Source organism: Lepus europaeus, chromosome 4 (genome assembly GCF_033115175.1).
Source record: "Lepus europaeus isolate LE1 chromosome 4, mLepTim1.pri, whole genome shotgun sequence".
Lineage (NCBI taxonomy): Eukaryota > Metazoa > Chordata > Mammalia > Lagomorpha > Leporidae > Lepus > Lepus europaeus.
This window is the reverse complement of record NC_084830.1, coordinates 40,121,508-40,265,100: the sequence shown is the minus strand read 5'-3', so window position 1 is coordinate 40,265,100 and position 143,593 is coordinate 40,121,508. Positions and strand designations below refer to the sequence as shown.

At 46.3% G+C, this 143,593-nt stretch overlaps 1 protein-coding gene across 2 annotated transcripts; it reads left to right on the top strand.

The window, feature by feature from the left end:
- The first annotated feature begins 59,267 nt into the window (after nt 1-59,267).
- Nucleotides 59,268-123,916, top strand: ATP6V1C1 (ATPase H+ transporting V1 subunit C1). 2 transcript variants are annotated; one of them, XM_062188152.1, is made up of 13 exons: nt 59,268-59,432; nt 87,354-87,522; nt 88,716-88,783; nt 94,978-95,063; nt 97,208-97,302; nt 103,477-103,568; nt 104,572-104,670; nt 107,357-107,425; nt 114,463-114,555; nt 114,638-114,731; nt 117,841-117,938; nt 119,447-119,573; nt 123,302-123,916. In XM_062188152.1, the coding sequence occupies exons 2-13, from the start codon at nt 87,391-87,393 to the stop codon at nt 123,395-123,397; spliced, it is 1,149 nt and encodes a 382-aa protein (XP_062044136.1). In that variant the 5' UTR covers nt 59,268-59,432; nt 87,354-87,390; the 3' UTR covers nt 123,398-123,916. The 2 variants fall into 2 exon arrangements, with proteins under 2 accessions (XP_062044136.1, XP_062044137.1); XM_062188153.1 differs by lacking the exon at nt 59,268-59,432 and adding an exon at nt 59,652-59,759.
- The last annotated feature ends 19,677 nt before the right edge of the window (nt 123,917-143,593 follow it).

Below are 143,593 nucleotides of genomic sequence, written 5' to 3'. Positions count from 1 at the left end.
GGCTTCTTAAAAGTAACCAAAGGCACGGGGAGGGGAGGGGAGGGGGGTTCCCAAGGTTGTGGAATCTCTGTACCAGGAATCAGGGACAAAGAAAGAATATATATTTTTCAATTTTATCATAGACATTTCAACGGGCAAGGGGCAGTGACGCTTTCTGGTCACTCAAACCACTGAGCCTTATATCCATTAATGTTGGTTGCAAGGTAGGAGCGATCAACTCATCTCAGGCACCCCTGAGTCTTGGGCAAGCCAGGACAGTCGGTGACTATATTGCATGGGAGAGTCTGTCATGGGGTGGGTTGCCCAAGAAGCAAGGATATGAAGAAGTGATCCTTAGATCTGCATCTGAGGAAGAGGAAAAAGAAATGGAAGCAGGAGAGAGCAGAGAGGGAGGTGACCAGCAACACAGCCCTGGCACTGTCCTCAGCTGACCCCACAGGAGCGCTGAGGCTGGGCGAGGCTGCCCCAGGGCGAGCATTGCCAGAGTGAGCTGGATTAAAATACAGGACGTCCAGTTAACCTTGAACTCAACAATGAATAGATTTTCAACATAGCCATGTCCTGTTGAATGCTTGCAGCATTCTTATATCTTTTTCATTGTCTATCTACAATTCAAACCAACTGAGCATCATGTATCTTATATTATCGGCAACCCTACTTGAGTTGGTGCAACAGGCTTTTACGCCCCACGTTGACCCATCTCTGGATTCCGAAGGCTCCAGGAAGGGGCGCGACCTCTGGCAAGGAGACTTCCTCCAGCAGAGGCGTTCTCGGGGCGGCCGACAGCTGAGGGCTGCTTGCCAGCAGCCCACTCAACAGCTGCAGAGATAAAATCCTTCAGGCATGAAGGGCAATTGGCAGAGCCCGTCAGTATCTCCTACAGAAGCAGATGCTTGGTGGTAACTTATTGACTGGAATGTACTGGAAGGAGATTGGATTCCATGGCATCACTGGGGAAGTGGAAGAATCAGCCTTAGAAAAGAGAACTAAGTGCAGTCGGAAATCCACACCCGAGTCACGCCACGTTAACAACCTGGCTGAGCTCCTGGTGTAGGTAGCACCACCTTCCACTCAGCGTGCAGCGGACTTGCCGCCCTGCTGCCACCAGATCGAACAATGTTCTCCCATGATCGTGTCCGTCCTGTAAGGCACCAAGGTCTGATTGAGCCTGTGATTGACTGATTTGGGTCACAGGTGTATCCTCCGGCACCCCAGCGGCAGGAGGCTCCTGCCTCTGAGCTAGTCTTTCACAAACAAGGCTTCTCCTGCAGGATTGAAAGGCTACATCAGGGCCTGGTGCCAGGGACAACAGGAGGAGTTGTTTGTGCCTTTAAGGGCACCTCACTGTGCTCTTAATCTGGGTCTGAATTAATCTTCCTCTGATGGCCCCAAGGAATGTGATCATGAGACATGGAGAGGAAATCATGTGTGATGGCACAAGATGGGATCTTCTCAAATATGACAGGAAAATAGCAATCAGTGACCCTAAAAGCTCCAGGAGCAGGAATGACGAAGGTGTTTTACCCAAACCCAAATGTGACTTTCCGATGCAGGGAGAAAGACCTTCTCTGGTTTCTTTCTTTCTTTTTTTTATATATATCTGGGCGCAGACACTGCTCTAAGTGATATTTGATACTCACCCCATGTTTAAGAAATGTTCTGAGGTTTGTAGATTGAAATAGTATACCAACAAGTAAATTTTCAGTATATGGGATATATTTCATAAATAAATGAACTTGGAAATACACATCATCACAAAGGTATATTGGAGCTATCTCAGGGTAGGTCTCAAGGGATAGATGGGACCTGGTTTGATCATTAGTCTTCACAGGTCCTTAGTTTAATGGATTCAGAAACTTTTTTTAAAAAAAAATGTATTTAGGGACAGCGCTGTGGCATAGTAGGTTAAGCCTCTGCCTGAGGAGCAGCCAGTCCGTTTGGGATGCCTGCACCCATACGGACTGGCTGCTCCTCTTCTGATCCAGCTCTCTGCTTGTGGCTTGGGAAAGCAGTAGAAGGTAGGCCAAGTACTTGGGCCCTTACACCTGCATGGGAGACCCTGAAGAAGCTCCTGGCTTTGGATTGGCCCAGCTCTGGCCATTGTGGCCATTTGGGGAGTGAACCAGCATATAGATGGAAGACCTTTTTTCTATCTGTAACTCTACCTCTCAAATACATAAATAAAGTCTTTTTTTTAAAGAGAGACAGAGAGAGAGAGAGGGAGAGAGAGAGAGAGAGAGAGATCCATTTTCTATTTGCTGGTTCACTTCCTAAATGGTTGCAATAACCACCAGGGCTGAGGCAGACTGAAACCAGAAACCAGGAACTCCCTGTAGGTCTCCCATGTGGGTGGCAGGGCCCAAGGAATTTGCCACCTTCTGCTGATTTCCTAGGTGCATTAGTAGGAAGTTGAACTGGAAATGGAACAGTGTCACTCTGATATGGGATGCCAGTGTCGCAAGTGGCAGTTTAACCAGCTGCGCCACACCACCAGCCCTAAGAAACCTTATTTTTATTTTTCTTCCATCTGTCTATCCATCCTTCCATTCATCCATCAAACCACCTACTCAACAAATATTTATTGTGCCATGTACTGTGTGTTGGTATCAGGAGTTACAATGGCAAAAAGGAAGAGTCATGATTATATCTCATGTAGCCTACATTCCCTTGGAGAAACAGAGAAAAAAAGGAAACAAATTAAACAAATTTTCAAGGAAGAGAACAAGAGGACAAAGTAGAAAATAAAGGGGGAAGTAGTGGGTGTTTGGTACAGTGGCTAAGAAACAAACTGGGACACCTGCATCCTATATTAGAGTGCTGCTTGGGTCCCTGTCATCCATGTAGGAGACCTGGATTGAGTTCCTGGCTCCTGGATTCAGCCTGGTCTAGCCTCAAGTGTTTCAGGCATTTCAGGAGTAAACCAGTGGATGGGAGATCTTTGTCTTTCCACCTTTCAAATAAATAAAAGTAAATAAATGAAATTAAAGAGCCAACTTGTGGAGGGGGCACGTGTGGTGGCACAGCAGGTTAAACCGCTGCTCAGGATACCCACACCCCATGGCCTAGTGCCTGGTTTGAGTCCCAGCTTACTCTGCTTCTGATCCAGCTTTCTGTCAATGCACCCAGGAAGCAGCTGGTGATGGCTCAAGTTCTTGAGTCCCTGCCACCCACGTGGGAGAACCACATAGCGTTCTGGACTCCTGACTTTGGCCTGGCCTAGTCCCAGATGGTGCAGGCATTTGGGGAATAAACCAGCAGATGGAAGTTTCTCTCTTTCTCTCATTCTGCCTTTCAGACAATAATAATAATAAATAAATGGACACACAACATTAAGGATTAACATTGAGATTTAAGTACTCAAATATTGTTGCAATTATTTTTACAAATCAAACAGAGCAAGACTATTATTTAAAAGACAAGCATAGATGTCTATTTACCTTCAATATTTTAAATTTATTAATGGAGTCTTAAGAGTGTTTCCCTAAGAAACATACTCCATGCATTTCTCTGCTGTTCTTAATAAATCATCAAGCCCAGCTGTATCAGCATATCACGTAGTAGTGGGTGTTTGTGTAGCCAGAAACTTGGCACTACATGAAGTGAACTGAACACATAGTCCCTGACCTCATCCTCTCCCTGCCTAATGTAGATTATAAGAGACAATTCTGATAGGAACCTTGTAATAGCTAAACTGGAAACACCACAATTATATTTGAACACTGCAGGCACCTGCTGCTGTCAGCTTCCAATACTTCTCAAGGAAGTATTACCAAGGAACTCTGCTAATCATGAACATCTAGGGGTTCTCCCTGGTGGCCCCTGTTGTATCTCCTTAAGCCCTAATCTTTCATTAAAACTGTGCTGGGGGACTGATGTTTGGGGCAGTGTTTGAAATATGACTTGGGATACCTGCATCCTATAATTTTGGAGTGCCTGGGTTTAAAATCTAGCTCTGCTTCCAATTTACGCTTCCTGCTAACACACAACCTGGGAGTTAGCAGGTGATGGCTCAAGTGGTTGGGTTCCTGCCGCCCATGGGGGAGACCTAGGTGGGGTTCCCAGATTCTGGCCCAGCCATGGGCTTTGCAGATGTTTGGGAATTGAACCAGTGGATGAGAAATTTTCCTTACTGTCTCTGCCTTTTGGGTAAGCAAAATAAATAAATATTTAAAAAAATAAAGCAGGCTTGGGGGAGGACATTGTGATACAGTGGGTTAAGCCACCACTTGGGACTCCTGTACCCCACATATATCAGAATAGTTGCAATCCCAGCTACTCTGCTTCCCATGACTTCACTGATCCTCCTCCTGGGAAGCAGTGGTTGAGAGCTCAAGTATTTGAGTTCTTAGAACCCATGTGGGACATCCGGATGGAGTTCCTGGCTCCTCACTTCAGCCTGGCCCAGCCCTGGCTGTTGCAGCCATTTGGGAAGTGAACCAGTGAAAGGACGAGCTCTCTCTTGGTCATTCTTTTAAATAATTAAATAAATCTTAAACCCAGAAAACTAGACTTGTTGAAGTAGCTGTTTAGCCTAGTGGTTAAAACACCCATTTCACGTTGGAGTACTTAGGGGTTAAATTTCTTAGCTCTGGCTCCTGACCCCAACTTCCTGCTAACTTTACTCCTGCAAGGCCGTAGAGATGGCTAAAGTAATTGGGCTCATGCCACCCACATAGGAGTCCTGGATTGTGTTCAAATAAATAAAAATTCTTAAGATGCTAATTGATATTTCATAGCTGGCATTGAGTAAGTCTTCTACATCAGCCTAAATTAAAGTGAAATCTTTAGGACTTTTTTTGTTTTGAAATCAAGCTAAGGGGTCAAGAAACCATGGATTGATGACCAAACCTGGTCTTGCTACCTGTTTTCCTGTGGCCTTTGAGCTAAGTTTAAATGTTTGAATGCTATGTTTATGAGCTAAGTTTAAATGTTTAAATGTTATGTTTGAATGGTTAAGGTAAATTAAAAAAATAGTATTTCTTGACACATGAATTTTTGTGGAATTCAGATTTCAGCATCAGTTTCATTGGGATACAGCAACACGCATTCATTCATGTAGAGCTTTTGGATACTTTCCAGCTACAGTGAGAGAGTTGAGCAGTTGTGGTAGAGGCGATCCAGCCTTTAATGCCCAAAACATATTTATTCCCTGGTTCTTTACCTAAAAAGTTTGCTGGTGTCTACTGTGGGAGCCTGAGCCCAAGAGGGCTCATGTGTGAGGAATGTTCACCTGTTCCAAAGAAACCACCAGGAAGTCCGATTGGGAGAGGCATGAGTTTATTCTACCTGCGGGAGTGACACATGGCAATAATCCGCATTGCCTTGTCTGCGTGCCCAGTATTAAAGGATACACAGTAACCAGGCACAATCGCTCATGGTCAAAGCAGCCAGGTGTCCTCCCTGTGTTTACAAGATGGTCAAAAAGGCTGCAACTGTATATGGCTTACAGTTCCCTCCCTGTCGGATTGTATCTAACATGTTTCTCCTAGAGTGGATGGCTATCCCAGAAGCCACCTCCTGGGCACGGAATACTCTTTCGCACGGGGGAGGGGCAGCATGATGAGTCTTCCCCATGCCTAGACTACCCAGACTATTATTTTTACTTATAATTTATTGTTACATATCTACTTATTTATTTTTAAAGATGTACTTATTTTATTTGAAAGGCAGAGTTGCAGAGAGACAGAGACAGAGAGAAAGAGAGAGCGAGAGAGAGAGAGAGAGCTTCCATCTGCTGGTTCACTCCCCACATGGCTGCAGTGGCTAGGCTGAAGCAGGGATCCAGGAGCTTTTTCTGGGTTTCCGAACTGGGTGCAGGAGCCCAAGCTCTTGGGCCATTTTCCACTGCTTTCCCAAGCACATTAGCAGGGAGCTGGATTGGAAGTGAAGCAGCTTGGAATTGAACTAGCACCCATATGGGGTGCCAGCATTGTAGGCAGTGGCTTAACCCAGCATGCCACAATGCCAGACTCACATATTTATTTATTTATTTTTTGAGAGGCAAAGAGCTAGACATAGCTCCCACCCATTGGGCCACTGCCCAAATGCCTGCAATGGCAAGGACTGGGCTAGGCTAAAACTGGGAGCCAGGAACCCAATCCAGTCTCGTATGTGGATAGCAGAGATTCAGTTACCTGAGCCATCAGCATTGCTTTCCAGGGTTTGCACTAGCAGCAAGCTAGGTACAGGGGTGGAGAACCTTTTTTTCTGCCTAGGGCTATTTGTATGTTCACAACAGCATTCCTAGACCATACAGAATCATCAACTTAAAAACCAGCCTGCTATAGATTTATTTGCTTTGGCATGGCCAGACCAAATGATTTCATGGGCATTATGGCCCAAGGGCCAGACATTCCCCACCCCTGAGTTAAGAGCTAGAGGCTGGTATCTAACCCAATCACTTCCATGTGGGACCCTGGTATCTTAACCAACATCTTAACCACCAGGTTGAATGCTTGCCCCTACACTGTTAGTTTTAAATCTGGCTGCTCATTGGAATCACTTGAGATACTAAGACAAAACAAAACAAACAAAAACAAAACCTGATGGTACTGATGCCCTGTCCCAGAGATTCTTGATTAATTGGTCTCAACACCAGGACTTTCAAAAGCCCTCCCACTGATTAGCATGTGCTGTCAAGTTCAACAATTACTGACCTGCTTCTCAAACTAACGATATGAATCAACCAGGCTCTTGCTAAAATGCTGATTCCAACTTAGTAGTTCTAAGGAGGGGCCTGAGATTCTGCATTTTAAAAAAGTTTTTTTTTTTAATTTGACAGATAGACAGTGAGAGAGAGAGAGAGACAGAGAAAGGTCTTCCTTCCGTTGGTTCAGCTCCCAAATGGCCACTACGGCCGGAACTATGCTAATCTGAAACCAGGAGCCAGGTGCTTCCTTCTGGTCTCCCATGCAGGTGCAGGGCCCAAGCACTTGGGCCATCCTCCACTGCCTTCCTGGGTCACAACAGAGAGCTGGACTGGAAGAAGAGCAACCGGGACTAGAACCGGGAGCCCATATAGGATGCTGGCGCCGCAGGCAGAGGATTAACCAAGTGAGCCATGGTGCCGGCCCCTTAAAAAGGTTTTAAATTTATTTGTTTGCAAGGCAGGGAGACAGAGAGCAAGTGAGCAAGTGAAACACACACATACACACAGACCTTCCATTCGCTGGTTCATTCGCCCAAGTGCCTGCAGCAGCCAAGTTGGGTGAGGCCAAGCTAGGAAGCCAGGAGCCGGAACTCAGTCCAGGTCTCCCACATGCGTGGCAGGGAACCAAGTGCTTGAGCCATCACCTGCTGCCTCCCCGGATGTGCATTAGCAGGAAGCTAGAGTCAGGAGCAGAGCCAGGACTCCAACCCCGGTGCTCCAATAGGGATTGTGGGAATCCCGAGGGATCCCTGCACCAAACACCTGCCCCATATCATGCGTTGTAAATAAGCTCCCTAGGGAGACCTTCCCCAGTCTGTCTTAGAAAGGGAGGGGAAAACCTCTCCATGTGTGTTTCCTCTTCTCTCAAAGGTGCGTTAGAAGGAGGCACAGCACAGACGTGGCTCCCATCCGACTTCTCAAGCAGCCTCAGTGCCCTGGAAATCACCCTGTGTGCTGAGAGGGATGCTGATCCTCTCCCAATAAACAGCTGGTCTTGAATACCTGCTCTAATGTAGTCCATTAGACGCCTGTGTTCGCTGAAGCAATGACAGAATAATTACAGTTTTCTCCTTTTACCAGCCCAACCCTTGGAGAAAGTTTCGGAGGAGTGTGTACAAAGAAACCCTCTGTTGGTTCATGGCCTTGCAATTGTGTGTGGATTAACAATTAGTCTACTGCAGGGGCGAGGCGAACTGCTTCCCCGGTTGGCTGTGGCTGCACTTTAGGAATTAACCAGGAGGAATAAATAGAATGTCTTCCAGGGCATGGAATGCTCTGGAATCTCAGTCAGCCTCATTCATTTGAAAGGGGAGACAACCAGGGCCTCTGGAGACATTTTATCCTGAACTTGTTCACCTTTGCAATGAAGAGCATTAAGCAGGTGCAATTCCAGATCCTTGTTAACTTAATCTCACTGATAGGGCGGTGGACTACAAATAGGCATTCCAAAAGAAAAAGGAAAAGACATAGGCTGTCCTTTTAAATACTTCTGCCTGTCAATCACCTACAGGTGCTGTTTGCTACCCAAGCCTATTAATTATTGAGATCTGCTTGATTTTATGAAATATAAATATGCATGACTCTTAATATGTTAAAATATTAATGTTTGATGATGGAAAAAATTATTGCTTCCTATTTCTTTGTCCTTTTTTTTTTTTTTTTTTTGGACAGGCAGAGTGGACAGTGAGAGAAACAGAGAGAGAACCGTTGGTTCACCCTCCAATGGCCACTGTGGCTGGTGCGCTGTGGCCAGCGCACCGTGCTGATCCGAAGCCAGGAGCCAGGTGCTTCTCCTGGTCTCCCATGCGGCTGCAGGGCCCAAACACTTGGGCCATCCTCCACTGCACTCCCTGGCCACAGCAGAGAGCTGGACTGGAAGAGGGGCAACCGGGACAGAATCTGGTGCTCTGATCGGGACTAGAACCCGGTGTGCTGGCACCGCAAGGCAGAGGATTAGCCTAGGTGAGCCGCGGCGCCGGCCTCTTTGTCCTTTTTTTTATAAAAAGATTTATTTATTTATTTGAAAGGCAGAGACACAGACAGAGGAGAGAGAGAGAGAGGAGAGAGAGAGAGAGATCTTCCTTCTGCTGGTTCACTCCCCAACTGGCTGCAATGCCAGCATTGGGTCAGGCAGAAGCCAGGAGCCAGGAGCTTCTTCCGGGTCTCCCATGTGGTTGCAGGGGCCCAAGCACTTGGGCCGTCCTCCGCTGCTTTCCCAGGTGCACTAGCAGGGAGCTGGATCAGAAGTGGAGCAGCTGGAACTCACCCATATGGGATGCCACAGCACTGGCCCCTTCCTTGTCTCTGATATGAGAAGCCATCTCCAGGAAATCAAATTATTGTCACTCCAACATGCATGGGAGAAAAGTCTGCTCCCGGGTCTGCCTGTGAGAGTCAGGCCACCTGACAGTGACTGAAACTTTGACGATTCAACCCCAAATTTCACTCTGCAACAGAAAGCCTGGAGAGAACCCCCATGGAAGTAGGGTGCTTAATAGTGTTTGGGGAAGGGGGGCTTTTAAAGGATAAAGAAGCTCAGATGGAGACCCCCTGAATTAGCCCCTTGGAAGCTCCCTGGATTGCTACACATTCTTGCACCCCAAACACTTCTCATTCCAACCGCTGCTCTTCCCAGGATTTCTTCAATCAGATGAAAGAAAAGTGAAAGAGAACAAGGAAGAGACAGAGATTTAAAGACTATTTATTTGAAAGGCAAAGTTACAGCGAGGGAGGGAAAAGAGAAAACAATCTTCCATCTGCTGCTTCATTCTCCAAATGGCCACATCAGCCAGGACTGGGCCAGGCTGAAGCCAGGAGCTAGGCACTCCATCCGGGTCTCCCAAAGGGTCCTGAAGACTTGGGTCACCCTGTGGTGCTTTCCCAGGTGCATTAGCAGGGAGCTGGAGCAGAGGAACCAGTACCTGAACCTGTGCTCATACGGGATGCTAGTGTCACAGGTGGTAGCTTAACCCACTGTGCCTCATTGCTGGCCCCCCACATTTTTATTTTTACATAATCATTTCATTAAGATATAATTTGCTTACTATAGAATTCACCCATTTTAAAGTGTACAACCGAGTGGCGTATAGTACAGAGTTGTGTAATCATCACCGTTGTCTAGTTTTAGAACACTGTCCTCACCCCAACAAGAAATCCCAAAGCTCACAAGCAGTCACTCTCCACTCCCCCCCCCCCCCCCCCCAGTCCCTGGCCACCGCTAATCTACCTTCTGTCCTTGTGGAATTGAGGAAGAGGGTGTTTGTAGGCAGATGTTGGTTTCCAGAGGAGAGAGCCTTGGTGCGTGGCTCTCTCTCCTTCTCCTCTCCAGGTCTGTTTCATTAGTGAGTGAGTCTCAGCTTTGGCTGCACGTTAGGATCAGTTGGGAACTTTGGGAAAAACTGACTCTCAGGCCCTACCCCCAGAAATTCTGATTCACTTGATCTGGGAGGGGCTCAGGCACTGGAAATTTTTAAAAGCTCTGCAAGCCAAATGTTTCCCAGGGTTTTGCTATCCAAATGGAGTCCCGGGACCAGCGGAATCAGCCCTATCTGGGAACTTGGAATGTAGGGCAGCTCAGCCCAGACCTCAGGTCTTCTGAATCACCATGTAGGTATTTTTAAATTTTTAATGTATTCCTTTATTTAAAAGGCAGTGACAGTGAGAAAGAAGGAGCTTTGCCATCCAACTACTAGAGTCATCTCCTGCTGCCTCCTGGGGTGTGCACCAGCAAGAAGCTGAGCCAGGGGATTATGGGATGCAGGTGTCCCAAGTGGCACCTTGGCAGTGAAGCCAAATGCCTGCCACTACCTTGTGGGCACCAACAAGACCCCCAGGTGCTGTATAAGTCAGCTCCAAGTTCCCTTCACTCCAACAGTCCATAATTTTTTGAGCTCTCCTCCTACTTATGTGGATTCCCAGGTGGTTTTAGTAATTGGTTCATATAAACCCAAATTTACCCCACACTGGAAAACTGGCCCTCCGTTTGCTCAGTGGACAGAAAAGAGGACTGCGCCATTGGCACAGCCCTACAAGAAGTTTATTCAGTGATAGTTAATTACACAGTAATTTGGAAGAACATCAAGTCACTTGAGAGTTGGTTTATCTACTGTCCAGAAGGAAGAAAAAAGAGCGGTATTTAGGTCGGAACCTGCAACCAGGTTTAAAGGATTCTGTGCTTTGCAAACCCCTGTGAGGTCAGGCAGGCACCCCAGTTTCCACCCCAAGCAGTGTGAGCATACGGTCTCATTTGGCTGCCCATTTGCCCATTAGAATCACCTGGGGAGATTTTAAAATTATTTCCAGGGTTTTCCACTGGGAACAACTAATCTGTTTTTTTTTTTTTTTTTTAAGTGCCTGGTGATTTCAAATGTTAGCCAAAGGGCCAGCATTGTGGTATAGAAGGTTAAGCCTCCCCCTTCGGCATCGGCATTCCATTTGGGCACCAATTTGAGTCCCGGCTACTCCACTTCTGATCTAACTCTCTGCTGATGGCCTGACAAAGCAGCAGAGGACAGGCCAAGTGCTTGGGCCTCTGCATCCACAGAGACCCAGTAGAAGCTCCAGGCTCCTGGCTTTGGACTGGCGCAGCTCCAGCCATTATGGCTGTTTCAGCAGATGGAAGATAACTCTCTCTCTCTCTCTCCTCTCTCCTTTGCTCTCTATTTCTGCCTTTCAAATAAATACACAAATCTTTAAAAAAAAAGTTAACCTTGGCCGGCGCCGCGGCTCACTAGGCTAATCCTCCGCCTTGCGGCGCCGGCACACCGGGTTCTAGTCCCGGTCGGGGCACCGATCCTGTCCCGGTTGCCCCTCTTCCAGGCCAGCTCTCTGCTGTGGCCAGGGAGTGCAGTGGAGGATGGCCCAAGTGCTTGGGCCCTGCACCCCATGGGAGACCAGGAGAAGCACCTGGCTCCTGCCATCGGATCAGCGTGGTGCGCCGGCCGCAGCGCGCATACCGCGGCGGCCATTGGAGGGTGAACCAATGGCAAAAGGAAGACCTTTCTCTCTGTCTCTCTCTCTCTGTCCACTCTGCCTGTCAAAAAAAAAAAAAAAAAAAAAAAGTTAACCAAAGTTGAGAATCACTGGCCAGAGACTTTGCTATTGTTATTCTATTTTGGATGTATTGAAAACTCCTGTTTTTGTGCCTTGTTACGATCTGAGGCTGTATTTCCAATGCTTCGTCATTGATTGATTCAGTATCTTTGTGAATACTATCTTGTGTCTTAAGCACCAGCAGCAGGATTTGAGATAAGAAGGCTACAGATGAAGGAGGCCAGCATGAAGACAGGGAGAAGGCCGGCCCCTTAGCCCTTCGCTGAACCGTGCTCTGGACGAGGGCAGCCTGGCACTTGGTATATTTCATGCAGGACATGCCCAGGAAAGCTGCACTGATGCCTGTAGATTACAGGCAGTCAGCCTCGGGATACATGTGTGTGACTCTCCTGGCCCTCAAATTCATAACAGCATTCGAAAGTTATTAAGGGGGCTGGCGCTGTGGTGTAGCGGTAAAGCCGCCTCCTGCACCGCCAGCATCCCATATGGGCACCGGTTCTAGTCCCGGCTGCTCCACTTCCCACCCAGCTCTCTGCTATGGCCTGGGAAAGCAGTGGAAGATGGCCCAAATCTTTGGGCCCCTGCACCCACATGGGAAGACCTGGAGGAGGCTTCTGGCTCCTGGCTTCGGATCGGCACAGCTCTGGCTGTTGTGGCCAACTGGGGAGTGAACCAGTGGATGGAAGACCTCTCTCTGCCTCCTTTTCTCTCTTTGTATAATTCTGACTTTCAAATAAATAAACAAATATTAAAAAAAAGTTATTAAGGCAACAGGTGTCTACTGAAGATGGTGCCAGACACCTAAAGGAGAGAATGGGGGAAATGCTGGAGGCCTCTAGCATTCAAGTGAAGAGAGAAGACATCCATAGAATGGACAATCAGCAGACAGAGCAGAGCGAAGGGCTCAGTTAATGGTTAAACCAGCAAGGACTGCGGACATTCAGAGAACTAGAAATCAGGACACATTGGTACAGGGTGAGGAAGCTTTGTGATAGACATGGCTCGTACAGGGGGTGAACAATTTCTCTGATGTTCTTTTTAAGATTTGCTTATTTATTTGAAAGTCAAAGTGACAGAGAGGGAGAAATGGAGGGAGCAAGAGGAGAGAAAGATCTCTATTCTGTTGGTTCACTTTCCAAATAGTTGCAACAGCCAGGTCTGGGCCAGGCCAAGGCTAGCAGCCAGGAACTCTATCCGGGTCTCCCATTTGGGGTGGCAGGGGCCTAAGCACTTGGGACATCTTCTGCTACCTTCCCAGGTACATTAGCTAGCAGGATTGGCAGCAAAGCAGCCAGGACTTGAACCGACACTTTTTTTTTTTTTTTTTTTTTTTTGACAGGCAGAGTGGATAGTGAGAGAGACAGAGAGAAAGGTCTTCCTTTTGCCGTTGGTTCACCCTCCAATGGCCGCCGCGGCCGGCGCATTGTGTTGATCTGAAGCCAGGAGCCAGGTGCTTCTCCTGGTCTCCCATGCGGGTGCAGGGCCCAAGGACTTGGGCCATCCTCCACTGCCTTCCTGGGCCATAGCAGAGAGCTGGCCTGGAAGAGGGGCAACCGGGATAGAATCCGGCGCCCCAACCGGGACTAGATCTCCGTGTGCCGGCGCCGCTAGGCGGAGGATTAGCCTGTTGAGCCATGGCACTGGCCTTGAACCGACACTTTGATATGGGATGCTGGTCTCACAAGTAGCAGCTTGCTTGTGTCACAATGCTGGCTCCTCTATGGTGTTGTTAGAGGAATGAGCTTCACAGTTTTTATTTTAAGACCTTGGCCCTATGTGTTGCTGCCATGAACATAACTGATTGGACCCTCTTCCACCAATGGAACAAGAGCAGTTGTCCAGTCATTGGCTGGATACGGTGACACTGGACAGCACATTTTCTACCTTGTAAGGGAATAGATAAATAAGACTTGCCCTTCTTTGGGCTAGTCTGTGTGGGATGGACTGGGGTAGCTCACTGTAGTAGCCATTGCTGTCCAGGGGCTCAATTCGGTTTGTCAAGCGCATCTCAGTGATGTGTCCCATATTTTATTTGTGGGCTCTGGATGCAATGTGTCTCACATGTCCTACCCCAAGGACTGTGAGAAGATGAATGGATTGCCAAGACTGAAGGTGGAAGGGCACCGTAGGGGTGGAGTGTTCTGAAGTCGCATATGCTGCCCTTCTTCCATGAGAAAGACTGTTCCTTGCCTGGGGATGGCACCTGGGATAGTGGGGTAGGAGTTTCCCCCAACCCCCCAGGGTAAACATCTTTAGAATCGGTCAGCTGAATACAGTTGAGTCCATGTCCTTGACAGTTTTGTGGACCTCCAAGGAACACAGCCGGGAATCAGTTGTGTTTGTTCGCTGTTTAGCACCATGCACTCTGGCCAGACAGCGTGGAGTACTGACCAACCCGCTGCCATCAGTCAGTCCCATAAGCAGAACAAAGCCATGTCTCACCCAACCGGACTTCCGGATGATTTCTTCGGAATCGATGAATGCTGCACATGAACTCTTGTTGCACTTGCCTGTAGCATGACAACATGACGTGTGCCATCTTGGTTATAACCATCATTTTGCCCTTTAGGTGACTATCAGTTATTCCAAACTGAAAGGGATAAACACAGTCATTAAGACAGCACACCTCTCATCTGATGCCCATCTCTTATGCATGTTAATATTTCTTAAGAAAGTGCAGGTGTAGTCCTGTTAGCCACAGGCCACCTTTGTCTGTTAAACTCTGCCCTTTTTGCCTTGTAGCATGAGGATCCTCAAGTCTTGCTGCCACCCAAGGCACACTTCTGTCTGTAAGTTCCTAATGAATTCCACTGTGTAATACTGGATTTGTCTGCATCTTTCTTTGGTCCCATGGAACCTTCTCTTCTGCCTTTGGTGACTGGTTCTCATCTACCAGAATTTCCCAAAACAATATAGAGCACAGTTACAGTTACTATGAGCCATGCATTGTGCTAAATGATTTCTGTGTACTCTCTTATTTGTTCTTCTCAACAACATTATAAGCTAAAAACCATATTTCCATTCTTTGAATGATACTGAGGCACAGAGAAGTTTAATAACTTACCAAGAGTCACAATGCAGGTAAATGACAAGAGGAAGGGTTTGAACCTGGTCTGTGTGACTCCCAAGGCAGGGACACTATTCCATATTGAATATCCCCTTGACATTTATTAAGTGTGTGCCAGTAGGCATGTTCCTAAGCTTTTACATTCTCATTTAATCCTCAAGATAACCTCTTCAAGGGGGGCAGTCTCCTTATTTTCAAGATCCAGACAAGGAAATCTGTGCACAGATAGGTTAAATAAATTGCCCATAGTTTAGGTTGCCAGATAAACTCCAGCACACTTAATTAAACTTGACAAATAAAAAATAATATATTAGTATAAACATCGTGTTGGATATACTCAAGCCAAAAGTTATTCATTGTTTATCTGACATTAAAATTTAAATAGGAATCTTGTTTGCATTTTTTTTTTTTTTTGGTTTTGCAAAATTTGATGATCTTATATCTTATCTAAGTCACCCTACAAAGCAAAGTTTGGATCAATCAGATTGTCTGACTGTAGGGTCCATAACTGCATGTCTAGTATTTTTTTTTGAAAGTCATTTTTTTTTAATTTCTAAAGTTCTGTCATTGATTTGTAGTGGGGGCTGATGCTCACTGGCCACACGGGCACCAGGCTAGCCATATAGCACTGGCAATGTGGCCGCCAGCAGAGCAGACCAAAGAGACACACTGGGGTGGTCCTGCCCTGCCACTGGTGTTGATAACTCCTTGCTTCCATTCATGGATGTTGATCTTGCCCTCCAAGGCCCAGATCTTGGTGCTGGAGCCTGGGCAGCACAGACACAGTAGTGGTTGGGGCTGGAGCCCAGGGTGGTGGTGATGTCCCAACCATCTGGTATATCCAGCTGCAGCCTTCATTGAGATACCATAGCCTGCCCTTGCTTCCAGCAGCCCAGGGGGATCCACCTGGAGAGACAGTCACAGTGGTCAGAGCCCCCGTGTGGCCATGGGGGTCCCACTCACACTGTTAGCCATTGAAGTCCAGACTGGTGGAGGTGATGGGCTGACAGCCTTGAATTTGCTTCTTGGATCTGAGGTTAGATGAGTGAGGCAGAGTGGGGGTCTCTCCCACCCTCCCCTCCTGTGCTCATCTGATGCTGCTACTAAACCCACCTGCTGGTAGTAAAACAATTAAAGGTACTGCGCTGTGCGGTCCCAACTTTTGGTAACAAATGCTTGGTTCTCAACGCTCGCTCGCCCGGGACAGAAAGAAAAGGAAATCAAGAAGAGACAGAGAGCCTATGTGAATTAATTCTGCAGACTCTGTCACACATACACCTTCCTGTACATATCACAGGACCTCCCACAGGGCACACGTGTCTACCTACAAAGCCGTCACAGAAGCCTGCAGCTAAACCTTGGCAGCTGCGGTTGCGGGAGCCAGGGGATTAGAACTCCTCAGGAAACCTTCAGCTCCTAGATCTGCCTTCAGCTATCACAGATCCAGGGGCCTTCAGCCAGGCTGCCCCAAGGCCGAGCGTTGCTTAGAGAAGCAGGAGGCTTGAGAAAGCCTGGCACCTCCCTGGCGGATGTTGCATCCAGCTCTAACACTTCCCTCCCGGGGAGCCTGGCTCTGCACAGGGACCAGCAGGGTCCTGCAGCTGCAGAAGCGATCGTCCCTGTGGCTGAAGGGGGCAGGCGTATGCATCATTGAACAGCAAGGCAGTGAGGAACGGATCTGAGAGCTTACAGGGACCAGCGCGGCGCTCAGGAAGAGGCAACAAGAATTAGCAACAAGGGACGGATGTCATGGTGCAGCAGATTAACCCAGCACTTGGAACGCCCACGTCTCATATCCAAGTGCTTGCTTTCAATGCGGCTCCCTGCTAATGCATTCTGGGAAGCAGTTTGGGCCCCTGCCCCCAGAGAGAGACCCAGATGGAGTTCCTGGCTCCTGACTTTGGCCTGGTTCAGCCCTGGCCGTTGCAGACATTTGGGAAGTGAACCAGCAGATGGAAGATCTCTTTCTTTCTCACTCTTTCACTCTGTTTTTTTTTTTTTTTTAAACAGAAATAAATAGGGGCTGGCGCTGTGGCATAGTAGGTTAAGCCTCTGCCTGCTGGGCTGGCATCCCGTGTGGGTGCTGGTTCAAGTCCTGGCTGCTCCACTTCCAATCCAGCTCTCTGCTATGACCTGGGCTAGCAGTAGAAGATGGCCCAAGTGCTTGGGCCCCTGTACCCATATGGGAGACCCAGAGGAAGCTCCTGGCTCCTGACTTCAGATTGGCCCAGCTCTGGCCACTGTGGCCATTTGGGGAGGGAACCAGTGGATGGAAGACCTCTCTTTCTCTGTCTCTCCCTCTGTCTCTGTAACTCTGCCTTTCAAATAAATACATCTTCAAAGAAAAAAAATAAACTTACCCATTAATTCCATTTCCACGAACTTTTTGAAGTACCTTCATATTATCAGGCTAGATTTCTTTCTGAGACTATTTTGAAAGTTGATTATCCAGTCACCCTGCTCCCAGTGTCCCCGCGCTCCTGCTGCTCCTTCACACTGCCACTGGGCTTATCCTCTAAAATGCAGATCACTTATTGATACATAAAAGATAAAAATGCAAAAATTCGGTGCCTTTTGCAGTCTCTTTCCAAACTGTTTTCCAAATTCTTTCATCTTTTCCTCCCTTTACCAGCTATCTTCGTCTTCTTTTTTTTTTAAAAAAGATTTTGTTTATTTATTTATTTATTTGAGAGATAGAATTACAGACAGTGAGAGGGAGAGACAGAGAGAAAGGTCCTCCATCCGCTGGTTTACTCCCCAAATGGCCGCAATGGTCAGAACTGGGCTGATCCGAAGCCAGGAGTCAGGAGCCAAGAGCCAAGAGCCTTCTCCAGGTCTCCCATGAGAGTGCAGGGGCCCAAGCACTGGGGCCATCTTCTACTACTTTCCCAGGCCATAGCAGAGAGCTGGATTGGAAGAGGAGCAGCCGGGACTAGAACCGGCGCTGTAGGTGGAGGACTAACCTACTGCGCCACGGTGCCGGCCTCCTTCGTCTTCATTATACATGCCCTCTGTTTCAACCTCTCTCCCAGCCCCTGTCTCACACTGCTCAGGAGAGCAGCAAGGAAGAGCTGTTTCCTTCTTTCCTTCATGCGGCTCCTCGAGTGTGTGCTGGGGCTGCTCTTCCTAGCTCATGTACACCCAGTCCCCACTCAGGGCTCACCGACACCAGCACAGCAGAAGTATTCACACCATGGAAACTGGCAGATACTGTGTCAGGGCGTTTTTCCCTTTGCAGTGCCTTTTTATTTTCCAAGATTTATTTATTTATTTGAAAGGCAGAATTACAGAGAGAGAGGGAGAGACAGATCTTCCAGCCACTTATTCACTCCCCAAATGGTGACAACAGCCAGGGCTGCACAAGACTGAAGCAAGGAGCCTGGAACTCCATCTGGGTTTTCCACGTGGGTGCAGGGACCCACGCACTTGGGCCATCTTCTGCTGCTTTCCCCAGCACATTAACAGGGAGCTGGATCGAAATTGGAGCAGCCAGGACTTGAACCAGCTTACTTGGCATCCATAGGCGGTGGCTTAATCCTCTGTGCCACAATGCTGGCCCCTGTGCCTGTTGGTAAACTTCCACCAACACTCCATTGTCATCACCTGCTGTTTGCCTGAAGATTCCTTTGAGTCCTGCAAGACAGAGTGCTTCTCTGTGAACTTTTCTTGGACTCTCACAGAGGAATAATAAGAAGAAAGCAACTCTTCTGTGCAGGCATCTGCACTGGGTGCTTGGCACACACAGTGCTCAGGGCTCTGCTAAGCAGGTGCAGCCTATTGTAAGTATGTGTTTGTGGTTGGTTCCCTAATAAGCGCTGAGGGCCAAGATTGCAATCTATGTTATCTTTAAAACCCCAGGGACCTTCAAGATCTCTTGTAAATACTGGATTCTTAGTGTCCAAGTGTTTAACTACAAACTAGGAAGGAAAGAACATTACATTGCTTTGCTTCTTCTGCCTTTTTTCTCCCACTCAGCGCCCCCTCACGGCACGTGAAATGTTGAACATTTCCCCGAGGCCTTCCAGTGAGCCACTTAAAGAAAAATCTGCACTAAACAAATTCATACAAAAGGTTTACCAAGATAATATGTCTTGGCTGTTTACAGATGTGAAGGGGTTTCTAGAACCTGACATATTAAAGATGCAAATTTTAGGTCCATGGAAGCCAAGTGAAGAAGGCATTTTTTGATGAGGAACTGTTTAGTGATCACTCTTGTTACAGCTGTGAGGGAAAACAAGGTACTTGGCATAGTGCCTGGCCTGAAATATGGGTTGCCACCAGCACTACCATTTTCTTTCCCCCTTCTACTCTTTGTGGTTGGTTCATCTCCATCATCATCATCATCATCATCATCATCATCATCAAATACTGGCGATAAACCAGGTTAATCAGAGCTCAAAACCCTTTCAACCAACTGAAAGCTATTCTTGGGAGCTTGTAATTCTCCCTGCTTCACCCTCTCATTTTCTGTTAAATTTATTAAAGCATCAAGACATTATGGAGAAAGTTGATTCTTGGAGCTGTTGGGACACTTTGTAAATATGAGTCATCCACCTCCATAAACCAGTGGGAGAGGCAGACAGTAAATATTAATTAATTCTGATCTGAATAGAAGCTATGGAGTTAAAAACAATTTATTCAGGTCAACATAACCAGAAGATAGAGTGCAGACTAAAAAAAAAATATGTCTCACTCATCCTTAGGGAAGTGCTAGCTTCTACAGAACTACACTAAGGTGTGTCCACTGCCTTCTGAGCAGTGGCAACCTTCCTGCAGCTACAATAAAGCATTCTGATCTTATCACTCACTGGCCAGAGAGTAAGATCAGAACAGCGGTTACTGCAGCGGCAGAGGGGGGCCTCGTGGAAGGCATGGGGCCTGGAGGACAGGTGGGACCTGAGTGCCAAGGTTGTCCTTCGGGAAGGATCAGGGCAGCACTTCCTGCTCCGTGTTTTGCAGAAACAGCATTTGGCAAAGACATTTCGAGGCTGAAGAAGTTCGGGACATCTTGCATCTATCTTTGTTGGATGAGACTGTTAGAGCCTCTGTGAAGATTTTAAATGAAGAACTTGTTCAGCTTTGTTGAACCCAAATTTCTCATACGTGCTCGATTCTAGAGCCAGCCTTTAAGCAACACTGACTCACACCTTTTAGAATTTTCCTCTTCCATGCAACACTTTTGAGAAACATTTTTTTAAGAAATGTTTTATTTATTTATTTGGAAGGGAGAGTAACAGAGAAAGAGAGAAAGGGAGGGAGGGAGGGAGGGAGAGAGAGAGAGAGAGAGCAAGAGAGCGCCTATCTACTTGTTCACTACTCCAAATGTCCACAACAGCCAGGGGCTGGGCCAGGCTGAAGCCAGGGACCCAGAACTCCATCTGGGTCTCCCACATGGCTGGCAGGAAACCAAGCACTTGGGCTATCACCTGCTGCCTCCCAGGTGCACTAGCAGGGAACTGGATCAGAAGTGCTGCTCTCCGAAATGGGACACAGATGTCCCAAGTGGCAGCTCAGCGCACCATACCACGGTGCCTGACCTGAATGATTTTTAGGAAATGCAAGCATTTATTTGTGTTTTTGAGACTTCATAAGAGTCTATGTTACTTCTCAGTTCATTTTAACTTATGACATTTTTTGGCAGAGGTTCTTTTATTTTTTCTTTTCTTATTTTATTTCAAGTTTTCCCCCCATCCCTAACCCTTACTCTCCATCATAAGTACCAACTTTCATGTGTTTCATATATTTCGTAAAGATGTCTGTATCTCACCAAATGAGATGTATTGTTTATGTGGCTATACTATGCATTTTCTTTCATATTGCATCTTTTTATTTAAAAAAGATTTATTTATTTTATTTGAAAGGCAGAGTTACAGAGAGGCAGAGGCAGAGAGAGAGGGGTCTTCCATCTGCTGGTTCACTCCCCAAATGGCCACAACAGTTGAAGATGAGCTGATCCGAAGCCAGAAGCCAGGAGCTTCTTCCCAATCTCCCATGAGGTGCAGGGGCCCAAGCACTTGGGCCATCTTCCACAGCTTTACCCAGGCACATTAGCAGGGAGCTGGACCGGAAGTATAGCAGCCAGAACTTGAACCATTGCCTGTATTGGATGCTGGCACTGCAGGTGGCAGTTATACCCACTACTCCACAGTGCCTGCTCCTTAACTTTTTTTTTTTTTTAAGATTTATTTCTTTATTTGAAAGGCAGAGTTACGGAGAGAGAGAGAGAGAGAGAGAGAGAGGTCTTCCATCTGCTTGTTCACTCCCCAATTGGCCACAATGGCTGCAGCTGTGCCAGTCTGAAACTGGGAGCCAGGAGCTTCTTCTGGGTCTCCCACATAGGTGCAAGGGCCCAAGTGCTTAAGTCAACTTCCGCTGCTTTCCCAGGCCATAGCAAAGAGCCGGATCAGAAGTGGAGCAGCCAGGACTCGAACCGGTGCCCATGTGGGATGCTGGCACTGCAGGCAGAGGATTAACCTACTGCGCCATAGTGCCAGTCCACCCTTATTGTATTTTGTGTTCCTCACATAGTACTATATTCAAAGAACTAGGCTTTGCATTCCTCTCAATTGTGGTTTTTGTCACTGCACGGGATCCCACAGTACGCAGTCTCCCAGCTGACTCTTTCTTTCCTCCACAAACGGACACCATGTTTGGGGGCATCAGGGATCTTGAGAACCAGACAAAAAGCATCATATTTACTGGGTAAATAGCTTGAATCTTTTTTTTTTTAATTTTTAAGAAATTAATTTGAGAGGCAGAAATTAATTAATTTGAGAGGCAGATGAAGAGATCTCCCATCTGCTAATTCACCCTCCCAGTACTCCCAATAGCCCCCAGCTGGGGCAGAAGCCAGAGTTAGGAACACAGTCCAGGTCTCCTGTGTGTGTGTGGCAGGAAGCCCAGGTACCTGAGCCATCACCACTGCATTCCAGGAGCTGCACCAGCAGGGAGCTGCAATCAGGAGCAGAGGTGGGTATCAAACCCGGGCGCTCTGGATATGGAACACAGATGTCTTTTTTTTTTTTTTTAAACAGGCAGAGTGGATAGTGAGAGAGAGAGAAAGAGAGAAAGGTCTTCCTTTTTGCCGTTGGTTCACCCTCCAATGGCCGCTGCAGCCGGCGCATCGTGCTGATCCGAAGCCAGGAGCCAGGTGCTTCTCCTGGTCTCCCATGCGGGTGCAGGGCCCAAGCACTTGGGCCATCCTCCACTGCCTTCCTGGGCCATAGCAGAGAGCTGGCCTGGAAGAGGGGCAACCGGGATAGAATCCGGCGCCCCAACCGGGACTAGAACCCGGTGTGCCAGCGCCGCAAGGCGGAGGATTAGCCTGTTAAGCCACGGTGCCGGCCTGGAACACAGATGTCTTAATAACTGATGTCTAAACCACTAGGCCAAATGCCTGCTCCTTTTCTTTTGAATAAATAAATGGCCCAGCCAGTTTCGGCGAGCTGACCTGATCAAGTCTTGGGAATGAGGAGCAGTGCATTTTAGAAGAAGCAACTACAGCAAGGACTGAAAATCACTTGACTCAGAGAGTGCACATCTGCCATCCAAAGCTATCATCTTTATGCAAAATGGTGCCCTTGACCTTAAAGTATGACTCTTGCAAAATAAAGCTTTTGGGGCCAGCACTGTAGCATAGCAGGTAAAGCCATTGCCTGCAGTGCTGGCATCCCATATGGGCACTGGTTTGAGACCTGGCTGCTCCATTTCCAATCCTGCTCTCTGCTATGGCCTGGGAAAGCAGTGGAAGATGGCCCAAGTCCTTGCACTTATGAGGGAGACCCGGAAGAAACTCCTCGATCCTGGTTTCGCATCAGCCCAGCTCCGGCTGTTGTGGCCATTTGGGGAGTGAACCAGTGGATGGAAGACCCCTCTCTCTCTCCCTCTGCCTCTGCCTCTCTGTAACTCTGCCTTTCAAATAAAAAAATGAATCTTAAAAAAAAAACTTTTTGGCCGGCGCCGTGGCTCAACAGGCTAATCCTCTGCCTTGTGGCGCCGGCACACAGGGCTCTAGTCCTGGTTGGGGCGCCGGATTCTATCCCGGTTGCCCCTCTTCCAGGCCAGCTCTCTACTATGGCCCGGGAAGGCAGTGGAGGATGGCCCAAGTGCTTGGGCCCTGCACCCGCATGGGAGACCAGGAGAAGCACCTGGCTCCTGGCTTTGGATCAGCGCAGTGCACCGGCTGCAGCGGCCATTGGAGGGTGAACCAACGGCAAAAAGGAAGACCTTTCTCTCTGTCTCTCTCTCTCACTATCCACTCTGCCTGTCAAAAAAAAAAAAAAAAACTTTTTAAAATGTCTATTTATTTCTATTTATTTGAAAGGTAGAGCAACAGAGAGAGGAAGAGAGAGAGAGAGACAGAAAGAGAGAAAGAGAGAATCTTCCATCTTCTGGTTCAATCCCCAAATGCTGGCAATAACCAGGCCAGGCTAAAGCCAGGAATCCAGAACTCCATGCAGGTCTCCCAGATGGATGGCCACGCCCACTTGAGCCATCATCTGTTGCTTCCAGGGTGCATTAGCAGGAAGCTGGATCAGAAGTGGAGTAACCAAGACTCATACCAGGCACTTCAATATGCGATGCAGATGTCTTAAGCAGTGGCTTAACCAGCTGCGTCACAACGCCTGCCTCACCATTTTCTACAAATATGGGAAGGAAAAGAAATGATCAGTTGCAGACTTATGGCAAGTGAGAGTCATGGAAACTGAGAGGAGGCACGCTGTCCTTCTTGTTTATCCACTCCCAGGCCCATACACTTCCTGCTCAGTGGACTAAGCAAAGTAGTTGATGCCAGGAATCCCACAGTTGCGATAGTAACTAGGGAAGAGAATCATGGCAACTTGGGGAAGTCAAGCGGAACAAGAAGCTCAGAGGAAACATCGAATGGTGCTGAACAGGATGTATCACAGAGTTCAAGAACTTCTGAGCAGTAGAGGAAACCCTTCCAGGTAATCAGGATACCTGGAATTTGTTTTCAACTTGGAAGTTGTTCACTTCCTTCAAAGAGTGTGTGTTTGTTTAGCTCTGAATCCTCTGGCACAGTTCAGATGGACAGCGGAGAGCTCTATATCCAGGCCAAGGGGATGATGAGATGCCTGATTTCAGCCTGAGCTGTGAAAACTACATGGCTAAAAGAAATTTCTTAAATTCTAGCAAAAGTAGATTCCCATAATAACCAATGTTTATGAATATTGTTGATAGATAGCTGCACTTAGAGAATGAACTTTGTGTCTACACAAATGGAGAGAATTAGGATCTTCTGTAACTGGGACTGAAAACCTCAGGCAGCACCAACTTTTTTTTAAGATTTATTTTATTTATTTGTATATGTGCTGCCGAAGCGAGCACAATTTATTTTATTTATTTGAAAGAGTGAGTTACAGGGAGAAGTAGAGACAGACAGACAGACAGACACACACACACACACACACACAGAGAGAGAGAGAGAGAGAGAGAGAAGTCTTCCATCCGTTGGTTCACTCCCCAAATGGCCGCAACAGCCAGAGCTGCACTGATCTGAAGCCAGGAGCCAGGAGCTTCCTCCAGGTCTCCCAAGTGGGTGCAAGAGCCTAAGGACTTGGGCCACCTTCCACTGCTTTCCCAGACCATAGCAGAGAGCTGGATTGGGAGTGGCGCAGCCAGGACTCAAACTGGTGGCCATATAGGATACCGGCGCTGCAGGTGGGGGCTTTAACGCACTGCACCACAGCACCAGCCCCAGCACCAACTCTTGAACAGGGGAGGCAGATAGTGCTTGCTGGACAACAGGAGAAAAGGAGCGGAGTCGAACCAAGAGAAGCTTCTGGATGAGGATATCTAAGTGTTTTTGCCAGTTCACTAAAGAGGAAGGATGGGTTTATATTTTTGAAAAAGTATATTGTTTGTAATGTTGTTTCCTGCCCTTGGATCAGTAGCTCAGCGCCTGGAATGGAAGAAGCACTGAACAAGAATTGTTTTGAATGAATAGAAATAGCCTAAGTTAACTGGTGACTATTGCACGGGGTTCATTTTATTATGTGCAGTCATAAAACTGTAATAAAAGAACTATTTTAGATGCCTATCATGTGGGTCTCACCTGAAGCCATAGCCAAGGCCAGACACACAGTAAAAAGGCCATGGGAGCAGCCATTTGGATGGGATGGGGGGTCTTAACAAGACTTATTTTTGGCAGAGTCTGTTGCATGTTGGATTATCCTGGGGTGGGGGGAGCCAAACGTTGGGCCTTCTACCCGGGTTTGATTATTGGATTAGATTCATCTGGTGTCTCTTAAATCATAAGGGAGAAAACACCCCTCCATCTCGAGCGTGAGGTTTCCGTGGTCTTGTCCCCAGTTCTGCATTTTTGCTCAATCACAGTGCACCTTAGGCAGATGAAGCTGCACCTGGATCAGCCCCTGATGGCAGCAGGTGCCCGGCCACATGTGTAACTTTCAGCAAACACAGCCCCAGCTTGCCAGACGTTCCAGCAGGGCCCAGCTGTGCACTCTGCACCTCGCTGCTGGACGTGGGGAGACCCCCAGGTGTGAGGCCTGGCTTCCAGCAGCGGTGACTATGGCAAGGCCGTAAGAGGCTGTTCGGAAATGAGCTGTAGAAAAATCAATAAAAATAATGCAAATTTCAGGGGCGCTTCCAAGATAATCAATTCCTTCTCTGCATTTTGAAGGAAAAAACAAAATGTTCCAAAGTGTTTCTAGTGAGATACAACTCTAACATGCCATCCATTTCTCTCTTTCTTATTTATACACACATACATATTCATGCATCCTTCTTATATATCATACACCTATATCTATATGTATATACATGTCTATATATGTAGCTTGTACATTTATCTATTTACATAAATGCACATGTATGAGAGGACTTAAAAAAGTTCATGGAAAATACCTATTTTGGAAAACTGTGCAAAGATTTCAGAATTTTTTTTTGCACCAAAATAAACAACTTTATTTATTTTTATTTATTTTCTTTTTTTATTGGAAAGATAGAGGACAGAGAAAGATCTTCCATCCACTGATTCACTCCCAAATGCCTGCAACAGCCAGGGCTGGGTCAGGCTGAAGCCATGAGTCTGAAACTCAATCTGGGTCTCCCATGTGGGTGGCAGGGACCCAAGTACTTGAGTCATTACTGCCGCCTCCCAGGGTGCACAGGAGCAGGAAGCTGGATTGGAAGTAGAGTAGCCAGGACTCAACCAGACACTGTGATGTGGGATGCACGTGTCCACAGTAGTGACTTAACCCTGCTCCACATGCCCAGAGGTACCTTTTAATTTCACTTTCCATGAACTTTTTGAAGTACTCTCTTATATATAGATACATATGCACATGTACATGTGTCAACATCTTTTTTTTTTTCTTTTAAGATTATTTATTTGAAAGTCAGCGTTATGCAGAGAGAGGAGAGGCAGAGAGAAAGAGAGAGGTCTTCCATCCAATGGTTCACTTCCCAGTTGGCCACAATGGGCAGGGCTGCGCCAATCCGAAGCCAGGAGCCAGGAGATTCTTCTGGGTCTTCCACGCGGGTGCAGGGGCCCACGGACTTGGACCATCTTCCACTGCTTTCCCAGGCCATAGCAGAGAGTTGGATCAGAAGAGGAACAGCTGGGACTAGAACTGGCAGCCATATGGGATGCTGGCACTTCAGGCCAGAGCGTTGACTCACTGCGCCACAGCACCGACCCCCCAACATCTTTTTTTAAAGAAAGATTTATTTATTTGATGGCAGAGTTACATACACACACACACACACAGAAGGGGAGGTGAGTGAACTTCCTTCCATTTGGTTCACTCCCCAAATGGCTACACCAGCTGGCATTGGGCCAGACCAAAGTCAGGAGCCTGGAACTCCATCAGAGTCTCCATGTAGGTGCAGGAGTCCAAGGAATTGGGTCATCTTCTGCTGCTTTCCCAGGCAGTGAGCTGGATGAGAAGTAGAACAGCTGGGACTCCTACTGGTGCCTATAGGGGATGTTGGCATTGTAGGCAGCATCTTTTTTTTTTTTTTTTTTTTTTTGACAGGCAGAGTTAGACAGAGAGAAAGGTCTTCCTTCCGTTGGTTTGTCCCTCAAATGGCCGCTATGGCCAGTGAAGCCAGGATCCAGGTGCTTCCTCCTGGTCTCCCATGCGGGTGCAGGGCCCAAGCACTTGGGCCATCCTCCACTGCCTTCCCAGGCCACAGCAGAGAGCTGGACTGGAAGAGGGGCAACTGGGACAGAATCTGGCGCTCTGACCGGGACTAGAACCCAGGGTGCCAGCGCCGCAGGCGGAGGATCAGCCTAGTGAGCCGCGGCGCCGGCCTGTAGGCAGCATCTTAACCAGTACACTACAACACTGGCCCCCATGTGTCAACATTGTACTGGACTCATGGCGTGGTGGAGAAAATTGAAGTTCAGGGTGGTGCCCCAGCTAAGATGCCACTTGGGACAGCCATATCCCATATTGGAAGGTCTGGGCTCGAGTTCTGGGTCTGCTTCTGCCTCTCCCTCTGGCTAATGCTCACGCTGGAGGCAGTGGTGGTAGCTCAAGCAGTTGAGTCCTTGCCATCTTCCATGTAGGAGACTCAGACTGAGTTCTCAGATCCTGGCTTTGGCCTGGCCCAGCCCGAACTATTTCTGACATTTGGGAAGTGAACCAAGGGAGAGCTCTATCGGTCTTTCTGCCAGGATTTTAAATTAAAAATACGTAAGTTCTGATCTTTGTCCATTTCTGAGAAAGATCTTTGTCCTAAGCCATGTAGTAAGTTCTACTGATTAAATCTTTCTACTAGGATTAATTAATTAATGGCGGGACTGCCTGAGAGGCCGGGATGGGAGTTTTCCTCCCTGCAGTGCTAACAAAAAAGGTGGAACTCTTGGATTCAGTTTCTTCAGTTGCATAATGGATTAGAGAACCCAAGATGTGGCTACCTCCAGCATCCTGGGGCTCTCACTCTCTCCTTGACCTGTCTCCCCACCCCTTCCCAGAGCCATCTGAGCAAAAAATCTGTGAACATTGGTGGTCTTCTTGCTACCCAACATGGCATACCTAGAGTCCACCCAGCATCCATGCCCTTCTGTTGGTGACAGGGTTTGGAGTTACTTAGGAGAGCTGCCCCTCCCCCACTGCCTGTCCATGTACCTGGGGTTTGGGGCAGCAGGCTCCCACCCAGTCTCCAGGACAGGCATAGACAAGCGATGCCCCAGATGCTCCAGGATCTATAACCAATCCAATCACAGTGGATTCCAAGACTTCTGCCCTCTGTCTTTTTACCTAAACCTGGAAGGGTGTGAGGCCACAAGTGCTGGTGCCATTTTGTCACCACAGGGGATAGTCTGTCTCAGAAAGAAGCCAAACCAGACACAGAGAGCCAAGAACTGAAGGCAGAATTTGATTGCCTGAAGCCTGGGGCCAGCAGGTTTTCCTCTTGGCTTAATTGAGCTTAGGTTTTCTTCCTGTACAGAACAGGTAACTCTTTTCCAAATTTTGCCTTGGTAGCACTCAGTTTTATTAAAAATCATAAGAGTTAACATGCATGGTACAAATTAGTTTCCTGTCGTTCACTGGGCTTCTTCAGGCATTTTGAATCTTTTACACAATGTATGTATAAGAACATGGTTAAAAATAAAGGCAACGCAAAGATCTTTCAGCAGCACAATAAAACCTAAATAAATCAACTAGATCATTGGCGGTGTGACTGCACAGAACTGCTACAGGAAATGAGCAAACCAGGAGTGCACCAAAAGACCCTGCAGCTAGGGAATTCTTAAAAGTCAGGGAGGAGCCCATGCGGGCTCCTGTTGTGACACCCAGTTACTTGAGAAGCATTTGCAAACATTCCCAAACCACATCTCATTTTTACCTTATTTTATAGTCATTACCTGGACAGAAAGGTTAAGTCAAGAGGACTAGGCAAGGGAATCAGAATTCCTCCCTCCCTCCGGTACTTCTTCCCATTGGGTTTAATTGACCTTTTGTGGTCTACTGCTTTGATTCTCTTCTTATTTCCTTTTCTGTATTTTGTAAGTTAAATTTTTGTGGTTACCCTGGAGATTACAACTCTTAAGTATCTAACAACCTATTGTGCATTCATATCACCTTAGCTTCATAGTGTACAAAACTCTGCTTCCATACGGCTGCATCCCCCATTTATATTGTTGACGCCACGACAAAAGATGGTGCTCATTGGCATAGATTTGTAATTATTGCATATGCATTTGTATCTTAAGCCATAAGGAAATACAAAATAAAAATACAACAATGCTGGCTTTGTATTAACCTGTGTAGTTATAGTTACTAGTGGTCTCCATTGCTTCACTTTGCTTTAGGTTATTATTTAATGTCCTTTCATTTCCACATAAAGGACTCCTGTTAGCATTTCTGATCAGGTAGATACACAAATTGCACAGGTCAGGACAAGGTGTGAACCAACAGAGGTGTTCCTGGGGATGGCACTGGGCAGCTTTTCCCTAGAAACTTAGATCAGAGCCAAACCCTATTGAGGGACTGTGTTTTGAACTGGATTGGGAGGAGAACCAGCACTTTCTCTGCCTGGGAGTCAAGGCACCTACATTTCTGTCCTGGTTCTGTCCCTAACTACCCATGTGACTATGGACAAAGTCACTTAGGGCCTTAATCCTTCCCTGGAAATACGTGTTCTAGATCAGGTGTTGTAAAACTTTTCTGTAATAGGACAGATAGTAAGTGTTTTATGTCCAGTAGGACTCTATCCCAACTCCTCAGCTATGCCTATACAGTGCAAAAGTAGCCATGGGCAATAGATAAATGGATGGGCAGGGCTGTGTTCCCATGGAAACAGGCGGCAGGCCAGGTTTGACCTGTGGGCCCTATCTGCCATTCCCTATTCTACACATCTTAGGGAGTCTCTCTGGCTTTAAAATAGAAAAGCTGTGAGAGTCTGCCCTGTTGCTGCCAGTGTCCCCTATTTTGCTCCCTCCTGTAATTCTAGAGCATCACCTCTGTCAACAAACAACCAAATGGTAAGAACCACGACTGCTGTTTTGGTACCCATGGGCCAATTTTTTTTGGTGCTTTTTTTCATTCTTACCCACAAACTTATTTTTTTAATTTATTTAAAAAACTTTTATTTAATAAATATAAATTTCCAAAGTATAACTTTTGAATTATAGCAGTTTTCCCCACACAACCTCCCTCCCACCTGCAAACCATCCCATCTCCCACAACCTCCCCCATCCCATTCTTCATTAAGATTCATTTTCAATTATCTTTATATACAGAAGATCAACTTAGTATATACTAAGCAAAGATTTCAACAGATTGCACCAGCACAGACACACAAAGTATGGAGTACTGTTTGAGTAGTAGTTTTACCATTAATTCGCATAGTACAACACGTTAAGGACAGAGATCCTACATGGGGAGTAGGTGCACAGTGACTCCTGTTGTTGATTTAACAACTGACACTCTTATTTATGATGTCAGTGATCACCCCAGGCTCTTGTCATGAGCTGTCAAGGCTCTGGAAGCCTCTTGAATTTGCCAACTCCGATCTTATTTAGACAAGGCCGTGGTCAAAGTGGAAGTTCTCTCCTCCCTTCAGAGAAAGGTACCTCCTTTGATTTGCCCACAAAGTTATTAGATGGGTACTTGTTGTGGTCTGAATGTTTGTGTTTCCCCAGAATCACAAGTTGAAATCCTAACTCCCAAGTTGGTGATATTAGAAAGCGGGGGCTTGGGGAGTTGATTGAATCTCAAGGGTAGAGTGCCCCTGAATGGGATTAGTCCTCTTATTGCAAAACCCCGGAGAGTCAGCTCGCGCCGGGGACCCTGTGAGATGCTGAGAAGGAGCCGCCTGTAAGCCGGACACTGACTCTGCCAGCGCTTGCTCTAGGGCTTCCCTGCCTGCAGACCTGAGAACACACATGTCTCTTGTTTATAATAAGCAACCCAGTTTCTGGTATCTTATTACAGCAGCCTGAGTAAACTAAGACAGTACTATTATAATCTCCATTTTACATAAGAAGGAATTAAAGTCAATAGGTCCAAGGCCACAGAGAGAGTTTTTTGTTTTTTTTTTTTTTAATATTTATTTGAAAGGGAGAGTGACAGAGAGAGAAAGACGGAGACTGAGAGAGATCTTCCATTCACTGGTTCACTCCCTAAATGACCATAACAGCCAGGAGCCTGGGACTTCCTCCAAGTCTCCAACGTGGTTTGTAGGAACCCCATTACTTGAGCCATCATTTGCTGACTTCCCAGGTGCAGGAAGCTGGATCAGAAGCGAAGCAGCCGGGACGCTGCTCTGATATGGGATGCTGGCAGGCGTGAGCTGAGGCTTAACCCATTGCTCCACAACACCAGCCAATGCCACAGGTTTTTTTTTTTTTAACTTATTTTTTAAAAAAGATTTATCTATTTATTTGAAAAACAGAGTTACACACAGAGAGAAGGAGAGGCAGAGAGATAGAGAGAGAGCGGTCTTCCATCCGCTGGTTCACTCCCCAGTTGGCTGCAACAGCTGGAGCTGTGCTGATCTGAAGCCAGGAGCCAGGAGCTTCTTCCAGGTCTCCCACGTGGGTGCAGGGGCCCAGGGACTTGAGTCATCTTCTACTGCTTTCCCAGGCCACAGCAGAGAGCTGAATAGGAAGTGAAGCAGCAGGGACTCGAACTGGCATCCATATGGGATGCCAGCACTACAGGCACTTTACCTGCTAAGCCGCAGCACCAGCCCCCACAGAATTTTTGAGAGCAGAAAACAAGCCAGCACAACTTCAAAACCTTTGCTATGTTTTCTACATCTCACATCTCCAAGATTAAAGGATTTTTTTTTTTAAGCACAGTAGAGAATCCAATTGTTTTGACCCAGGGGAAAATACCAATAAACATATTAAAGAATAAATCACAAAAGTTCCATAAGATTTTTTTTTTATTTACAAAGAATTCTAGTGATTAGTTGCCATCTTTAAAATGCTATCTCTCAAGACTCAAAGTCCGCAAAAGAACGTGTTGACACCCCCGGAGAACTTGCCATCTGTCTGGCAACACGTGTGAAGGAATTGGTGAGCGAAAGTACAGTTGCAGATCAATTGCAGCAGAACTGCTTTAAGTTCCCCTTCGCTGACTACAGTGGCCAGGCAGACCGACCCAGCCCTTGCTAGCGCACTGCATTCGGACGGCCCCTAGACAGCAGGTGCTGTACTGGTTTCCTATGGCTCTTGCAGCAAGTCACCGCAAACACAGTGGACTGAAATAAGGCAAACCCACTTGGCCATAGTGGTGGAGCTCAAACCACACCATCAGGCTCAGGGGCTAAAGTCAAGCTATTGGCTCGGCTGATTCCTTCCAGAGAGTCTGAGGGGAAAATCTGTCTCCTTGCCTCTCTCTCTCAGCTTCTGGAGGCTGCGGGCATTCCGTGGCTTGTGACCCCTTCTTGGGGCCACTGCAACGTCTTGCTTCTATTGTCACATTTCCTGCTACTGAGTGATGCTCCTGCCTCCCTCTTATAAGGGTAGCATTGGGCATCCAGATAATTCAGAGAAGCTTCTTCATCACACCTGAAGAAAAATCTCTCCAGTAAGCGTTCCTGGAACGGGGAACCTGGGCACCATGAGTCAGCTTGCCACGGGTCCCACCCCGACTCCTTCCACAGCTAAGTGATATGCTTAGGAGTAGTGGCTTCCGTTTGCTTCCAGAATTTTTTTTTTGTGTGCTTGTTCTTGTAACTGTTCGGCTAAATTGAAAAATTATGAAATCTGAGAGCAAAATGAAAGAGTCGTGGTGTCTGTGAAAAGCAATGATATTTTGGTAAGTCACTTTTTTAAAAAAATGGACAAATTAGGAGTGGCCAGGAAATCTGTAACATTTTCAGAAAACCATGTAGAACTCTAGAAAGATTCAACAGTCTAAAAGGGGTGGCTTGTGTAAGAAAAGAGAAGACAGAGCACTTTACGAAGGACATCCGTTGGACAAAAGGATGAGGCCCACATCAAAAAACTGGTCAACAAGCGTACATGCAATTTTTAAAAAAGATTTATTGGGGCTGGCACTGTATCATAGCAGGTAAAGCCACTGCCTGTGGTGCCAGCACCCATATGGGCACAGGTTGGAGTCCCAGCTGTTCTGCTTCCAATCTAGTTCCCTGCTAACATGCCTGGGAAAGCATTGAAAGATGGCTCAAGTCCTTGAGGCCCTAAACACATGTGGGAGACCCAGAAGAAGTTCCTGGCTCCGGGCTTTGGATGGGCTTAGCTTTGGCCGTGGCAGCCATTTGGGAGGTGAACCAGTGGATGGAAGATCTCTCTGTCTCTACTTCTCTCTCTCTCTGTAACATTGGCTCTCAAACAAATAATAAGTTTTTTAAAATGGGGGAGTGGCAGTGCTGTGGTGCAGTGGGTTAAGCCACTGCCTGTGATGCCACAAATCCCGTATGGATGCTGGTTCAGGTCCCAGGTGCTCCACGTCCAATCCAGCTCCCTGCTAATGTGCTTGAGAAAGTAGCAGAAGATGGCCCAAGTGTTTGGGTCCCTGCACCCACATGGGAGACCTGGATGAAGTTCCTGGCTCCTGGCTTCAGCCTGGCCCAGCCCTGGCCATTGCAGCTATTTGAGGAGTGAACCAGCGATGGAAAATCTCTCTCTCTCTTTCTCTCTGTCTTTCCCTTCCTCTCTCTGTAACTACAACTTTAACAATAAATAAATAAATCTTTTAAATATTTTTAAAAATATTTATTTTATTTATTTAAAAAAGAGAATGACACAGAGAGGAAAAGATAGAGAAAAGGAGATCCTCCATCCGCTGGTTCACTCCTCAAATGGCTGGGCCAGGACGAAGCCAAGAGTCAGGAACTCCATCCAAGTCTTCCTTGTGGACAGCAGGGCCCAAGTACTTGGGCCATCCTCTGCTGTTTTCCCAGGTGCATTAGCAGAGAGGTGGATCCTAACTATAGCAGCCTAGTTTCAAACTGGCACTCATAGGAGATGGTGGTGGCTTAACCCACAGCACAACTACTCCAGACACCATGTAAATGTTTCCACTCAAAGTTTAAAGGAGGTACATTTAAATTATGATTTTTCCACCTTCTCCACCTTAAGGTTAACTAACCATCTTCTCACCAGTCCTGACAAAAAGAACCATATTTAATTGGATTCCGAGTTTCAGAGACACTATAAATCAGTTAAGGCTATCATCTTGTAGGAGGAAGGTTTGATCGAGAAAGTACATCTTGGGAGTTTTACAGCATCAGAATAGCTGGATGGGGGCTGAGGTCTGACAAACAACATGGTCACAACTCTTGGGGTAGAACTGGGTAGAAATGATCATTTCATCCCACAAGTGTGGGTCTCACTCCAGCAGTATCAGCCACACTGAGACTTGTTAGGAATGTGAGCCAGACTTTTCAATGGAAAAGCATCCCAGGTAGCTCACTTGCACTTTAATACGCAAGGAGTGCTGACTTACAGCAGAGTCTTCCTAACGACACCTAAGAGCCAGAATAGTGATCACAAAACATAACAACTGAGTTTATGAAGCATCTTCCATGTGCCAGGCCAACTCCCAGTGTTCTGTAACCCTTGTCTCACTAATCACCAAACATCCCAGTCTTGTGAATAGAGTTGGTCCTTCTTCATGATGAAATAACCCTCCCTCTGCTCTCCGATTCCTTTGGATGAAGGTAGTTTACAGTATACATTAGTGCTCTGGGGAGTTTGAATACATTCTGGGTACTCCATCAGAGCCGCATCTTCAGCAGTTCGTGGAGAGTCAAACTCTCTTTCTGCAGGAGGCACTGCGATGGTCTTCCGTTTCTTTACCTGGATAAAAAATCATGAAGATCTCATAGTTTCTCAGTCTCCCCTGAGCTCAGTGCTCAGTGCGTGGGGCGGAAGCTGCAGCAGCAGCAACCCGGATGCTGGGCACCAGTGGAGCATCTTGAGCACGTTCACGCCTCACTACGAGGTTGCTTCCCGGGAGGCCTCCTGTACTGACTGCATTCTCTCAGTAAGAAAGATTTAGTGGGTCCCCGTCCACCCATTGTCTTCCAGCCACCTAGAGGTGGCAGACAGAGAGCCCCTAAAGCAGCCACCGCACCCGTCAGGCAGGATCCTAGTCTCACTATCACTCTGCTGAACCCCAGTTCTAAGCGGGATGGGTCTGCTTTTCATTACTATGATGAATGACCTGAGCCTGGGTGCTTTAGGAAGAAAAGAGGTTTGTCGCCTCATGGTTCTGGAGGGGGAAGGCATAGCAGCAGCATTGCCTTGGCTCTAGTGAGGACCTCAAGGCAGATGGCCTCAAATGTCAAGGGCAGAGGTGAGAGGGAGGGACCGCACAATGACACAGGAAGCCAGAGAGACACTGGGAACAGACTAACTTGGGTCCCCCAAGAGCTACAGTAATCCTGAAAGGCACACCGCCAATGGCCTAAGGTCCCATCTCTTAATGGTTCTGCTACCTTCATAATATCAGCACACTGAAAACTAAGCTTCCAATACATGAATCTTTGGGGGGAGAATCATGTCGAAACCATAGCATTCTGCCCCTGCCCCTCAAGGATCATGTCCATCTCACAGCACAAAATGCATCCATTCCATGCCAGTAGTCTCAAAGTCTGAATTCATTCCTGCATTACTCAAAAGTCCAAGTCCAAAGCCTCGCTGAGACTCAAAGCAAGGTCTTTCAGCTGTGAGCCCCTATGAAAAGGTTACGTACTACAACTATACAGTCAATGGTGGGACATGCATAGGGTACACATTCCCTTTCCAAAAGGGAGGAATAGACAAGGAGAAAGGAGTAATTGGTTCAAACTAGCCTGAAACCAAGCAGAATGGCAGCCAATCTGAAAGTCTCCTGCCCAGCACCCTGCGCACACTGGGGAGGGATTGAGCCCCCAAGGCCTCAAGCAGCCTGCCCACATCACTTTGCTGGGCTCAGTGCATACTTTAGCTCTACCAGCTTGGAGCTTATAACTGCTGCTCGCTCAGGCTGGCATTGCACGCTGGTAGCACTGTAGTTCTGGGGTCTTGGTGGCAATGACACTCCCACTGCTTCATTAGACAACGCCACAGTAGGAGCTCTCTCTCAGTGGCGTGCTGGCCTCCCAGGATCTTTGAAATCTCAGCAGAAGCCCCCATGACCTCCCTGCTGTAGAATCAGCACCATCGGGGTGCCAAGGTCTGGTGCTTACTCCCTTCTGAGAGATGGCATGTGCTGAAGTCGGGCCCACTTGAGTGCCTGGGGCTGCTATAGACTGCTTCACCAAGAATCAGGCAGCAGAACCCCTAGGGACTCCAAGAGGGAGAGTCCCTGGGCCTGGTCTCTAGAACCTCGTGTCCTTGGTCTCTGTGCCTGGAGGGCAGAGGTGGCCTCACACATCCCTGACATGCCATCTGGGCCCCTTTCCCATTGTCCTGATGTGGAGCTTTCCACTTCTTTTTGTCTGTGCTAAATACCCTTGCCTGCTTTTTCTTGGCTCCTTTCTTCCCTGGTTAGGTTGCACATATTCAAATTTTGTCTCTCTGCTTTTCTTTTAATGATGCATTCTACCTTTAGGTCATGCTTTGCTCTGCACTCCTGCTGTACATTGTTGAAAGTAACCAAGCAGCAGCCCAAATACTATTTTGTTGTGATAGCTCCTCTGCCAGGTACCCCAATTCCTTATCCTTAAATCCGACTATCCGTACAGCTCTAGGGCACTGACACAGGTCAGCCAAGTGGTTTGCAATAGTGTGACTGGGATTGCCGCCACTCCAATTTTCGATCGAATGTTTCCTCATTTGCATCAGCATTCTGGTCACATCCAGTTATCCAATCTCTTAAGATGTTCTAGCTTTTCCCTAATCTTGTCCGCTTCTGAGCCTGCACCAGAACCACCTGCAGTGCTCGGCTTACATCATTGTAGGTCTTTTCTGGACGGCTCTTCCTTCCTGCCCACTTCCAAAGCCACAGCCACACTTTCAGATACTCATTGTTAGCAACAGCGCTGCTTCTCAGTACCAATTTCTGACTTAGTCTATTTTCTACCACAGACTGGGTAGGTTTTCAAAGAAAGGAGATTTATTTTGGTCCAGAGTTCTGAAGGTCCAAGATCATGTGGCCACATCTGGTGGCCTCCTTGCTGGCAGGTCCTGAGACGGTGCAGAGCACTGTGTGGCAAGAGACAGAGAGTGTAGGGGCGGGTGCTGTGGTACAGAGGGTCAAGCTGCTGCTTGGGGTGCCCACTTCCCATATCAGAGCGCCAGTTTGGGTCCCAGCTGCTCTACTTCTGATCCAGCTCCCTGCTAATGCACCTGGGAAAGCAGTGGAAGATGGCCCAAGTCCCTGGGCTCCTACACTCAATGTGGGAGACCCATAGGAAGCTCCTGGCTACTGGTTTGGTCTGACATAGCCATCTGGGGGGTGAACCAGCGGGTGCAAGATCTCTGTCTCTTCTCTACCTCTACCTTTCAAATAAACAAATACATCTTTTTAAAAAATTACTTCTAAAATAAAATTAAAAGATGAAGCCTGCATGACAAGTTATCTTATTGAACAAGATCTCTGGGACAAAAATAATTTGCTACAGGTTGGGTCCTCCAGAGGCAGACACTGAGATGGAATTCAGAGTCCAAGATGTTAATCAGGAATCAACACCTATAGAAGGGCGAGGGAAAGCAGGGTTGGACAGAAGAAGTTAGGCTGTGTTGTCAGCCCCCACAAAAGCTGCAGCCTGAGGCAGGTCGGAAGGGCTGGGTCTTTATTCTTCCTTGCTAGGTCAGCAGGGGAAGGTATGAGCTCAGGGGAAGTGGTTTCCTGACTCTGCAGTCCTGAAGAAAACAACAGTTAAAGGCTGTTTGTTGATCTCTCTCCCTGGAGCTGGGTAGCATGTCCATCCTTCCTTGAAGAGAGAGCCTGGCAGTGTACCTCCATGTCTGCCACAGTCCACTCCTAATGCATCCACCTCTGGGAACATTTAGATAGCAGGTTTTTTTGTTACAGTTTGGATGTGAGTTTGGGTGTCCCCTAAAGGCCCATGTGTTAGAGGCTCCATGTCTAGTCTTAAGTTATTGGGATGTGGATGGAACTTAATCCAATTATGTTGTCTGAAGGTGGAGCCTTGGAAAGTGATTGGAAACTGCGCCCTTGGGGGACAGCCCCTGTGAGTGAATCTGGTTGCTTCATAAGGAGACACAGGACAGAGGATGGCTGAAGAGCACGCTTCCTGTCTCTCTTTGCTTCCTGCTTGCTATGTGATTCTCCCTCTGAGAGTGTTCTAACATCCACCACCCTCATTGGATGTTAGACTAATGGGGCCACCGGATCTTGGACTGTAAAACTCTAAAACCGTAAGCTAAAATAAACCTCTTCCTTCCTAAGTAACTGCTCTCAAGTATTTGTTATTAGGATGAAAATCTGACTCAGACAAGCTTCTTTAGGATTCTGGGAGGTCTTTCTCCTCCCCTTCCTCCTCCTCTTCCTTCTTCTTCTTCAAGATTTATTTATTTATTTGAAAGTCAGGTTAAAGAGAGCGAGAAATAGAGGGAGAGAGAGATCTTCCATCCACTGGTTCATGGCCCAAATGGCCACAATGACCAGGGCTGGGCCAGGCTGAAGCTGGGAGCCAGGAACTTTATCCAGGTCTCCCATGCGGGTGGCAGGAGTCCAAGTCCTTGGGTCATCTTCCACTGCTTCCCAGGTACATTAGCGAAGAGTTGGATTGGAAGTGGAGCAGCCAAGACTTGAACCAGCACTCATATGGGATGCTGGCATTGCAGTTAGCAGCTTAACCAGCTGTACCACAGCTCTGGCACCTAGTCTGTAATTCTTGAACATAAAATTTTCTGGAGTGCCAAAAGGTAGATGCCAGCTTCCTTTGATTCAGATGAACCCACTGTCAAAATGTACCTATGTAAGGCCTCTAACTGGGTCAAATCCAGCTTGAGCCTGGACCCCAATAATTCCTTAAGTGAAGTCTGGAGAGCTCAAAACACAATTCACAGATGCAAGCATTGCAACACAGCAGGTTGAACCACATCTTGGGTTGCCCACATCTTGTGTTGGAATGTCTGGTTTGAGTCCCAGCTACCCTGTGCTTTTGATTCAGCTTCTCACTAACCCATCCTGGGCGGCAGTAGATTGTACCTCAAGTGCTTGGGTCCCTGCCACTCTTGTCTTAGACCCAGATGGACTTCCTGGCTCTCGGCTTCAGCTTGAAACAGCCCTGGCTGTTGTGGGCATTTGGGGAACCAGCTGATAGAGGGAGGAACTGTCTCTCATTCGTACTATCACTCTGCTTTTCAAATAAGTAAGTAAATAAATAAATCTTTTAAAAAGCCACAATATTTCTGGCACTCAGTCTGAGAGGGGACTCACTATGGCCTCCAGTTACAAACAAAATAGCAATGAGTGCAATAAACTTCGTGCGTCACTCAGTGTTCCTAGAACCCGCTGGAGATCTTTGTCCAGACCCCACTTCTGACACCAAATCTGTTAAAAGAAAAACTTTAGACAAAATAAATTTAATAGAGTTTATTTTGAACAAAGAACTATTGGTGAGTCAGGTTACACTCAGAACCAGAGGAGACTCGGGGTGCCCTGATGCAGTAGCATTAGTGGTGAGCTGTAACTCATAGGGACGACGAAGAAAGCGTACTTGACTGACTTACAATGTCAAGGCTTCAGTTAGCGGTCAGTTGTTGGTTTCTGGTTGGCTAAGTCTCTAGTTTCATTTTACTGTTTATGTTGGATTCCAGTTTACTTACATAGGAACCCAGGAGCTATCTCAGTTTAATGGCTTCCCTATTAGGATATTAAAAAAAAAAAAACACTTTAAATAATAACAGTGTAATAAGTGTTAACTTTCTATGCTGGCATTAAAATAGTTTTTAATATTTTGTCAAAAGTTTTTTAAGTCACAGAACAACTGGAAACTCTCTCCACTGCTTATTAATGCTGCTTTACACACAGCATTATTCACAATAAGCAAGATATGGAGTATGATATTATACTCCTACAATTTTATTTGCCAATAAAAATGAACTTTTCAAGTCTGCATTTAAAAAAAGATCGCTTTGCATGGTTTCGGGTTGCACAGTCCTTTTTACACCCGCACCCTATGCAGTGTGAGGACTGCCTCCATGTGCTATCAGAGGTCGCCACCCCATCTGTCATCTGTAGGAGGTAAAGGGTCTCCGAAGCTGGCTGTGGCCTTAGCACAGACTTGCCTTGATCTTCTTGAAGCTCAGCAGGCGGATGATTGGTCCTAAACAGCAGGGTGGATGAGCTTCCTCCGCATCCAAAAGGCCTCCTGGTTTTTACCCCTGGATTTCATAGCTGACGTTCACCCTCAGATGCTCCTTATCTTTCCTTTTAAAACTTTTTTTATCTATTTAGTTTTGCTTTATTGGAAAGGCGGCAGCAGGCGGGGACTTTCATACATTGGTTTACTCCCCAAATGCCCACAACAGTCAGGGCTGGCCTACGCGGAATCCGAGAGCCTGAAACTCCATCTGGGTCTCCTGCGTGGGCGGCAGGGCCGTCATCTGCTGCCGCTCAGGATGCACATCAACAGGAAGCTGGATCAGAAGCAGGATGACTGGGACGTGAACAAGCATTCCAATATGGAAGTAAGCATCTCAAGAGGTCGCTTAAGCCACTGTGCCAAACACCAGCTCCTGGTCCTTATCTTTCTCTGGAGTATCAGTGACACTAACCAATAAACACTCAGTCCTTTGTGCTTATATCAGAAGACTTTAAAGAGTTCATGGAAAATGAAATTAAAAGATAAGTTTGTCTAATACAAAAAATTTCAAATCTTTTGCATTTTTGAAATTCATGCATAGTTTTTTCATAATATGCATTTCCATGAGCTTTTTGAAAAGAACTTTTCAAGCATAACTTTCAAATTTTTAAAAAGTTTCGTACTTATATTTATTTTATTTGAAAGACTGAGAGAGAGAGAGAGAGAGATTCATCTGCTAGTTCACACCCCAAATGCCTGCAACAGCCAGAAATGGCCCACTAAAGCCAGGAGCCAGGAACTCAGTTTCCCACAAGGGTGGCAAGGACCCAAGCATTTGAGCCGTGATCTGCTACCTTCCAAGACGTGCATTATTAGAAAGGCAAAAATGAAAATAGAGCTGGGACTTGAACCGAGACATTCTGGTATGGAATGCAGGCATTGCAAGCAATGTCTTAACCGCTGTGCCAAACGCTTGCCCCAAATTCAAATTTTTTGCACCAAAATAAATTTTCCTTCCATGAACTTTTTGAAGTATCCTGTTCCTACTTTTCCCATCAAAGCTCAACCGCCCAACATATTGCACCTGTTGGTGCATTCATTCTGATTTGTTAATACTCTAGATTGAACCCAGTGACAGATTGAATTGAATGGCCACCTGTGCCGGCAGAGTCTGGGTTCCACCTGCTACCAGTGATGGGGACTTCACGGCCAGTCCAAGGGCATGCGATCTGCTTCCAAAACTTCACTTCATTGCTTGCTTTCCTACCAATTGCAGTGTCAATTGTTGCAGCTTAGAGACTCTGGAAGTTGGGAATGCAACTTTTTATTGTGATCAACACCTCCAGAAGAATGTGAGAGGGAGCAAGATGGTGCTGAGGCAGAAGCTAATGACAATGTGGGCTCCACCAAGCCTTGGGAACCCAGCAGGGAAACCTGGGGTGAGTGTTGCTTTCCAGAGTTTTCCAGCTAGGCTAAAACTGCCATGCTTGGGTAGGCCTGCCTCCCTCAGTCATTGGCTTCCAGCTGTCTTGGCAAGGCTGCGGCCTCAGAAGCAGCTCACGCCACCCGGGCTGACCAGGAAGGAGTAGCTAGCTAAGACTGCTGAGCACCCTCCCCGCAGCTGGGCAGCGCACCGCTCCTCAAAAGGTTTTGGTGAGGGACAGGCACTACGGCATAGCAGGCTAAGCCTCATAGTGGTGCTGGCATCCCATATGGGTGCCTGTTGGAGTCCTGGCTGCTCCTCTTCCAATCCAGCTTTCTACTAATAGCCTGGGAAAGCAATGAAAGATGGCCCAAGTGCTTGGACCCCTGCACCCTCATGGGAAACTCAGAAGAAGCTCCTGGCCCCTGGCTTCAGATCAGCCCAGCTATGGCCATTGTGGCCATCTGGGGATTGAACCAGCAGATGGAAGATTTCCTTCTATGTCTCTCTCCTTCCTTCCCTCCCTCTCTCTCTCTCTCTTTCTCTGTCTCTCAAATAAAAGCACAAATCATAAAAAAAAAGACATAAAAAAAGGTTTTGGTGACACATTGTGTCTGCCATGTCCTTGGGTCACAGCCCTCCCACCCCGCTCTGCCTCAAACAGCAACATTGACACGAGTTCATCTGGCCACCAACCAGCTGTAGCACATCATAACACTGGGATACAGGCCTGACAGCATAAATCTCCTGAGATGGGGAAAGGCTCATGGGTTAACACATTTTTAAAAGAAAACAACCCTCTTGGCCATTTTGTTTTTACAATGTGGACACACACCAAGAATTTATATTCCTCTCTTTTAAATAATTTAGAACAACAACAATGAAAAACCCTTAAGTGCCTTCCCAGCCTCCCTGGAAAAGCAGAGTCATCTGGTAAACCCTGTTACTAATCTGCAATTAAACTGTACAGAGTTAAACTCACCGCACATGATTGTCATGGGTTCCCCCGAGGCTCTGAATCACACACACAAAAGCAGACTCCTAGAAGAATAACAGAAACGTGGAAAATGAGCGGAAGTCTCCCCCAGCACAGCCCCAGCCGGGAAGGAGCTTGGAGGCCAGCCACACTGTGCATGCCTGAGGTGCTGGAGTAACGCCACGATTTCACACTACCAAGGGTTGCCTGCGAGGGGCCACAGGTCCCCAGGGAGGCTGGGGACCACAGGCACCGAAGGACTCCCCAGGGTCATCGTGCGTGGTCTGTCAATGCTAGGACTAAAGTCCAGACCTTCTGACTCGCAGCCCAGAACTCGCTCCTTTGCTTCACGCTTCTTCCTCTTCAGCACTGAAAGACAGAGCCATGGTCTAGGTCTACACCCAGGGCTAGGAAGTAGAGCAAAACGGCAGCTCTCTCCTTTTTCTGATGCTCCCCCAATTTCGAGATCCCTGTCAGATGTTGTCTGCGCTGCTGGCTCTGATCTCTTCCTCCCTCCAGCAACCTCTTCCCTGCTGAAGCCATTTTGCCTGTGTTCATGAGAACCCCAGGTGCCTGGTGCTCATCCCCTCTCCCTATCTCCCGGGAGCAGTGGGGAACTCACGTGGGTGGCCAGGGTTGCCTCCCAAGGTGTGCACTAGCAGGAAGCTAGAATTGGAAGCAGAGCCAGGACTCAAACCTGGGTTTTTCCAACACGAAACGTGGATGTCTCAAGTGATGGCTTAACTGCTTAACTTCTACACCAAACACCTGGCCCTCTTCGTCTATTTTGTACTGCTACAACAGTACACCTGCCTGGTTAACTTATGATGAACAGAAATGTATAGGCTCCCTCTTCTGGGGGTGAGGAGTCCCAGGTGCAGAGGGCTACATGTGGTGGAGAATTTCTTGCTGCATCATAGTACGATGGAAAGCATCTCATGGTGAGAGAAGGAAGGGGACCAACTCGTCATTTTACCAGGAATCCGCTCCCACCATAACTCACTCACTAGATAATGGCATTAGTCTAGACGTGAAGGCAGGGTCTCATGGCCTAATCACTTTTTTTTTTTTAAAGGATTTTATGTATTTATTAGAAAGTCAGAGTTACACAGAAAAAGAAGGAGAGAGAGAGAAAGAGAGAGAGATCGAGAGAGAGAGATCTTTCATCCGCTGGTTCACTCCCCAGATGGCCGCAACAGCAGGTGCTATGCCGATCTGAGGCCAGGAGCTAGGAGCTTCTTCCGGGTCTCCCACACGGGTGCAGGGGCCCAAGGACTTGGGCCATCTTCCACTGCTTTCCCAAGCCTTAGCAGAGAGCTGGATCGGAAGTGGAGCAGCCAGGATGCTGGCATTGCAGATGGTAGCTTTACCCACTACACCACAGCACTGGCCCCTAATCACCTTTTTAAAGTCCCACATCTTAACGCTGTTGCACTGGGGAGCATGTGTCTAACACATGAATCTTGAGGGATACATTCAAACCATAGGACGAATTTTGCTCTTCTTTGGAGCAAGAGAAATAGTGTTTTTCTGTATTCCTCATGGGACTGGAACATGACAAGGTTCTGTAATCACTTGTTATATTTTTATTTTCTTTAAGATTTAATTTTTACTTATTTGAAAGAGTGACAGAGAGAGAGAGAGAGAGAGAGAGAGAGAGAGATCTTCCACATGCCGGTTCTTTCCCCAAATGGCCACAATGGCCAGGGCTGGGCCAGACCAAAGCCAGGAGTCAGGAACTCTATCCTGATCTCCCATGTGGGTGGCAGGGGCCCAACTACTTAGGCCGTGTTCTGCTGTCTTCCCAGGCACGTTAGCAGGAAGCTGGATTTGAAGTGGAGCAGCCGGGACTCAAATGCTCTGATATGGGATGCCGGCTTCTCAGGTGGTGGCTTAACCTGCTATGCCACCATGCTGGATCCTGTAATCACTTGTTAATAGATGGTGACCACAGCCTTGGAAGCACCAGAGCTTTCTAGGGAACGTGGGGCAAGAAGAGAAAACCAAAGAGAGTGCGATGGACACAAGCTGGAGCATTGAGCCTAGGCAGGAAAGAGGGAGCAGTTTACTAAGGCCCAGGGGAGCAGCTGAAGATTCCAGAATAGAGGGCTGGCCATGGGATGAGGGGCAGGGAGATGGCCTGGAGGCATAATTGGAAAAGGTAAAACTGGATGGGGGACATTAGCACAGGCAAACACATAAGAATGGAAAGCTTCAAAAAAATTTTTTTAATCATTTATGAACGTCCAGCCAGAATGGGGATTACAGTATGGGAGTATGGTTAAGAAACCACAACACACCCTAATTATATAGGAAGAGCTTGTGTTGGCCAGCTGCAATTCACAATTAATGAAGCTATTGATAGTTAAGTCATGATTTCTTACCTGGAGCTCAAAGTCTGCAAACTTGGATGGGGAAAATAATTTTATCTTTATTTTCACTATCATCCAACTGAAATGTTAATTATGAGTGAGTCAATGAAACTTAGCAACACGTAGGACTTTGTCACAGAAACTACAGATATTTTCATAACATAGTTACAGCTGGGGCCAGCGTTGTGCAACGGGTTAAGCCACTGCTGATAATGTGGGTGTCCCATATGGGTGAGGGTTTGAGTCCTGGCTGTTTGCTAGTTTGTACCTGAATTCTAAGAAAATCCTCCTGGGTCATAATGCAGCCTCCACTTGGTTCCCATGGGAATTCCAGCCTCTGGAATTGTAATTCCTGTGTCATTCATGAACATAAGGTGGCCGTAATTTGCAAAGCCCCATGTTGGGGCTTTCCTTGGACTAGATGATTCCTTTGAAGTAGGTCTGAGTTCTTTTTAAATTTTTTTAGATTTTATTTATTATTTATTTGAAAGGTAGAGTTACAGGCAGTGAGAGAGAGACAGAGAGAAAGATCTTTCATCCGCTGGTTCACTCCCTAATGGCCGCAATGGCCAGAGCTGGGTTGATCTGAAGCCAGCAGCCAGGAGCTTATTCCTGGTCCCCCATGTGGGTGCAGGGGCCCAAGCACTTGGGCCATCCTCTACTGCTTTCCCAGGCCATAGCAGAGAGCTGGATAGGAAGAGGAGCTACCAGACTTAGAACCATCGCCCATATGGGATGCCGGTGCCAAAGGTGGAGAACTAACCTACTATGCTGCAGAGCCAACGGCCCCGCTCTACGTTCTTTAAGATTTAAAGTTACACACACACAGAGGAAAAGACAGAGAGAGGGAGAGAGAAAGAGAGAGAGAGAGAGAGAGAGAGAGAGAGAGGATCTTCTATCTGTTGGTTCACTCCCTAAGTGGCCCCAATGGCCAGGGCTGGGTCAGGCTGAAGCCAGGAGACTGGAACACCATCTAGGTCTCCCACGAGGGTGCAGGGGCCCAAGGACTTGGACCATCTTCTACTGTTTTCCCAGGCACATTAGCAGGTAGCTGGATCAGAAGTGGAGCAGCTGGGACTCATATAGGATGCAGGCATTGTGGGTGTTGACTTAACCCACTGTGCCACAATGCTAGCCCCGGTGTAACTATACTTCTCATTTCTGATTTATAGAGTGAGAAATTTACTTATTAACTAATACTTTTATAAAGCATAAGATTCTAACCTTTGTGTAATTGAAGGAAGTTTGCTGTTACTTTTTTAAGGAGCTCTGAGGAGTAAATCCACAGCTTGGTTCAAAGAAAGATTTAAATGGATAATTTCCCAGCACTGGAATGTGAGAAAGGATTGTCAAAGATTTAGCATGAAAGCCACATATCTAACATTCCTATGTAATGACCATCTTCTAGATTGTATTTTTGTATGAGAAACAACAAACACAAATTCAGCACGAGGGGTACATTTTGTTGTTTATTTTTAAGGGAATTGTTGTGGTAAGTAACCCACTGGGGCTGGCCTTGCGGGTGGTGGAAGAATTCACCAGAACAGTCAGACCAAGCGAGCAGAGTTAGATTCATTGAACACACTGCAAGAGAGCAGCGGGCAGGACAGCCAGAGGCTGGCTGCTGCAGACTGCACTCGGAGGAATAGAGTTCTCACAGCAGCCTCCTTATAATTAGGGTGAGTTAGTTTTCTTGTGGCCAGTGGGTTTTTCCAGTTAGATGATTTGCCTTTCTGGATGGAGCTGGGGAGTTTGCACTTCCTTAAGCTACGGACTTTCCCACCCTACCAAGTACCCCAGGAAGACCTTCCATATTCCGCCGCACCCCAACCGCTATGAGTTGACAATGACAAATCTTTGGTATTTGGGTGAAGGTCTCGCCTTCTGTAACTGCTTCATGCTGGACGAGGTCAGCACATTGGCCCTGCCTGAGGCTGTCGGTCCACCAGGGTTCAGGGTGTCCCAGGGCCCTGGCTGTAGGTATCAAGCAGGTGGTGGAGTCTCAGGGAAAAGAGGGTGATCCTTCCAGAAATGTCTGTCCACATTACTCAGGGAACTGTAGCTGGCCTTTCTGCAGGAATCTGATGCTAGAGGAGTTGATATCCTTGCTGCGTTACCATTGGAAACAGACTCGTTATATTCTGGAGGAAAGAAGCTGAACTGAGTTTGTTCAATAAAGGAGGCCAAGAGTGAGGGTGAGGAGGATGGATAGTAGGAGGATCACTGGGAGCAGATGAGAGGATGGAAGCCAAGTTCTCCACCGGGGGAGTTGAGAACCCAAACTTAGGATCTCTGGTGCATCTGTTTATTCTTTTCAAACAGTCTGTGAACGGCTCACACCTTCAGTGTTTGCCCTTTTCCCAGTAATTCTGCTTTGACAAAAATTTCATATGCAATGCCTTTCCTTATTAAAAAAACAAAAAGAATTCTCTTTCCTTCTTAACCTTCCTCACCAAGGATACATTCTAAGGCTTATAACTTACTTTTTATTTCTTTCTCCCTTGATTACCTGTTCCTTTAATTTGCATTTTGAAATATCCATTAAAAGTCTCTCTTTTGAAATGGGGGTCCTCTCTAGAAGTTGTACTTCTTGTCTTAGAACCCTTCCTTTACAACCCCTCAGCTTTATCTGATTTTGTTTAGGGTTGTCAGCAGTGCCTCCATATTGATTTTTACTCTCTCCTGAGAAGATCATTTACTGAAAACCCCAGGGACTTGGGCCATCTTCTGCTGCTTTCCAGGCACATTAGCAGAGAGCTGAATCAGAAGTGGAGCAGCCGGGACTTGAACCAGCACCCATATGGGAACTTGGCATTGCAGGCAGTGGCTTTACCTACTACACCACAGTGCTACCCCCAATCCCTTGATTTTAAAGCATTCAGAAACCTGAATTCAAGAATATTTATTAGAATTTTCTCCACAAATTTGGCTGCAAATGTTTTTAAAGAAGAATCAGAACTGTGGATGACAAAAGACTTAAGATTGTTCAGGGGCTGGGCCTCTCACTCTGCGAGCTTATATTGGGGCCAGACAACATTATAATGGAAAACTAGATGCTTCTGAGGGTCAAACCAGTCCCAATTCTTTCCTGGGGTGAACTGTGAGGAATGGAGGGCGACTGTCCCATTCTTCGAAGAAAACAGCCCAACTGTGGGACAAGCAGTGCATCTCCTTTTTGGGGTCTCCCACCGGAAGAGAGAACTCAATTTAAATGGGCATCTGCTTCAATGGGGGTGCCCTGCTCACTGAAGGCCACCGACACTGCTTCTTTGGCTAGAAGAAGGTCGGACACCTCCCCCTTAAGAGGGAAGCTCTCTGATGCTGGGTATTAACCCCAGTCCATTACAAAGGGGCAGAGAGTTGTGCTCACCCTTGAAGTGGCAAGTCTTTCAGTTCAGGATGATTCTGAATGGGGAACTCAGCCAAAAAGACTGGGGGAGTAGAAGGCTTTTGAACTCTGTGATGAACAAAGGGAGCCTGTTAGGACAGAGCGGGAGAGGGTAATTGTTCTCACACCTGAGGGCACTGGTACTGAGTGTCTACCAACAAGAGCCTTCCGATCCCACCAGGGAGTCGCCCTGACCAGGAACTGTCAGTTGTCCTTGCACAAGAGAGCTGTCCCCCAAGGACCAGAGATTGGGGAGAAAGAAGGGCTGAGCATGATCTGGGGCCAAAGGCATGTGTGGGTTCACCAGATGAGCTGCTGCCACCTATTCTACCACGTGTGGGTGGTTGGTTCCCAGTGATCAGAGGAGAAGTCCTCGTCCAGGCTACCAAAATGTTGTGGGTAGCAACTGATGGAGGCTGGCATTGTAGATGGTGAAATAATTCACCAGAGCAGTCAGACACAACGAGGAGAGTTAGATTCACTGAACACACTGCAAGGCAGCAGTGGCAGGACAGCCAGAGCCAACTGCCGCTGTGTGGAGTGTACTCCGAGGAGGTACACTTGTAGCGGCAGCTTCCTTATACAGAGGGTGAGTTTTCTTGTGGCCCAGTGGGCTTTCCCAGTTAAGTAATTTGCTTTCCTGGGTGGAGTGGGGGAGTTTGCACTGCCCTTAGCTAGGGGCTTTTCCAGTCCGCCAAGGGCTGAGGAGCGACCCTCCCTAGGAACGAGAATGTATGAGGTCCCTCTGCCCCCAGGAAAGAGCTTTCCCTACAACCCCCCTCCCCCCACGCACCATGATTTGTGCCATTGTCGCACAGACAGGACTTTTTCCCCTAATGCTGAGTTCTGCATTTCGATGCTCAGAATAAGGAAGTGAAGGCTACGCAGGACATGCGGAACAGAAATGTACAGAGCTAGCACATCACCGGGTCATAGATAAAATTTGGAACAAGCATTTTCGTTTTCCCAGGGCTCAGAAAGTCGGGCCAGAGGACGCCTGGAGGACTCAAATCCCTTCTTTCCAAACTACTTCCTTCCATTCATTCTCTTTCAGGTGGCCAAGACATGGCATTTTAACTGCTAGCAAAAGTCATTTTGTGCCATGGCACGATCAGGGATAATTCAGCCAATTTTTATTGGACACTTTCCACCCAGCCTAGGGTCTGAGCTCCGTCCTTTAGTTACATTGGCTCACTGATCCTCACAAATACCCCGTTAGCACCCATATTTTACAGGATATGATTTTACAGTGATGGGTGCAGAGAAAGCACCCAATGGTTGGTAGCTATTGTTTTCACTTTACATTTTTGCAATCATCAAATCGAAGAACTAGCAGTTTTCCTTCTGATACATGGAAAGTGGTTTCCGGGATTCACAAAATCGTGTTTGATAGCTCTTATCGAGGAACCACCCCTACAAAGCATTGTGCAACTTTTCCCTGCTGGGCCTGAAGTTATTGACCTATGAGGAAACTGTGAATTACAAGTTCAAATGTATTTGTTTTATTTTATAGGACAATCATCAAAAATGTATCAGGTGGCTTTTTGATCATGAATGGAAAACCTCTGCACCTATTTGTTCTTCCCAAATACTGACTTATTCCATTACATTTCTTAATAATTTATTGTACCCAGCAAACTTACAGGTGTAGACAGACAATTATTTCCTCCTTGATTGTGAGCTGTAAGTTTATTGGAAGAAAGCCTTAGTTTGCCACAGTTCTTGTTTAACTGACTAATGGGATCTTATTTCAACCAGCAGGTTTACATATGGATGTGTTCAGGTTGCCAGTGTTCTTTTTTTTTTTTTCTTTTTTCTTTTTTTTTTTTTTTTTGACAGGCAGAGTGGACAGTGAGAGAGACAGAGAGAAAGGTCTTCCTTTGCCGTTGGTTCACCCTCCAATGGCCAGCGCGGCCGGCGCGCTGCAGCTGGCTCACCGCACTGATCCGATGGCAGGAGCCAGGTGCTTCTCCTGGTCTCCCATGGGGTGCAGGACCCAAGCCCTTGGGCCATCCTCCACTGCACTCCCGGGCCACAGCAGAGAGCTGGCCTGGAAGAGGGGCAACCGGGATAGAATCCGGCGCCCCAACCGGGACTAGAACCCGGTGTGCTGGTGCTGCTAGGCGGAGGATTAGCCTATTGAGCCGCGACGCCGGCCGCCAGTGTTATTTTCATCTGTATCCCTTTATTATAGAAAGTTCTGTCAGAAATCAGCCCAACTTCTCATCTCAAATTCATCCTATGCAATTGTTAAAGTTAATCATTAGCCTATTTTAGTTCAGTTCAATTCAATATGTATTTATTGAACAGGAAGTTGTTCCATATTTTCAAGTTTGTAGCTATGTGGAGCATTGGTGGAAGTGGGATGATTGTCAAACAGTGCGCAGGGTTTAGGTTTTCATCTTGGTTGCAAGCTAACAAGTTAGTCTGCTGTACCTCGATGGATGCTGGATGAGACACAGTCTCCTGGGTCAGAGAAAAAGGACTTTACTACTCATGGCACAGCAAGCGGCATGAGTGTGTTGCCTGTGTACCTGCTTTTCTTGCCTCCAGTTCCCTCCGAGTTTCATGCGGATGGACCTGGTTAGATGTCTAGGTGCACAGTGAGTGAGTTGCATTATGGGAGAGGAACCCTGAGTGTAGGGACCAGAATCTTTCAGACTGGATGTTCTGAAAATGTCCTTAGACAGATATACTTTTCTACCTGAAGACATGCCACTCCACTGGCCACCCTGATTAACCTGAGAGAAGCTAGGACCAAATATGCCCAATTTGTCACATATATCATCTTATCAAGACTACAACAGGAATGCAAACAGCAGGTGGCCAGCCTGTGGCATTGCCCTCCAACGTGCCTCCCAGGGATTCAGAATCAACCTGTTGAACAAATCCCATGTGCAATTTAAGGGATTAATTTAAGGGATCTAATTTAAGAAATGACAGGAGTCTCTCTTCCCAAGTGTCTGTATTCATTTTCCCCTCTGTCCAAGGCATTAATGTAGCTGCAATAGGGTGTATCAGCAATTGTATAGCTGCCTCCTCCTTGGCTCAGGAGGAAGAAGTTTAAAGCAGTTCTGTCTTCTACATCACGCCTGGCCTGAATGCCTTTCAGGGTATGCTTGGTATTGCTGATCACTTCAGCTAAAGTCAAGGGTAAATTTTGCACTGCTTTTTCTACTTGGATGACTGCTTTGACAGTGACAGCTGGCTGCTGACTGTGTATACGTAATGAGCCAGTTGTCCCTTTGGAGAGCCCCTCCAGGTAATCAAAGGAAGCTTTCCACACAGTCTCCCAAGAGCTGCAGGTGCACACTCGAAGTCCTCTGAGCATCACTCCTAAGGTACAAGCCCCCATGACTGTGGGACAGAGTCGAGAGGACGATTTGCTTCCATACAGGCCTGGTGGTGTATATGACAGCCCTACACTACTCAGTGGGCACAGGTCAACAGGACCACCAATGTGGCTTCTTTGCCAGCTTTTAAATCTAAGGTTTCCCCGGTCACTTTGAATAACTGAGTCCGGCTCTTGCTTAGGGAAGAACTGCCTGAGGGCAGCCAGTCTAAGCTCTCCCATGTTTCACCCATCCAGGTGACATCACCCCGTGGAATGACTGGGGCTGGGGAAGACACCTAGAAGTGTAGACAGAGGCTTTGTGTGGGAGGTGCAGGAGCTGGGGGCCATCCTCTGCTGTTTCAGATAGGCTTTTTGGAAAGGTTAAGGAGAATGATGACCCTGGCAGGGGACGGCGGACTCAGCAGAGCTAAACTGAAGGTGCTTTCAACTGTTCAGGAGATCCCTGCTAGGATGTACAAGCATAATAACAGGACTGTTCTCCAGGGGTAAGAATAATGGGCAGTGTTTATTTTCTTCTTTTTGTTTATCTATGCTTAAAAGATATATTTATTTGAAAGGCAGAAGAGAGAGACAGAGACAGAGAGAGAGACAGAGAGATAGGTTTTTCATCTGCTGGTTCACTTCCCCAAAAGCCCACAACAGCCAGGGCTGGGCCAGGAGTCAAGAAATCTGTCTGGGTCTTCTATGAGGGTAGCAGGGGTCCACGCTGCCTCCCAAGTGCATTAGCAGGGAGCTGGATGGGAAGTGGAGTAGCCAGGATTCAAACTGGCACTCCAACACAGGATGCAAATGGTGCCACATGGCCAGCACACCCCCTATTTTCTAATTATTAGACAATTAATAGATACTAATTGCAGTAACATAAATAAATGAAAAATATATTTTAAAAAGCTGTGATTCATTAAATATTGGGCCTTTGGTGATGTGAAGATTTCCGTTTCTGTTCTTAAAGCAAGGGCCAGGACATGTAGAAATGTATGACTGCGACAAGTCAGGAATCCGCTGTGAGCCTGGCTTACCAGAGTCAGCCTCACAGTGAGTGAGTGAGCCTGGCTCACATCTCAAGTGCCGAAGTGACTACAATTTATTACACATGTCCACTTTATTGTCATAACAATAGAAGTAGATATTATCTCAATTTTACAAATTAAAAACGGAGGCTGTCCTTTCCCATGTGGCAATCAAGAATTGGAGACTCTGACAATACTGTGGGTGTAGCCCCAGCCTTCTCAGATTCTGGATCAGATAATGCTGGTTGGGGGCCATCCTGAGCAGGCAGCATTCCTGGCCCCTGTCCACCAGATACAGGCCTTCCCCTCAGGCTGTGACAACCATCTCCACACACTGCCAAACGTCTTCTGGTTGAGAGTCACTGGTCTACTATATTCTGTTTATTAGCCCTAAGCATCAAATTCTAAATGATCACGATACAAACCTCCCACTGTTCTCAGATCTTAAGCATCACAGGGGTTTAATTCTTCAACTAAATCTTCCATAAGTGTTGTTGATGTTGAAAACAAATAATAATGGAATGAGCATATTTTACATAAGTATTTACTATCTTTTGCCTTATTCCCACTTTAATGAGAATCAAATGGAATGAACATTAAATTTTTTTTATATTATTTTTTTATTTTTGACAGGCAGAGTGGACAGTGAGAGAGAGAGACAAAGAGAAAGGTCTTCCCTTTTGCCGTTGGTTCACCCTCCAATGGCCGCCGCGGTAGGCGCACTGCGGCCGGCTCACCGCGCTGATCCGAAGGCAGGAGCCAGGTGCGAACATTAAATTTTTTTAAAGATTTGTTTTTATTTTACTTGAAAGTCAGAGTTACACAGAGAGAAGGAGAGGCAGAGAGAGAGAGAGAGAGGTCTTCCATCCAATTGGTTCACTCCCCAGTTGGCTGCAACAGCCAGAGCATCGCCGATCCAAAGCCAGTTTCTTCTGGGTTTCCTATGCGGGCGCAGGGGCCCAAGGACTTGGGCCACCTTTCACTGCTTTCCCAGGCCATAGCAGAGAGCTGGATCAGAAGAGGAGCAGCGGGGACTCAAACCAGTGCCCATATGGGATGTCGGCATTGCAGGCAGCGGCTTTATCCACTATGCCACAGTGCCAGCCTAAAATTTTTTAAATAAAAATTCTCATTTATTTGAAAAGCAGAGAAAACCATGAAAGGGCGAATCCAGATGGGGGGATGGCGTGAGGGGTGGGTTGGAGAAAGAAAGAGTAAGCTCCCCACTCTATAGTTCACTCCCCAAAGACCTAAAGCAGCCAGGGCTGGAACAGGTCAAAGGCAGGAGCCAGAAACTCAGTCCAGATCTCCCACGTGGGTGGCAGGAACCCAAGTATTCAGCCATCACCTGCTGTCTCCCAGGATGTGTATTAGCAGGAAACTAGAATCAGAAGAGAGATCAGGGTTTGAAGCCAGACACTCCAATATGGGGTACTGGCATCCCAAGTGGTGTCTTAACCATTGTGCCAAACACCTGTTCCTGGTATTTCTGCCTCTCTCAGTTGCTTGTGCTTTTTGCTTCTTTGCCTTTTACGGTCTTAGTATTGTTCTTTTCAATTTTTCTGAACTCTTGGTATAATGTAAATTGGAGATCATAAATCTACAAAAAAAAATAGATCACATAGACAATTTGAGCTTAGATTTTATCAAAGGTTTGGGCAGATGCCAAGGGATTTGTATCACAGCAACTGACGAGATCTCACATGGAGTTCTAAACACTCTTCTTTTCACAAGTGCTTTGTCATGTTGCTTTCATCGTTCTGGTCTCTTCTTCACTTTCCTATTCCTTCTTCTTACTTGTCCAAGTCTCATTTTCTGTTCGTTTCCAACAGCGACTAGTTTAATGATCTTTGTCTTCATTTACCCAAGCTTCCAGCTTATCTTCCATGCGACCAGTTTAGGTATTTTCCTGAACAAAGGCACTTATTTTCCTAAGGGGAATACCAGCAGCACTTTGTTTAACCTAAAACTGCTATTGGTGGTGTGATTCTTTCTGTGAGACATTTCTTTGGAATGTAGTCCTTACTCTCTGCCCTCCTTCTCTCCAAACTGAATGCCAGCACCCACGAGGACTAGATGGATGTCGATATGACCTTCCTGAAACCCTAAAACTATCTTTTGAAGTTGGAAATTGAAGGCTAACGAAGATTAGGGCTTTAAGAGTATCACTTTATGAACACGTTACTTAAGAATGGTCAGTTTGGGGGCAGGTGCAACGAATGATTCACACACTGTTGGAGCAGAGGCAATGAATTATGAAGGTAATTTAGTGAAAGGAACATTGGCAACTTTGGAAATGTCTGTACAGTTTCTCTTTGGGATTTGGAAATCCCTCCATGGCCTTATGCTAGAAGTAGGTCAGGCCCTTTGCATATTAGCAGACAGCACTTAGTAGCTGTGGATGACACAGACCCAGAAGATGAAGAGGAAGGTGGGAAACTCCTACGTAAACCTGGAAATCATTCTGCCCCAGAAATGGCAGTATTTTCACAGAAAAATAGTAAAATTTGCTAATGCTGAAGATGGAAATGATGAAGATGAAGACAAAGAGGATTTTCATGAGATGGAAACTAAAGGAAAAAGCTGCAGTGCAGAAATCTATATGAGAGGGGCCAGCACTGTGGTTTAGAGAGTAAAGCTGCTGCCTGTGGTGCCAGCATCCCATCTAGGTACTTCTTGGAGCACTGGCTGCCCCACTTCAGATCCAGCTCCCTGCTAATGTGCCTGGGAAAGCAGCAGAGGTTGGCCCAAGAGCTTGGGCCCCTGCACCCACGTGGGAGACCCAGAAAAAGCTCCTGGCTCCTGCCGGCTCTGGCCATTGCAATCATTTGGGGAGTGAACTAGTGGATGGACGATCTTTTTTTGTCTCTCCCTTTCAAATAAATAAATATTTTTTGAAAAAACAAATCTCTATGAGCTACTCCAGCCAAAAATGCACAGAATTCAAACCAGAATGCAAATGACTCAAAATTATCAACACCAAGATAAAAAAAAAAAAAAAAGGAAAAACAGGGCAGGCAGTGTGGCACAGCAGGTTAGGCCCAGCTTGGGGTACCTCATATCCCATACCACAATTCCTGGTTCAAATCCTAGCTACTCTGCTTCTGATGCAGCATTCTTGTGAATGTGCCTGGGAGGTAGCAGATGATGGCTGAAGTACTTGGGTCCCTGTCACCAATGTGGGAGACCTGTATGGAATTACTGGTTCCTAGCTTTGGCCTTGCCCAGCCCTTGGCTGTTGCAGGCACTTGGGGAGTGAACCAATGGATGGAAGATTTCTCTCTCTTTCTCTGTCACTCTGTGTCTTTCTAATAAATAAATAAATCTTTAGGGGAAAAAAGGTAAACCTTCTAAAATATCAAATTGACCTAATTCTGTAAGATACCAAAAAAAAAAAAAAAAAAAAGGAAGCAAGTATAGGAAAAACTGGTTCTCTTCCCAAAATGGAAGCCAAGCTAATCTACTATGTGAAAAATTGCTCCTGGATGACTGATCAGGAAGCTATTCAAGATCGCTGGCAATGGATGAAGTCTCTGTAAGAAAATAGTTTAAACAGTGCGTTAAAATTTTCTGTTTACTTCATTTCTATAACAATTGATATTTGGCTGTGTTTTTCATAATGCACAGGGAAGATTTTCTATATTGTGTTTGATAAACGTTGTCCAGGTTCCATTCCCAAGAATGCATTGCCCAAAATGTTCACTTGGATTTTTTTTAAGGATTTATTTTATTTATTTGAAAGAGTTACAGAGTGAGGAAGAGACACAGAGAGAGGTCTTCCATCCACTGGTTCACTCCCCAAATGGCCACAATGGCCGGAGCTGATCTGATCTGAAGCTAGGAGCCAGGAGCTTCTTCTGGGTCTCCCACATGGGTGCAAGGACCCAAGCACTTGGGCCATCTTCTACTGCTTTCCCAGGAGCATTCACAGGGAGCTGGATTGGAAGTGGTGCAGCCAGGACTAGAACCGGCACCAATATTGGATGCCAGCACTGCAGGCTGGGGTTTTAACCCACTGCACCACAGTGCCGGCCCCTCATTTCGTTTTGAAAGATGGAATTCTACCCTTGCTCGGCTTTATAGTCATATGGGATGTTACAACAGGACGTGGTACTAGCAGTGGTCAGACATGAAAATGGTGGGAAGGCAGAAATATAGAAATGAAATAAGCTAAGATTTTAATAAAGGCAAAAATAAAATTTTGTTTCCTCTTAACAAGGTATAAGGCAAATTATTCTCTGTGCATCTTGTGAGTACTTTAAATCTAGTAGGTACTTCTAAATAGGTAGTATTTATTTATATTTTAAAAATTAAAAAATTAATTTATTTGAGAGGAATGGAGAGAGGGAGGAAAAGAGTGAGAGAGAGAGAGAGAGAGAGAGAGAGAGAGAGAGAGAAACGCACAAGCACTCCTATCTGTTGGTTCACTCCCCAAATGCCCACAATAACTAGAGCTGGACTCAAGGCAGGAGCCAATAACTCAACACAGATCTCCCACATGGTTGGCAGGAGCCCAGATAAGTTGAGCCATCTTCCCCAGCCTTCCAGGGCCTGCATTTGTGGGCAGCTGGAGCCAGGAGCCTGGGCCAGGAATCAAATAGGCACTCCAATGTGGAATGTGAGCATCTTAAGCACTAGATTAAATGCCCATCTCAGATATTACTATTTAGATAGTTGAAAATGAAGCAAAAGTGTGGCCCATGGTGCTGTGGCGTAGTGGGTAAAGCAGCCACCTGCAGTACCGGCATCCCATATGGGTGCTGGTTCGAATCTTAGCTGCTCCACTTCTGATCCAACTCTCTGTTACGGCCTGAGAAAGCAGTAGAAGATGGCCCAAGTCCTTGGGCCCCTGCATCCACGTGGGAGACCCAGAAGAGGCTCCTGGCTCCTGCCTTCGGATCAGTGCAGCTCCAGCCATTGTGGCCAATTAGGGAGTGAACTAGCGGATGGAAGATCTCTCTCTGCCTCTCTTTCTCTCTCTGTGTAACTCTGACTTTCAAATAAATAAATAAATAAATCTTTAAAAAGAAAAAAGTGTGGCCTGCCTGTTACATACTCACAGAGTAGTATGCTCACTCACACAGTAAGAAAGTGAGCTTCCCTTCTCTTTGTGCAAACTCATTTTTCTTGCTATTGGAAACAATGATAAAGCAATCATGGCCCTCCTTGCATGAGGGGACTATAATGGAATTACAAGGTCATATGCATTTTGAAGACTCCTTGTTTTAAACACATTTGCCAGGTTGTTACATGAATAATTGGAGTTAGCATCTATTGAACACTATTACATTGCTTCCCAAGGACAGCCTTGGGAAATGGTACAAGGTCAGAAGCAGGTGCACTTGAGGCCCACACACAGGCATGAAGAAACCAAGAGGTTTTGACTGTAGACCTTAAAATTGCCCTGTTGGGGGTTTGTATGGCTATTTAAACTTTAATTAAAGTGAAATACAAGGTAAAATTCAGTTCCTAAGCCATGCTCGTCACACTTTAAGTACTCAATAGCCTTATGAGGCCAGCGTGTACTATATGGAGAGCAGAACAAAAAGTTTTATTGGACAACACAAATTAACAAAAAATTGCCTATAGGCTCATTTCATGATGCCAGATAAATCCTCTGGAATTCCTGACAAGTTTCCAAAGCTGTACTATACAGCTGGTTATTGGGATTGCCTGAAACTCATCTACAGCCCGAGAAGTTCATCAGGTTGAGGCTAGGTTGTTACTTTCTGTGCAATCTGATTCTGAGGCTTAACAAATTTTGTGATGATTTTCTGCAGGGACATATAGCACGAAGGCATAGCTCAGGGAACCTAGGTCTTTTCATACACAGTAATAATGGCAGCCACTTACCGGGCGTTTGCGGTGTGCCAGGCACTGGTCTACGCGCACACTTCACTTAAGCCTCACAGCACTTCCATATGGTGTGCATTATTGCCACCACTGGGCAGGTCAGGAAGCTGACTTCTCAAAGCACAGGGTCGCACGGCTAGGAAGAGAGCCAGGATTTCACACCAGGCCGGTCTATTCCCTTGTGCTGAATAGATCTATGCCCTCTGGCTCTTCATTTTCCTCATACGTAAATCTAAAAGGATTACATTAGAAAAATCTCAAAAACTCTCCGCCGTTTCTAAAGCTCTGTGTTGGAAACTGGAGTAACACCATCTATCTTCCCAGGCTGAGGAATACGCAAGCATCAGGAGCCCAGCGCGCTCCCCCTTTTTGCCTGAAGGGCGTACTTTCCCCGTCCTTGGCGCCCCATGCTCGGATGTGGGTGCATCTACTTCTGATGCTCATCACACGCCACAGACACCGCTGGACCCGCACCAAGCTCTCGTGGCAAGAAGCGATTCGCCCCAGCAGGCAGTCCTCAAGACATCAGCACAACGACTGGCGCATGGCAGAAGGTCTATGGGTAGTTATGGGGTTAAGCTGAAGTGGACTGCAAGGATAATGTGACTTAGGGGAAGCGGACTCTTAGATTACTCAGAACGCGCGGCTGCCGATGTGGAGGAGCCCATATGTGGGCTGGACAGAAATTCTGTCCCGCAGAAACGTCTGGTCGCATTGGTAGGAGGGCGGCGGTGTCGTGCCCAAGCGGCGGGCCGAGCTCCGCCCGCGACCCTGCGAGCAGCGGGACACCCTACCCAGCCCGGGAGCAGCCGCCGGCCCCCGACTCCCGGATCTCCCGGGCTCCCCGCAGCCTCCCGGCCCCGCCCCTCTCCCGAGACCCGGCGGCGGCGGCGGCTGCGCAGTGGCGCGCGCGGTGGCGGAGCGGCGCGCGCCGGGTCAGCTGACTGCTCCGGCTGGCACGTGACTCAGTGTGTGGGCGCCGGGGTCTAGGAAGCCGTGAGGCCGGAGCTTAGGTCGGGGAGGGATGGAGCGCTGAGCCGTTAACGTCTGCCAGGCTGTCTGCCTCCGTTCCTGTACCTACCTGCTGCCGCTTCCTCGGTTGACACGTTCCTGGGTCAGTGAGCGATGGCTAGCCCGGATGGCGAGCACTGGCGAGGCCGGAGCTTGCGCTGCGGTCGCCGCCAGGGAGGGATGGGGGCGGGCGCGGGGGCCGAGGCCGGGGCGTTGTGGCTGGAGCTGCTTGCGGGGGGCGAGGGTGGTTCTGTCTGCTTTCCCTGCAACATGGGGCCTAAACTTCGTATGTGAAGGAAGAGGGAGGAGGGAAGGAGCGAGCAGAGGCGAAAAGGAGCGACACAGGGGGTCCGGGCCCTTTCTCGTGTGAGGGTCACAGCGAATCCGCGCCAGGTGGTTGAAAGCAGTGAAAGGTGACGGCGTGGCTCAGGTGAGGGTTTGGGATGGTGTGTAGGAGGTGCCCAGCGGGTGTACGCTCTTGGGTGGGAGTGGGGTCATGGCAGCTTATAGAACGTAGAAGCCGCTCCCTGCAGGCCGGGGACCCTCACAGAGGGCACACGGGCCCGATTGGCGGGAGGGAGAAGAGCCAGCCAGAGACTCAGACCATTTTTTTAGGAGTGTAGGGGAAGGGCAGGCCCAACAGATCCTGGAAAGGAACTTGTGGAGCGTCTCCTAAGGCAGCCCGAATCACCTGAGGATCAGAGGAGAAAGAGGAAGCTGATAGTCTTTTCAGAGGGAAAATGTAGTGTGTTAGGGGAAAGAGAGATTGTGGGGACAGCTCGGGACTCAGCCCCACTCGGGGTCCGGAGGAGTTCACAGCAGAGTTGGGGAGAAAAAGCCACACACCCAGCGAGTGCTAGGATCTGCGGCCCCATGTAATTATCAGAAAGAGCGTGCGAAGCGCTTTCAGAGTGTGGAGCAGGCGCCAAATATCCCGCAGGAAAGAAAACTGGAGTCGGATCTTGGCAAGCCAGTGGGGTTTTAGTAGGCCGAGGGGTACTTTCTAGGCTGGGAAGGCCCACAGGATTTGAAGGGAGAATCAAGGGGCCGGGGCGGGGGGAGTGCATCTGAGGTAGTGGGAAGTCCAGCTGTGGGTGGCTTTCCCTGTGGAAAATTAGGGGCTCCAGGAGGGGTCAGTCATGCGGACTCTTGAATGATAATCATTTACTTTCTCGTTCAACTCGTGTGTATTGAGCAAGTGCTGTACGACCAGTCCTGTGCTGAGGCTAGAGTTTAGAAAGCACACCTCCTGTCCGCAGCCCATTATAGTCAAGCCGAGGGGATGACTTTTTTGTTTTAAAGATTATTGTATTTGAAAGGCATTTATTTGTTGAAAAGCCGACAGACAGAGACAGGTGCAAGCGGAAGCCAAGAACCTGGAACTCCATCCGGGTCTCCCTTGTGGGTGGCAGAGGCTGCTTTTCCAGGCGCAGTAGCAAGATGCTGGATCAGAAGCAGAGCCTCTGGACTTGAACCAGAGCTCTGATATGGGATGCTGGCCTTGGCGGGGGTGGGGTGGGGGGGTGTGATTTTAATAATAATCATGCAAGTGTGAAATGTGCTGTGAAGGAATAAGAGCAAGTGATGTGAAGCCTGGAACATGGCCTTTATGGGAGATTTGGAGAATGCTTTGCTGAGCTTTGACCTAAGACTTCAAAAGAGGCTGAAGGGGAAAGTGAAGGTGTGAGTGGAAAGAACATTCTAGGCTAGGAGCCCAGCTTATGTCAGGGCCCTGAGATGTGGGAAGGGATAAAGCTTTTGAGAAAAGGGGCTGGTGCAGCTTTAACGGGGAGGGAACAGTGTGAGAGAGTCTGGTCAGGAAACAGGGCTTTTTTCCCTGGAAAGCAGAGGGAAACCACTGACGATGATAGACGGTGGAGTGAACCGGCCTGTGGCTTTGAAAAGATAATCTTGTGGAGACTATGGAAGGGGGCAAACATGAGTGAGGGGAGACTAGGTGAGGGGGCGTTGTTTGTAATTCCTTGTAGAGTTAAAAGTAGAGCCTTCTGTGTCCACTGAAGAATGAGAGAATGTCTAATTGTACTGACTTTAGTGGGCCTTAGGGGTTTCAAAAGGGAGACACTGATCAGACTGTTTGCACCCTTCACTAAGGGTAGATACAGCTGGTCCCTGAGCTGTTCTGGAGGATGTAGAGGGTCGTTCCGGGGTTGATGGGAGACTCCTCTGCCAAAATTTGTTTCAGCCTTTCAGATTTGTCCATATGTAATGCCATCTACAGAATGTCTTATGTTGAAATATAGCTAGTCAAGGAAAGAATCAGCTACCTGTCCTGTTTATTGTGTTCTCAGAGGTCTTTGACAGATGGAGGGTGAGAATGCTATCCATTCTAAACCCTTGGGACTAGGGACAGAGAGGTGAAGTGCCTTCTGTAAGCCTGGCGTAACTTGCATGGTCTTCTAAATGCTATGTATTCCTGCTGATTACCTACCCAGTACTTACCGCAATTTAGAGAGAAGGGGATTTTCAAAGTGCATCGTAATGTTGGATTCTACACTTCCAGTGAAGGTTTTCTTAGGTCAGCGCTAAGGGATTTGGCACTGGTGGACTGTTTAGGAACTGCTCATGTAACCTTTGGGTGAAGCCATTCAGTTGCAGTTAAGTTAAAGGAAATGGTGAGCAAAAAGGCGAGCTGCAAGTCTCGGGTTGTCCATCATGGCTCTTTGGGAACAAGCAAATTGTGAATGGTGCTGAAGACTAAGCCCGGGGATTGTGTCTCAGACCTCCTGGATCTTTTTCTTTTCTGGTATACCCTGCTGCAATCTCAGGAGACAGTGCTCAGGATCTAACTAAATGCTGAGAGCTAGCTGGTTAGTGTAATTCTGTTTTTAAAACTGAGCAAGAAATACTAATTTTTATTTTTGGTCTCATTTACATTCATTTTTTTACTACCTAAAAAGAAACTTTTAGACTGATTCTGTGATTATTTCCAAAACTTGTGTAGTAGTTCCCTGACCACAGAGCAATGGCAAAATAAACCTCTGCCAAAAGGCCTCCTCCTGGCCCACCAGTCCCTGTGCGATCTTTTGAATTTCCTTCTGCTTAGGAGTGACGGCAGCTGTGACTAAGTATTTCCTAGTTAAATTTGCTTTTGTACATATCCTGATCAATCTGCAGGATACATATTTTTTACCCTTTGGATGTGGAGTTATGTATCTTAGTTATAAATTCATGTTAGATCTCAATTTTGTCAGTGTTTTTAAGACATAATAGAGACCATTAACCTAGTACCCTTAGAAAGAAGCTCAGTGAACCAGGGCAGTCTAATGTTCCTGTTGACATGAGCAACCCTTGGAACTAGAATTTTCAAACTATATTTTTATTTTTTATTTTATTTTTTAAAGATTTATTTATGTGAAAATCAGAGTTACAAAGAAAAGAGGAGAGGCAGAGAAAGAGGAAGAGAGGTCTTCCATCCAGTGGTTTACTCGCCAATGGGCCGCAACGGCCGGAGCTGCACTAATCCAATACCAGGAGCCAGGAGCCTCCTTCGGGTCTCCCGCAAGGGTGCAGGGGCCCAAGGACTTGGGCCATCCTCTACTGCCTTCCCAGGCCATAGCAGAGAGCTGGATCGGAAGTGGAGCAGCTGGGACTCAAACCGGCGCCCATATGGGATGCCAGCGCTTCAGGCCAGGGCGTTAACCCATGGTTCAATTCAAACTATATTTTTAAATAAAGATTTATTTATTTGAAAGAGTGACACAGAGAGGGAGAGACAGAGATCTTCCATCTGTTAGTTCACTTCCCAAATGGCTGCAGTGGTAGGGATTGGGCCAGGCCAAAGCCAGGAAGCAGGAGCCAGGAACTCCATCCAGGTCTCCCACATGGGTGGCAGGGGGCCCAAGCACTTGAACCATTTTTCCCTTTCTTCCCCGGGCATTTAGCAGGGTGCTGGATGGAAGAGGAACAGCTGAAACTGGCACCTGCACTCCAATATGAGATGCCAGCATCCCACCGGGTGTTGCAGGTGCTGACTTAACCTGCTGGTTCACAGCGCGGGCCCCCAAACACTGTTCTTGATGATGAAACAATTCTTTTTGCAGTGGGAAATCTGGATGTGCTATGTGTTTATTGAATTAAAAACTGAGCCAGTTGGAAAAGAGCTGCTTTTGTGGTACTAGGATATGAAAGATGAGGGATGTTTGTATATGTGCTTTGAATTAAAATACCAGATAAATGCAAAAGATGTTCTATGAAAAGTGATTGGTGTATTTTCTGAGACATTTAGAGCAGATTATCAATGACTAGGAAGTTATTTGTAAATTAAGCTGATTAACAGGCAGATTAATTTTATCATGAAAAGTTTCCTTTTTGAAACAGCCTATAGATCGTTTATCTTTTTTGCACAGGTGCTCTTGGCATTTGGGGCAGGATTATTATCCCTTGCTTAGCTCCTGTCCACTAAATGACGATTAGTGGTTCCCGCGTGGGCACAACCTGAAATGTTCCATACATTTCCACTCTCCTCCTGGAGAAGAGTGGTACCATTTGGTTGCAAGACACATACGTGGTGCCATCATTTATTTGTTGGACAAGTGTTGGAAGACACAGAGATTCTGAATAATAATTTTAACAAACTAACATATAATTGAGTTCAGTTAATTTGAAACGTAGTTTTTTGGTGTTTTAATGTAACTACTATAAGACTACAGAATATATATATATATATACACACACACACACACACATATATATATATATATAATTTTTATTTATGTGAGAGAGAAAAAGAGTTTACATCTGCTGATTCACTCCCCAGATGTCTGAGAGGACCAAGGCTTAGCCGGGGCCAAACCCAGAGCTAGGAACTCAATTCTGGTCTCCCACTTGGGTGGTCACAACCCGACTGTTTGAATCATCCCTGCCACCTCCTGGGGTCTGCACTAGCGGGAAACTGGAGTTGAGCTGGAGGTGGATGTTGAACCAGACAGTCTGATTATAGAATACAAGTGTCTTAATCCATGTCTTAACTTCTGAAATGAATGCCCACTAAGAAATTGTACACTGCTTTAAGAGCTTGTTTGTTGCAAAACTTGCATGAATAACTCAGATTCCTTTCAGTTCCAATAAAATGTAGTCACTAATTGTATGTCCTTGGGCAAGTTATTTTATTAATTCTTCCCATGTCTGAAAGTGGGGATGTCACATGATAGCATCTACTTTGAAGGCTGAAGCACAAAATTGCTTAATATATTGAAGTGCTTATGGATATAGTGCACAGTACATATCCAGTTAGTGGTTGTCCTTAATGGTAAATAGTCTTTTTTTCCTCAAGATTTATTTATTTTTTTATTTGAAAGACAGAGTTACAGAGAGGCAGAGGCAGAGGAGGGGGAGTGGGAGAGGTCTTCCATCTGCTGGTTCACTCCCCAGATGTCTACAGTGGCTGGAGCTGGGCTGATTGAAAGCTAGGAGCCAGAGCTGCTTCCAGGTCTTCTATGTGGGTACAGGGGCCCAAGGACTCGGACCATCTTCTGCTGTTTTCCCAGGCCATAGCAGAGAGCTTGATCAGAAGTTGAGAAGCCGGGAGTCAAACTGGCTTCTGGGATGCCCACACTGCAGGCAGTGGCTTTACCAACTTTGCCACAGTGCCAGCCCCTGGTAAATATAGCCTTAAGCTTAGAGAGTCAAAAGTGGAGAAACTAACTTATTTTAAAAAATTAACTTAGCGGCCAGCACCGCGGCTCACTAGGCTAATCCTCCGCCTGCGGCACTGGCCCACTGGGTTCTAGTCCCGGTTGGGGCACCAGTTCTGTCCCGATTGATCCTCTTCCAGTCCAGCTCTCTGCTGTGGCCTGGGAAGGCAGTGGAGGATGGCCCAAGTTCTTGGGCCCTGCACCTGCATGGGAGACCAGGAGGAAGCATCTGGCTTCTGGCTTTGGATCAGCGCAGCGTGCCGGCCACAGCGCGGCCACTTGTGGGGTGAACCAATGGAAAAAAAAAAGGAAGACCTTTCTGTCTCTCTCACTAACTCTGCCTGTCAAAAAAATAAATAAAAAAGAGAGAGAGAGAGAAATTAACTTGATGAATGCATTGCATTCTTGATACCAGCACCTTCTAGCAGAATGTGCTGTTGTGGTTCAGTCACTGTTGTAAGTGACCATCCCCAAAGGAAAGGGAAGTAGTGTCTTGGGAGCCATGATTGTTTTAGGGAACCCCCTGGCATGGAAGGAATTGTTTGTTCCCTGGGTCACTGCTGAGTTGCCTGTGAAGAGGGAGCTTCTGGGAGCTGAGAACCCTCTGATGGTCACTATCAGTAGTAGGTGTGCTACAGTGTCTTCCTGGCTGTGTCTGCCAGGGCAATCAACTTTACCAGAAATTACTAGAAACTTCTAAACATTGTATTAAGAGTTACCTGTCAAACTCTAACCATGTTCCAATTTAGGATAGTCATATGCATGAAAGTAAGGCATTGCTTCTACAGATTTATTTCTAGTCAGCTATGGAATGAAAAGATGATAGTTACTTATATTAAATTCATCTATAAAAGATTAAATTCTCTTTCATATTTATACTTATGGCATGAAATTCAAGGATAATAGAGCACATAGAGGTTGGTTAAAAATAAAGTGCACTAAAGTTAAGGTTTATTTCATGAAGATACATGTTCTGATAATTTTAATATCTCATTCCTTATGAATCAAGGAAACAGTCCTTGAAAAGTAAAATCTGCCTTTTGGTTATTGGAAACACTTATATTATGAGTAAGCCTCTCCCACAGTCCCAATTAAGATGTTTCTGTTTGAAAGGATAAAACCTTTACATTCAACAAGGAAAGAGTTGTTCTTTTTATTTGTAAGGTGTTAGTGGTATCTGGGATAGGATGAGGTGGTTTTTAAAATGAATAGATTGTGATAACTGTTTTATACCGATCAGTTGTGTTACAAGTCGAAAGACACTGTGGCAAAAAAAAAAAAAAAAAAAAAAGACCTAAATGAAAGATCTCTGTGAGTGAGATCCCAGTGGAAAGAACTGGCCATCAAAGAAGGAGGTACCTTTCTCTGAAGGGAGGAGAGAACTTCCACTTTGACCACGGCCTTGTCTAAATAAGATCGGAGTTGGCAAACTCAAGAGGCTTCCAGAGCCTTGATAGCTCATGACAAGAGCCTCGGGTGATTATTGACGTCATAAATAAGAGTGTCAGTTGTTAAATCAACAACAGGAGTCACTGTGCACTTATTCCCCATGTAGGATCTCTGTCCTTAATGTGTTGTACTAAGTGAATTAATGGTATAACTAGTACTCAAACAGTACTTTATATTTTGTGTTTCTGTGTGGGTGCAAACTGTTGAAATCTTTACTTAGTATAAATTGATCTTCTTTATATAAAGATAATTGAAAATGAATCTTGATGAAGAATGGGATGGGGTCAAAAAAAAAAAAAAGGCTAGCACCATGGCTCAATCGGCTAATCCTCCGCCTAGTGGCACTGGCACACTGGGTTCTAGTCCCGGTCGGGGCGCCGGATTCTGTCCTGGTTGCCCCTCTTCCAGGCCAGCTCTCTGCTGAGGCCCAGGAAGGCAGTGGAGGATGGCCCAAGTGCTTGGGCCCTACACCCCATGGGAGACCAGGGGAAGCACCTGGCTCCTGCCTTCGGATCAGTGCGGTGTGCCGGCCACAGCGCGCCAGCCACGGCGGCCATTGGAAGGTGAACCAACGGCAAAGGAGGACCTTTCTCTCTATCTCTCTGTCTCTCACTGTCCACTCTGCCTGTCAAAAAAAAAAAAAAGAATAGGATGGGAGAGGGAGCGGGAGATGGGATGGTTGTGAGTGGGAGGGTAGTTATGGGGAGAAAAAAGCTGCTATAATCCAAAAATTGTACTTTGGAAATTTATATTTATTAAATAATTAAAGCTACAACTAAAATAAAAATGTGCAATTACTTATTAAAAAAAAATAAGCTGCTCTAGTAAACTCAAGACAGTCACCTCAGTTCTGAGAGGAATTAGTTCTAGACACCCTATGGACAGCAAAGTCTGTGAATGCTGAAGTCTCTAATATTAAAATGGCATAGTATTTGCATATAATTTATGTACATCCTTTTTCATACTTTAAATCATCTTCAGTTTACTTGCAATCTGTAATGTAATGTTGTGTAAGTAGTCATTATACTGTGTTTAAGAAATAATGACAAGGGCTGGCGCCGTGGCTTAACAGGCTAATCCTCTGCCTTGCGGCGCCGGCACACCGGGTTCTGGTCCCGGTTGGGGCACCGGATTCTATCCCGGTTGCCCCTCTTCCAGGCCAGCTCTCTGCTATGGTCCGGGAAGGCAGTGGAGGATGGCCCAAGTGCTTGGGCCCTGCACCCGCATGGGAGACAAGGAGAAGCACCTGGCTCCTGGCTTCGGATCAGCGTGATGCGCTGGCCGCAGCGGCCATTGGAGGGTGAACCAACGGCAAAAAGGAAGACCTTTCTCTCTCTCTCTCTCTCTCTCACTATCCACTCTGCCTGTCAAAAAAAAAAATAATAATAATAATGACAAGAAAACCACGTGTACGTTTTCAATATAGACACAATTTTTTCCTCAAATATTTCGCTTCTGTGATTGGTTGAATCCTCACATGGAGAACCTGTGGATGTGGAGGGCTGGCTGTTTTCAAGGGCTGACAAGGTAGTGGTTTTGTGTGCAGACCACCTTCTAGGCTTACTGTATTGCAGAAGGTAATTTCTGTGAAGGGTGATTGCATTTCAGAGACTGCAGTGTTGGTCTCTTAACAGCATTGACATCAGCTAAGTACTGTGGTACGGTGGAGACCTCAGCTGCTGCTGTCTTGGGTCAGGCCCTTACCTTCCTTCACAGAAGTGATGCCAGCAATCTCCTGCTCGGGCTGTCACTCCACCTTTCGTGTCGTTGCCATACTCATTGCTTTACTTTTTTTTTTTTTTTTAAATAATAGTTCTTGGGGAATGTCTTTCTGTGTCTGTCTGTCTTTCTTTCTTTCTTGATTTATTTATTTATTTATTTATTTGAAGGGCAGGATTACAGAGAGGGAGAGGAGAGAGGGGAGAGGGCCAGTCAGCCATCTTCCATCCACTGGCTCACTTCTCAAATGGCAACCAGGGCTGGAGCTGGGCCTATCTGAAGCCAGGAGCCTGGAGCTTTTTCCAGTCTCCCGCCTGGGTGCAGGGGCCCAAGGACTTGACAAGAGCTGGGTGGGAGGTGGAGTACCTGGGACTCTAACTGGCGCCCCTGTGGGATGCTGACACTGCAGGCGATGACTTTACCTGACTTTACCTGCCACGCCACAGGACCCCACAGTGCCAGCATACTGTTTTTGTTTTACATTCAAAACAGTTGTAGGAAATAATGCAGAGACCTCAGACTCTCAGAGTAGAGTATATAGTTAATCAAATCAGCAGTCTCAGAGTTGTAGACTCAGCTTTACTTTTCTCCTTTTGCTCTGCTCTTTCTTCCTCCCATTATGAAAAATAATTAACTGCTTTTTTTTAAAAAGCCAGCATATTTACTGCAACCAGACAAGATAGAAGTGTTTAAAAATTTGACCCTGTTTCCCTTGTGCCTCTACTATATTTTGCCAAGATCTCTCCTGCCTTGGCTTCTGCGTGAGATCTCTTCCCACTGCTTCCTGTCCCATCCCTGGACATCCTTGAAGACAAGACTAATTTTACTTATTTTGCTTCTTAAAGCCTACCACAGTTCTCTGAATTTAAGCACCCAAAACATTTTTGTGAGGCGAATGATATAACCATAAATTGCAAGCAGTTATAGTCAAGTAAGAGATGTGCAACAAAACACAAAATCAATGTCTGCTGTAATGCAGTTTGTTACGTGGGTTTACAGATGGGCTGAAGGACAAGTAGATGGAATTAGTTAATGGGTTTGGTGCATGGGTGGACTTAGTATGGAAAATGGTATTGCTAAGGGACGCTTGAGTTGATTTAAACAGGCGGAGTTTTCTGTGTGTGTGAAATGGACCGTCTGAATAGAGGCAAAGTAGGAAAGGAAACTAAGGGCAGGCCTGAGGTCAAGATGGAGCGAGAGCTCAGGAAGACTGTAAGGATGAGGCAGAAAAGCACAGATAAAGACACTGCTTAGGAGGACAATGAAGATGGGTTTTATTTCCAAGAAAGAAGCAGGAGTAGGGGCATATGTATTAACAAGTTATTCAGCCTTCTGTTACCTGGAGAGGAACTTTTTGAGGAAAAAGTCTTGGGACTTATTTGGGACTCCATACTGTGGTCACAAAGCTGCCTGTTACTTGTACATAAGGAATTTAAAATCCTTTGTATTCTGTCCTTCATAAAGTAAATAAAACTGGACATTCTTGAGCAAAGCCTGCACTTAACCCAGATTTCATTTTGTTCTATATTTGATTTTGTATATTGCCATGGACTTATTATTTTTAACATTTATTTATCTAAAAGGCAGAGTTAGAGGAAGAGACAGAGATCTTCCATCCACTGGGTTACTCCCCAAATGCCCGCAGTGGCCAGGCCAAAGCAAGGAGCTTGGAATTCTATCTGGGTCTCCTCTATAAGTGGCAGAGATCCAAGCACTTGGGCCATCTGCTGCTGCCTTCCCAGGTGCGTTAACAGGGAGCTAGATCAGAAGTGGAGCAGCCAGGACTTGAACTCACACTCATATTGGATGCAAGCGTCACAGGTGGCACCTTAACCCACTGCCACAATGCCGGCCCCAGACTTATTTTCTAAGTTTGTTAACTACCATCAGAAGCATGCAAAAAAATGAGTGATATATTTGTTTTGATATTGCATAGAGCAGAAATCATTTGTGTATTATAGAACTAATAATACTGTGTGGTTCTTGATACTGAAGATTTAGCCATATTATTAAAGAGTATTGCCATTTCTTATAACATTGAACTCACTATATAATAATGGGAATTCCTGTCTTAGTACAGTGGGTCTGAAACCTGGTTGATCATCTCAGTTAGCTGAAGGACTTACCAAGAAAACTGGAAAAGAGAGTCCTGGGCCTCACCCACTTTATATTCAGAGAATGAGTATAGGAGCAGAAGATCCTGGATATCGTAATCCAGTCCTCTCATTTAACAAATAAAATTTATTTAGACAGTGATATGCAGAATTAGAATTAGATTCCAGTCTTCATATTCTAAGCGCAGTGGTCTGGCCGTTGCGTCATGCTTCCTGGATGTAGCATTTGGTTTCCCTCTGGCTGTAATTCCCAGTGATATAAAAAGAATATTTACCAACCTTGATCTCACGCTTCAGCCGTAGCTCTCATTAATCAGCTTTGTTCTTCTAGTTTGTTATCTCCAGGCTTCTTTATTATGATGTCGTTTAGTGGTCTCTAAACTTCAGTGTTTTCAAGTATAAGGAACCTGCCCTAATAAGGGTGTTTGGTGGCGGGTGGGTGGGGGGTGGGGTGTGGGGTGGTTTAATTCATCATTGAGAACTAAGAATATACAGAAAGAATAAAAATAAGCTTTCATAATGCACTCCCAAGAGGTAATCATTTATAGCTCTTATAGCCTAATGTTTATATCTATGCATATCCTTATTTACTTTGTTAAAGTAGGCTTAGCTGGGCCAAAGGATATTCACATTTTGATAAATAGTGCTAAATTGCCTTGCAAAAATGATCCTTTAAAAAAAAAAGATTTATTTGTTTATTTGAAAGAGCAAGGTGGGTGGGGAAGGGAGGGAGAAAGATCTGTCTTCTATTTGTAGGTTCATTTCTCAAATGGCCACAATAGCCAGGACTGGGTCAGGGTGAAACCAGGAGACAGGAATTCCATTCATGTCTCCCACATGGGTGGCGGGGGTCTAAGTACTTATGCCATCCTCTGCCTTCCTGCATAGCAGGAAGCTGGATCAGAAGTAGAACAGCTGGAATTGAACCAAGGGGCAGCTTAACCTGCTTTACCACAGCACTGGTGCCATCTATCTTTTCTTTCTTAATCCTCCTTCCTTCCTTTCAGATTGATTTATTTATTTGAAAGGCAGAGTTAACAGTGAGCCGAGATCTTCCATCCATTAGTTCACTCCTCAAAAGGCTGCAATGGCCACAGCTGGGCCAGGCCAAAGCCAAGAGCTTCTTCCAGTTCTTCCACGTGGGTGCAGGGGCTTAAGCACTTGGGCCATCCTCTGCTGCTTTCCCAGGCACATTGACAGGGAGTTGGATCAGAAGTGGAGCAGCCAGGACTTGAACCAGTGCCCAAATGGGATGCATCACAGGTTGTGGCTTAATCTTGTACACCACAATGCCAGCCCCTAAACTGCAGAATTTTCTTGGGCATGCCAGTGGTATAAAATTATTTTGGTTTATTAAATATATATATATATATATATATTATATGATAGAATATATCTAAAATATATTTTAGATATTTTGTTAATGATGACAAGTTATTATAGCTTCATTAATGCTTTTAAGTGAATTTATATTTTACCAATCAAGATGGCTCACTTTTTCAAATCAAGGGCTTGTGTATAAATGGGGGAGGCATTTATTCAAGCTGTGGTTTTGTTTTTTTTTTTTGTAGATCTATTTATTTATTTATTTGAGTTACAGAGAGTCAGAGAGAGAGAGAGACACAGAGAGAGAGAGAGAGAGAGAGGGAGGGAGGGAGGGAGGGAGAGATAGGAGGAGGGAGGAGAGGGAGAGGTCTTCCTTCTGCTGGTTCACTCCCCAGATGACTGCAATGGCTGGAGCTGCGCCAGTCCGAAGCCAGGAGCCAGGAGCTTCTTCCCAGTCTCCCATGTGGATACAGGGGTCCTAGCATTTGGGCCATCTTCTGTTGCTTTCCCAGGCCATAACAGAGAGCTGGATTGGAAGTGGAGCAGCTGGGAGTCGAACCAGTCCCCATATGGAATGTCGACACTGCAGGCTGCAGCTTTACCTGTTACACCACAGCACTGGCCCCTCAAGCTATATTGTTTTTAAAGATTTATTTTTTATTTACTTGAAAGGCAGAGTTACAGACAGAAGAGGAGACAGAGAGATCTTCCATCAGTTGGTTCACTCCCTAGATGGCCACAACGGCTGGGGTGGGCCAGGCCAAAGCCAAAGCCCAGAGCTCAGCGCTTCTCTGAGTCTCCCACATAGATACAGGGGCCCAAGCACTTGGGCCATCTTCCACTGCTTTCCCAGGCCATAGCAGGGAGCTGGATTGGAATTGAAGCAGCTGGGTCTTGAACCAGCACCCATATGGGATATGCTGGTATTAAGGTGGAAGTTAACCTGCTATGCCACAATGCTGCCCCCCCCCCCAGCTGCATTCTTTTACCCCAAGAAACCTTTTATTTAAGGTATAAAAACTTCATGCATTTCATAAATATACCTTTAGGAACATAGTGATAGTGATTCTTCTCACCGTACCTCCCCTTCTACCTCCACTCCCACACTTCTTCCTCTTCCCTCTCCTATTCCCATTCTTATTTTTACTAAGACCTGTTTTCTTTTCTTTCTTTTTTCTTTTTTCTTTTTTTTTTTTTTTTTTACAATTTATTTATTTATTTGAAAGTCAGAGTTACAGAGAGAGAGGAGAGTGGGGGGGGGGGGACATCCATCCGATGGTTCACTCTCTGGTTGGTTGCAATGGCCGGAGCTGCACCGATCTGGTGCCAGGAGCCAGGAGCTTCCTCCAGGACTCCCATGCAGGTGCAGGGGCCCAAGGAGTTGGGCCATCTTCCACTGCTTTCCCAAGCCACAGCAGAGAGCTGGATTGGAAGTGGAGCAGCCGGGTCTTGAATCAGCACCCATATGGGATGCTGGTGCTTCAGGCCAGGGCTTTGACCCGCTGCACTACAGCGCTGGCTTCTAAGACCTGTTTTCAATGAACTTTATACACAGAAGGTTAACTCTATGCTAAGTAAAGAGTTCAACAAATAGTATGAAAAACTGTTCCTCAACAGTTTTTTGATTCTTGTTTTGATTTCTTCTGTGACCCACTGTTCATTCAGGAGTATGTTGTTTAGTCTCCATGTGTTTGCATGTTTTAGAGACTCTTAAATGTTGATTTCCAGCTTCATTCCATTGTGGTCAGAGATGATGCATGTTGATCTCGATTTTTTTGAATTTACTGAGGCTTGCTTTATGGCCCCGCCTGTGGTCTATCCTAAAGAAAGTTCCATGCACTGGTGAGAAGAATGTGTATTTTGCAACTGTAGGTAAAAAAGTTTTGTCAATATCGGTTAGGTCCATTTGGTCTATGGTGTCAATTAACCATAGTCTCCTTGCTGATTTTCTATCTGGTTGAAATGTCCACTGCTGAAAGCAGGGTATTGAAGTCCCCCAATACTGTTGTATGGGAGTCTGTGTCTCCTTTTAGATCTATTAACATTTCTTTTATTTACTTATTTATTTTTTTTTGACAGGCAGAGTGGATAGTGAGAGAGAGAGAGAGAGACAGAGAGAAAGGTCTTCCTTTTTGCCGTTGGTTCACCCTCCAATGGCCGCCGTGGCCGGCGCATTGTGCTGATCCGAAGGCAGGAGCCAGGTGCTTCTCCTTGTCTCCCATGCGGGTGCAGGGCCCAAGCACTTGGGCCATCCTCCACTGCCTTCCCCGGCCACAGCAGAGAGCTGGCCTGGAAGAGGGGCAACCGGGATAGAATCTGGCGGCCCGACCGGGACTAGAACCCGGTGTGCTGGCGCCGCAAGGCGGAGGATTAGCCTGTTAAGCCACGGTGCCGGCCAACATTTCTTTTAAATAGCCAAGTACCTTCTAATTAGGTGGATATATATATATATTTATTTATTTATTATTCAAGCTGCATTTTTTTTTTTTTGGACAGGCAGAGTTAGAGAGAGAGACAGGGAGAAATTACCAAAGCAGTACTTGCTGATTGTGCTGCATTCTTCATAACCACTGCATTACTTCAGTCTTTCAGGCTAGACTTACTGAATTTTTGGTGTTCATTTCTTGTTAATCCTGTTCTCTAAGCATGTGGCTGAGAGAGGCTGGGAGGTTGTGGCTGAATCCCTGCACAGAAACAAACAGCAATTAGATAGTAAACCCCAAAGCTCATGAATAGTAATGGCATAATACATACGACAAAACTAGATGAGACTTCAGTGTCTAGCTATGGAGCAGGAACTGGTGGCACACTGGTTTTCCCACCATAAACACGTGCTAACTTGGACAAGATATTTAAAAACTTCCAGACAATGGACAACAAGCAGTACAGGAACTGAGAGGAAACAAATGAAGTGAGCTTTATAATCCTGCCAGTTTTCTCCCTGTAGATGCTTCAGTGTGGTTTAGGAAGGGGAAACTCAAGCAAAGCACGCTGGTCTTGAAGAGTTGAGGAGATTAGGTTTGGAGGAGGTTTATCTAGCTAGAATTTGCAGGTTGGATTGGCCGAGAGAGGGATCTAGGCAGAGAAATAAACACCATAAACCTGGTATAGAGGTCTTTGCAGGCATCCAGCAGAGAATGACCAGAGCATTTTAAAATGAACAATGCCATGGAGTGGGCATTGTGGCATAGCAGGTTAGGTTGCCACTTGGGACATCCATATCCCATATCAGAATGCTGGTTTCGAGTCCCACCTACTCTGCTTCCAATCCAGCTTCCTGCTAAAGTACATCCTTGGAGACAGTAGATCATGGCTCACATGTTTGAGTCCCTGCCACCCATGTGTGGCTGGAGCTTTGGCCTAGCCCAGCCCCAGCTTTTGCTGGCATTTGGGAAATGAACCAGTGGATCGAAGATATCACGTACTTACTTGCTCTCTCTCTCTCATGTAGATAAAAATAAATTTTTAAAAGATTTATTTATTTGAAAGAGTTACACAGAGGAGAGGCAGAGAGAGAGAGGTCTTCCATCTGATGGTTCATTCCCCAGTTGGCTGCATCGCCCAGAGCTGCGCTGATCTGAAGTGAGGAGCCAGGAGCTTTTTCCGGGTCTCCCACAGGGGTGCAGGGCCCAAGAACTTGGGCTGTCTTCCACTGCTTTTCCAGGCCATAGCAGAGAGCTGGATCGGAAGTGGAACAGCCAAGTCTTGAAGCAGCGCCCATATGGGACACCAGCACTTCAGGCCAGGGTGTTAACCTGCTGCGCCACAACACCGGCCCCCAAAATAAATTAATGTAAAATAAAATGTATAAATCTCACAGGGAAGGAGGGGACATGAATTCTGACCAGAAAGAGGGGAGAGATCCTACTGAATACCTAGGACATTAGTGGGATTCCCAAAAAGTGAGACCTTGGTAGTAGAGCTGACTTAGCCTTTTTTTTTTTTTTTTTAAGATTTATTTATTTATTTGAAAGTTTGGAGTTACACAGAGAGAGAAGGAGAGGCAGAGGCAGGGGGAGAGAGAAAGAGAGAGAGGTCTTCCATCCTCTGGTTCACTCCCCAGTTGGCCACAACAGTTGGAGCTGTGCCAATCCGAGCCAGGAACCAGGAGCTCCTTTCTGGTCTCCCTTGCGGATACAGGGGCCCAAGGACTTGGGCCATCTTCTACTGCTTTCCCAGGCCATAGCAGAGAGCTGGATCGGAAGAGGAGCAGCTGAGACACGAACCGGCGCCCATATGGGATGCCGGCACTGCAGGTGGTGGTTTTACCAGCTATGCCACGGTGCCGGACCTCCTGACATAGCCTGAAAGTACAGCCTTAGGCCCATCCTAATGATGTGTAGAAACAAGCCTTGACTATTTGGATTATATTAGAAGTACTGTCAAGATGTGACATGGTACTAAATTTTAAGTTTCTATAATGGAAAATGCTATTAATACAAATGTTTGAGAATTAAAAAGTCTAATGATCTTGTGTTACTAGACATGATAGTTATCTTAATGAGAAAGCCCCAGAGGCTTAAAGGGTTAAATACTTGTAAAATCCTACAGGTGCTTTCAAAAATACTGTGAAGTAAGCAAGTGCCTCTTGTTGGTTGATGAGTTTATAATTTTAAACATGGCAACTTAAAGTATTTTCTCATCCACAGTTATATATGATTTCCTGCTCATAAAACTAAAGCATTGTTGGTTCTGTGTTTAGCTGTCCTCCTATAGGTTCCTATGGACTTTTTCCAGCCACTTCTATTGTATTCAGTACTTTGGGATGGCTCTGTAAACAGATGAAGCCAATAATGTATTAACAGTACCAACTGAGAGAAAGTATAGTTTACTGAGGTTACTAAAAACAAAAAGCAATTCTAATCAATTGGCAATCTATGAAAAGAGTTAAAGATTTTAAAAGCTATTATTAAAATTGCTATATTGGTCTATTATGTTATATGTGTGTACATATTGTATGTCCACATGGGAGAATTTTATTAAGAGTTTTATTTTAAATGGCTTATAGATAAGATTGTCCATAAATTTAAGCTGCTAAAATTAATCAAAGATACATTTTAATTCGTGTGACCTGAATCTCTGCATCATATGTTTTATACTTGTTGGTAGAAAGAAACCAAAAACATTTTATATGGTTGTGCTTAAGTTTACTGGTTAAACAAACTATACCATGTTAGATATTTAAGAGGTGTTCTCAAATACATGATTTTTAAAATTTATAGAAGGCATTGGACCTTCTGGTAAATGTTTTCTTAAGTTGTTGTCTAATGGTTGAAACTGTTTACTAAGTATTCATGTAATATTACTATTGTCAGCAAGCGATCTAGGACTTGCTCCCTCATTTTTCTATTCTAAGCCCAACTTGTTCTTTCATTTCTCTATTCTCCTCAAGGTAGGAAACTAATTCTATTATGAAGGAATCTGTAGGACGCACAATTTAATCTTTAGACCTTATAAAAGAGATGGCTAACATTTTTCTGTAATAGCATAGCCAAAATAAGAGCTTAAATAATAATCTCATAGCTAGATTTACTTCGCCATCAGCGAAGTAAACAGTAAATAGAAAAAACCTCCCTTTCAGACCAAAGGGAAAGAAAGTTTTTAAGTGAGAATATAATTTTCCTCATGGGCATTGTCTACCTTAGAAAAACTACTACAGAACATGCCTGTGACTATAGACTTGTAGTTCAGGCCACCGAAGATTAGAGATGGGACTTGGGCACTCCCTTGACTTGCATCCTCTGGTCTACTTTAACAAAAACCAGGAGGAAAAGAAAGCTAGGCATCAGAAGCAAAGGGTGGCAGGCCTATTAATGGCTGATCTGTACAGTGATCTGCCCTCAAGGAGACCCAACAGGCCAGTCTACTGCAGTGGCTTTCAAAGTGGTAAGCCTGGGCTTCAGCAGAAGTCAACTTGTGAAGAGCCCTGGCAGCTCTGCCAAGAGTTGGATCACTGGAAATGGACCTGCCCTGGAGTCGAAGGATGCCCAGGTCAGAGCCACAGATCTTACTGGCTCTAAGCTGAAAAGCCCTTCACTCAGCCCAACTTCCAAAGTGACCACTGCAGCTGAGGGGATGGCCAAGTAGGGTCAGCAACATTTCAGGCAGAACTGTAAATTTCTTGTTAGAGATGCCACCTGCCTTTACCTGGCCAGCTCTCCTCCCAGGCCAGCTAAGTAATGAAAGTCAACGGAGTGCCTTCCCCTAGGAGGTTCACACCTCCCTTAGGATATACCCCATGTGAAGAGATAGATAGGTCTGGGCCTCTTAACTTACAAGGCCTAAAGCCCACCAGATTATTATCAAGCCCCTTCTGTCAGGTTCTATTTGCCTCTCAATCAGAAACTTAATTGTAGCTTAGCACCTTTCTTAGCTCCTCTAATAATGACTCTGTCCTTTGTTCTAGACCCTGTCTAGCGCACTTGGGCCTCATTCCTTTGTAATCATAACCTCTACTCTACCTCCAGTGGCTCTACTCCCAACCTGTGTGTACTGATGGTCCTCTTCCCCACTTAATGCTGTATAATTGTTCAAACCTGGTAAATGCCACTCTTAGGATCATTGATTACTATCCTCACCCTGTCTTTTATGACCTTGTCTAAATATGATCAGAGTCGGCAAACTTGGAAGGCTTCCTTAGCCTTGGCAACTCATGATGACAGCCTAGGGTGGTTACTGGCGCCATAAACTAGAGTGTCAATTTGTTGGGTCAACAACAGGAGCCACTGTGCACTTGCTCCTCATGTGGGATCTCTGTCCTTAGTGTGCTGTACATTTTGATATAATGCTATAACTAGTACTCAAACAGTATGTTTCACTTTGTGTTTCTATGTGGGTGCAAACTGTTGAAATCTTTACTTAATATATGCTAAATTGATCTTCTGTATATAAAGAGAATTGAAAATGAATCTTGATGTGAATGGAAGGGGAGAGGGAGCGGGAGAGGGGAGGGTTGCAGGTGGGAGGGAAACTATGGGAGGGGGAAGCCATTGTAATCCATAAGCTGTACATTGGAAATTTATATTCATTAAATAAAAGTTAAAAAAAAAAAAAAAGAAGCCTTGAGTAGGTCAGACTGATCATCATGTAACTTAACTGTCAGCTGGGGCAAAGTGCAACACTCTTGAAGACAGTAAAATCAATGACAGTGTAACATCGCAAATTGTAAATAGTGCTCAGGGATTTTAACAGAAAACAGCATACTGAGGAAGAAATGGAAGTTTTATCAAATGACATTAAAAGCACAAAAATACATCTGAAGTGAAATAGTCACTAAATAAAATTAACAGCAAAGACCGCCCAACTAGAAGATATAGCAAGAGATTGACCAGGTTGATGCACAGAAAGAAACAATAGAAAAAATGGATTGAGCTCAGTGACTGTGGGACAATGTCAAGTAGCTTAATGTAGCATGTATGGTTTTGTCTCAGAAGAAGGGAGAACAGAAAAAATGTATTTGAGTAGTGGCTGAAAAATTTCCAAGTTTCATGGAAACTGTAAACACAGCTCCAAAAAGCTCAGTGGACTCCAAGTAGGATAAAGACTTGTGAGTTTGGGACAGGCACATTTTTCAGGTGCCACAGAAAGCTCTGTTATAAAAGAAAAAATATATCAGATTTTGGCAGAATTGAAAACTTCTATTCAAAAGTACATTTAAGAAAAAGCATGCCATTAACTGAGAGAAAATGTTAAAACATACATACACATTGGGGCTGGCACTGTGACGTAGAAGGCTAAGATTCTGTGTGTGGCACCAGCATCCCATATGGATGTCAGTTTGTGTCCCGGCTGCTCCTCTTCTAATCCAGCTCTCTGCCTATGGCCTAGGAAAGTGGTGGAATATGGCCCAAGTGCTTGGGTCCTGCACGTTAGTGGGAGACCTAGAAGAAGCTTCTGGCTCCTGGCTTCAGATTGGCTCAGCTTGGGCTATTGTGACCATTTGGGGAGTGAACCATCGGGTGGAAGCCCTTTCTGTCTGTTTATCTCTTTCTCTGTCTGTAGCTCTAATCTTAAAAAATAAAACAAACAGGCCGGCGCCGTGGCTTAACAGGCTAATCCTCCGCCTTGCGGCGCCAGCACACCGGGTTCTAGTCCCGGTTGGGGCGCCGGACTCTATCCCGGTTGCCCCTCTTCCAGGCCAGCTCTCTGCTATGGCCCGGGAAGGCAGTGGAGGATGGCCCAAGTCCTTGGGCCCTGCACCCGCATGGGAGACCAGGAGAAGCACCTGGCTCCTGGCTTCAGATCTGTGCGATGCGCCGGCTGCAGTGGCCATTGGAGGGTGAACCAATGGCAAAAAGGAAGACCTTTCTCTCTGTCTCTCTCTCTCACTGTCCACTCTGCCTGTCAAAAACAAACAAACAAACAAACAAATCACATACACACAGTTGCAGGCATTTAGTGTGAAGAAACAGTATCAAGATCATATTAAAAACTACTTAATAATAAAGCAACTAAAAAAATTGGAAATACTTGAAATTTCATGAAAGAAGAGGTCATTTATAAATGTTTGAAATGTGAAAAGATACTGAACTTCATTAGTCATCATGGATATGCATCATGGAAGATAACCCCAGTAACCTACTGGAATATCTAAAAAGACTGAGAACACCAAGAGCCATGGAGCACGTAGAACAACTGGAGCTTGTATAATTTGCTAATTGGGAATATATAATGTTATATTTAGTTTGGAAAACAATTTAGCAGTTTTTTATAAAGTTAAATACATACTAAACATTCAACTTAGTAATTTCAGTTATAGGGGCTGATATTGGGTGCATCGGTTCAGACACCACTTGGGATGTCTGCATCCTATATTGGAATCCTTGGGTTTGAATCCTGGCTTCACTTCGAGTCCAGCTTCCTGCTAATACGCACCCTGGAAAACAGCAGATGATGGCTCAAGTACTTGGGCCCCTGCCCTGCATGTGGTAGACCTGGAATGAGTTCCAGGCTCCTGGCTTCAGCCTGACCCAGCTCTGGCTGTTGCAGGCATTTGGAGAGTGAACCAGCAGATGGACTATCAATCTCTGTCACTCTCGCTCTCTGTTTCTTTTCCTTTCAAATAAAAATAAATAGGAGGCCGGCGTCGTGGCTTGCTTGGTTAATCCTCCGCCTGCGGCGCCGGCATCCCATATGGGTGCCGGGTTCTAGTCCAGCTCTCTGCTGGTGGCCTGGGAGGGCAGTGGAGGATGGCCCAAGTGCTTGGGCACTTGTACCCCCCCATGGGAGACCAGGAAGAAGCACTTGGCTCCTAGCTTCAGATCAGCGCAGCGCCGGCCGTAGCAGCCATTTGGGGAGGGAACCAAACAGAAGGAAGACCTTTCTCTCTGTCTGTCTCTCTCACCGTCTATAACTCTACCTGTCAAATGATAAAAAAAAAAAAAAAGAAAAAACTCTACTTGTAGATGTTTATACATGAGAAAAACATCTTTATTTTTTTAAAGAAAGATTTATTATTTGAAAGTCAGAGTTACAGACAGGCAGAGGCAGAGAAAGAGGAGTCTTTCATCTGCTGACTCACTCCCTAGATGGCTGCAACGGCCAGAGCTGTGTCTATTCGAAGCCAGAAGCCAGGAACTTCTTCCGGGTCCTCCACACGGGTGCAGGGGCCCAAGGACTTGGGCCATCTTCTACTGCTTTCCCAGGCCATAGCAGAGAGCTGGATTGTAAGTGGAGCAGCTGGGACTCGAACCGGTGCCCATAAAGGATGCTGGCACTGCAGGCGGCGGCTTTACCTGCTACGCCACAGTGCCAGCCCCAGAGAAAAATACATCTTCACAAAAAGATTTTTGGAGGAGTGTTCACAGTGTACCTTCCTTTGTAATAGCCCCAAACTAGTAACAATCCAAATGTGCATCAATAGGTGATGGGTGAACTATAGTGTATTCGTGCCATGGAATACTAAGTAATGAATCAGAATGAACCAGTACAAAATGGACAGATTTCCAAGACATGCTGAGCAAGAGAGGCCGGATACAAAGGGACTTAGAATGTATCTTTCCACTAATAGTGAAATCCTAGATCAGGCTGAACAGTCTTCAGCAACAGACAGCAGGTCTGCTTTTGCCTAGGACTGGTAGGGTAGGGCTTGATTGGGTGCAAGGGAAGATTTTGGGGATGATAAAGTTGTTCTTAATATTGGTTTTGTGGTGGTTACACAGGTATGTATGTTTGTTAAAAACTTAGTTTTTAGAGTGGTTGCATTTTATTGTGTATAACTTGTATTTCAATAAAGTAGATTTTTTTAAAAAAATCAAAGGGAAGGTAAAGGGAACCAACCAACTATAAGCCAGGTACTTTAACTTGATTTAATTTCCACAGTTACTCATTCACTGAGGAATATTCAACAAGTACTTTTTGAGATTATATCATGCCAGCCTCCATGCCAGGTACTGAGGATACAGTGGTGAGCAAAAGCAGTCATGGTTTCCACTTCTCCTGGCAGTGTATTACGGAAGACAGACATTAGTAAAACGTCTTTCCTTAGGGAAGCAGTGAAAAAGGAAGCACTATGAGAACATATAATACATTTATGCTTAGCGTATAATATATCCATATGCTCAAATGTAGGACAAGATACGTATTACATAATATGTAGGAGGCACCTCTGATGGGGTTGTTTTGACCACTAATGGGGTTAATATACATGAAGTGCTTTGACTAATGCTGGTTAAGTGGAAACTGGGTTGCTTGGGCTGGTCTGGCTGCTGCCGCCTGGAGAATGTGACAATCCCAATTGTCTGATGGTGAGGGAATACTGCAGTACATTTTGGGGGAAGAGGTCATAACTGGATTTTCAGTGCTTTTGAGACATCCGAATGGAAATGTCTCGTAGTCCATAGTGGTGCTTGTGTAGGGTCCTGGGCTGCAGGTGGTAGGGGAAACCATCGAGAGAGAGAGAGAGAGAGAGAGACTGTCTACAGATACATTTACACAGAAAAAAAAAAAAAAGAGATACAGACCTGGAACTGAGTTTGGAGGAACTCTACTGTTTAAATGAGTGTGCCTTTGTCATAATTTTCTCCTCCGTATAAGCTGTGGTTTGCCTACTGTTTTTGCTCAACTTCTAGTCTTTCTAGTTAAAGAAAGGGAAATAATTAGGAGTAAAACAACGACTTGATTGAAGCAGTATAGGAGGTACAGGTGTCCAGTTTTCTGATGAGTTGATAACTAGTGGTCACCAATTTTGACTTTTTGTTTCCTTGCAGCTGAGTGAAAAAGAGAACTACGTTTAGCAAGATGACTTTCATTTCCTGACCCCAAAAAGCAGAGATAAATGTTGTTTGGAACTAAGCTTAAATTGTTCTTATGTTTCAAGGAAAAAATTTTAAGTTTTCTGTAACAAGTTGATAGTAGACATTGTTTAAAAACAGAAAACACGGATTTTGCAAAAAAAAAAAAATTTCATAGAACCATTACAATTATTGATGCTGCTGTCAAATTTTCACATTCATCCTTAGGTACTAACTGGCTTGTCTTTTTGTCAGCCTTTTCTTGTAGTTTGCTTTTTTGACTAAAGATAAAAAAACATAACAGAGGCAGTGGGCTTTTCTTTAACACTTGACTCTGTTCACCCTTGAAATAAAAAAGGGGCGGGGGATTTAGGAACTTGCAAGCCTACCAATTTTTTACTTATAAATATTCTAAAATAAGGATTTGTTTTCTGAAAAACCAAATGAAAATCAAAATGCCATTAAAAATATAGGATTTGAATACTTTTCTTGGCCTTTATTTTTTCTTGAGTGAGACTTTTTGACTGGTTCAAGTCATTCTTCTATTTACATTTATTTGTTCATTCAACAAGTAGGCATTAAGTACCTGCAGTTGGTAGGAGTTTGTGTCTTCACAGAGAAGATACAACTCTGACCTTCAGGTGGAGAAGAAGAACAGAAAGTGCAAAATAGTGGTGTAAATAGAGTATGTAAAGAGGTATAGAGTATTTCCCACTGGGGAGAGCCTTGGGAAGTAAGATGGGTGGGGACTGTAGCTAATGCAGTGTCCCCCACCCGCTTCCCCGTCCATGATGGCCAGATTGGACAGGGAGATCTAGGTGCAGGATTTATTTATTCCTCCTAAGCTGTGGGAAGAGATTTGCAGTGTTGCCACTTTGCAGACAAGGAAACTAGTGTGAGAAAGGAGTTTGGTACTGTGAGACTCCTAAGCGTGTGCTCTTCCTTTTGTGATTGGGCAAGTCCTTTGAAAATCTCTCTCTGTGTCTCTGTATCTTTTTGTTTTTCGTCTTTTTGTTTAGAGGAATCATTGTTCTGTCCAGGAGGCAGGATAGTGTGGGTTGCTGAGTGATGCTGTTGTGTAAATTGTGATTATCCTGGATGAAAAGAATATGGAAAGGCAGCTCAGATCCCCCTATCTAGCAGAATTCATTGAACCTATAGGATGCTTTGAGCCTGGAACCAAACATAGGGAGAAGGGGTTCAAGCTTACATGTGGATCTTCTTCAAAGGAGAGCTGAGGCGGAGCATTGTTTTCTCCTACCACACTGGCAAGAACATGGCCTTTAGAGTCAAACACAACTAGGTTTGAACCCCACCTGCCAGTTGTGTGACCTTGGGTGAGTTATGGTCAGGTGCCATGTGAGGACTTTTCAACAACAGACCACATGTCCCATGGTGGTACCATGAAATTATGTCATCTGGTGACATTGTAGCCATCTTAGCTTGTGCAAGTACATACTAAGTTGTTTGCTTGATTGAATAATCTATTGATGCATTTTTCAGAGCATATCCTGGTAGGTGAACAGTAGATGGTGGTACTAACCTCTGAGTGTTACTCCTATCTCACAGGTTGTCCTACAAATTCATCTTTCTAAGATAATGGATGACAAGTGTACAGCATACTACCAAACACAGAAGGCACCTTTTCCTTATCCCTGTATCTCCCAACCATAAAGTTGTAGAAAGGGCTCTAGTTAAGAGCAGAATTAGAGAACTTTTCTAGAACTTTCCTAGATACTTCTGGGCTAGTTTTATTTAGACCTAATCATGACTTTATTTATATATTTATTTATTTGAAAGGCAGAGTTACAGAGAGGTGCAGAGAAAGAGAGGTCTTCCCATCCGCTGGTTCACTCCCCAAATGGCTACAATGGCCGGGGCTGGGCCAGTATGAAGCCAGGAGCCAGGAGCTTCTTCCAGGTTTCCCACATGGGTGCAGGAGCCCAAACTCTTGGGCCATTTTCTACTGCTTTCCCAAGTTGTAGCAGAGAGCTGGATCAGAAGTGGAGCAGCCAAGACTCAACCCTATGCCCATATGGGATGCCTGGCCAGAGCGAGTACTCTGTCTAGGACAAGGATCATGATAAGCTCCTGTTCGGATCATTGGCTATCTGGGAAGTACCTGCACTGGAGAAAGTGTTGGTCTTCATCACTAAGAGCTAATGAAGGTTGCAACTTGATTAGTAATGTTGGAAAGTCATCTTCGAGTACATTTTTTGAGATATTCATGTAGTACCACCATCTTACATTTATACCATTTTAACCTCGATGAGTTTTTAGTGTCTTATCTGTAAGTGCGAGGAGAATATTTATCTCAGAAGGTATTGGGAAGCTTAATTTAGATCATGTGTAAAACATTTAGAGCAATACCTGGTAGATCCTCTATAAGCAGTAGTTGGAAAAAGTGTATATATATATATATATATGTATGTGTATATATATATATATATAGTGACATTTGTGTTGAGTTCATTTTCAATAGTATTATAATGAGTAGATAAGGTTTCTTTAAATGGTCTAAGGAAATTTTTAACAGCCCATTGTAATTATGACACTAAAAGAATTTAAATTACAAAATCCTTTCTCTGGGCAGTGCTGTTCTTTATGAGATAGTTCTGTTCCATTCCCAGGCATGGATCCCAGTGTCAGGGAGCATGAATGAGCAGTGGTAGTAGAAAGTGTATGGTTGTTCTCATGAAGGCCCATTAAAGTGTAAACTTTACATTTTTATGAGTTATTTTGTGTTTCTGTGCTTTACCTACTTACATTCTAAGTAGATTTGTCTCTGTGCTTTTCCTCCCCTTTGTGAGGAGGAGGGGATTAGGACAAAAGGTTGTAGAAGAGGCTTGCATGTCTTTTTTTTTTTTAAGAATTTTAAAAAACATTTTTATTTTATTTTATTTTATTTATTTATTTGAAAGAGTTACAGAGAGAGAGAGGTCTTCCATCCTCTGGTTCACTCCTCAGATGACCACAATGGCTAGAGCTGCGCCGATTTGAAAGCAGGAGCCAGGAGCTTGGGCCATCTTCTGCTGCTTTCCAGGACATAGCAGAGAGCTGGATTGGAAGAGGGGGCAGCCAGGTCTCGAACTGGCACCCATATGGGATGCCAGCGATTCAGGCCAGGGCGTTAACCCGCCAGTGGGCCCTTGCATGTGTCTTAATGGAACTCCTTGGAGAGGGAGTTGCACAGCCTCTTTCTCACTCAGACCCTCAAAAATCTGATGTTTTAAATAGCCAGATGGGGAGCAGGAGTTCAGCCTGGCAGTTAAGCTGCCCACATTCCACTTCTGAGGGCTTGGGTTTGATTCCTAGCTGTTTCTGAACTGAGCTTCCTGCTCTTGCAGACCCTGGGAGGTAGTGGTGATAGCTCAATCCAGGCCTTGTGGGAAGTCTACATTGCATCTCTGTCTCCTGGCTCTGGCCCCACCCTAGCCCAGGTCATTGTGGGTATTCGGGGAGTGAACCAGCAGATGGGAGCTCTGTCTGTCTTTATCTGTCTCTTAAATAAAAAATGACCAGGCAGATTTGTAAGACTTTTTTTTTTTTTTTTTTTAACTTGTAAACATTTGATGGCAACTACATACACATCAGGGAGTTGAAGAAATTTCCCTAGGGTGAGTAGAATTAACTACTCATTTGACTACACTGTAGGTTTGCTAAGCCAGAGCAGCAGATTTCTGTAGTGACTACTGTTTAGATTTGATTCATTTCTCCAGGATAAAAATGGCAGTGTGTGTGTGTGTGTGTGTGACTTCCCATTTTTGTTATGCTTTAAAAGTTTGAGATAAGGGGCCAGCGCCATGGTGCAGTAGATTAATCCTCTGCCTGCAGTGCCGGCATCCTGTATGAGTGACGGTTCTATTCCTGGCTGCTCCTCTTCCAATCCAGCTCTCTGCTGTGGTCTGGGAAAGCAGTAGAAGCTGAGACTTGCTGCTGCTCTTCCAATCCAGCTGTCTGCTGTGGCCTAGGAAAAAGTAGAAGATGGTCCAAGTCCTTGGGCCCCGCACCCTTGTGGGAGACCCAGAGGAAGCTCCTGGCTCTTGGTTTCGGATCGGCGCAGCTCTGGCTGTGGCGGCCATTTGGGGGGTGAACCAACAGAAGAAAGACCTTTCTCTCTGTCTCTCTCTTTCACTGTCTGTAACTCTACCTCTCAAATAAACAAATAAAATCTTTAAAAAAAAGTTTGAAGTAAACCTGCAAATTCGTGACTCAGCAGCTTTCTTGGTTAACTGAAATAATTGGCAGCTAGGTAGTCTCTTCGTGAATAATTTCCATTTAGGATGTTTTACAGTTGAAAAGAATGGCCCTTCATGTGTTAGACCTTTATCATCTCTTTTCCTACTATCATAAATACATCTCCTTTTATCATTTAGATAGATTCTCGTCCAGGTAAGTTTGACTTTGCTAGGCTAATGTTAGAATAGTTTTGAAACAAGTTATTAATTTATCATTTACCTTGTGACTCTGAAACACTTGGGAAACAAGTGGTATTAAATGTCATCTTTGATTGTTTTGTTTTGTATTTCAGAGTCTCTTGATTTCAGAAGAAATACCTGGTAACAAACATGACCGAGTTCTGGCTTATTTCGGCTCCTGGGGAGAAAACCTGTCAGCAAACGTGGGAGAAACTGCATGCAGCAACTACAAAGAACAACAATCTTGCTGTCACTTCCAAGTTTAACATTCCTGACTTAAAGGTGAAGCTTCACTGTACAAGAGAGTGTATAGGAGAGGAGAACCAGATCTTGCTTTGGGTAGAATTAATGCCCAGTTTCCTTCAGAAGAAAAATCCTCTTGTCTCAAGCCCTTTGCGTAGTTTAAAAGGCTTCATGTTCTTTGAGGTTTCAGGGTATACTACCAAAATGAAATAACATTTTTTCTTTTGTGGTTTTCTGAATTATATAAGAAATATTACAAAAATATTTGATATATATATATATATATGATTTTTAGAAGTGAAAAATTCTTAGTAATAATGTTTTTTGAATTTTTGTTATGAAATTCACATTATGCTGGCTAACATTGTAAACACCCATGGTACCTCCTTAATCATACTTTGCAAATATTAGTTATTCTAGTTAAGCTATTTAACATATGCTAAAAAACTGTAAACCAGCAGGGTCAGGGTGAAGCAGTCTGCCTGTTATCAGCTGGCCAAACTTTGGTCAGAGTGACAGTAATCTGATACCTACATTTTGCTGATTAAGTGAAGTAGCCATAGACTGCATTCATTTCAGAAATACTTAAAATTATTTGTTCTTTTTAAAATTTTTATGAATATAAAAAACAGATTTCATGTATTACAGGTATAATTCTAAGGTAAACATACTTCCGCCCTCCCTCCCACCAACCCTCCCTCCTTTCCTCAATCCTCCTTCCTTCCTTCCTTTGTTTTTTTCCCTTTAATTTTTGCACTAACATCAGTTCAGTTTACTTTATAATAGGCTTAGTGCACCACTAGCCATAGTGCTCTGCAAGTACTGGTTCTTAATGTATTTGGAATTAGGGAGTCCTTTGAGACAGACAGGACATTCCGTCCAGAACACGCTCATTTACACACAAATGCTTTTGCCTACAAACTCAATTACAGACCCTCTGGTGCTTGGGCGTGACCTCCTGCTTTAAGAACCCCAGTGTAAAGCAGAACTGCAGATGACGCATTGTTCCTGGGCACAGCACAAGGACAGGCCTGCCTTTGAGGAGTCTTCATGTCTTCCATGGTGGTTTTGCCTATGAATTAGAGGATTATCTTGTGTTGAAATGTCTGACCAATGTTTTTTAACCACACTTACACATTATGAAATAAAGAATAAGAGCTTAAGGTTTGTGGGCCCTTCAAATCAAGATGCTGTAAAGATGAAAATAATAAAATGCTATATTTCTCTTCTAGGTTGGCACACTGGATGTCTTGGTTGGCTTGTCAGATGAATTGGCTAAACTGGATGCATTTGTAGAAGGGTAATGTATGCATGGAATAGAGCAAAATGAGAGACAGAGTTTTCAGGCTGCCTGGATATTAGGCTGTTATCACGTATATTCTCTGCTTTTTGAATTGGTTTTAGAAAATGATGACTTATTTTCTTTGTCAGTCAACTTTTTGAAGGTACGATTTACATACAGTAAAATGTGCCTGTTTGTGAGCATGGTGATTTTTTTTAAATGTCTTTATTGAGATATAATTTACATACCATGCAGTTCACCTATTTAAAGTGTGAGATTCAAGACCAGTATTGTAGCACAGTAAGTTAAGCTGCCATTGCAATACCATCATCCCGTATTAGAGTGCTAGTTCAAGTGGCAGCTCCTCAGCTTCTGATTAAGCTTCCTGCTGATGTGCCTGGGAAGACAGCTGAAGATGGCCCAGGTGCTTGGGCCCCTACTATGCCAGATGGAGTTCCTGGCTTCTAGTTTTGGGCTGCCCAGACTTGACTGTTGTGGCCATTTGGCGAGTGAATCAGTGGCTAGAAGATTTTTTTTCTCTTTCTCTTCCTTTCTGTCACTCTGCTTTTCAAATAAATAAATAAATAAATATATTTTTTTAAATGTGCAATTCAGTGATTTTTAGTACAGTCACAGATATGTACAGCCATTGCCACAATTTCAGAACTTTTTTTTTTAAAGATTTATTTATTTACTGGAAAGGCAGAGTTACACAGAGAGAGAAAGAGAGACAGAGAGAGAGATAAGTCTTCCATCTGCTGGTTCACTCCCCAGATGGCCACAACGGCTGGAGCTGCACCGATCTGAAGCCAGGAGCCAGGAGCTTCTTCCTCGGTCTCCCATGCGGGTGCAGGGGCCCAACGTCTTGGGCCATCTTCCACTGCTTTCCCAGGCCGTAGCAGAGAGCTGGATCGAAAGTGGAGCAGCAGGGACTTGAACCGGCACCCATATGGGATGCCTGCACTGCAGGCGACGGCTTTACCCGCTGGGCCACAGCGCCAGTCCCCAGAACATTTTTCCCCACTGTCCAAAGAATGCCCTGTTCCTGTTCCCATGAGCAGTCATTCCCTGTTCCTCCCACCCACCAGCCTGCTTTCTGGCACTATAGATTTGCCTCCTGAGGACATTTCATGTAAGTGGAACACAATACATGGCCTTTTGTGACAGGTTTCTTTTGCTTAGCATAGTATTTTCAAAGTTCACCCATGCTATAGCTTATATCAGTGTTTCATTTCTTTTTTTTTTAACCAGGTAATATTCAAATATGTAGATATCTCATTCATTCATTAGTTAATGGACAGTTAGGTGGTTTCCATTTTTTTGGTTTATATGGATAATGCTGCTATGAACATTCATCTACAAGTTTTCTTGTTCTCTGTGTTTTCATTTCTCATGACTATGAATCTAGGAGTGGAATCACTGGGTCACATGGTAACTCTGTGGTTAACTTTCTGAGGGACAACTACCAGATTGTTTTCTTTTTTTTTTTTTCCTTTCTTTTTGACAGGCAGAGTGGACAGTGAGAGAAAGAGAGACAGAGAGAAAGGTCTTCCTTTGCCGTTGGTTCACCCTCCAATGGCTGTGGCTGCCGTGGCCGGCGCGCTGCAGCCAGTGCACCGCGCTGATCTAAAGCCAGGAGCCAGGTGCTTCTTCTGGTCTCCCATGCGGGTGCAGGGCCCAAGGACTTGGGCCGTTCTCCTCTGCACTCCCGGGCCACAGCAGAGAGCTGGCCTGGAAGAGGGGCAACCGGGACAGAATCTGGCACCCCGACCGGGACTAGAACCCGGTGTGCCGGCACTGCGAGGCGGAGGATTAGCCTATTGAGCCGCGGCACCGGCTCAGATTGTTTTCAATAATGGTTGCATGGGGCCAGTGCTGTGGCATAGCAGGTAAAGCTGCCACCTGCAGTGCTGGCATCCCATATGGATGCTGATTTGAGTCCTGGATGCTCTACTTCCTATCCAGCTCTCTGCTATGGCCCGGAAAAGCAGTAGAAGATGGTGCAAATGCTTAAGCTCCTGCACTTACGTGGGATACCTAGAAGAAGCTCCTGGCTTTGGATCGCCTCAGCTCCAGCAGTTGCAGCCATCTGGGGAGTGAACCAGTGGATGGAAGACCTCTCTCTCTGTCTCTGCCTCTCTCTGTAACTCTGTCTTTCAAATAAATAAAATGAATCTTTTTTTTTTTTTTAAGAGGGTTACACCATTTTATTTTTCCACTGTCAGTGTATAGTGTATAAGGATTCTTATTTCTCATGTCCTTGCCAGCACTTGTTATCATTCATCTTTTTGATTATAGCCATCCTAGTGAGTATGAAGCAATTATCCTTTGTGGGGGTTATCTTAAGATTCATTACTTTTTTGAAAAGGAGAACATTGAAGAGGAAGAGGAGGAAAAGGAGGAGAGAGAGAGAGATTCCATCTCTGGTTCACTCCCCAGATGGTTGCAACAGCCAGATCTGGGCCACTCTGAAGCCAGGAGCTAGGAACTTATTCTGGTCTCCCACATGGGTGACAGGGCCCCAGATACTTGGGCTATCATCTACTGCCTTCCCAGGCACATTAGCAATAAGCCGAATCTGAAGTGGAGCAACTGGGACTTGAATGGTGCAGCGGTTCAATATGCTGTGGCACAGTGCTGGCCCAATAGCATGCATTTTGGATTTGCATTTCCCTATTGACTAAATGATGTTCATTGGCCATTTGTTTTTCTTTTGTGGAGAGATGTCTGTATCCTTTGCTGGTTTTTATTTGGCTTGTCTTCTTATTGAATTGTAAGAGTTCTTTACAGGTTCTAGATATAAGCCCATTTTAATATACAAATGTTTCTCCCTATTCTTTGGGTTGTCTTCACTCACTTTTTTTATATATAGTATTCTATGTAGCACAAAGATTTTTAATTTTGGTGAAGTCTGTTTTCTTTTTTTCATTGCTTGTGTTTTTGGTATTGTGTCTGAGAAGCCATTTCCTAATCTAGGGTCAGTTTTATGTCAGTGTCTCATTGTAAGAATCTTACACTTTTGGCTTTTACACTGAGATCTTTGATCCATTTTGAGCTAATTTTTGTCTGTGACATGAGGTCGAGGGTCTTTGGTATGTGGATAACCAGTTGTCTCAGTCATTTGTTGTCTCAGCATCATTTGTTGAAGACTATTCTTTCTCCTTTAAATTTTCTGGACACCTTTGCTGAAAATCATTTAAACTTATAAATATGACGGTTTCTTCCTAGACTGTCAGTTCTCTTTCACTGATCTGTCTTTCTGTCCTTATATCATTGTTATATTAAGTATTGTATTAAGTTTTGAAATTGGAAATTGGTGAGTCTTCCAACTTTATTTTTCTTTTCAAGATTGTGTCCTTGTATTTCTATATGAATTTTAGGATCACATTATCAAGTTTTTGCAAAGAATTCAGCTGGAGCTTTGATGAGGATTTTGTTGAATCTATGGATCACTTTTGAAATACAGTTACACTGCACATTTTAGCTGAAAATGAATATAGGATCCTTGATAACTTTCTGCCTTGGCAGAATCAGCCTATCATCCCTTTGACTCTCAGAATACAGAGCTTTTAAGTCTATATGGCTTATGTAAATAGACATAATTTGCAAAATGCAGAGTTTTGGAGATTCTTAGAAATGTACATTTGATTGAAACTTTCAATGAATAGGCTTGATTAGAGAGAAACGTTTTCTTGAAATCTATATGGAAAGTTTTCCCAGTTATGCTTTTCTGAATTGTTAGAACCTCTACAAAACAACCACTCTAGGAGTATGAGGTAGCTTTAATAAATTTGGAAAATAGAATTAGAAGATACTGGTTTTGGTGCAAAAGTTTTTGAAATCTGTTCATAGGAACCTTCAAAAAGTTAATGGAAAATAGTATTCATGAAAAAACTATGGATTTCAAATTTTTTTTGCCCCAGAATAAACATCTCTTAATTCTGTACTTCCATGAACTTTTTAAAGTACTCTTGTAGAGCCTGAGGTCTGGGTTGCAGAGAGAGAGAGAGAGAGAGAGAGAGATCTTTTTATCATGTTAGCAGGTATTTGGGAAGTAAACATGCCTGAGGATGCACTGGTTGTTTTTGAGAATGGAGACTGTTTTACAGTGTTGTACAAGAGATACTGAAAGGCACACTGAGGCCAGACACTTGTCCATTGAAATGGAAAAAGAAGATGAAAGAGAAAGCAGCAACTTACTTTTAGGTTTATCATTCTATATATTCATATAGAACAAATAATTATGGTGAGTTGGTATAAAGATAGTGAAAATAATTTATTGATGCTATATTCAAAGAACAATTGATGGAAAGAATGGTCTTGTGGTTCCTTGATAATAGGTTTTATATATTGTGTGTGTGTGTATATGTATATATATATATATATATATATATATGCATATTTTAAAGATTCACGTATTTGATAGCAGAGTTACAGAGAGGCCGAGGCAGAGAGAGAGGTCTTCCATTTGCTGGTTCACTCCCCAAACGGCTGCACCGGAGCTGCACCGATTCGAAGCCAGGAGCTTCTTCCAGGTCTCCCATGTGGGTGCAGGGGCCCATTATTCAGTATAGGCTTGTCATTAAAATTTAGTCCTCTGCTTTTTCTTGCCCCCTTTGTAAAGTGCTTTGGGAGTTTCTTAATTTGTCTTCCCAATTTTGCCTCCCAGCTATTGATCATAGTGTCAGAATATTTGTCCTGGGCCCTGTCCCTACCATGTTGAATCCCTGTCTGGAGTCTCGCTTCAGAGGCTGTCTGCAGTCTGCCTCTACCTCCAGGCTGAGGACTCCTCCTCTCAACATGCCACTCTGGTCGGTTGGGCTTACCATCCTCGGAATGCCCATGGCTTTGCACCTCAGTTTATCTTGATCTAGACTATACCCCATGAAAGAAGATACTTCCTGTGTAATCAAAGCCCTCATTGCCCTGCTGACAGACCCTGGCCTGTATTCTTTCTTGATTGTAGTAGCTGGAAGTGATGCCTTTTTCCTTTATGCTTCTCTGTAACCTGGTAGTCACAGCTGGCACTTACTCAGGTTGCTTTGCATTTAAACATTTGTATTTTTTTCTCTCTCTCCAGTTGATTTGAAGCAATGTAAAGGCAGTGAGTTTGTCTTGTATAATCTTGACTCCTACCCAGAGCCTCGAGGCAGACATGGAATGGGCCAGAGTGAAGATTCCATGTTTCCAGTCACAGCTCTGTCATCAAATGACCTTGTGACTGTGGATAAGGCACTTTCTGTCTATCTGCCTCAGTGTTTTACTTATAAAATGAAGGGCTTGACAAGGTCATAGCTGGGTGCCTTGGTGGTTTTGGCACTGTGGTTTCTTTATAGCATACTTCCTTGCCAGTAGCAGATGTTTGATAAATAGTTCATGAATAAATAATGTAGGACCTCATCCTTCATCACAGCCATTGCTTATGTGCTATTGCTTGTTGTTGGATCCCTTTTTTCCTACATGAAAGCACAGTGGCTGGCTGGGAATGGAATGCAATTCTCTCTCTTCCTTTGTCCTTGACCCTTCCAGTCAATCCATCAGCCAGTTTCTCAGCAGATGATATATGGCTACTTACAGACTGTTTCTCACTACTTTCCTACTCCATTTTTTTTTCTAAGCTGTTGAGCACATTGCATGTAGTCTCCTTAAAATCCTACAGTTATTTAGTTGATTTTTACATATAACAAAATCTTGGTCCATTTTATCCTTTAAACATTAATAAAGTAGAATCTATTCTGTATCGAATAGATAGCTTAGTGGGAACCTACATAGTCAAATCCATGTCTTTTTTTTTTTTTTTTAAGATTTATTTATTTACTTGAAAGAGTTACACAGAGAGAGAAGGAGAGGCAGAAAGAGAGAGAGAGATCTTCCATCCGTTGGTTCACTCCCCAGTTGGCTGCAATGGCTGGAGTTGCGCCAATCTGAAGCCAGGAGTTTCTTCTGGGTCTCCGATGCGGGTGCAGGGGCTCAAGCACTTGGGCCATCTTCTACTGCTTTCCCAGGCCATAGCAGAGAGCTGGATTGGAAGTGTAACAGCCAGGACTCGAACTGGCACCCATATGGGATGCCAGCACTGAAAGCGGCGGCTTTACCCGTTACGCCACAGCACTGGCCCCCAAATCCATGTCTTTAGGTAGCATGTTCATTGTGTAACATGGGATTCAAGTCTTTTTCCTGAAAATGTTTTTTTTTTTTTTTTTCCTCACCAGAGTGGTAAAGAAAGTGGCTCAATACATGGCTGATGTATTAGAGGACAGTAAAGATAAAGTGCAGGAGAATCTGTTGGCCAATGGAGGTAAGTTTATATTTTCATGATTGATAATTATTAACTTATATAAAGTGAGTGACTTCACTACAAAAACTGAAAAAAAAAGTAAAACAGTCTATAAATAAGGATATTGAATACAACAGAAAGCCAATAAAGCATCATTATTATTATTATTATTACTGAAATTGGTGATATCCTGTCCCCAAAACTCAATCTTTTTTCTTTTTTCAAGATTTATTTATTTATTTGAAAGTTAGAGTTACACATGGGGGTGGGGGTGTCTTCCATCTGATGGTTCACTCTCCAATTGGCCACAATGGCCAGAGCTGCGCTGATCCGAAGCCAGGAGCCAGGAGCTTCCTCCGGTTCTCCCACATGGGTGCAGGGGCCCAAGAACCTGGCCATCTTCTACTGCTTTCCCAGGCCATAGCAGAGAGCTGAATTGGAAGTGGAGCAGCCAGGTCTCGAACCGGCGTCCATATGGGATGCCGGTGCTGAAGCTAGGGCATTAACCCACTGTGTCACAGCACTGGCCCCTCTTTTTTATTTTTTCAAAGAATTATTTATTTGAAAGGCAGTTACAAAGAGAGAGAGGGAGGGAGGGAGGGAGAGGGAGAAAGAGGTATCTTTCATAGCTCGTTCACTCCCTGAATGGCTGTACTGGCCAGGGCTGGACTAGGCTGAAGCCAGGGACCTGGAACTCCATCTGGGTCTCCTTTGTAGGTAGAAGGGACTCAAGCACTTGGGCCATCTTTCACTTCTTTCCCAGGTGCATTAACAGGGTTTTGGATCAGAAGTGGAAGAGCCAAGACTCGAACCAGCGCTCATGTAGGATGCTGGCATCACAGGCGGCAGCTTAATGCTGTGTGTCACAACACTGCCCCTCCCATTCCCCCTCCTCCAACCACAATCTTATGTAAGATAATCTTACAGAATACATAAGATATCAGTGTTAACAGAAATTTACCTTAGCTCTTTCTGGGCTCAGCTTTTACTAAGTCACATTTACAAGTAAGTTTTCAAGTTACGTATCCTAGCGTTGTTCCTGTTGTGTAACTACTGTCTTCTCTACCTTTTTGTTTTTAATGGCCTCTGAGTGCAAAAATGTTTGAATAGAAATTACTGACTTTACTATAGAGTAATGTCTCCTCCACTCATATTCGAATATGAAATTTCTTTACTGAGGGCCTATAAAGTCTATTGACTTAGACTCTGTTGCATAGAAGCTAATACTTATATAGAGTATGCTTTCTCTAATAGTGGCTTTATAAAGATGACTTTGACCTCATTGTTGTTATTTGTGCTTGGATTTGTGGTTTTCTTATGAAATACCACTTTAGCATCTGGTTCATTTTAACTTAGGTCATCCATGTTTAGTAATTAGAAAAGGAAGTAACCCTTTTCTTTTACTGTGTCCTATGTTATGTACTATGATAAAGTCCCTGTATCTTAAATCCAGTGTTCCCCTAATCTCATTTCTTCTTGCAAATAATAGATGCTCAATGAATAGTCAGTTAAAAATACAGTAATTATTCTTTCTCTTTATTATAATAGAGATTCTGATTTAATTGTTGACTATTTCTGTTTTTTGTGTTTTGGGATAGGATGGACGGTAGATGTGTTATTTTGTGGTGCCTTTACTGGTCTGCCAGCTATTTCATGAGTTAGGATGGGCAGTGAGTTATATCAGATGTCAGTGAATGACAGTTGGCAGTCTGGGGGGCAGTGCATCGAGAACTGCTTTTGGAAATTTCATCATGCTGTTGGCTCATTGATTTATTGTAAGGAGAAACTAAGGAGAGAGAAGTAGCTTGATATGAGTTACTTTTGTCATGTACTTGGCATTTGGTTTCCCTGACCTTAATCCTACCAGACTAGAGGGATAGAGCAGTTTTGATTACTGAACTGAGTTGTCAAGCAACTCTTTGGTCTTCCATCTTTCATTCTGTCATTTTGAAAGTGAAAGGGTCCATGTTTTGAAGATTGCTGAAATGCATACTTCTAGAGACAATCATCACATGTTGTGTGGCTGGTTAAGCTGCTTGGAATCTATTTTAGTCCAACATATAAATTACATAAAATATAAAAATACATTTTAATGCTAAAACTTGGGAAAAAACTAAAAAATTCTGATGCTTCTCTTTAGTAATTAATTTATTTCCTTATTTCAGTTGACTTGGTTACTTATATAACAAGGTTCCAATGGGATATGGCCAAATACCCAATCAAGCAGTCCCTGAAAAATATTTCTGAAATAATTGCCAAGGTAAGATTAAACTTGAGACAGGTAGGACACATTAATTTATAGTAGTTTTGTTTATTTTATAATTTAGCTATGAAATACTTTGTGGGTTTTTGACAAAGGAACTTAATTATGTGTCACAGATACAAACAGGAGTTATTCTTACTACGACTTTAGATGTTAAAAGATGTTTAGTTGTTAAAGATGTTTAAAAGTTAAAGATGTTTAAACATCTGTAGCTTATGTAAGTAGTGCAGTTTACTTATTTGCATGGTTAACTTACATGCTTTGATGATGTTTAAAGGGAAAAGGAACTTTAAAATTCTGTAGTATCTGTGCAGATTTTCAGGGTAACAGATCATGTAGAATAGAAAGTTGGAATCTATTAAAGATGTATGAGTTATTCAGTTAGGTAATAATGATCACTCATGTATGTTTATGTACAGTGCTTGCTCAAACATTAAACTTTGATGAGTTCTCTGACCCCTTCTGTTGGTGTTGAGCCTTTGCCCAGAAAAATGCCTATTTACATGTTCCTCATGGTTGTGTGGATAGTGTTCAGGGAATAAATCACCCTGAAGCCCACCCGTGAACCCTCTAGGTGAAGAACTCATTTTATATTGAGAAGTTCTTGAGTCTGAAAGAGAATATGAAGGTCTCAACAGAAACTATAATGAGACAAGCAATCAAGGACCTGCAGGTGGCCCTTGTTTGTTGTTCTTTGCGTCAGTGTACTTTGTAAGCATTGTGATTTTTACAAATCAGAGGTGTCTGGCAACACTGTGTCAAGCCATTTATCCAACAATATAAACTCACTTCGTGTCTCTGTGTCATATTTTGGTAATTCTCACAATATTTCACACTTTTTCATTGCTGTTATGTCTGTTTTGGTGATTAGTGATTTTTGATGTCAGCATTATAATTATTTTGGGGTGCCAAAAACCTTGCCATATAAGTCCATAAATGTTGTGTGTTCTGATTCTTTTTTTTTATTTGAAATTCAGAGTTACAGAGAGAGGTAGAGACAGAGAGAGAGGTCTTGCATCCACTGGCTCACTCCCTAGATGGCCACAATGACGGAGCTGTGCAGATCCAAAGCCAGGAGCTTCTTCTGGGTCTTCCACATGGGTGCAGGGGCCCAAGGAGTTGGGCCATCTTCCACTGCTTTCCCAGGCCATAGCAGAGAGCTGGATTGGAAGAGGAGCAGCCGGGACTAGAATGGCGTCCATATGGGATGCCGGGGCTTCAGGCCAGGGTTTTAACCTGCTGTGCCACAATACCAGCCCCAAGTGTGTGTTCTGATTCTTAACACCTGCTTGCTGTTCCCATCTCCCTCCCTTTCCTCAGGACATCCTATTCCCTGAGACACAACAGTATTGAAAGTAGGCCCTATAGTGATGGCAGGTGTGGCACAGCAAGTTAAGCTGCCACCTGGGAGACCTGCATCCCATATCAGAGTGCTGGTTTAAGTCCTGGCTGCTGCACTTCAGATCCAAATTTCTGCTAGTGCACCTAGGAAGGCAGCAGGTGATGGCCTAAGTACTTGAGCCGCTGCACCCATGTGGGAGACCTGGATGGAGTTCTGGGCTCCTTGTTTCAACCTGGCCCAACCCTGGCTGTTGAGGGCATTGGGGATTAAGCTAGTGCTAGTGAATGGAGGATCCCTGTCTCTCCCTCAGTTAACTCTGCCTTGCAAATAAATCTTACACACACACACACACACACAACCCTATAATATTCCAGCTTGTGGTCACTGAAGTGAAAAGCTAGAAGTGATGAAGCTTAGTGAGGAAGGCATGTCAAAGCTGAGATAGGCCCAAAGCTAGGATTCTTAGGCCTATTTGCCAAGTTGTGAATGCAAAGGAAAAGTTCTTGAAGGAAATTAAAAGTCCTGTTCTAGTGAACACATAAATGGCACTGTGGCATGGCAAGTTAAGCCACCGGCTGCAGTGCCAGTATCCCATATGGGCACTGGTTTGACTCCTGGCTGCTCCACTTCTGATCTAGCTCCCTGCGATTGCACTTGAGAAAGCAGAGGATGGAAACCAGCAGATGAAAGATTTCCCTCTTCTGCCTCTCCCTCTCTCTAATTCTGCCTTTCAAATGAATAGCATAAATCTTTTTTTTTTTTTTTTGGAAAGATAGGCTTACAGACAGTGGCAGAGACAGATCTTCATCTGCTGGTTTACTCCCCAAATGGCTGCAACAGCCAGGGCTAGGCCAGGCTGAAGCCAGGAGCCAGAGCTTCTTCTGGGTCTCCAGATGTGGGTGCAGGGGCCCAAGCACGTGGGCCATTTTCTGCTGCCTCCCCAGCTACATTGGTAGGAAGCTGGATTGGAAGTGGAAGCAGCCAGGAATTAAACCAGTACCCATACGGAATACTGATGTCACAGGTGTTGGCTTAACTGGCTTTGCCACAGTGCTGGCCCCTAAAATAAATCTTTTTTTAAAAGAAGGCAGAGAGGGAAACAAAATAGCCTTGTTGCTGATATGAACAAAGTTTTAATGGCCTGGACAGAAGATCAAATGAGCTATAAGATTCTCTTAAGCCAAAACCTAATCCAGAACAAAACCTTGGCTCTCTTCAATTCTGAGAGAGCTGAGGGAATGAGGAAGCTGTAGAAGAAAAGTTCGCAGTTAGCAGAGGAGGTTCATAAGATTCAAGGGGAGAAGCTGTTGCCATTTCTGAAAATGCAGGATGAAACAGTAGATACTCAGGGTGAAGCTGCAGCAAGTTATCCAGAAGATCTGGCTGCCATCTTTGATGAAGGTAGCCACGTTGAACAACCGGTTTTCAGTGTATACATAACAACCTAAGACTGGAAGAAGATGCCGCGTAGGACTTTGATAGCTGAAGCTTCAAAGGACAGGTGGGCTCTTCTTGTTAGAGGCTAATGTGCCTGGTGACTTAATGTCGAATCCAGTGTTTACCATTCTGAAAATCCTGGAGCCCTTACGAATTACACTAAATCGACTCTGCCTGTGCTCTCTACATGAAACAGCAGAGCTTGAGTAACAGCACATCTGTACGTAGCATGGTTTACTGAATATTTCAAGCCCACCACAAGCTACTCAGAGAAAGATTCCTTTCAAAATATTACTGCTCGCTGACAATGCACTTGCAAACCCAAGGATTTTGATAGGGATGTGTACCACAGGATTAATGTTTTCATGCCTGCTGACACAGCATCCATTGTGTATCTCTTGGATCAAAGAGTAATTTTGACCTTCAAGTCTTATTACTTAAGAAATACATGTCATAAGGCTATAGCTGTCACAGACAGCTTAGATCCTCTGAAGGATCTAAGCAAAGTAAATTGAAGACTTTTCTTCAGGAGAAGTCACCATTCCAGAAGCCATTAAGAACATTTGTGATTCATGAGAAGAAGTCGCGTTATGAACATTAATGAGTTTGAAAGATGTGAATTGCAGCCTTCATGCATGACTCTGAGTGGTCTGAGACTCAGTGGAGGAAATAGCTACAGATGTGGTGGAGATAGCAGGAGAGCTGACACTGGAAAGGGAGCCCGAAGAGCTGGCTGCGTTGCTGCAGTCTCAGGACCAGTCTTCAGTGGGCGAGGGGTTGCTTCTAGGGATAAGCAAAGAAAATAGACTCTGCAGAAGATGCTGGGGCCACTGTGGAGAGGGCAACAAAGGATTCAGAATATTAGCTGAACTCAGTTGAAAGTAGTGACAAGGTTTGGGAAGACTGACTCCAGGTTTGAAAGAAGTCCCACTGTGCATAAAATGCGACCAAGCAGCCTTGAATGATACAGAAAAATGTGTCAGGATGAGTGAGTGCATGTGGCAAACTTTTATTGTCTCTCTCTCTTTTTTCTTTAAACAGGCAGAGTAGACAGTGAGAGAGAGACAGAAAGGTCTTCCTTTTTCCGTTGGTTCATCCTCCAATGGCCGCTGCGGCCGGTGTGCTGCAGCCGGCGCGCTGCAGCTGGCGCACCGTGCTGATCCAAAGCCAGGAGCCAGGTGCTTCTCCTGGTCTCCCATGCGGGTGCAGGGCCCAAGGACTTGGGCCATCCTCCACTGCCTTCCTGGGTCACAGCAGAGAGCTGGACTGGAAGAGGAGCGACCGGGACAGAATCTGGTGCCCCAACTGGGACTAGAAGCTGGGGTGCCAGCGCCACAGGCGGAGGATTAGCCTAGTGAGCCGCGGCGCCGGCTATTGTCTCTCTTTTTTTAAAAAAATATTTATTTACCTGAAAGTCAGAGTTACACAGAGAGAGGAGAGGCAGAGAGAGAGGGAGCGAGAGAGAGGTCTTCCATCCACTGGTTCACTCCCCAATTGGCCACAATGGCCGGAGCTGCACTGATCCGAAGCCAGGAACCAGGAGCTTCTTCTGGGTCTCCCGTAAGGGTTCAGGGGCCCAAGGGCTTGGGCCATCTTCTACTGCTTTCCCAGGCAATAGCAGAGAGCTGGATCAGAGTGGAGTAGCCAGGACTAGAACCGGTGCCCATATGGGATGCCGGCACTTCAGGCCAGGGCGTTAACCCACTGTGCCACAGCACCGGTCCCTATTATTGTCTTATTTTAAGAAATTGCCGCAGCCACCCCAGCCTTCAACAAGCACTGCCGTGGTCAGTAAGCAGCCATTGAGACTGAGGCAGGCCCTTCCACCAGTCAGAAGTTTGCAACTTATTGAAGCCTTAACAGCATTTTTTTTTTTTAAGCAAAAAATACTTTTTAATTAAGGTAGGTACATTGTTGTTTTTAAAGACATAGCACTGTTTTCCACTTATTGGACTACAGATATGATGTCCACATAATTTTATATATTTTGAAAACCAAAAAGTTCCTATGACTTGCCCTGTTGTGATACTAGCTTTATTATGCTGGGCTAGAACCAGTCCTGCCCTGGATTCATTGTTTGCCAGTATCCTTAGTGATCTGCCTCGCACGCAGAAAGTATGGTTTTAAATTATTAGAGAGACCTTCCTCAGTTGCTAGTTACTTTATTTTGTATGGTATTATATATATATATATATATATATATTTATTTATTTATTTATATATACACACATATGTGTATATAGTTAATTGTAAATGAATAGACTATCAAAGATTTTAACATTTTACAATTTAAAGAAAATGAGTAGTTTGATAATAACAAGTGGTGCTTTTACTGTGACTCAGTCTTATTTTCTTTTGATCCTTATCAAGGATTTAATTGCTTCCTGATACTAGTGTAGTTGGATAAGGAAGTTAGACTCAGAGAGGTCAAGTGACAAGTTACAGCTGCACAGCCAGGAATCATAGCATGGCGTTGAAACCAGTTCCTCGATTGTTAAGTATACTTTGCATTTTCTCTCGAAATAGTAGTTTCAGTCCTGTCCTGAAAAAATCAGGTTCTGTAAAATTTTAAGTAAATTCAACCACAATTTTAATTTCATTGGAAATATATTTTGTGTAGTAATAGAGGAGTTTGTAACAATGAAACTCCCTATGTAATTTAGTTCCTTTTGGAAATATATCCTGCAGCCTTATAAATTATTAAGTCTTTCAGTTAGTAATCTCTAAACCCAGTGGCCTAGGTTCAGTTTACATGACTTAAAAAGTAATTTAGGGGCCAGCGTTGTGATGGAGTGTTTAAGCTACTGCTGACAACACCAGCATCCCATATCAGAGAACCCGTTCAGAGTCCCGACTGCTCTACTTCCAGTTCAGCTCTTAGCTAATGCCTCTGGGGAAGCACCCATGTGGGAGAAGAGACCCTTATGGAGTTCCTGGCTCCTGGCTTGGGCTTGGCCCAGATGTGTCCGGGCCCGTTGTGGTCATCAGGGGAGTGAACTAGCAGATGGAAGACCTCTTTCTCTCTCTGGTGTCTCCCTGTCACTCTGCCTTTCAAATACATAAATATAAATATACATATTATATGATATTATTATATGTTATATCTAATATATAAGTAAATTTCAAATAAGTAAAAATAAATGTTAAAAACATAGTAATAATTAAAATATGTGAACTAAAGTGATATTTTTGGTAGAAAAGATGCACATGCAGATCATATTATAATGAAATGATTTTTTAAATGACTATTCAAAGTTATGCTTTTAAAATTATAGAATATCACTTATTAGAAACTTAGTGGTGCTTTCTATAAAAGTTAAAGTTCAGCTGTTTTAATTACATTACTAATGGCAGACTAAGGGAAATATTGTATATGTTCTTCTTTTTTGAAGGGAGTAACTCAAATTGATAATGACCTGAAATCTCGAGCATCTGCGTACAATAACCTGAAAGGGAATCTTCAGAATTTGGAGCGAAAGAATGCGTAAGTGAATCCTATTTATGTGAATATTAGGACTTTGGGAAGCACACTAGCGTGCACTGTATGAAATACTATTAGGATTTATTAGGTTTTTATGATCAAGATGGTATTTATTTCATAAAGACAAGTTCATTAAGATAAATATGAAGACTTCAGATTAATGAAAACAAATGTGACTTACTGTGCTTATTTCATAAGTAATACCTGTGAACTGGCTCCTGGTTTATACCTTTATCCATTTTATATTTCACTGAAAATTGTGTAAAATAATTGTTTTAAATAAAATCATAGTTTAATTGCGGAGGGATTACCTGTTGCTTAAAATAACTCTATAAAAAAATCCTTTTATGATGCAATAATTATTCCCTACGTTATCTGTTTCCTAAGTTTAGATTTTTCACACATTAGATTTTTGTTCAATTAGGACTCTTTTTTTTGGTTGATCTCCTTGTAGGATGACTACTAGAGGCATAGCTTTAAGCATGGAACTATTCACATTTTACAGTCACATCTCAGAGGGAAAGTTGATTGGATATTGGCAGTGATACAAATGGGGCAAGAAATATTCATTATGGAAAGATTGGTACTGGAAGACCAAATGAAAACTGATTTGAGAGTTGAATATTGGGTCAACTAACCAAAATTGCCTGGTATCAGAGAGAGGAGGGGAAACCAAAGATTGTGCTTAAATGACATTTTATAATCATGACGAAATAGACTTTAATTGTTACCTGTTGCATAGCACTTTCCTGGTCAATATATATGTAATCGAGAGAAGAGCTGAGTAGTAATAATTAAAGCAAACCCAAAGGTAGACATTAAAGGCAAATTTCGATTCATGTTGACATTTCTTTGATTGCAGGGGTGAGATATAAATGTTGACTTTTAAAGTAAAATGTTAACCAAGGTTAATCCCTCTCTGGAGATGTGTATGTGGTATGTGTTTTTCTGCTTGTGTTGCACAAGCATCTGGTTATCAGCCTAATGACTTATTTCTTATCCTTAGAGGGAGCCTGCTAACTAGGAGTCTGGCGGAAATTGTGAAGAAGGATGACTTTGTTCTTGATTCCGAGTATCTCGTCACATTGCTGGTGGTGGTTCCCAAGTGCGTCTGTTGCAAAAAGTTTGACTTGTTAAACTATAAATGTAGTATCGAATATTGCCATTTGAAGATATTCATGAAACCCAAGTATAAAAGGAATATAACCATGTCATTCATTCTGTCAACCAACATTTACTCGTGAGGCAAATTAAAATTCAGTTCTTTATCTGGTAATGAGATATCAATTATAAATTAAGATTCCAAATCAAATTTAGCAATTTTGTAGGTTTGGCTCATTAAGAAATTAAGTAATTCTAAAGTGTTGGGCTTTTTAAAATACAGATTTAAAAGTTTTCTAAATAGGGAGGTCTTTAGGCTTGCATTTCTGAAAAATCTTTGACAGATTATGATACATTAAGCCCTTTAAGAAACAAAAAATGGATTAGACTAGGGGCTAACAATTTTTTTTCTGGAAATAGCCACATTGTATTTTAGTTTTTGTAAGCTGTATGATCTCTGTTGCAACTACTCAACTCTACCATGAACCTGAAGCAGTCATAGATAAAAAGTAAACAAATGAGTGTGGCTGAATTTTAATAAAATATTATGTACAAAAATAGGCTATGGGCACAGTTTGCTGACCCCTGGATTAGATAGCTCCTGTAAATTTCCTTTAGATTAGGCCTTTTGTGGTAATTAACATTTGGCCATAGTTAATCCTGATAAAATGAAACCTTAAAACATGTATAGGCAGATTAGTGGAAAAACAGAAATGAAAGATAAGTTTATGTGGGCGCAAAAAATTGGCAATTCGTGCATAATTTTTTCCCTTTTTTAAAGATTTATTTATTTATTCGAGAGGCAGAGATGGTGAGAGAAAGAGGGAGAGACAGGGAGAGATCTTCCATCCACTGGTTTACTCCCCAAATGGTCACAATGACCAGGACTGGGCCAGGCCAAAGCTCCTAGAGTTTCCCATGTGGATACAGGAGCCCAAGTACCTGGGCCATCTTCCACTGCCTTCCCAGTACATTAGCAGGTAGCTGGATCAGAAATGGAGCCGGCTGGGTCTTGAACTGGTGCCCATGGGGGATACTGGCATCACAAGTGGAGGCTTAACCTACTACACCACAAGACCAGTCCCCTAGTAAATTATTCTTTATCCTGGCCTACAAACAACTAGTTCCTTGTTTTCCCTATTATTTATTTGAGAGAGTGCTTCCATCTACTGGTTCATTCTCAAAGTGCCCACAATAGCTGAGATTTGGTCAGGTGAGAGCCAGGAAGTCAATCCGGACCCCCTGCCTGGGTAGCAGGAATTCAACTATTTCTTTCTTTCTTTTTTTCTTTTTTCTTTTTTTTTAGATTTATTTATTGGGGCCAGTGTTGTGGCATAGTGGGTAAGTCTGCCGTCTGCAGTGTCAGTATCCCATATGTGTTCTGGTTCGAGACCCAGCTGCTCCATTTCCGATCCAGCTCTCTGTTATGGCCTGGGAGAACAATGGAAGGTGGCCTAACTCCTTGGGCCCCTGCACCTATGTGGGAAACCCGTAAGAAGCTCCTGGCTTCTGGCTTCGGATCAGCTCAGCTCCAGCTGTTGCAACCATCTGGGGAGCATCTAACATAGCATAGAACTGGATTGGAAATGGAGCAGCTGGGTCTTGAACCAGAGCCCATATGGGATACCAGCGCTGCAGATGGTGGCTTTACCCACTATGCTACAGTGCCGGCCCAGGAACCCAACTACTTTAGTTATCACTGTTGTCTCCCAGGCTGCATTAGCAAGAAGCTGGGTTTAGGAGCTGGAGCTGAGAATCAAACCTAGGCGCTCTGATATGGGCATCCTAACTGATAGTTTAACCAGTGGACCAAATGCTCCAACCTGTAATTCTTCATTTTAAATTTCTAGTGGTTAAGGTGCTACTTGGATACTTGCATCTCTTTTGTAGTGACTAGGTTTGAGGCCTGGCTGGCAATCCAGATTCTAGCTTCTTGCTAATGCGACTTCGGTAACAGTGATGGTTCAAGCGGTTGATCTCTGACATGCATATGGGAGGCCCAGATTGAGCTCCTGGCTTCTGGTTGGCCCAGTCCCCCTTGTTGCAGGCATTTGAAGAGTGAACTAGTAGATGGGATAGGGATATATATACTTTGTCTTTATGAGTACAGGAGTGATGTCCTTCAAAATAAAATGAATAAATCAATCTCAACCATTGTCTCTCCCCACGTCCCTTCTAACCAGTGGCCTCTAGAGAAGGTTATTGCAGTGTTCTGTGGCACATAGTTTACTGTTACTTCATTTACTCATTACCTGCTCCCACTCTGTGCCTTCTGGAAATACAGTTTTATTTAACCCTTCATAATGGGCACTGAATAGAAGTGATAGTGATTTCAGGGATGCTTTAAAAAAAAATAACAACATACCAGCCACACACTTGGAAAAGAATTGAGTCCGTACTGTGCTGTACTTCCTTTCCAAACTTAGTCTAGGATGTGCCTCTTTAGCAATAGTTACAGGACATAACCAGCTGGTGATCTGTATTGCTGCTTCACTCATTGTATTTGAAACTCAGTCTCAGTGGGTTTCTTGTTTTGTTTTGTTTTTTTTTTTTTTTTTTGGCATGGATTTGAGGAGTACTCATAGTAGCCAATTTTCTGTCTTTCTCATATTTTTTTTTTCCTTTTCCTGGGTATGGCAGGACAAGGACTTGTTTTTTCTTTTCTAATGCTTACTGTACCTTTTCTGCAGGTTAAACCATAATGACTGGATTAAGCAGTATGAAACACTAGCTGAAATGGTAGTTCCAAGGTCTAGCAAGTAAGTAGTGGTCTTTGTATAACCATTTATTTCCTAGAACTCCTTCATAGTTTGGATGTTGGATTAGGAAGTATCTTTTGCAGTGTTAGAACCATTATTTTCACCTTTTAAGTGAGTTTTATTAGCTCTCATCATCATCATTTTAGACCTGGAAGCGATTTGGCCCAGTCTGGCCCATTTCCATTTATAGACATAGAAGTTGAGGCCAGCAGGCTGAAGGAGTTTGCCCCAAGTCCCACACCTCACAGTGGCAGGGCTAGAACTAGAACCCACATGTCTGGTGTGGTACCTTCTCTACTGCATTATGCTGCCTTCTGACAGTTCTTCATTTACCACTTACTGCATGCCCTGTGTGTGCCTATGACGCCTCATTTACCACGTGAAGGAAGGAGGCCAGCGTGGCTGCTAGTATGCACTGTTGATCTCCAGATGTTCACTGTCACTTGGAGCATAGGTTTACCTAACCTATATGTTCTTTAATGAGCAAAACCACTTATTCAAAAACTTTTTTCATGGATTTAATATGCATTTGTCTAATTTTTTTTTGTAACAGTGTGAAACAGTTTGGGCAGGTTATCATAAGGATATCAAAATGCATAGGTGTCTAACTGTGTGATTGTCTAAGTGTCCAGTGACAGAGTTAGGGCTAGAACCCCAGGGCTCTATTCTCTTTGAACACTGTTCTGTGTCACTTTGAATATGATTCTGTGTCACGTATGCTGGCATTGCCACGTGAGATGACTTTTGTGAAGATATGGGATACAGTGTCCTGTTTGGCTCAAGGTGGTTCTGTATGTGTATGCCTCAAGACAAGGCAGCCCTGTGCAGGAAGGCACAGGGGAGAGGGAAGAGCTGGGATTAGTAAGGTCGGCCCACGAAGTAATTTCTTTCCCAGCTTCATTTGTCATACAGGAAGGTAGCTTAGTGTGGTGGGAAGAACCCTGGACCCAGGGATGTGAGTTCTGTTGCTGGTTCTGCTACTGACTTGCTGTGTGACCTGGGTAGGTCTTAACCTCTCTAGGCCTCATTTTCTTTGTATAGCACCTTCCCTGTGTGCGTTACAATGTTAATGTAAGGCTTGGTAGAGTATACAAAATACCAGATAATACAGTTTCACAAATGTTGGTCTTTGAAAAATGAACTGCAAATCTCTGCCCATCATGAAGATTTTTACCCACATTGGGGTACCTTCCTTTCTTCCCATGGTAAACCAAAGACTATTGCATCTTGATACTAGTTTTTCACTTCCTCTGTTCATCCTAATGGATAACATCTTCTTACCTGTGGTACGGCACTGGAGGTTTCGCTTTGCATCTGGCAGGCAAGTGAAAGATGAGAGTGAGGACCCGGGGACCAGCGCTGTGGTGCAATGGGTTAATGCCCTGGCCTGAAGCACTGGCATCCCATGTGGGCACTAGTTCTAGTCTCAGCTGTTCCTCTTCTGATCCAGCTCTCTGCTGTGGACTGGGAAAGCAGTAGAAGATGGCCCAAGTCCTTGGGCCCCTGCACCCATGTGGGAGACCTGGAAGAAGCTCCTGGCTCCTGGCTTCAGATCGGTGCAGCTCCGGCAGTTGCAGCCAACTGGGGAGTGAACCAGTGGATGGAAGACCTCTCTCTCTGTCTCTACCTCTCTCTGTTAACTCTGTCTTTCAAATAAATAAAATAAATCTTTAAAAAAAGAGAGAGAGAATGATGACCCCCTTTACACAGTGTTCCCCAAAGGTGGACACAGCTTATGTCAGATTGCCAGGCTGGTTCAGTGGGCCCAAATTTACTGTCTCAGTTCCCAGCCCTACCTCACTCCATGAAAACATCTGTTTACCTATTCCTAAGCTCAGAGTACATTTGAAATCACTGACTCAAACCCAATCTGTTTAAATTGAGTCAAAGAAACCATAGTACCAGCTTAGCCAGCACCATACAGAGATGTGTAGTTCATGTAGGCAAAATGGGCTTCGATGAATTAGTCTGCAACTGTCCGCTATTAAGAAAAGAAGTCTGTGACTAGATGCTGGATATTTTTGCTTATCACAGCTGCATTTTTGAGCAGTTGCTGTGTGCTAGTCATTGTGCTTTATACAGATTAAGTCAGTTGACTATAGGTGGTATCACTTGTTCATTTTCAGCATAGTACTTGAGTGATTTGCTCCTGGCAGTGGTGCAGATGAAAAGTGGAATTTCGAGGTAGAAGAATAGTTGGACAAATACCATCCTGAAACCTAAGAGAAATTATTTCATTTTTGAAATATATAAAACCTGTTAGTAAAATAGCCCATGTATGTCTTTAAAGATTGGACAGTTTGAAATATTGCCATTATTAATGTGTGGCCAAATGCAGAGATGTATATAAATGTCATGTCAAGGTTGTGGCCAAGGGGTTGGAGAGTGGGTTTCTGTTCTGCTTCTTTGTGTTGGAATACTGCTCAGAGATGCTTTCTTGCTTATACTTTCAGAATTACCAGTTTGCCTTTAAAAACTTTTTTTTTTTTTTTACTGTCTACTTTTGCTTGATAAAATAGTCTGGGTCAATTTACTGGTTAACATTTGCCTTTTCTCTGGTGTTGGAAAAGTACCACCAACTCATAGTGGTTCAGCAGCCTAGAGTTCCAGAAGAAGCTGAAGAGTCCAGCTAGGAGGTGGTTTTGGCCCTGTTTCTCTTGCAGAGCCTGGACTCCTGCTCATACGTAAGCCTACTTCACCAGTGCCTCCAGCTCTGCAGATCACATCCCAAGTTAATACAGAGTGCAGTCTCCTGGCTTCTGTACCCCAGCTGCTTGATGAGCTAGCAAGACTCTAGGAGCCTTGATTACTGGCCATTTCAGACTTAGGCTCTTTTCTCCCATGGGGACAGTGTGTCCTGTCAGTGCTGTTTCAACCACATCCGTGACTCTCACCTCCACCTAGTTTTAGGACTCCAAAAATTCCACCTGTAGCCTGTCTTATCCACGTAGCTTCATGCTCACCCACCCCAGGTTCCTACTAGACCTCTTCATGGGATGTTCCCCAGGTAACCAACATGATCACCCCAATCTCAGCCTCAGACAGTTCATTTGCATTGCAGTGTATGGCAGCAGCATCTGCCTAGCTAGCCAAACCAAACGCACTGTAGTCAGTCATTTTGGGCTCTTCTTCCTCATTTTCCTCCCTCCCCCTCTTCAACCTTCCATAGTATGTGGCCGCAGCATATGAAACTGCTGATTTGTAGGTCAAAAATCCACAGTTTCCTATGGTTCAGTTTATTTTAATTATCCCAGCCCCCAAACCCACTGATGCTGCTACAGTTTGAACTCCTTCATCCCTTGCTGAAACCATTGTAATCTCATGCAGCTGCCTCCTTTCCTCTAGTATTTCCCCCTCATCGGTCCTTCACTGTCATTCTTGACCTTTGTGACATACAAGTCTGTTACTGCCCTGTTGAAAACTCTGCTGTTCCTCCACACTTCTGCTGCCTCCCCTGAACTCTCACACACACACACACACACACACACAGAGCACACGTGCGCCCTACATTGCACCCTTGACCCTCGTAAGCTAGATGTATTTCTGACATTTCCCCATCTCACCATGCTGTCCCATACCTGTGTTCATTTGCATATGGCTTTCTTTCTGGAATGTTCTTTCTTTTGCCTGTCTTCCAGATTTCTCCTTGGCATCATCTCTTTTGTGAAACTCTTGATTGATGACAGAGAATTTTTCATTCCCCACTATATTATACTCACCTCCTGTTACAGCACTGCAGCTGGGCTGTACTTGCCTGTTTATGTGTTTCCTTTGTTAGATTCTTATCTTGAGATCAGGACACAGTATCTCCTTAGTTTTTATCCCTAGTATCTAGCAAGCGTTTGGCACATTGCAGAGGCTCAGTACCTGTTAAATGACTAAAAGTCCATTATACTAAGGACACATAGCTTATTTTTTCTATTTAAAAAAATTTTTTTTTGACGGGCAGAGTGGACAGTGAGAGAGAGAGACAGAGAGAAAAGTCTTTTATCCATTGGTTCACCCCCCAGTGGCCGCTGCTGCTGGTGTACCGCGGCTGGCTCACCTCGCTGATCCGAAGCCAGGAGCCAGGTGCTTCCTCCTGGTCTCCCATGCGGGTGCAGGGCCCAAGCACTTGGGCCATCCTCCACTGCACTCCCAGGCCACAGCAGAGAGCTGGACTGGAAGAGGGGCAACCAGGACAGAATCCGGCGCCCTGACCAGGACTAGAACCCGGGGTGCCGGCGCCACAGGTGGAGGATTAGCCTATTGAGCTGCGGCGCTGACCAGCTTATTTTTTATAAGCCATTAGGAAGTATTTTTCCTGGGGAGAAAGAACAAATGCGACTGGCTTTTATTTTTTTTTTCTTATTAAGGAAGGTGGGATTTGGTCATAATATAAGACTGAGTTTTGATCTTCTTTCACATCAGGGTTGTGAGGAAACCACATGATTTTTCTGTGTCCCAGGTCTCTACCTGACAGTTAGGAACCTGCGTGATCAATTTTCTGCCCATTGCCATACAGCAAATGCTTTTGAAAGGGTCTTCAAAAGAGCATAGTGTATACATTTAAAAGATCAACGTGGTGGTGGTGGAATATAATGGCTCTTGAAAAGCCTGGGAATCTACATTTGGATTTGTTTTGATCTTAACCAGTGCACACATCACTCAATTTTTTTTTTTTTGTAAGATTTATTATTTGAAAGGCAGAGCTCCAGATAGAGAGGGGGAGAGAGAGGTTCACTCCCCAAATGGCCACAACAGCCGGGGCTGGGCCATGCTGAAGCCAGGAGCCTGGAGCTTCCTGCAGGTCTCCCACATGGGTGCAGGGGCCCAAGCACTTGGGCTGTCCTCTGCTGCTTTCCCAGGTGCGCCAGCAGGGAGCTGGTTCAGAAGCGGAGCAGTCAGGACTCGAACTGGTGCCCATATAGTATGCAGGCAGTAGCTTTACTGCTATGCCATAATGCCAGCCCTGTGCTCAGTCAATCTTGGCAAGAGATCATTAAAAGTTTTCATTATGAAGCCCTGTCCACCTGGTTGCTGCCTTGCTTTGGATCTAGTAAGCACAAGGAACAGGAGCCCCAGTGCTGAGAAGGCACGATTTAGAAGGAGGCTTAAACAGTCCGAATCCAGAGTCGCCAAGTGTCTCTGCGTGTTGGGGTTGCTGGTGCTCAGGATGCCTGAAGGCAGCTGCTGGCAGAACTGTGGTGGGGTCCTCACTGCTGGGCAGGAGTAGTGGGTCAGGTCTCAGAGCAGCTGGGCAGGAGCAGTGGGTGAGTTCTCAGAGCTGTCCTGCCAGTTCATGTCACAGTGGCCTCTGGATTGCCTCAGCTGGCTATTAGTTCTTACGCTTCTGGGAAAAAACCAAACTTGCTTTTTTCTCTTTCTTTTTTTATTTAATAAAGTTATCTTTAAACTCCACAAGTGCTCCCTTAGTTTTGTAAAGCTTAATTTCTCTGAGGTCAGAAGTACCACGTTAAGAAACAGGACCAGAGGGGCACAAGGAGACCGTGGGAGATGACTGGTGTGATTCTGACCTTGACTGTTGCGGTCTCCCGGGTGTTTGTGCATGTCTGGACCTCACGTTGTGTACGTTACATGTGTGTGGTTGTCTGTGTATCAGTGACACGTAATAAAGCTGTTGTAGGAAAACACAAAGCCAACATTAGAAACCCCTATCACAGGAAGAGAAAAAGGAGCAGAGACACCCACCCTGAGGCCGTCCCTGCGGGCAGCTGAGCATGTAGCCTCACAGGACTCGCCTGTTGGAGTTACAGGGTCGTTTAAAGAGTTCATGGAAGGTGGGAGCCATGGATGAGTTTGTTTTGGGGTGGAAGTATTGAACTCCATGCAGTGTCTTCATAATATGCAGTCCTCATGAGCTTTTTTGAAGACCACTTACATGCATGGATTTCAGTTTTTTTGGTGCCAAAATAAACTTTGAACTGCATTTTCCACGAACTCTTTGAAGTACCCTCATGTGTCTGTACAGAGCTATGGGTAATTTTTGAAAGCCAGATCAGCGCCCTGCTATGCATAAGCTTTATAGTTTGTCTTTCCAAGCAGGACCTTTTCTCCAAGGCACTGCAGATGTCGCATATGATGACTAAGATCTCCAGGCAGTTGTGTCTAGAAAGATCTTTCTGGCGTGGCCCGGAGCTGTGTCGGAATAGAAATTCCCACCTTACTAGAAATTTTTTTTTAAGATTTATTTTTATTATTTATTTGAAAGAGTTATAGAGAGAGGTGGAGACACAGAGAGAGATCTTCCATCCGCTGGTTCACTCCCCAGATGGCCGCAACGGTTGGAGCTGCGCCGATCCGAAGCCAGGGCCCAGGAGATTCTTTTGGGTCTCCCATGTGGTTGAAGGGTTCCAGGAACCTGGGCCATCTTCTACTGCTTTCCCAGGCCATAGCAGAGAGCTGGATTGGAAGAGGAGCAGCCGTGATTAGAACTGGCGCCCATATGGGGTGCTGGCACTGCAGGCCAGAGCGTTAACCCACTGCCCCACAGCACCGGACCCTAGAATTTTCTGAAGCCTAAAATGGATCCCTGAGATGTATACAAATGCATCTATCAGAGGCTTCTATGAGCAGCTGTGTTTATGAATGATGGAGGAATAGGAAAGATCTAGGAAGGAGAAGCCAGGCCTCAGTAGGGCCTGTGGGACTGGAGAGAGGAAGAGAGAATAGAATAGACCAGGCTTTAGGATCAAAGATAGTGCTTGGCAAGGAGACACCGGAAACAGATGAGCCTGGCACTGAGGTAGATAGAAAAGCGTCATTCTTGGAGTTGGACTCTACTTTTGAGTGAATGTTTTGTTGTTAGTAAGAAGTACGTGCACGAGAGGGCAGTAAGGCATCGCACACAAAACCCCCCCACCGCTTGTTGTGGGTCTTCAGCGTGTGAGGTGGTGCAGATGAGCTGCCTGGGCCAGTGCGGACGGGGTGCTTCTGCCCTCCTGACTCCTCTTGCTCCCTGTTGCCGGGTTCTCCCTGTGGTACGCAAGGGAGGAGTCAGTGCGGAGCTTCACGTGGCCGTTTTCTTTCCTCCACAGCGTTCTGTCGGAGGACCAGGACAGCTACCTGTGTAACGTCACCTTGTTCAGGAAGGCGGTTGACGACTTCAGGCACAAAGCCAGAGAAAACAAGTAAGGCCGCTGGTGTTATTTAGTGTGTCAGGTCAGCTACCTGTGGTGTGCTCAATTTTGTGTTTTTTTCCCCCAAATTTAGATTCATTGTTCGAGACTTCCAGTATAACGAAGAGGAGATGAAAGCAGATAAAGAAGAAATGAACCGGCTTTCTACTGACAAGAAAAAGCAATTTGTATGTGTTCTTTTTTTTGTTTGTTTTTTAAAGATTTATTTCCTTGTTTTGAAAGAATTACAGAGAGAAAGAGCCAGAAACAGAGCGAGAGGTCTTCCCATCCTCAGGTTCACTCCCCAAAGGACCATAAGGGCCCTTGCTAAGCCAGGCTGAAGCCAGGAGCTTCATCCGGGTCTCCCATGTGGGTGGCAGAAGCCCAAGGACTTGGGCCATCTTTTGTTGTTTTCTCAGGACATTAGCAGGGAGCTGGAGCAGAAGTGGAGCGGCTGGGACTTTAACTGGTGCCCATGTGGGATGCTGGCATCATAGGCAGAGGCTTAACCTGCTACTTTACTTTACTTACATACAGGCCAGCCCCTGTATGTGTTCTTAATATTAAGATTTATCAGTGTTAAGCAGAAGGAAAAGTAATATTTATTTTCTTTGATTTTTTTTTCAAAGATTTATTTATTTATTTATTTGAAAGAGTTACACAGAGAGAGGATAGGCAGAGAGAGAGAGAGAGAGGTCTTCCCTCTGATGGTTCACTCCCCAATTGGCCGCAATGGCTGGAGCTGTGCTGATCTGAAGCCAGGAGCCAAGTGCTTCTTCCCGGTCTCCCACGTGGGTTTACTACTGCTTTCCCGGGCCATAGCAGAGAGCTGGACAGGAAGTAGAGCAGCTGTGTCTCGAACCAGTGCCCACTTGGGATGCCGGCACTTCAGGCCAGGGTGTTAACCCACTGCGCCACAGTGCCAGCCCCTTTATTTGATTTAAAAGAAAACTAAACTCTGAAGTTGGTTTTAAGAGATCTTGGTTCTTTTTTTCTATTGAATGATCAGAATGAATTTTCTCTAAACAGGCTTAGATCTATGAATAGTTAACATACATACCTAAAAATTAATTAACTCTACTTCAGTCCATACCAGAAATTAATTCTTTTAAAAATATTTATTTATTTGAAAGTCAGAGTTACACATAGAGCCAGAGAGAGAGAGAGGGAGAGAGAGAGGTCTTCAACAGCTGGTTCACTCCCCAAATGGCCACAATGGCCAGAGCTGCGCTGATCTGAAGCCAGGAGCCAGGAGCTTCCTCTGGGTCTCCCACATGGTGCAGGGGCCCAAGGACTTGGGCCATCTTGTACTGCTTTCCCAGGCCATAGCAGAGAGCTGTATCGGAATAGGTGCAGCAGGGACTCGATCGGGCACCCCTATGGGATGCCGGCCCTGCAGGCAACAGCTTTACCTGCTACGCCACAATGCCGACCCTGGAAATAAATTTTAAATTCAGTGTTTCACTTACTGTCTGTGCAGTGAAGTGAGATCCATCACACTTAGAGTTCTCTTTTCAGTCAGAATTTTCAGCGTTTTGAGGGGAAGTTTTCAACACCTCAGTCTTCATTGAAGCAGTTGCTATTGAAGAATTGTTGTGTTTGGGCATGGGGGGTACTGGGGAGGGAGTTGAAAATGATGGTGGTGGCAGCACTCCTGCCACACCAAGCCCAGGTTGTCAGGAAGCCAGAATGTGCACGGGGAAAGGGCAGCGTCATGCATGACGATGTGCGATGATGTGTCTCCTTTGTAATGTGAGAGGAGGTAAAGGCAAACTCCACTGGAAATTATTTTTTGAGTACTTATACCCATATCACCCTGACTGGGCGAAACCTGACCCTAATCAAGTACTATCCAATATAAACAGTTTGTTGGGGAAGACCCAAAACCCTTTACAGAACACTTTTTTTTTTTTGGACAGGCAGAGTTAGGCAGTGAGAAAGACAGAGAGAAAGGTCTTCAACTGTTGGTTCACCCCCTAACTGGCCACTATGGCCAGTGCGCTGTGCTGATCTGAAGCCAGGAGCCAGGTGATTCCTCCTGGTCTCCCATGCGGGTGCAGGGCCCAAGCACTTGGGCCATCCTCCACTGCACTCCCGGGCCACAGCAGAGAGCTGGACTGGAAGAGGGGCAACTGGGACAGAACCGGCACCCCAACTGGGACTGGAACCTGGAGTACCGGTGCTGCAGGCGGAGGATTAGCCTAGCGAGCCGTGGTGCCGGCCAAGAACACATTATTTTGACTGCGTATTTTCATTGACTCTTGTTATCATTTTGGCTTAAATTAGTTGATTGTATGTTCAAAAGAGCCTAATAAATATTACCCATATCAGTGTTAATTGAATTGCTAATGTATGTAGGTTATGTCTGGAGAGGAGATATTATTTGAAATCTATTTCTTCAAAGAGGTATTTCATCACACTAAATATTTTAAGTCCAAAGACAACTTAACTGCATCATAGATTCAGAAATCTAGATCAGGTCCCTTGTCTTAAAGGTGAGAAAGCGGAACGCTAGGTACCTGAAGTGTGTTTCCTACATAACTTTTAACTTTGTTGCTGAGAAAAAAAATAATGTGAGATTCTACTTTAAATAAATTACACGTTCTAGAGTATTGTGTAGTTAACTGAGGTTTTTCTATTTTGGCTTTCAATCCTAGGGCAGCCCTCTTATCTTCTATCAGTTTAAACTGCTTTCATTAAAATACATGCGTTTTTCTATGTTACAGAATTGGTTCAATTCATTTTATTTTTAAAGATTTATTTATTTACTTGAAAGGCAGAATTAGAGAGAGAGGGAGAGACAGAAAGAGAAAGATCTTCCATCTGCTGGTTTACTCCCCAAATGACCACAACAGCCAGGGCTGGGCCAGGTTGAAGCCAGGAGCCTAGAATTCCTTCCACATGGGTGGAAGGGGCCCAAGCATTTGGGCCATCTTTCATTGCTTTCCCATGGGCATTAGCAGGGAGCTAAATCAGAAGTGGAGCAGCCAAGATGTGAACTGGCACACATATGGAATGCCAGCATTGCAGACAGCAGATTAACCTGCTGTGCCACTACACTGGCCTGTTCAATTCCTTTTAGTGTGTATTGAGATTACTCAGTAGTAGATGACTCTTTAATTCAAGTTACAAAAAGTTTTCAAGATAATGAGAACAACACTGGGAATAAATTTTAAAGTGAATTCTTTGACTAAACTCTCCCAGATTCTGCATGGTTTGAGACACCTTTAAAAATATTTGGTTTACCTAATTGTTATTTTCAGAACCAAATTGAATTCATCCTTTTTGTTCTCACAGGGACCCCTTGTGCGGTGGCTGAAAGTGAATTTCAGTGAGGCATTTATTGCATGGATTCACGTGAAAGCGTTGAGAGTTTTTGTGGAGTCTGTTTTAAGGTAAAGAAAGTTAATGGCGAAACTTGAACCTCAGTGTTCATAGCTCTCTTGGCCTCTCAGGCCACCAACAGGAGATTGCTTTGGAAAGCCCAAAGGGCCAGTCATGAGGGGAGAGCAGTAATGCCATGGCTGAGGACACGCGTCTTAGTCTTGTCCTTGAATGTCAGCTTAGAAAGACATCGACACTGCTGTGCTCCCTGGTGCTTTTCTTATGTGGTTATGTGAGTTACAAGTAGATTATGTGCTGTTAGCCAGTATTCGTTCAAAAGGAAGATCTTTCAGATATTTTACTTGTGTGCAGAATATACTGTTGACTTACCAAATCATTTCATAGTAGCCTGAAATACTCTAATATTGGGAACATCTGTTGTCTTGTGTTAGATAAAGGTTTTAAAATACTGCTTTAAAATTTCTTCACATTTTTAGTTTAGATGTGGGTTATCTCATAGTGTCTGTTATCATAAAAGTTTGCTAAATATTATTTCCTGAAGACACTCACAGAGTCTTTAAAGTAATTCCTTGCAGTTGGCTCATTTGAAGGAGATCCCAGTGGAAAGAACGGGGCCATCAAAGAAGGAGGTACCTTTCTCTGAAGGGAGGAGAGAACTTCCACTTTGACTGTGACCCTATCAGAATAAGATCAAAGTCAGCGAACCCTAAAGGCTTCCATAGCCCTGGCAACCCATGACTAGAGCCTAGGGAGATTACTGACGCCATGAACAGGAGTGTCAAATTGTTAAGTCAGCAACAGGAGTCACTGTGTACTTACATCCCATGTGGGATCTGACCTTAATGTGTTGTCTAATGTGCAGTGATGCTATAACTAGTACTGAAACAGTATTTTTACACTTTGTGTTTCTGCATGGGTACAAACTGATGAGATCTTTACTAATTATATACTGAATCGATCTTCTGTATATAAAGATAATTGGAAATGAAAAAAAAAAAAACTTGGTGTTAAATTGGAAATGGCGTAGAAAATTAATTAATTTTTTAAAAAATATTATGTAGGATCTCTGCCTTTAATGTGCTGTACACTCTTATTTAATGCTATAACTAGTACTCCAACAGTATTTTTTTTTCACTTTGTGTTGCTATATGGGGGCAAACTGTTGAAATCGTTACCTAATTTATACTAAACTGATCTTTTGTATATAAAGAGAATTGAAAATGAATCATGATGTGATTGGAAGGGGAGAGGGAGCGGGAAAGGGGAGGGTTGTGGGTGGGAGGGAAGTTTTGGGAGGGGGAAGCCATTGTAACCCATGAGCTGTACTTTGGAAATTTATATTCATTAAATAAAAGTTTAATAAAAAAAAAAAAAGGAGATTGGTAGTGGACAGTGAGGACCGGAGGCGGTTCACGTCTCTGCGTGTATTATTTTTGTTTCTATACACACAGTGGTTGAGCTTGTAAGGGGAGCTGTTAAAATGAGACAGTGCATTAAATATGATTAGAGGGTAGTCTGGGAATATGTTTTGCATACTATATTTCTGCCTCTCTGTAAGGTATGGCTTGCCAGTGAATTTCCAAGCAATGCTCCTGCAGCCCAATAAAAAGACAATGAAGAAGCTGAGAGAAGTGTTGCACGAGTTGTATAAACATCTGGACAGCAGTGCAGCGGCTATTATTGATGTGAGTACTTATTAGGTATCTGGGCAGTGTAGAGATTGGAATGGGTTTCCAAAAGCAAAATTATTGGAAATTTTGCTGCTGCTGTGGCACAGTGGGTTAACGCCCTGGTGTGCAGCACCGGCATCCCATATGGGCGCTGGCTCAAGACCCAGCTGCTCTACTTCCGATCCAGCTCTCTGCTATGGCCTGGGAAAGCAGTAGAAAATGGCCCAAGGTCTTGGGCCCCTGCACCTGTGTGGGAGACCCAGAAGAAGCTCCTGGCTCCTGACTTCGTATCGGGACAGCTCCGGCTGTTTCGGCCCAGTGGGGAGTGAACCATCGGATGGAAGACCTCTCTCTGTCTCTTGCTCTCGCTCTCTCTCTGCGTAACTGTGTAACTCTGACTTTCAAATAAATAAATAAATCTTAAAAAAAAAAGGAATAGTAAGTATCATGCTAATTAGTAATTTTTTTTATTGCTTTAAAGCTTCTTAATTAGTTGTCAGGAAAATATAGCAAGTAATTTATGTTGTTTGCCCTGTTTTATACTCATTATAGCTTTGCTTTGCTTCTTGTATTTCTTTTTTTTTTTTTTTAAAGATTTATTTATTTATTGGAAAGTCAGAGTTACACAGGAGAGGCAGAGAGAGAGAGAGAGAGAGAGAGAGAGGTCTTCCATCCGCTGGTTCACTCCTCAATTGGCCACAACGGCTGGAGATACGCCGGTCTGAAGCCAGGAGCTAGGAGCTTCCTCCGGGTCTCCCACACAGGTGCAGGGACCCATGGACCTGGGCCATCCTCCACTGCTTTCCCAGGCCACAGCAGAGAGCTGGATCGGAAGAGGAGCAGCTGGGACTCAAACTGGCGCCCACATGGGATGCCGGCGCTTTAGGCCAGGGGGTTAACCTGCTGCGCCATAGCGCTGGCCCCTGCTTCTTGTATTTCTAAAAGCTAGTCATGAGCTCATTGTATATCAGGTGTTCATAGCTGCAGAAATATAGAAATAAGCAGTGACACTGGTTGTTTACAAAAACTATAAATTCAGACAAAATACCCAGTTATTTAAATTTTATTTGGTAGACATAATGGAGTCAGTGGATGGGCCCTCAATAGGAAGCTAACACTTTCCAAAATGGTGAAATGGTAAAGTGGCACTCCACAGTGCACGATTACATGAACGGACTGTGTGGGCTTTTGTTGCTGTTGTTTAAAATGTAGATTTTTTTATTTCAGATATCTTGTTGATTTGTTTCCTCTTCAGGGTGGTAGCAGCACATATGACTTTCAGAACCAGTGAATCTATTTTCTTGACAAAAGAACTTGAAGGAAATGACTTAATATATTTTTATAAAATTATGGAAAAGATAATGAAGCTTAACTTTATGATCTATAATTTCCTGTCATTACATTTTTTAAAAAGGATTTATTTTACTTATTTGAAAGGCAGAGTTACAGAAAGAGATGGAGAAACAGATTTTCCATCCACTGGTTCACTCCCCAAATGGCTATAACAGGCCGGGGCTGGGGCAGGCTGAAGCCAGGAGCCAGAAGCTTCTTCTGGGTCTCCCACATGGGTGCAGCGGCCCAAGGACTTGGGCCATCTTCCACTGCTTTCCCAGGAGCATTAGCAGGGAGCTGGATTGGAAATGGAGCAGCTGGGTTTTGAACTGGTACTGTATGGGATGCCTGCTACTCCATAGCGCTGGCCCCACAGTAAATTATTATTATTATTATTATTTTTGACAGGCAGAGTGGATAGTGAGAGACAGAGAGAAAGGTCTTCCTTTTTGCCGCTGGTTCACCCTCCAATGGCCGCTGTGGCCGGCGCATCTCGCTGATTCGAAGCCAGGAGCCAGGTGCTTCTCCTTGTCTCCCATGGGGTGCAGGGCCCAAGCACTTGGGCCATCCTCCACTGCACTCCCAGGCCACAGCAGAGAGCTAGCCTGGAAGAGGGGCAACCGGGATAGAATCCGGCACCCCAACCGAGACTAGAACCCGGTGTGCCGGTGCCGCAAGGCGGAGGATTAGCCTGTTAAGCCACGGCGCCGGCCCACAGTAAATTATTATAACATGTATACAAGGGTACTTCAGCAAGTTCATGAAAATTGAATTAAAGATGTTTATTTTGATGCAGAAGAATTTTTTTTTTTTTTTTTTTTTTGACAGGCAGAGTGGATAGTGAGAGAGAGAGACAGAGAGGAAGGTCTTCCTTTTTGCCGTTGGTTCACCCTCAAATGGCCGCTACGGACAGCGCATCTCGCTGATCCGAAGCCAGGAGCCAGGTGCTTCTCCTGGTCTCCCTTGCGGGTGCAGGGCCCAAGGACCTGGGCCATCCTCCACTGCCTTCCCCGGGCCATATAGAGAGCTGGCCTGGAAGAGGGGCAACCGGGATAGAGTCCGGCGCCCCAACCGGGACTAGAACCTGGTGTGCCGGCGCCGCAAGGTGGAGGATTAGCCTGTTAAGCCACGGCGCCGGCCGGATGCAGAAGAATTTTTGAAATCTATGCATAAGAGTAAGAGTCTTCAAAAAGTTCATGGAAAATGTTTATTATGAAAAAATGCGTGATGGGGCCAGTGCTGTGGCTAGCAGGTAAGGCCACTGCCTGCACTGCTAGCTTCCCATCGGGGCACCGGTTTGTGTCCTGGTTGTTCCACTTCCAGTCCAGCTCCCTGCTAATGTACCTGGGAAAGCAGCAGGAGATAGCCCAAGTCCTTGGGCCTCAGCACCCGTGTGGGAGACCCGGATAAGGCTCCTGGCTTCAGCCTAGTCCAGCCCTAGTCATTGTGGCCACTTGGGGAGTGAATCAACAGGTAGAAGATTCCCTCTCTTCCTCCCCTCCCTCCCTCTCTCTTTCTGTCTCTCTCTTTCTCTCTCTCTCTCTCTCTCTATAACTTTCAGATAAATCTTTAAGAAATTTATACTTCAAAAATCACCAATGGATTTCAGAATTTTTTGTACCAAAATCTTTAATTCCATTTTCTCGTTTTTTTTTCTTTTTTAAAGTCCATTCTGAAAAATGTTTTAAAAACATTTTGTTTGTTTGAAAGGCAGCGAGGTAGTGGGGGCAGAGAGTGAGGAAGAGAGAGCAAGATACATCTTCCATATGCTGGTTCATTCCCTAAATGCCCAAAACAGCCAGAGCTGGGGGCCAGGCTGAAGCCAGCAACCAGGAACCCCATCCTGGTCTGCTCCATGGCTGGGACCTAAGTGCGTAGGCTGGCCTCTGCTGGCTGCCAGGTGCGTTAACGGGAGGCTGGGTCAGAAAGCAGAGAAGCCGAGACTATGACATGGGCTGCCAGCGTCTCAGCTGTGGCTTAACCTGCGGCGCCACAACACCCACCCCTTCCACTAACTTTTTGAAGTACTCCGTTGTGAGAAAGTATTATTTTTAAAACCATGCTTAGTTTATTTTTAAAACCCCACACTGTATAAACTTTGCAGCTGTTATGCTTCGTGCCCAAACCTGAGACACAAAAGTCATTTTTTATAGCGCACCTGAAAAAGGCTAGCGCGGCTGTGGTGACCCACGCGCAGGCTGCGGAGTCAGCATGAATCTGGCCGTCGCGCCCCCTCTGAGCTTCCTGGGCAGGCGGGCCTTCCAGAGACTGTGCGTTCACTCGTAGGATGGAGAAGACCCTGCCGATTCAGACGGCATGAGCGTTCAGTTCAGACCGTTAGCCCAGAGTAGATGTGCAATGAACCAGGTTCCGTGAGTCTGTGACTGAGGGATTGTCTGGTTTTTCCGTAGGCTCCTATGGATATCCCAGGCTTAAACCTGAGCCAACAAGAATACTACCCTTATGTGTACTACAAGATTGATTGCAACTTGCTGGAATTCAAGTAGAAACGAGCTCCTCCCCAGACAGCCCTGTCCTGTGTCGGTGACGCTGACAGCCCCAGGTTGTTACGATAGTGCTTTCGGGTCTGTTGCCCTTTGCTCGCTTCTTCTCCCTGTGCCTGGTGAATCCACAGTGGTCCATATCTCGAGATTTTCTTTATAAAGGAAAAATATATATATATTGTTTCTTTTTATTGATCAGGTCTGTAAATGTGTACTAAAAAATCAGAGTTTATTTATAAACAGAATATTTTATTTAAAGAGAAGGTCTTTTCCTCATTGCTATCATGGTATGCATTAATTCCATTTGTTACTGTTGTGCACAGAAGCCTTGTTTACCAGGGAATGGTGTAAACATCGATGCCGTTTTGCTCACTGTATGTAGTAAGCATAACTGTTTAATAGTCAATTGTGATGTAAAACAATGTGACAATATTCAGGTCTGTGTTTTCTGAATGTTTCAAATTACAATCTATCGGAACTGTCGACACCACAGGAGAGAATAAAATGACCTGTGCAAAGGTGCGTTGCGAGTGTGTAACTTCAGCAGCCTGCAGCCCCCTGGGAGTGGGATAGGTGGGGTCCCAGCTCACCTGCTGGGTGACTTCCAGGACTTGCTGGGTGCGGCGGTGTGAGCGCTTGTGTCTGCCTGGCGTGTGGTTGAGTGTGCCAACTTCGGGTGAGAACACAGATCTGGAGATTATCTCACCACGTAGTGGGTGTTTGCAGCTGAACACTAGACGTCTGTGAATTGAGAAGTGGGGCCAGTTTTGAATAAAGCGTAGCGGAACTGTGTGATGCCAGCCATTGGTTTCATCTGCGTTTACTGGTTCCTTGTCAGTGTCTCCTGTAGTCATAGAAACCCTCGTTGTGGCGTGTCACTTACAATGCAGTCTGAACACAGAGGCTTTGCCGGCCTCTCAGATCTTGGCGTGGATGACGTCACGTCCGGAGCTTTGTCCAGAGAGCTTTGTGATGGCGCTGCCCTGGCTGTATCCCCACAGGCCGGCACCTGCAAGAAAGAAGTCTGTGTGTTGTTTGAAGGGCATTAGAAATGATTCTGCTGCCTCCAAAACCCTGTTAATGTCCACATTTTATATTGTTATTTCTGAAATAATTGTTAACTGTAAACACAGTAGAACATGAGAGACTCCTCCCCCCACCCCCCACCTCCCTAAGGAAGTGCCCGTGTTCCTCCAGGCCCTTTGCCATCTGTAGCACACACACCACACGCATGTGGAGTTTGCTGATAATAAGAGCGGCTCATCCCACACACATTCTGTCACGCGCCTTTGCTTAGTAGCGAGTGTGCAAGCTGTCTCCTCGTGTCAGGGCAGCCGGGCGGCCTGGCTGTGTTACCTGGCCATGTGCTCCCTCGTGCGCCTGGGCCGTGCTGTGGTTCGCCAGTTGGACGGAGCTCCAGGCGGTTTGTAGGTGTTGCCGCACAGAGCTCGGCGTGCCTTCAGCAGGATTTCTGGAAGGGAGGTCCGAGAAGTGGAGAAGCCCAAGGGGTGCGGATTTAAACTGTTCACACGGACTGCCAGGTTCCCTGTCAGAACTGTGAATGTAAGACACGTTTAGAGTGTGCATTTATTTTCAGTTTTCCTTTGGACAAGAGGATGCTGTTGGTTTGGACGTCTGAACATTCTGGTTTCTCTTCCTTTGCAAGGTCTCTCTGAGCCTTAGTGTCTGTAAAATGGGGGTCCTCTCTCGGCCACGGGGGCGCGTCCTGATAGTTACCCATCAGTAGCCCCAGAGATGGCTCGGAAGGTTTTATTTAGAGGCTGATATTGCTGTGGCCAGAGTGGGTAGGGGTTGTACCAGCTAAAACCCCCGCGAGTGCTCGAGACTGCGGGACTTTCCTGACTTCCAGCAGTGTGGATGAGAGAGGCGCTGGGGCCAGACCGCGGCTCGGCTACCCTGAGCGCCGTGATCCCAGTGCAGAGTGAGCCGCTCGCCCTGGTCTCCCCTGTGTGGAGGGGGTGTGGTTAGGTCTCCCTTCCAGAGTCACTGTGACCGTGAGACCCCCACGTGCACAGGCCGTAGAGGGTGCCCGGTGAGCGCGATGCGTGCACTCAGGGTCCACACGGAGTTTGTGGGGCTCCTTTTTTCACTGTGCTTAACTCAGGAGCCCGTGGGTTGGACAGGTCATCCTGTGCGGGCAGCGTGTCGGGAAGGCAGTGTGGCTGGCTCTGAGCTTCTGCGCGTGTGCGACCGGTTCTGAGCGAGGACTGTTTCCGTCCTCGTGCCTTGCCAAGGAGTTCCTAGCTTTCCAGGATAGAGCTCAGAAAACCTTGCGATTCATCCAGGATTCGTTGGCGTCTGTTAGGGACTTCTCATGTCCACGTCCTCGGTCCTTCCTGTGCTGTGCGTGATGGGGGCACCGGCCGTCCCCGTTTTCCACGCATGGAGCCTTCGTGTCCAGGGAGTGACGTGAGTCCTTTGTTAAGTTACACGTTTTGGGTGCAGTTAGCTTTGCAGTTGAGGTGACCCCATCCCGTATCCGAATGCCTGGGCTCAGTACCCTGCCTCCAGCCTCTTGCTGATGCAGACCCTGGGAGGCAGCTGTGCTGGACCGAGTGATCCGGTTCCTGCCTCCCAGGTGGGAGAGCTCGGTTGAGTTCCTGGTTCCCAGCTTGAGCCCTAGCCAGCCTTGGCCATTGCAGGCGTTTTGAGAATGACCAGTGGGTCGGGAATTCCTCTCACTCTCGCTCTCACTTTCGATCTCACTCTCCATCTCGCCCTGCCTCGGCAAGTAAAGTTTTTTAAACAGTTAAAAATTTTGAGTCAGGGTCAGGATGTGAGCCGAAGTCCGCCTGCGGGATTCTTGCTGGTGCAGCTTCCACGCCCTCTAGGGGCTGTGTGAGTGAGCCGTGCACTCCTTAACCTGCCACAGACACGGACAGGGATGTGGGAGAGGCAGTAGGCACGCATGGTCGGGTAGGCAGTGATATTGGTGTGGGGCAGGAACCCAGCACCCCAGAACATTTTGTGGCTGGTGGGTGAGGTGAGGGTGTGTCGCCTGTTACGTGCTAGTTCCAGCTCTGTGTGTGTCTGTTCAGCCTGAGAGATGTCTCTCCCTCTCACCCAACCCTGCTGAAGCTGTGCTGAAGCCGAAGCTCTCTGGCGTATACCCCAAACAGCTTCATGAATGAGTGCACTATCAATAGTCCTTTAAAGTAATGCTTTGTACATAGCAGATACTCAGCAAATGTGGACTTGTATTTGCTCTTACTTCAAACTCAGTAGTCCCAAATGTCAAAAATAAAAATATCAGAAAGTGATCTAGCTTTGAGGTTTTTCTCCTTCATTCTGGGTCCTTTTCCTTTCAGGAAGAAATCAAAGTCACATAAGCCCATGATAAAACCACACACGCGGGACATTCTCATGGGAGCCCACGATAAAACCACCATGGTTGGAGCCAGTACTATGGCCCAGAAGGTTAAATCTCTGCCTCCAATGCCAGCATTCCCCACGGGTGCTGGTTCAAGTCCCAACTGCTCCACTTCCAATCCAGTTCCCTGCTAATGCTCCTGGGAAAGCTGTGGAAGATGGCCCAAGTCGTTGGGCCCCTGCACCCACGTGGGAGACCCGGGAGACCTGGAAGAAGCTCCTGGCCTCGGATCAGCTTCGCTCCCGCCATTGCAGCCATCTGGGGAGTGAACCAGTAGATGGAAGACTGACTTTATCTCACTGAAACTCTATCTTTCAAATCAATAAGATAAATCTTAAAAAATGAAAATAAACCATGCTGGGACAGTCTGGAGGGAAGCCTCGCTGGCCTGTAGAGCACCCCGTGGCCCTGGTCCCCTGCAGACGCCAGGCACCCGAGCTTTGCAGGGAAGGTCTGGGAGGAGCCTCTCCTCTCAGCAGTGCACCCGGTTCAGCCTCCCACACTCTTCCCTTTTCTGGCAGGGATGGCATTCGTCCTTTGGGTTAAAGTTTGAATGCAATCCTGTCTTTATTTTTTTATTTTTATTTTTTGACAAGCAGAGTGGACAGTGAGAGAGAGAGAAAGGTCTTCCTTTTTCTGTTGGTTCACCCTCCAAAGGCCGCTGTTCTGATCTGAAGCCAGGAGCCAGGTGCTTCCTCCTGGTCTGCCATGCGAGTGCAGGGCCCAAGCGCTTGGGCCATCCTCCTCTGCACTCCCGGGCCACAGCAGAGAGCTGGACTGGAAGAGGAGCAACCGGGACAGGATCGGTGCCCCAACCGGGACTAGAACCCGAGATGCCGGCGCCGCAGTCGGAGGATTAGCCTATTGAACCTCGGCGCTGGCCAATCCTGTCTTTATTTTAAAGATTTGAGCGGCAGAGTTACAGAGAGGGAAAGACAGAGATCTTCCGCCTGCTGGTTCACTCCCCAGGTGGTCAGGAGGGCCGGAGCTCGGCCAATGGGACAGGAGCTTCCTGTCTCCCAGGTGGGTGCAGAGAGCCCAGCCCTCGGGAAAGCTGCCGCGTTAGCGGGGAGTCTCACAGGCGCCCATATGGGATGCCAGCCCCCCTCATCCTTTTTATTAAAAATGGGAATGTGGCACGGTGGGCCCGCGTTGTTCGCCAGAGGAGCGGCCTTAGGGTATTTTAGATGGAGTCCCAGGAGCCGCGGGGAAAAGGGACAAGAGTGACCGCATGGAGGTCGTCCGTGTGGAAATGCCCGCCGGGTTCGCTGGGCCAAGACGGGCGGGTGCACAGCGGGCGAGCGGAGTCTGCCCCCGGGAGGCCAGCTCCCTCCCAGACCCCCGCTCCTCTCCCACCTGGGCCGGGGGCCTTGACCCGGGCGCCTCGCGAAGACGTTTCCCACGGGCCGTGGGCCGGGGAACTGCGGTTCGTGGGCGTCCCGGGCGCCTCCGCACAGCGGCGCAGCCCTGCCCGCGACATCGGCGCTGCCGCCCGAGGAAGCCGCTGCGGGCGGGCCCCTTTGTCCCGCACGGTCGCAGCCCCGCGCGTGACCTCCGCGGATGCCGCCGGCCAAGGCCTCGGCGCGGACCCTGTGCGGGGCGGAGCGGTCCGGGGGAAGACCGAGCGAGTGCGAGCGGGAAAGGCTGTGGGTGCTCCGCAGCGAAAGGGAGACTGCGCGGTCCCGCCTGCTGTGTGTGTGCACGCGTGTGTGCGCGTGTGTGCATATGTGCGTGTGTGTAGCCAGGGAATTAAACTATCCCAGAACAGCTTTCAACTGCTTTGCCTTCTCCCAGGTGTCCGTGGCCGCCCTGCACAGGTCTGTGACGAGGAACCGCCTTCCTCACGCACACAGTTGCCGTGCGTGGGGAGGGATCCGAGTCGCCGTGGGTCAGGTTCGGATGACGCAGGTGCTACCTGCGGCCACCAGGGGGCGCGCAGGCGCCACTGGAAAGCCCGCGGCTTCTCCCGCACCGCTGACGGCCCGGTCAGCCTCGGAGCCCGCACGGCTGTGACGCTGGGCGTTCGTCCGTGGAGTTCTTGGGGAAGTGGCCGATGGCTCACGCTCACGTCGTGACTTGATCCAGCCTGTGCGGGTGCGTGTGCGCGCGTGGAATCCAAGCTGGGTCAGCCGGCTGGTGCCGGGCGGCGGGGTTTCGCGTAGATCCATGACACCCACGAGGAGCAGGCGTGTGTGCGTGTGCTGGGGTGCACGCGCGTCCTCTCCTATCAGCGTGGCTCCTGAGCGCCCCCTGGCCGAGTGACCACACCCAGTGCTGGCCCTCGGGGCCGCCCGGGCTCGTAGTTTGAACTTGGAAACTCCAAGTTAGCAAAAGCAGAGCGTGAACGTGGAAACTCCAAGTTAGCAAAAGCGGAGCGTGAACGTGGAAACTCCAAGTTAGCAAAAGCGTGCGTCGGAAAGCCGGGGTCCAGGCAACGCTGGCTTCAGGGCCCTGTGCAGAAAAGCCAGCACCCAGGATCAGCCAGCGGGTGCAGGACGGGTCCCCAGCTTTACCGCGTCTGCTCGCGGGGTCCTGCCGAGCGCTGTGCACCCGCCTGCCTTGTGCGTGGGCGCTGCGGTGCGGGGCGACCTGGGGTGCGGCTGGTGTGGCTGAGCGGTGGGCGGGGAGAGCGCGCGCTTACAGCTGTTTTCACTCCCTCGGTGCCTGCGGGGCCGGGGCTGGGCCGGCTGAAGCTCGGACCGGGGACTCAGCCCAGGTTTCCCTCGTGGGCGGCAGGCACCCACCTCCGGGGGCCCTCGCCTGCCGCCAACCCAGATCGGCCCTGCGGGAAGCCCCATCGGGAGCTGGAGGTGACACTCAGGTGTGGGCGCTCCTGTAGGCCCACGGGTGTCATATTGACACCCAGCCCTCAGGCCCGCCGCGGGGACTGAAGACCCCGTCCTAGGGGTTCACGGTGGCTGCCGGCTGCTGCGTGGGACAGCGCGGGGCCAAGCGGCCACACCTGGGCTGCGCGCGCTGCTGCCCCGAGTTTCTAGTGTGCCCCCCACCCTTCGGGGGTTCATCCAAGACTGTAAGCGGGAGAGGCAGCCCAACTCCTAGTCCTGGTGCTGCCGGCCCTGGGGGCACGGTCCCCGCGCCGTGTGACCTGGCCGGGGCCTGGCCGTGCGAGCACTCTGGCAGCCTCGCATCCCAGGCCTGAGCCGCTCCTTGGTCTGCAGAAGTAGGCGAACCACGGAGCCTGCAGCTTGAGAATGCGGCTCAGGTATGAGTCCGCCCCAGGGGACTCTCAAGTGAGGAGCCGAGGCATAAACAAAATGTGGTCCCTTCACACAGAGCAGTACCACTCAGCCATGAAAAGGCACGACACATGGGTCCGTGCCGTGGTATGGTGAACCCTGACCCGCAGTGACAGAGCCTGTGTTGCGTGATCCGTTCACATGAGACGTCGGGAGTGACAGAGCCAGAGAGAGCAGCAGTGGTTGCCGGGGACGGGGCGGGGAGAGTTTAGTCGGATGCAGTGGGTACAGGGTTTGTTTCAAGGGGATAAAAATGCTGTGGAATTTGGTAGTGGCAATGGTGGCACAGCTCGGTGGTTATGACCAGAACACACCACATTGCAGGTAAGTGGGCGAATGTTGTGGGCGTGAATCATTTCTCAATTTAAAAAACCTGCCAGGGTGATCTCCTAGTCTCTTAATTCTTTGCTTGTATTTTCCTGCTCTGTGCAGTTCTGTAAGTGAAGGCGACGTCAATTTAGGAAAGATCAGGAGTTCCGCGCGTTAGGATTGCGTCTGATCAGTGTTCTGGCTGTTTGGGGTACAGGGACCGGGGGGGGGGGGGCACTGCAGAGAGCAGGGGTGACAGAGGTGGGCGTGGCCACAGCTGTGAGAGTGAGGGGCCAGGGGCCCAGCATGGCACACGGGGCAGCATCTTCCCCTATGGCCAGCAGCTTTGGTTTTCCTGATCACAGAACCCGCAGTGGCATTGATGCTTCTCCCGGGTCCCCCTAGCAGGGTCTCACGTGTGGGACTCTTCCTCCTTGTGCTTGGTGCACTGTGCAGGCTCCCGTCATGCTTGGTGCACTGTGCAGGTCCTGGGTCCTGGCCTCCAATAGGTGACTGGTGAGTCTGTTCTGTCCGGGAAGTGGTGTCTCTACCCCACAAAGCTCTCTGCGCCTCCCCACCCTTGGTCGTGCAGATGCCCTCTAGGCTCGCTCTCCTGCGAGTGCAGTCGTTCGTGAACTTGATTTCTGGGTTCCTTTGCAGCTGCCCTGATTTCCTCAAGAATCCGATCATCACTTGGTTACAAAGCAGCCGGCACTGAGGTCACATGCGATGCCTGAGTGACTGACCCTGCCTTGGTCACACAGGAGTCCCACCCGTAGCCACCCTGCGAAGGCCGGTTCTTGTGAGGAGGGGGCCTGTGATCCCCTGTCCATTGCCCCAGCGTGTCCATGCAGGCCTCCTGCAGTGTCTGTGGGGCGTTGGCTCCCAGCCCCCTGAGGATACCACACTCTGCCAGCACTCAGGTCTCTGCCGTAAGATGGCGTGGTTTTGTGTATGGCCTCTGCACCCTCTCCTGTATCTACATCATCTCTGGATTGCTTGTGCCACCGCATTCAACACGCGTCCCATGTGAGTAGCTGGCTTGGGTAGGGAATGGGCCAGGGGGAACATTCTGTACACGTTCAATGTGCCCGTGGGACTGTTTTCAGGTCTCTGTGGTTGGTTGAGTCCACGCAGGCGGATCCCACAGACGCAGAGGCCAACTCTTAATTGTCACTTCCTTTTTCCTTAGGGGCAAGGGTGGTGATTCGATTTTTTTTTTTTTCTTCCAACTGTGCCAGCCTTGTGCTGGGAGCCAGGAGCTATGGCCTGCACTCAGTGCAAGCTGGGCCAGTCCCCCACCCACGTCGCTGCCTCGGTGGATCCCATGTCGCCTCTGTGTCACGTCACCGAGGGTGCTTGTTTGGGGCTGTCACGCTCTTGCAGAGGAAGTGCAGCAGCTCTGGGGAGATGTGGCCGCTGCAGTGTGCTGGGACGGGCCCAAGCAATCAGCTGCTCCCATTGAAAGGAAATGTAAGATTTCCCATCGTCACAGCTCTCCAGATTTGAATTGGCCACTTGCCCTTGTGTCTGAATTTCTTTTCTAAAATAAGTGTTTTTGGACGGCCCTTATCTTTACAGCCAGACACCCGGCTTCAGTTCCTCCTGACCAGGAAAGCGACAGTTTGTGCACAATCTTGTCCCCACTTCACACATCACATCCCATGCGAGAACTGGGGAGGGACAGGAACATCTCGCAGGTGCCTCTTGTTTTTTTTTTTTAATGTTAGTGAATTTCTTTTCCTCACCTTTTTTGTCTCCTGGTTTGTCCCCTGTTCTTTGCTTCTTAAGTTTGTGTCACCAAACTCTTTCTTTGAGCATCTGGTCTCCTCTGGAAGTCTCGCCTTGGTAGTCCTGTGGAGGCTTCCTGTTTTCTCGCTGCCTCCCAGAACCCTTCCCAGGGAAGCTGCCTGGTTTCCTGTAAGGATTGCAGTTGTGAAGAAAGCCGACTGGCCCGCAGCTTCTGTAGCTAAGCTGCCATTTCACATCCTCTCCCAAGGGGAGACGAGGTGACGTCATTCGGTGAAACGGGGGGAGGGGGGTCTCCAGAGGAACAGGGGCTCATTCATGCTCTGTGTGTGTGTTTGACTCCGCCTTTCATTTTTTTTCAAGATTTATTTATTTATTTGAAAGAGTTACAGAGAGAGAGAGAGAGAGAGAGAGAGGTCTTCCTTCTGCTGGTTCACTCCCCATATAGCCACAATGGCCGGAGCTACACTTATCTGAAGCCAGGAGCCAGGAGCTTCCTCTGGGTCTTCCCATGCAGGTGCAGGGGTCCAAGGGCTTAGGCCATCTTCTATTGCTTCCCAGGCCATAACAGAGAACTGGATGCGAAGTGGAGCAGCTGGGACTCAAACCGGCACCCATGTGGGATGTTGGCACTACAGGTGGCGGCTTTACCCGCTACACCACAGCATAGGCTCCATGACCCTACCCTTCAAAAAAAAAAACTTACCAAAAAAAAAGAAAAAGAAACCACTTGGGATTCCTGCATTCCATATCAGGGTGCCTGGGTTTGAGTCCCGGCTCCACTCCTGCTTCCTGCTATCGCACACTCTGGGAGGCAGCAAGTGGTGGCCCAAGTCCTTAGATCCCTGCCTCCCACATGGGAGACCTGGATGGAGTTCCTGGCTCCTGGCTCCTGGCTTGGCCTTGTCCAGCCCCAGCTGTTGCAGGCATTTGGGAAGTGAACAGTGAACCAGATGGGCAATCTTTCTCTTGTCCCCGCTCCCCCAGCCCCCAACTCAATTTCTTTCTGCCTTTCTACTAAGTAATATAAATCACAGTGAGTTAGAAGATCCATGACCTTAATCACCAAAGTCCCTTTCCCATTGCAAGGTGGCAGTGACAGATTCTGGGCTCTGGGTGTAGACATCTTTGCAGGGCCGATATTCTGCCTGCCACACCCTTTGTTCCTCTAAACTCTGAATGATCACCATGGGTAGTATTCCCCTCCTCGAGTATGTTGTAGTCATTTTCCCCAAAGGATCCTTTGTCTTTGCAGTTCCAGAAGCTCTGTGGGCATGAGGTGGTGGGTGAGGTGGTCCCTGGTGGTTGTGGGTAGAAGCTTCTTTTGGGTGATGGTGTCTTGATTTTCCTTGGAGGGACTGGCCATTCCCTGTTGTCACTATGAGGCCTCCACTGGCCAGCTCAGGGATGGCCCCTGACCCAGGCATGGGCAATGCAGAGGCAAGTGGTGGGACCTGACTCTCACCAGCACAGGACAGAGTCTGCAGACAGCAGGTGATGGCTCAAGTAGTTGGATCCTTGCCACCCATGTGGGAGACCTGGATTGAGTTCCTGATTCCTGGCTTCAGTGTGGTGGGGCTCAGCCCTGACTGTTGTGGGCATCTGGGGAGTGAACCAATGGATGGGAGATCTTGCCTCCCTGTCTCTCTCCCTTCCTCCATCTGTTCTGTGTTTCTCTGCCTTTCAAATAAATAAATGAAAAAAAATTTAAAAAAAAAGACGCAGCCCCGGGACTTTGCCTGAGCCACTGGGGAAGAAGCATTTCTCCTTCCACTGGATGCATTGCTGCATAGATGCCAGCTCTGGCGATGGAGGGCGTTATCTTCCTATCACCAGGGTAGGCGAGAGCCTGCCAGAGAATGAGGCCAGCACAGATCAAAGCAGCCCTAAAAAATGGAAGCCGGTAGATTCCTGCTGACTTGGAGCTCCTGGATACAGAACTGCCTGCAGCCCAATGCGCACCTGGCCTCTTACGTTGTATGAGGCGATAAGTTCCTTTAGCAGAGTGAAGGGAGTTAGTCTTGATTTAAACAGCGTGCGTGAAGGGCAATGACAGAATCTCTGTGTTCAGATAATACAGCCACAGGGTCTGTGTCTTCACTGAGGTTTTATTGGGTGCCCTGGTACCCTGTTTTTATGTCTCTGGAGTTTATGTGAGGATCAGAAAACTCTTACAATATAGTGGAAGGATATGTTGCTTACAACACATTTCATTCCATTGGTTCGCCATTCCTTTTTAAATTTTAAGATTTATTTTATTTATTTGAAACGCAGAATTACAGAGAAAGAGGGAGAGAGAGATCTGTCCTCCTGTTCACTCTTAGGTGGCTACAATGGCTGGAGCTGGGCCAATCTGAAGCCAGGAGCCAGGAGCTTCTTCCAGGACTCCCACATGGGTGCAGGGGCCCAAGCAATTGAGCTGTCCTCTACTGCACTCCCAGGCACATTAGCAGGGACCTAGGATGGAAGCGGAGCAGCTGGAACTCGAACTGGCACCCACATGGGGTGCCAGCACTGCAGGTGGCAGCTTAACCTGCTATTCCACAGTGCCGGCTCCCCTTTTAAATGTTTTTATGAGTAATTCTGTGCCAACAACAGGGAGATGTGTCTGCTTCTAGGGGAGTGTAGGCAGGACATGGGCAGGGCAGGATTCGAAGAGGCCCCAGTACCCAAGACGGCTGAGGAGCTGTGCCCCCACCTCCCCTGCTCGTTGCAGGAGACGGTCTGCTCACGGGCGACCTGGAGGGGCTCAAGTGTGCAGAGAACCTGCGTCCAGGAATCCCCCAGTGTTTGAGGAAACCAGCACGGAGCACAGAGGCACCAGCAGAGAATCTAACATGGGAGAAAACATGAAATGGGAAACAGTAGAGGCTTTGGATAAATATGAGGCTATTACATCCATGTATAAAGGCAAAGATAGGAATCACGGGAATTGTTAAACATGCGAAAGTGTTCATCGCGGTGGGCATTTAGCCCAGCTGTTGAGACACGCACATCCCAGAGAGCCTGGGTTTGATGCACGGCCCTGGCTTCTGACCACAGCTCCCTGCTAGAGCAGACCCCGGGAGGCAGAGCGGTGACTCCAGTAGCTGGGTTCCTGCCACCTCTGTGAGACCCTGGGCGGGGTTCCTGGCTCCTGGTTTTGACCTTTGCTCAGCCTCAGCCATTGAGAGCCTTTGGGGAGTTGCCCAGAAGGTACCAGTGCTCCTGCTCGCTCTCTCTTTGTCCATCTCTCTAGCCCTCCAAAAAAAAACCAAACCAAAACAAAACAAAACACACACACACACACAAAACCTTAGTTGCTTTCCATTCTAATTTAGCATTTCAGTAACTCTTCCAAAAGCAGTGAAAGTGATGTATGTAATGTGGCATTTGCACACATACGCAGTGACAGCTTTTATTCCAAGGTAACCAGTGAAAACCCAGTTGAAGAATGAGATTCTCAGGACACTGGGCGCCCACACTGGGCTGCTGGGTATAGAGAGAATGCACGCTGGAGGCAGCCGGACGACAAGCCTGCCGCGCGTCCCCAGCCTGCTGCTTGCTGCCCCAGCCCTTCCCCCAGGTGAAGGCCGATCTTACCTGGCCAGGGAGCCCCCAGGCCATCGCTGGCCGTGACCACAGGCAAGGCTTCCCTGGAGGAAGCCCCGAGGCACTTCCCAAACCTCCTGTTCACTGCTCTCATGGAGACACTGGGCGCCTGGGACCCTGGGACCTGCCTTAGCAAGGGCCCCTCCCGCCAGTCCGCCAGTGTCCGCTGCCAGCAGTCTCCTCTCTGGCCCTCAGGATCGAGGCCAGATGGAGGCCCGGGCTCGGGCCTGGGCCGAGCTCCCCAGAGGGACTGCCCCAGGCCAGAGCTCCCAGGGGAGGAAACAACTGCTTGGGAAGGCCCAAGACATGGGCACGATCCAGTCAGCAATGCGATCAGCGTCCTGAGCATCCTTAGCCAGGGGTAGGGGATGGGGAGTGGGGTTTCGGGGTGAGGGAGCGAGTGTGAAGGGCGTCTTTCAGGCCGAACTGCAGGACAGCGGACAGGCATCCAAAGCTGTGAAGAAAGACCTCCAGGAAGGCTGGCTGTCTGGGATGAGCAGGTTATGCTGGATGTATGTGCTGGAATATTGTACTGTAGCCATAAAATGGCCCGTGTTACATGCGAATCCCAAATTTTAAACCACACCTCCATTTCTCTCATCGATGGTTTATAGTTTTCATTGTGGAGATCTTTCACCTCTTTGGTTGGATTTATTCCCAGGTATCTTTGCTTTCTTTGTGTAGCTATTGGATGCAGGATTGCTCTCTGATTTTCTTTCCAGATGCTTCACTGTTGGTGTGTGACGGTAGTACTGGGTTTTGTACATTGACTTTGTAGCCTGCAACTGTGCCGAATTTGTTTATTCTATCAGCTTTTTGATGGAGTCTTGGGTGTTTTCTATATATAAGATCATGTTATTTGCAAACAGTGACAATTTAGCTTCCCCCCTTCCAACGTGGGTGCCCTTTGTTTCTTGCTTCATTGCGCTAGCCAGAACTTCCAGTACTATGTTGAATAATATTTGAATAGCCTCCAAAAAATGAGGAATGATATTAGGGAGGAAAAACATCTTTTCCTCACTCATCCTAGGGTTATGGCTAAGACAGATTAGCAAGAGAAAAGCGTGCACATTTATTTAATGTAGATTGTATCATGGGAACTTCTGTGAGAAAATGAAGACCCAAAGCAATGATTGAGCTTGTGTGTTTCCTGTTACTTCCTCAGGAATGAGTGTTACCCTTACAAAACACACCGAACACCGGAGTAAGGGAAAGAGTTTATTAGGGAAAACCCAGTAGACTGAAGGGGAGGGACGAAGAAGGATGAGAGAGAAAGAGAGTATAAGAGAGAGAGAGAGAGACAGAGGAGAGGAGCTAGTGAGGAGAGAAGATAGAGCAGAGAGAAGAGCCAAGAGAGCACCTGTTCAGGAACAGGCCCTTTTAAAACTTTGCCAGAGGGCGGGCAGGGAAGTAGGAGCAGCAAATCCCATTAGGATGGGGGTGGAGCTTGACAACAGTGGTTGGGCCATGTGGCCACCTGGCTTCCAGCAATGGCGGGGGTGTGGGGTGGGGGGGTGGGGGGTGGAGCTAGAGTTTGGGATGTAAATCAGGGTGAGGATCGCGCCATAGATAAAACTGTGCCAGTTTCCTAACAATGAGCGGGCAGAGAAGCACAGTTGGACAAAGGGAGTGTGAACTAATGGTGAGAAACCTGGGGGACACATGCAAGGCCTGTCCAGAATCTTCTATGTCCCGGAGATGGGGGGACAGGGACGCTCCTTTCTGGGTACAGAAGGCGCCTCTCCTGTGAGGGTCTCGCAACCTGCTGCTCAGGAGACCAAAGGATCCTTCCCAGGCCTTGTGTTTGTTTTAATTTTAATTTTTTGAAGATGTATTTATTTGAAAGAGAGAAAGAACCTTCCATCCACTGGCTCACTCCCCAAATGACTGGGCCGGTCTGAAGCCAGGAGCTGAGAGCTTCATCTGGGTCTCCCGGGTGGTGTGTGGCAGGATCCCCAAGTACGCGAACCATCAAGTGGCTCCCAGGGAAGGTACGAGCAGAAAGCTGACGTTGGGAGCAGAGCCAGGGTGCAGATCCAGGCGCTCTGGACGCAGGACGCAGGCGTGCAGGCTGGAGCTTCGGCCACTGTAGCTGGAGCTGCTGCCTCCCCTCCTGCCGAGGTTTTTATGTCCTGCTGCTGAGGAGGGCCGAGGAGGTCAGGTGGGCCTGCCTGCTTCTGCCGTGTTTTGGGGTAGCATCTCCTGAAGCCCATGGACTACTTAAATCAGGAAAACAGAAGGCTAACCCATTGTCGAGAGCCGTGTGTGTGTGTAAGTGGCTGGGACAGCAGCCACTGCTGGGAGGAGGCTGGGGGTGGTGGTGGGGACTGACCCACAGGACTTCTACTTTAGCCCTCCGGCATTCGAATCTCACAGTGAGGCTGTTCAAGTCTGGTGTGAGCCTCGTAATTAAAACATTTTTGCTTAAGAAAGAAAGAAAATCCCACAAAAGCCTGCTACTATAATAGAGTCTGCAACATGGGAACTAGCTTTATCCCTTAGCACAATTATAACTGACTTTAAACATATCCTTTGTGTTAATCCTTGTTAATGTATAATCGCCATTTAGTCCAATGCTTTTCAAACTGCGGGCTAAGATCCATTAGGGGTTTACGAAGCCAGGGTAGGGGGTTTCAGTCAGTACGTGAAAAAGAGAGGGAAGGGAGACAGGGAAGGGGTGGGGAGAAACGAGAGCAGGAAGGAGAGGATGAAGTATAAAGTACTGGTGCACGCCACAGCCAGTGGGGCCAACAACTGTGAAATTCTGCCATACTAGACCTCTTTCTTCTTGGGAGGGGCGTGCCCCAACATTTAAAAATGACGGACTTAGCCTCTTTTCTTGATGTGGGACAGCTGAGGAAGACTTTCTTCCTTCCGTGCCTTTGCAGTGTGTGCTGTCAGCAGGTGTATTCTTGCGCGTTCTTGCCATTTTCTCAAGTTCACCGTGGAAAAGCAGAACCAAGAGAAGTCGTCTGTGGAGGTGGGGCCCTGTCTGCCTGCACTGGGCAGGAGCCCCTGCCCCCATAGAGTGAGAGAAATCAGCGCTAGGAGATGGGGGCTGTGAAGGACCCTAATCCCCGCTGGGTCCTTTAGATCGCGACCCCAGACTCAAAAATCCTCAGACCAGACGATGCAAATGCAAGAGGCGGCTTTATTTACGTTTTGCGCAAAACGGACCCCTCCCTCCTGAGAGAGTGAGGTACTGGACAAGGGTTACAGGCAGTATTTAAAGGCAAAAACCACAAAGTTATCTTAAGCAAGTGAATACAAAGGGGAAGGGGATTTTTGTTTACAGTAATTTCACTTATCTTAGTATACAGCAGTCCTGCTTATCTCAGTACACATCAGTTTTACTTTTTTTTTTTATTTTTTTAACTTTTATTTAATGAATATAAATTTCCAGTGTACAGCTTATGGATTACAATGGCTTCCCCCTCCCATAACATCCCTCCCACCCGCAACCCTCCCCTCTCCCGAACCCTCTCCCCTCCCATTTGCATCAAGATTCATTTTCAATTCTCTTTACATACAGAAGATCAATTTAGTATAAAGATTTCAACAGTTTGCACCCACATAGAAACACAAAGTGAAACATACTGTTTGAGTACTAGTTATAGCATTAAATCAAAATGTACAGCACATTAAGGACAGAGATCCCACATGAGGAGCAAGTGCACAGTGGCTCTTGTTGATGACCCAACAAATTGACACTCTAGTTTATGGTGCCAGTAACCACCCTAGGCTGTCATCATGAGTTGCCAAGGCTAGGGAAGCCTTCCAAGTTTGCCGACTCTGATCATATTTAGACAAGGTCATAAAAGACAGGGTGAGGATAGTAACCAATGATCCTAAGAGTGGCATTTACCAGGTTTGAACAATTATACAGCATTAAGTGGGGAAGAGGACCATCAGTACACACAGGTTGGGAGTAGAGCCATTGGTGGTAGAGCAGAGGTTATGATTACAAAAGGATGAGGCCCAAGTACGCTAGACAGGGTCTAGAACAAAGGACAGAGTCTTAAAATTTATAGAAGGCATTGGACCTTCTGGTAAATGTTTTCTTAAGTTGTTATCTAATGGTTGAAACGGTTTGCTAAGTATTCATGTAATATTGCTATTGTCAGCAAGCGATCTAGGAGTTTTACTTATCTTAACCATTGCACAAGGGGGGTTTCCAAACTGCTATTCCCTGTTATCTGCTAAGTTGCAGTTTCCCAGAAACTGAGCTTTTAACTGACCTTTCTTGAAACTTTCTTGTTTTTCAGCAGGTTAGTCTGGTAAATTTTCAGAAGTCCTTCAGCTGGAGGGGCTGTGGTGCCAACAGGGTGTCCGGGGGCCTGGGAGGTAAGGCTTGGAGCTAGGGGATGAAGGCCATGGGGACACCTGCTGTGGCGCGGCCAGGCAGAGGGAACAGCAAGTGCGGCACCCCGAGCCGGGCACTCGGCACGGAGCCAGGGGAACCAGGAGACTGGGTTCCAGAGCTCACGGGTGGCCCAATGGCCAGATGGTCAAGGGCCTTGCCTTGGGCAAGGGAAGCTTAGAAAATGTCTCAGGCAAGCCCTGGGGCAGTGGTTAGGATGCCCCTTGGGATGCCCCCGTCCGGGTCTGAGCCCCCGGGTTCAAGTCCTGGCTCTGCCCTCAATTCCAGTTTGCGGCTCATGCGCATGCTGGGAGGCAGCTGGTGATGGCTCAGCGGCTGGGCCCCTGCCACCCACACGGGAGACCTGGATGGAGTTCCCAGCTCTTGGCCCCAGCCTGGCCCGGCCCTCACTGTTAGGAGCGCTTGGGAGTGAACCAACAGAGGAGAGATCTCTGTCTGTGTCTCTGCCTTTCAAATGAAGAAAAACAAATGATAAAAACGTGAGCACCCTGCGTATGTCACACCCGTCGTGCCACCTCTCCTGCAGCGTTGACCTTCTAGGCATTGAGGTGGCGCCGACATCACACACCCGAGCTCGGCTGTGGGTAGTTTTTCTCCTTCCCTGTGGAAGAACAGACTTAGCAGGTAGCCCTCTTCCGTCTGCACTGGCTCATCTCTGCCCTTGTGTGTTGTCACGTGGGGACGTTCCCTGGGGATGCTGGTGGCAGTGGGGGCTCTGGCTGCAGGAGGAGGGTTCCAGGCCTGGAGGAGGTTGGATTACCTGGGGGGGTGGGGAGAGGGAGTGGGGTGGTTGGGGAGGGGTTTGAGCCCTGGGAGCAGGGGGAGCAGCGTTTCTCCCATCATCTGGAAATGAAGGGTAGGAGGCTAGAGCAGACTCCAGGGCCCACCCCTTCACCATGGGGACAGCGGGGCATCTGCTGTGGCTTCTTCTGGTTCTTTCCATGGCATGGAGGACCCCGGGCTTACCTGCAGTACAGAGGGCAGTGAGATCACTCTGAACCCTCTGTGAGGCAGGTGGAGGTTCTTGTTTGGGGAGGGGAGGACTCTATACGACACCTGGAGAGGAGGCGCCGGTACCGTAGAGAGGGCAGGGTTTCTCCTGTTCTCCGCCGTGTGGGGCCCGCTCTGATGGGCCGTCAGCTCCTGAGCCTCACCAGGGCCCTCCTTAGAAGTCACCCAGGGGTCTGTGAAATCAGATCACGGAAAACCCCAAAAGGCAGGCAGTGGAGGTTTCCCCAACAGCAGGGGGCTCCGTGTGATGGACGTGAGTGCCGGTTTCTTTACCGCCTTGCTTTGCTACGTGACTGAGCACAGTGTTTGGGATGCAGGCTGGGGAATCTCTTACAGAAGAACTCTATGACCGTCGTCACAGGAGATGCTAAAGAGAGACCAGAGCCATGACCCACAGCACCCAGTGTCCCCCCGAGAATCTCCCCCTGTTGCTCTCACCCACGTTTATACGTACGAAATGCTTTACGGTGCCCTCTGCTGATGACAATGGAAAGACGCTCGGTGCAGAGCCACAGTCACCTGCCATGGACGAGCAGACGTTTGCTCAGCCTGCCTGACCATCACGCTGTGTCACAGAGCCACAAGGCCACTTTCTCACCTTGTTTACCAGTACACTATTGCTTACTCACTTCCTAACCAGAGCGAGAGAGATCCATCACTTCCACTGAGAGAACAACCTTTTTTTTTTTTTTTTAAAGATTTATTTATTTATTTAATTTAAAAGTCAGAGTTACAGAGAGAGAAGGAGAGTCAGAGAGAGAAAGGTTTTCCATCTGCTGGTTCACTCCCCACATGGTTGCAATGGCTGGAGCTGCACTGATCTGAAGCTGTTACTGGAGAAATTGCAGGGTTGTTGTCTTCGCACAAGAAAGAATTCAGGCGTGAGACAGAGAGTAGTGGGAGGTAAAACAGCAAGGTTTATTAGGAAGGAACATCTGTAAGGACGGATGAGCACCTCTCCAGACAGAGCCTGAGAGACTGGGGGGGGGGGGGAGGTAGGAGGGAGGTTACAGGTTACATGTTGAGTGGAGAGATTACACCTGACCAGGCTAGGCGGGCAGCTCAGCAAAGATGCAGAGAGCTGAGCGCGCAGTCCAGTTGAGGCTGGGGGTTTTTAAGGAGATGGGTCTTGCATCCCCACCTCTGCTCCTCTTGGAACAAAGGGCTTTTTGGATGTAAATAGAAAAACTTCTCTTGAAGGTCTGAAACAAAGGACTTTATGGATGCAAATGTTATCAGACTGGAGGAAGGGAGCAGGGTGTTTGAGATGCAGATACTAGGCTGCACCTGGGAGATTGTGGAAGGCAGAAGGGGGCAGGGCAGGATGCGAGGGCCAGGCTGCCCCTGAAACATTATGGGGATGACTTTGAGATGCAGATGCATATGCTGGACATAGATGTCTTCTCTTTAGGCCTGTTACACACACATAAGCTCATAACTGACTACCTACCTAACAAAGCCAGGAGCCAGGAGCTGCTTCCGGGTCTCCCAAGCACTTGGGCCACCTTCTACTGCTTTCCCAGGCCATAGCAGAGAGCTGGATTGGAGAAGGAGCAGCCAGGACTTGAACCGGTGCCCATATGGGATGCCGGCACTGCAGGCAGTGGCTTTACCTGCTACACCACAGCGCCGGTCTGGAGAACAACTTTTGAGAGGCAGCAAAGTGTCAGAGATTGCCAGCGAGCTCCTAGAGGATTCGGCTTGGGAGCAAATGTGAGTCTCTGTGATAATGGGCTTGGTGAGAATCTTAATTTTTTTTCCTGGACTGACATTTTCCTGTTTCTAATAAAACTATCTACAATAGGAAAAAAAAAAAAAAAAGAAAAAAAGAACCACGAGGCTATGCTGCCCATTGCTTGGAAATCACTACTTTCCTTGTGAGCAGTGACTAGTGCTGTGGAAAGCAGCCAAGCCTTTCTTTCTTCCAAGATTTATTTTACATATTGGAAAGGCAGAGAGATAACAGGGGGTAGAGACGGAGATGTTCATCCACTGGCTCACTCTCCAAATGGATGCAACAGCAGGTGTATGCCAGGCTGAAGCCAGGATGCAGGAACTCCATCCAGATCCGTGTGGGTGGCAGGGCCCAAGCAGTTGGGCCATCTTTCACTGCTTTCCCAGGCACATTAGCAGGGAGCCTGATCGGAAGTGGAGCAGCCGGTCTTCTTGAATCGGTGTTCCGACGTGGGAAGCCAGTGCTGCAAACATAGGCTTAACCTGCCGCAGTGCGATGCGACCTCCAAGCCAGTCCTCTCCATCACAGGGCTTGTTTGGGATTTTTGAGGAGCTAGGAGAGGGTGTCCTGAAATCACTGCTGCTGACGTGGGATGTTGTCACTTGTGCCTCGGCTGGAGCCTTTGGCGAGGCCCACGGTTTCAGGCCCAGCGACCTTTCCCTCTCTTGTTCATTCAGGGTTAGGCTAAGAGGCAGCAGACCTGGCTTCTAGCCCAGGCTCCCTTCCTTGCCAGGGTGAAGGTCTTAGTCACCTGGAAACTTCCTTCTCCCTCCCT

What these genes read in the sequence shown, in the direction of transcription:
- ATP6V1C1 (XM_062188152.1), top strand. Translation starts at nt 87,391, where the DNA reads ATGACCGAGTTCTGGCTTATTTCGGCTCCTGGGGAGAAAACCTGTCAG. An exon ending in TTGCTGGTGGTGGTTCCCAA is followed by an intron (nt 104,671 to 107,356) that starts GTGCGTCTGTTG and finishes CCTTTTCTGCAG; the next exon opens with GTTAAACCATAATGACTGGA. An exon ending in TTTGTGGAGTCTGTTTTAAG is followed by an intron (nt 117,939 to 119,446) that starts GTAAAGAAAGTT and finishes CCTCTCTGTAAG; the next exon opens with GTATGGCTTGCCAGTGAATT.